The sequence below is a fragment of the Salvia miltiorrhiza genome, chromosome 1 (genome assembly GCF_028751815.1).
Source record: "Salvia miltiorrhiza cultivar Shanhuang (shh) chromosome 1, IMPLAD_Smil_shh, whole genome shotgun sequence".
In the NCBI taxonomy this organism is placed as follows: domain Eukaryota; kingdom Viridiplantae; phylum Streptophyta; class Magnoliopsida; order Lamiales; family Lamiaceae; genus Salvia; species Salvia miltiorrhiza.
The window spans coordinates 50,382,060-50,515,524 of NC_080387.1; the positions used below are offsets into that span (position 1 = coordinate 50,382,060).

Genomic DNA, 133,465 nt, shown 5'->3' on the forward strand with positions numbered 1-133,465 from the left:
CAAAGCGGGATATGATAAGCGGGTCAGAGTGAGGAAATTGTCAAAGGGAGATCTGGTTCTCAAGAGAGCCGATGCGTTAAAGGCGGTGGGCAAGTTCGAGGCCAATTGGGAAGGGCCATACATCGTCACAGAGGTCTTGGGAGGTGGCGCGTACATATTGTCGGATGCAGACGGCAGAGCTCTCCCCAGACCATGGAATATAAACACACTTAAAAAGTTCTATGTATAACTGCTTCTTAGCAGGAGTAATCACTTGTAGACCGGATACTCTTTTTCCCCACAGGGGTTTTAATGAGGTCCGGGGCCATAATATCAATAAAACAGATATGTGGTTCTAGGGAATTCCCTGGTGTTGTGTTTGTTTATTTCAATTCTTATTTTCTTACATTACATATGCTACTTAACATGTTCGTGCAGAGCACTGCACATGTCACCAGAGGGGGGAGTAGGGTGTATACCCGTAGTCCCCAATTTTTAAATTCAAAATGCAAACTGCTTCTTAGCAGGACAAGGGAGAAACAAATACAAAAACTGCTTCTTAGCAGGTCAAAGGGAAAGCAAGTATCAGGGATGGACGTCTCTTCTTCCACGACCCAACACTTCGAGTTCTCTTTCGCTGCCGGGACATGCTCATCTCTCAGATCTACTTCAGCTCCACCACATGCCTGCAGAATATCCAGAAAAATAACAAGTCAAAATGCTACAGAGAAGGAATACAGAAAAGGAACAAACCAATGTCCAGATCCGGGGAATCAACGCTCAGATCTGGAGAAACGACGGCCAGATCCGGGAAACACGGCAATAACGCTCTCAAGCAAGGGAAGCCCGCTCATCACAACCACAAAGTTAGAGATCTGCACCAGAAATACAGAGGAAAAGGCGGAGCCTTTAGGGATGTGAATGTTCAGAGGGGAACTTCCCTTATTTGAGTGCTTTACAACCAAGATGGGAACAAATACGGAAAGTAGGAGAGAAAGAACAGCAGATCTAGGGTTTGAGAGGAAGTCGGAAAAGGGTAACGAGGGGACTTTCTCTAAGAATCTTGGAGATAAAACCCTCAGGCGGGGGGGAGTCCTGTTTTTTCAAGTCACCAACGGGCGCCGGCGTACTTTCTCAAAAGGACTCGCTCCCCCGACTGAGGGCGTTACAACCAGGATGAGGAGGCAGCTGATGCCAAAGGATTAGGAGATCTAGGGTTGGAAAAGAGAGCAGTTTGGGGCGGCGGAAAAGAAATGAGGGAATTGTAACCTAAATCGCGAGGGGTGGAGGATATATATAGAGGCAGTATGGGGCTTAAGAAATGGGCTAAGGGGTAATGGGCCCGCACGAACTTATGGGCCGAAGAAGGGAGTAAGAAATAATTGGGCCAACATGTTCATAACAGAGTATTGCACATGTCACCAGAGGGGGGAGTAGGGTGTATACCCGCAGATCCCAATTTTTAAATTCAAAAATCCCTTCTCAGCAAAGCAGAGGGATCACGCGCCAACAAAGCAGAGGGATCACGCTCCGACAGAGCAGAGGGATCACACTCCACCAAAGACAGAGGGCAGCGCTCGTAAGCCGCGAAAGTTGGTCGTGCCATCCGGGCCTTCCATGCTCCGCGCAGAGGGAGGGAAGCTATTCAATCGTAAGCCGCGAAAGTTGGTTGTGCCGCCCGGGCCTTCCATGCTCCGCGCAGAGATAGCACTTAATTGTAAGCCGCGAAAGTTGGTTGCACCCCCCGGGTTTTCCATGCTCCGCGCAGAGGTTGCTTTAACCGTAAGTCACGAAAGCTGGTTACACCCCCTGGGTTTGCCACGCTCCGTGCAGGGTGTTCCTGACAATCGTAAGCCGCGAAAGTTGGTTGTGCCACCCGGGCCCTCCATGCTCGCGCAGAGGTCCCTGACAATCGTAAGCCGCGAAAGTTGGTTGTGCCACCCGGGCCCTCCATGCTCCGCGCAGAGGTCCCTGACAATCGTAAGCCGCGAAAGTTAGTTGTGCCGCCCGGGCCTTCCATGCTCCGCGCAGAGATAGCACTTAATCATAAGCCGCGAAAGTTGGTTGCACCCCCCGGGTTTTCCATGCTCCGCGCAGAGGTTGCTTTAACCGTAAGCCACGAAAGTTGGTCACACCCCCCGGGTTTTCCATGCTCCGTGCAGGGTGTTCCTGTCAATCGTAAGCCGCGAAAGTTGGTTGTGCCGCCCGGGCCTTCCATGCTCCGCGCAGAGATAGCACTTAATCATAAGCCGCGAAAGTTGGTTGCACCCCCCGGGTTTTCCATGCTCCGCGCAGAGGTTGCTTTAACCGTAAGCCACGAAAGTTGGTCACACCCCTCGGGTTTTCCATGCTCCGTGCAGGGTGTTCCTGTCAATCGTAAGCCGCGAAAGTTGGTTGCGCCGCTCGGGCCCTCCATGCTCCGCGCAGAGATAGCACTTAATCATAAGCCGCGAAAGTTGGTTGCACCCCCCGGGTTTTCCATGCTCCGCGCAGAGGTTGCTTTAACTGTAAGCCACGAAAGCTGGTCGCACCCCTCGGGTTTTCCATGCTCCGTGCAGGGGGTTACTATTTAATCGTAAGCCGTGAAAGTTGGTCGTGCCACCCGGGCCTTCCATGCTCCACGCAGAGGGTTACTATTTAATCGTAAGCCGTGAAAGTTGGTCATGCCACCCGGGCCTTCCATGCTCCACGCAGAGGGTTACTATTTAATCGTAAGCCGTGAAAGTTGGTCGTGCCACCCGGGCCTTCCATGCTCCACGCAGAGGGTTACTATTTAATCGTAAGCCGCGAAAGTTGGTTGCACCCCCCGGGTCTTCCATGCTCCGCGCAGAGTGCTCAAGCTTGGATGGGAAGCAGCGCGGATGGAAAGCAGCTTGGATGGGAAGCACGAAATCGCTAACAAAGAAATCAACCAAATCCTCGTTAGAGGAGGCGGTGAAATCCTTTCCAGAAGAGTCAACCAAATCCTCGCCAGAGGAGTCATCACCATCCTCGACAGGGGAGTCATCACCATCCTCGACAGAGGAGTCATCACTATCCTCGACAGAGGAGTCATCACTATCCTCGCCAGAGGAGTCATCACCATCCTCGACAGAGGAGTCATCACAATCCTCGACAGAGGAGTCATCACAATCCTCGACAGAGGAGTCATCACAATCCTCGACAGAGGAGTCATCACAATTCTCGCTAGAAGAGTCAACGGAATCCTTATAGCAGAAATCAAAAGAAATCCCAAGGGAGAGGATCAGAGAAGCATCAACAACAAGTGTAACAAGTCAATTCAAATCAGCAGGGGAAAGACGGGAATATAAACTCAAACATCAACGAGCAGTAAGAACAACGTAAAGAATGAAGGGAGAAAAGCGGCACAAGCAAGGAAAAAACTTCACTTGAATATGCCAGTGAGGCAGAGCTATACACCCCAAAACAAGAAGTAAGTATCCAATTTATACAAACTAGAGAAATTACAAAATTTGTCATCAAGTTAGGCAGGAGGGACGGAGGCATCCGCAGGGGAGGTAAAGGAAGCAGGGACAGAGGCAGAGGAGACCAGAAGAGGGACACCACTTGCCGAGGGCTGGCTAGCAGAGGCTCCCCCTGCAAATACTGGCAGCATGCCAGCTTTCTTCACTTTCGGAAGACGAGCTCCCAGATCCAACAGCTTCGCAGCCTCCTGCACATACAGATTCTCATCTCTGTACAGGTCAAACAGCTGATCCACCGCAGCAGAGGAAGAGGCGGAGTCGGTGAAGGTAGAAGATGTCAAGTCAGAGGGTAGGGGAGGCTCCATGCCGAACTGAGAAAACGTCCGGGTGACCTGGCCAGAGGGATCCCGCAGCCGATTTACAAAGCGCACCAGGGAAGCGGAGAAAGCAGGCATATACATGGGAGCAGAGGGCAACGAGTCAGATCCAATCCCAAGAGTAAAATAGGGAATGGCCTTCTCCAGCACTGGATACCACCACTCTGGCTTCCCTGGAGAATTTGCAGGGATTCCCATCAGCTTATTTATCTCCTCATCCTTGAGGTTGTCCATCAAGGCGTGCAGGTTCAGGGTAGCAAGTTGCTCTGGGGTGGCTCCCGCCATCTCCAATGCCTTTGTAGCAGTACGCTCTATCACGTAAGCAAAAAGGGGTCCGAAATCCTCCAGGTATTCGGGAGTCTTTTTGAAAGCCTCCAGAGTGCCCTCCAGCATCACCCCCAGGAAGTGTTGACCTTGCGGAGACAGGAAATACTCCAGGCGCTGATCTCGTACCCCCAGGATATAAGCGCGATTCTGAGCTTCTGCAGATGTCTTTTTCCAGTCGCGCCGGGCTCCTTTGTAGGCCTGCTCATACTCTGCCTTGAACCTGGCAAGGCTCGCATGGCTTTCTTTAGTTGTTCTGGTCAATTCAGAAACCAGAGAGGACTTCTCTACTTCTACTTGAGCTAGCCGGGCCTTCAAATCAGTAATCTCCGCTTCAGCTTTACTCAGGCGTTCCACCACCCCAGCGACAACATCATCACGCTTGGCAACGTCCGCCTGCTCCTTCTCTCTTTCTTTCTCTGCCACCTCGTAGTCATGGATGCATTTAACAGCCCCCCACATCCCCGACTCCACCTGCAAGAAAATAAAATGGGTTCCAACAAAACAATAAAAGGTTAGTAATTTAAAATTTTTAACAAAGAGTATAAGATGCAGGATACCTGAAGAGCCAACCGGCAGAGCTGAGTAGCTAAAGCCGGTCGGGACAGCTTCTCCATTTTCTCTTGGTCCTTTGAGTGGACACGAGCTATCAAAGCATCAATCAATTCCTGCCCCGATAAACTCGAAATCGGCCCAGGAACAAGATCCTCTGGTTCATCAGCCGAGGGCACCACAGCTTTGCCCTTACCCTTTCCACCGGCCGAGGGGAGAACCTTAGAACCACCAGCCGATTTCTTAGCTGGCCCCTTGCCCTTGTCCCCAGCAGAGGGGAGAATCCTTACACCACCAGCAGACTTCCTTGCTGGCTCTGAAGATTTGCCGGCCTTTTTCAGGCCCTCCTGTTTTTCCTTCTCACCTACAGAGATTAGGGAGCTCCTCTTCCTTTTCTTCGAAAGCTCAGCAAGGGGGGCACCGGGAGCTGAATCGGGCGAAGGAACCTCATCAGTAATATCCACGATTTGGATATCTTCTTCACAGGTGCCAGCGGCATCACCAGCGCTGGAGCGTCTACCCCTATGAACAAGGGCTCCCGCATCAACTTCCTCCGCGTCAAATGGACGCGAGGCTTCCACATTCCCCTCTAGGATTTCAACTACAGGAGGAATAGGGGTCAGCTTGGCCCCAGTAGGCTGCTCCGAGGGATTTGTCCCGGAAGCAGAACCACCTGTGCCATGTTCCCCGTTGCCAGCAAGAGAGGGAATGTCGGGCAAGTTGTCCCCACACTTGCGCCTCCAAGACATATCTGCAAACCAAAATTTCACAACATTAAAATCAGGGTAACAAAAGCTAATATGTTTTTTAATGTATATTTTTTACCTATTGATTTCTCTGGGTACAGGGGAAATAGACCATTGTATGCCAGAGATGAATTATTCTCAGCAAGGTACCTACAGTCTAGGGGCTGGGCCTTGTTCATAGCGTTAAGGTGGGCTATAATACTCTGGTCACGGGTAGAAGGGACCTCGGGAGAAGCTGGTTTATAAGTAGTGCGAAGCTTATGCCATTCCAGCTCCAAAGCGTGATAATCGCGCCAGGTGCCGAAAAGGGTGCGCACATAACAATAATGCTTCAGGAAGCCCTTATCGAAAGAATTCAAAGAGGAGAGAAAGGTAGTAGGATGTTTTGGATGAGCTGCAAAGCTATACAGGGGACTGCCCTGCATGCGAAGGGTCTGGGTCTGACAGAACAGTTTTGCGGTGTCCCCAACACCGTGAGCCCGGCACAAAACATGGAAGGCATATAGCCTTCGGATAGCAGAAGGGGCAACTTGAAAGAAAGGGATGTGAAAATAATTACAAACATCGACCAGCAAGGTAGGAGGAGGGAGCCTTAAACCAGCATCTATCTGGGCTTTCCAAACAACTATCACCTTGGGATGGCGAAGGTTCTCGGGAGGCGTTGAACCCTTAGAGAAGGCCTCGAACTATAAACCTTCAGGACGCCTACATTTGCTTCTCAATTTTTCCACCTCCGCGACACTAAGACGGGATGGAGGAACACTTTTGGGGGGTTGGGGGGTCTTCTTCCCTTTTTTCTTAGGTGGAGGGGGAGGGGGCGCAGTTTGAGATTCGTCAGAAACAGAGGGGGAAGGAAGATTTTCGAGATCTTGCTGCGAAGGGGAGGAAGATGAAGGGTCTCGGGCAGAAGGAGAAGGCGAGCGAGAGGGTTGAGGGGCGGAGGTGCAGGCCATGATGGGAAATGCCAATCCTAGGGTTTCTAACACGCTCAATCAGAGCACCAACACTTATACCACTACGCTACGATTAAACACAAAATTGCAGTGAAGAAGATGCGCGAGTTACCTAGGCCAGAGAAAGATGGACGGTAAAACCTGGAGCGGAAGGGTCGCGGGAGGATGCCGGAACAGTGAGGAAATCGCCGGAAAATGCAGAAAAATTGTTCGGAAAGCTTGGAGAAGAAGAATAGTGAAAAGTGGGAGTTCGAATCGACTAAGTAAAATTGTACGCGGGTAACCACCAGCACGCGGGATGAACGGCACGTGGCATACGGAAAAAATCAACGGATGAGGATTTCTACGGAGAGGCGAAAAGACGCGAAGATTAAAAAGTGACCTCAGGGTACGGGGAAAATACTGTAGACTGGGCAGGCATTTAATGCGGATGACGTCATCCACGCGGACGGATCCTCTGACTAGTTGCACTATTCCAGAAGTGAACTAGCCAGACCAGGGGGGGAGTGATAAAAACACCAGAGAGCAACTTACAGGACTTACCTTTATTTTCGTAAAATTTTAGAGTGTTTATATCTTTATGACTTGCAGGGATCAGGGAAAACATCATAGCACCAGCTTTAACAATATTACAATGGTTGAACACGAAGAATACCCGGTTCAACCAGACTAGAGGGGGGAGTGGTTGATGAGGAGTAATACGTGCAGAGTAGGGAAGGAATACGAATCAGAGGAATCGACCCCATTGGCAGGACGAATATGGCAGAGGAGATACACTCGCCAGAGAAGTCACCATCGTCAGGGAAGTCATCGTCATCAGAGAAGTCAACTCCATCAGAGAAGTCACCATCCTCAGAGAAGTCCTACACACCAGAGAAGTCATCCACGGCAGAGGAGTCCTTCATGCCAGAGAAGTCATTACCGCCAGAGGAGACGCCCTTGCCAGAGAAGACGTGTTTACCAGAGGATTCCTTCATGCCAGAGATGTCAACATCACCAGAGAAGACGCCTTCGCCAGAGAAGACATTTCCATCAGAGGAGCCAACAAAAGCGCGGGAAGGTCTCCCGCATATTATCGAAATTACCAGCGTACCCTTCCATCACGCAAGACACATGCACCGCAGATGTTTTTACTATTTTATCCCTCCGTTTGTAAATCTATAAATAGGGCCCGAGCTCGTGTACTGTGACTTACGCTCTCTCATATTTTCGAATACAATAGTTGTTTTCTTTCTCGTGCAAGGTTTCCGATCAGCTATTTTTACTCTTTCCAGCCTTCTCGACTAGGTAGAATTTTATGTTTTCCCTTTATAGATTTAGGTGTTGGTTTCGTAAACACCAAGAGGGAACCAGGGAAGCAACCATCAATAAACCAAATGGGGACACAGCCCACAATCTCATTTTTTCATAGTTTTAATCATAGATTCTTAGCATTTTAGGGAAAAAAAAATGAGCAGCAACTTCATCATCTCAGCATTCAGTTCATCTACCACAATCGCACTCATGGAAACAACACTCATGGAAACAACACAGAGGGTCACACCCCTCATACCAACAACGCATATACGATCACAAATATCGCAACAAAAAAGAAAGATCTCACCCTTTCAATCCCGGAAACATGGTATAGACCATCCTTCGCAACAAGGGGGAGCACCGGAGCCACCAGTCGCCGCTGACGACCTCTTCCCGCTCGCGCACGACGTCATCCCAACTCTCCGTGCATAGGAGAGCGTCTAGATCCGAATCTTGCGCCTTCATCGCGGTAGAGGGGCGGCGATAGATGGGCCGCCGGATCGGACTCCTTGGAACCCTCGAATCCTCCATCAAAGCACCACCGGCGGACTCCTCAGAACCCTGGACTCCGCCGCTCCCATCATAGAAAAAACCAGACGGCGGTGACGGCAACAGAGGTATATTAGCAAAGAATTCTTCGTCCTCCGAATCGGGGACGAATTCAGAGTTCAAATATGCCAACCAACTGCTATTCTCGGCCATAAACGCGTAGATCTAGGGTTCCAGAGAGAGGCGGAGAGACCGATTGGGGTTTTGGAGAAGGGCGGCGCGGATGGAGGCCGATTAGGGTTTCGGAGGAGGGCGGCGCGGATAGAGAGTGAGGACGGCGGAATCGCGGGTTTCGGAAGAGGGCGGCGCGGATGGAGGATGAGGACGGAGGAATCCTAGGGTTTCAGAGAGCGAGAGAGGCGGAGAGGCCGAGAGAACTTGAGAGAGAGAGAGAGGCGGATAGGCCGAGAGAGTAGGAATTATGATAGGGTTTTTTTATTGTTTCTTATTTATAGTGTAATTAAGGTTAAATTAATTAGTGTATTTTAAAGGCTAATTCTTTCCTTATTTGGAAATGAGTCTTTATTATTGGGACACCCCAATAAGGAAAGTAGGTCTTCAATAATAGGACGGAGGGAGTATTATTTTGGAGTGTCTAAATTAAAAGTCACATTAAATGTAACTAATTTTCTTAGCTGAATTTGTTTGCTGCTTTTATGATTCGAAATACACATCATCCTCATCCCGTCTCATTCTGCCGACAGGCAATCATGCTGTTCTAACACACTAAATTCAAATTGAGTTACAATTTGATACTACTATTATTTCATTTTATTTTTTTATTTCATTAATATAATAAATAATAATAGAACATAATTAAATTTCAACAGACAAGTTTTTATTGTTTTTGCATGCTATTTGTGCTCACCAACTTGCAATTAATTTGATATTTGAATATGTGATAAATAATTTTTATAATTCTTTGGTAAGAGTAAAGCAGATAATAAATTATTGCATCTAGTATGGATTAACGACACAAAAAATTATTTCCATTTTATTCACGTTTCTCAAACACAGAGATAAATATGTAATTAGTAAATATATCTCAAATTATCACCATTTTTTCAAATATATCCCAAATTATTAGTTTTGACCAATTAATATTAAAACTTTTAGAAATTATAGAAATCTATCTCAAACCAAATTATTTGAGGCTTGAAAGTTGAGTAGGATCATTGAAACTTTTTGTTGTCCTCGCAGAAATTCAATTTTGAGAATTTTTGGGCATTTTTTTTTATTATTATTTACATCAAGTTCAGAACAATTCCAATCGGGTTTTCAACTTTCAAGTATTCAAAAATTTACTCAGTGATAGATTTGCATAATTTAGATATAGGTAGTGTTTGGTAGCTAAGATTATTAATTGGGACGAGCCGAAGGCCTGCTGCAAATTCATTGTTCCCTTAAGAAAATCATACACCCTTGGATTTGGATAACCCTCTAAAAATTACACTTTTCTCTTATCTCTATATCTTTTCGGCGATTGTGGGAAGGGATAACCATTTTTCAGTGGTTAATTTAATCTACAATTTTATCTTACATACCAAACACATAAAAAAAATTCTCATATAATCAATAGTATTATTTATTTAAATTTTATTTGTCACTTTTATCTCAACTTAGCTACCAAACACATTTTAATTGGTCAAAATTGATAGCTTTGGGATAGGTTTGAAAAAATGATGATTTTTAGAATATATTTGATTATTTAGCCTTCTTTAATTTATTATATTTCTTACTCATTTTCTAAAACTGATGGTTTACACCAGCCCAATTCTAGTGGTCAAAGGCCATAGATAATTTAAATTGGGTGAATTTACATTGAAGCTATATGGGCTTAACTCAAGGCCCGGTTGTATAATCAATTCGTGAAATCCAATTATTTCTAGGACAATTTTTTCTGGAAGTAATAAAAAGATCTCTCATTTAAACAGAAACCCACTCAAAAATATTGGGCCTGAAAATTGGGATCCATTTAAAACACAGGCTAAGCTCCTAAACTTTTTGGGCCATATGGTCCATATTAATATACTTTATCAAATAGGTATATGTTTATGTTCATTTTTTGTTGCTTGGAAACAATCTTTGGGTTTAATTTACATTTTGCATAAATTATACTCCCTCCGTCCCAGCTTTTAGTATCCAACTTTCCTTTTTTGATCGTCCCACATTTTAGTATCCATTTCTATTTTTGGTAAAAGTAGGTGGGGCCCTTACTCCACTTTAATTATTTTAACTCTCACATAAAATGTGGGACCCTTATTCCACTCACAACACATCAATCACTTTATTAAAATCCGTGCCGTTCTCAACTGGATACTAAAAGCCGGGACGGAGGGAGTACAAACTTATGATGACAACTAAATACAGTTATTGTCCCGTGGAACGATTTGCTCGGTGACGCAACGATTTTATAACTGAGGGATCATGGATTTGAATCCCAACTTCTTAGGTTAAAATAGATAATAATTTATAGAATTGTCAAAGTGTCCCATATGCTATATTTTCTTAGAGTTGCATTCTTGTGCGCTTTGGTGCACTGTTCGCACGGATCAAATTGAATCCAACTCGGCTTGAACACAAATTTGAATTTAGGGTCTAGGTTAGATATGGATCATGAGTTAAAATTTGATTCAGATTTGGATCATGAATCAAAATTTGGATAGGGTCTATGCGCACAGTTAGTTAGCTCAACTTGTGTAAAGTTTTATTTGAATTAAATTCGATTATCAATCTAGTTTAATATAATTTTTAAAACTCAATAACAATTAATAATATAAAAACATGTAGCTTCGACTCATCTTGTGCTCAGGTCTCCACTCAATAACAATTAACATTAATATAAAAATATACTATTATTCTTATTCTTAGTCTCCTATGTGATACTGATCGATAGTTGATAAGTATGTGTACGATGTGGTAGATCTCTTCTTGTTTTTTATTTATTTAATTTTTTATTGCTGCACTACTTCAACCAGTTGTCAAATTGCATATAAACAATTGAAGGACGCATTAATTATTTATTTCATCGTTGCAAGTTGATAAAGGCTGTTAAGCAATTTGCCCTTTTTGATGATAACAAATTATATCAAAAAGAAGACACATTTATCTAAAGTTGTGGTCCAAAAATATGTTGCAAGAAACCAATAGTTATCATCACTATCTCATTGATTTGAAGCTATATATATATATATATATCCGATATTTTTATCAGTTGGATTTTTTTTAATATAAATTTTGCGCATCATTATATAGCCGATATTTTTTATATGTTACTGTAAAGTTTAGAATCAAATATAAAAAATAATTTTATATTCAAAATAAAGTTCTAAAATAATTTATCTCTCTATAAAGAAAACCATTATTATTAAATGCTTAGTTGTGATATAAAATCCCAAATATAATAACTTGGGACCAAACAAAAAGGAGCAAGCTTCATTTGGCCTCTTGGGAGAATTGAATCTCACCAAATTTGAAATTTATGTCAACTATTTTTGCCCTAATCCATGAATCATTGAGCACTACAAAACAAAAAATTGCATGTCGATTATTTATTTGCCTGTATGATACCACATGTGCTTGGATTATAGTTTTGCAACATGTAATAAAAATTAGAGTCTCTCACATAAGGTTGTATGGCAAGTCAAGATTGAATCAAAATGTTGGTTGTCGTCGTCGTCTATTTTCTTACAAATTTTAATACTATCTCCGTCTCATAAAAATATGAACATTTTGTCATTTTGAGGCGTCTCTCAAATACTTAAATATTTTAAATTTTGTACACTACCCCGTTACAATCCCTTTACTTTTTATTTCTACTTTTCATAAAGTGAGACCAATTTTCCTCTCACAACACGCTTTTATCTAACATTTATTAAAACTTGTGTCACTTACCAATGTTCATGTTTTTGTGAGATGGAAGGATTATAACTATAATATCGTTATTTATTTTAATTTTTAAGGATAATCATTTAATCACTCTTCTTTTAATAACTATGCCGAACAATAATGAGTAATTATCAATAGGATGGAGGGAGTAACTTTTTTTTTGATAAACTAATAGTATTAAATAAAGGAATTTAAAAGGCCGCACCACAGAAGACTCGAACTCAAGACCTTTGACCTTATGCATTAATCTTTTACTGTTTGGCCAATACACGCACACTAAAAGCACATAAGCTCTTTCGAAGTGTTTAGCAAAATAAGCACAGAAAAGCTTATAAGCTTCCCAAAAACCAAGTTCATTTATCTCTACTTTTTTTTTTCATTATCTTATAAGCAATATTCATTTTACAAAAATAATATTTTGACAAGTTATAAGCTCTTAAGAAATTATAGGTACCTTATAAGTTCCAAGAGTTTATAAACTCTTTGAAATAAAATTAACCAAACAACCACTCTCTTATTTTTTTCATTATTTGTGAAGATTGAATAAATTAGGTAGACATCGCTGATTCACAACATTTTTTCAACCTTAATTATGAGCAATTTTCTGCATCATTGGAATATTGACGTGTGAGTTTATGAGTTACGTATAGTGATCATATTATAATAGTAATAAAATGAGATAAAAATTTAAATAAAATATAGGAAGCTCAACTTAAAAACTTCTAAAATATAAGTTTTTGTCTGCTAAAAAAGGTGTTAGACATTTATTGGGCAGTCGCCCAGTTCCAATCAATCACCCAAATTATATTAGAAAAATGCTTCGTATACTCGTGTACAAACTGCACAATAATGGTCTTGATTTATGGGTAATTGTGTTCTTTAATAAGAAGTTTTAGATTGGAATTATATCATTAAAAAATAAAAATTAAGAATTACTTCCTCAATCTCATTTCAAATGGCCCAAAATTATAGAATTGTCCTTTAGAGAAAATATAATTTAATACCTTCAAAAATGAAAAGATAAATTCAACTCCAAAACACTATAAAATACTATGGGACATGTATCTTGTAAATTCATCATGCTAATAAAAAAGATTCAGATCAAAATAATAAAAACGATAATTTATTTACCATCATAAAAACGCAATATCACTGTGTATGTGTTAAACTATCGATGTATGCATGATGATAGAAGGTGTTAGGTTGGATTGGAATATACCCTAATACAATTTTTAAATTTGATATTGCGAATTTTTGTTCGTAAACAGTGAAATCTAATGTTTAAACCCCATTAATTGTTCGTCCTTTTGCAAGTAAAAAAAGAAATAAATTATGCAAGAAATGCATAAATAGTTTTGATTAATTTTCTACTCTGTACTATATAATATTTTTTGTACCGCACCGCACACGTACAATCTGACCATTTTATCTTATCAACTACATTATTTATTTAATTATCTAAAAATCCTTTATTATAAGAAAATGAAATATAAAGTACTATAATAGTCCAAAAATGATAAGATAGAATCCAGTGTTGACATCAACAACACGTTCGTGACATGTTATTTTGGGAGACAAATGTGCAACAAATTATAGTACTACTATAGTCTACACGCATCAATTTTTATAAATGATATTATTATATCTCATTTATATTATTAATATAAATGAGAAATGGGTCTTAGATATTCGAACTGATCAGCCAGTAAATCCACCGGTCATGACAACTAAATTCATGATTCAGGAACAAAATTGATATTTGAATTGATGTCATCCCGAGCCCCACGACAAAATCTATATATAGAATGTTATTGAGATTACACAATTTATTTTTCGAGTGGAATAATTACAAAACTTCACTAAAATTTAAAATAAAATAAAATAAAAGAAGGAGGAGGAGGAGGCTGGAACATTTGGGACCTTGGCGTATCTCAATTATATAATTCACAAAATGTGCATAATTAAATGTATTTTTATTGAAGTTGAAAATTACATTATGCTAATAATTGTAAAATTTAATTCACAATAAATAAGGAGAATACAAGAAATCTAGTTAAATATGTTATCTATAAGAAATATTTTTTCTTTACTTATAATTATTTTAGGTATTATGCAATAACCCTACGAGTTGATAACTGGTATGCAGAGTTTTATATATTTAGAAAATACATACCAGATTCTTGATTTATAAAAGGTTATGTGTTTCAAAATAAGCAAAATATATAATAACTAGATATATTCTTAATTACATGCAACAGTGGAATATAAGTATATGTATTTAACATAACGAAATTTATTTCCTTATATCATCTATAAGTATAAGTATATGTATTTTTTGTTTAGTGTCTCATTATAATGTCTCAATTCAAAAAAAATAATTTACTTTGTTTTTCTTTTATTTTTAACTATTCTCTATGTCTTTCATCAACTTTATTTTTTTTACTTTATGTATATTTTTTTTTAATTTAGAGGGAGTATACTTTTTGCACAGAAATTTGTAATCTTCTCCACACGCTGGTGGCGCGTGGGTCCCACAAATTCGTTTTAGACGGCCCCAATTATTTCCAAGCTCGTGACTTGTGCTCTGGCGGGATCCACAAAATTCAGATGACGTGGTTCCGGTGCATGCACATCTTCTCTTTTTCCTCTATTTTCGTTTAATGTCGGCTGTTGAGTTAAAAGTTAAAACACAAATTAAAACTTTAAAATTACTTTATTTTATTTACCCACCTTATATTGCTATGATGTTTTTTAGTTTTTTTTTTTTAAAAAAAAACTATAAAAAATATCTATTATATAATCAAATAAACAATTCGCACGCAGGTTAAATCTCTACACCACATAAAGATAAAAAAAATAATCGCATACAAACGAAATCATTAACCACATTAAAGTGAAAAAACTACCCACATAAATATGAAAAAATTATCCGCATACAGGCGATATTGAACCCGAAACAATAAACATGAGTTAATTCAAAAAGTAACGAAAATAGCGATCAAAATTTATCATGAAAACATATGCCATAATTCAAATTTATATGCTCTAACCTTTCCAAATACACACTACCAATTACCCTAAGCATGCATACAGTATTTTTGTAAAAAAAATAAAAAAAATGAGTTAGTATAATTTATAATCATATTTGTTGTTAAATTATTATTTCCCAAGCGAAGTCCAACGATACATTTAGACACAAAATAAATTGTCTTATCGGTCAGGGACCAATCCAGGAATTTTCTCTTATAGGAGCACAAAATAATTATAAATATAAAATATGCTTAAAAAAATTACCACATAATAATTAAAATCTATTACTAAAAAAATATAATAATCAAAGTATATTGGAATTGACAGAGTTTAAAGATTTACTTATTTGTTACTCCGCCCGTCTACGAAAAATATGACACTTTTGTCATTTTGGATGTCCACCAAAAGTATGATACTTTTTTTTAAACATGGATCCACATCTTTTTTTTTATCTTCTATCCTTACAAATACACTTTATTTACAAAAAAACTACTCTTAATTCAATCTCAATCACTTATTTCAAAAAATGGTGGAACCTTTTCTCCAATACATAAAAATCACCACAAATTTTATTAAAATATATGTCCACCAAAAGTGTTATACTTTTGATGGACGGATGAAGTATATGTTTTAATTAATATTATATATAAAATATATATATATATATATATATATAATAAAAGAAATTATGGGGCATGTGCCCCCAGAGTAGGGCACGTGCATCCGTCTCTGTTATCAACATAATAAATTTATTATTCTCTCTGTTCCAATTTTTAATATTCCATCATTTTTTCTTTTTTTGTCGTCTCATATTTTGGTATTTATTTTTATTTTTAATAAAAGTAGATGAGATATTTGCTTCACTTTAATTATTTTAACACTCACATAAAAAGTATAATATCTTATTTCACTTACAACACATCATTTATTAGTTCCGGAAACTTTCCCTTCCGCTCTTCCCTACTTTCGTTTTGTGTTTAGACGAGTACTCTTTTTCCTTTTCACGGTTTTTCCCTCTGGGTTTTCAGTGAAAAGGTTTTAATGAGGTTCGGCCCTTAGTCTGCTCCTTCTGTGCTTTCAAGGGTTTTTTTTAGGTTTTTTCTTTCCTTTTTTTATATAAAATCGTCATTTAATAAAACAACACATCATTTATTAAAATGTGTGTCACCCTCAAATGGATATTGGGTACAGTGGGAATATAATATACATTCAAATAAAACTTATTCTAGTAGTAATAATTTTCAACTCAGTCCTTCCACGTGCGACATACTGACCGAAGAAGATGAAAAAGGTGATCAGGAAATAATAAGGCTGTGGTAAAAGGTGATTAATAAAATGAGTCAATTAAAATTAGGTGAATCGATTGTTTTCTAGTACTTTCTTGAAAAGATTGGGCAAAAGTCGCATCGTATAAAGTCATATATATTGGTGTATTTGAAACTGTAATTAATCACTAATAATTATGACTTTAGCTAATGTATCTCATTTAGTTGTTAATTATAATATGTAATTAAATTTTGATCTCATAATTCCGAATTCCAAATCTTCAAAGGATATTAATGTTCAAAGACAATTTCAATAACCCCTAAAAAGAAGCCAATTCCAAAGACAAATTGAATTGAATAAAACAATAACTATCAATAATGAATTTTAGATTTTTTTTTTTACTTTGGGGAAGGGAGAGCGGTGAGGTTTGAACACTGAACCTCACTGTTCGTAGATAGGAGTTTACACTGCTTTATGTCCCCTTAGGAACTGAATTTTAGAATAATACTACTAATAAATAGAAAATCGGACAATAATTTTTTTTTAATACAAAAATTGGACAGTAACTTAAAAAGGTTTAAAGTAATATAGTGAAAATTATTAATGCATGCCGTATATTATTTCGTGGATTATTGTTAACGTAATATGTATAAATTATATGGGACCTCAAAAGAAAAATGTATAACATCACTAATTATAATATTTTACTATCACTCTATGTTTTTTATATTTTTATTTTGATTCTTATTTGATAAATTATTATAACATCACTAATTGTAAAATTTAGTGAAATTCAAATTTTCAGTTATTTGATCAAGTTCAAGAAGTGAAAATTGGCTTGATATTCCAAAATCTACAGTAATAAAGTTTAAATAATAATCTGAAACAGTTTTTTGTTTCGGTAATGTTGTTTGGCCATGGCTAACCATTATAGTATGATAAAAGCTTCTAAAATTTATGTATTTTTTTATATTTAAAATAAAAATAGGATTTAGTTTTTTTTACATATTGTAGCTATTTTTATAATTTTTTTTATTTTTTTTAAATATTAAAAAAGAAAAAATTGCAATTTTTTTCAAAAATTACAATGTGTACAAAATAATAAAACTAATAATATTTTATTTTTATTTTAAATCAAATATTTAAATATATTAAATTTAAAATTATTATGACCAATCATTTTATAACCAAAATAGCATCACCCTCTTTTATGTTTTTGGTTTTTGAGACCAAATTAAAAGATTCCAGCATTCGTTTTCCTGTCTATGAAAGACAGCTTCTGTCTATTTCCTATTCGTTTTCTATTCTGTACCAAATAATTTTCAGTTTGAATGAAACAAAAGCATTAGCAAAGTAATAGATTAAATGTTAGAAGACATGATTGCCCTCCAAATATTGTCAAATATCGAACATGACATTTAACTGATTGGATTTCCATCAATTTTTTTTTTTTTTTATCAGAAAAAAAAAAATCCATAAAACATGAAGCTGGTACCAGAAGTACCTAAAAGTTAATACAAGAAGAAAGAGAAAAAACCGGAGAACACCATGTCTCGAAACTACAATCAACCACAAACAGACTGAAAGATTTAATCCAGCTCCAAAGTGTTCCTTTCGCTTCCAAAACCAGATTTTCACCTCTCAAACCTTTCCATCAAATCTACTCTCATTTCTTTTCTTTCAGGTAAGCCAAACAGTACACATCCATAAAGCCTTGAGAATTTTGTTGCTTCTCTTACCTCTTCCCAGATGGCTGAACAACAAGAAATGCTGAACTACTCCTTTTGGTCTTGCCGTGCTGATACCAATCCATCAATTTTTTATGGAAAATTTAACACCATGGTTTTATCGAATAAAGAATGGAAGATTGATTGATTTTTTTCTTTACTTGGGAGTATGAATGGAAATCGGATTAATTCACCGTGTTTTAGGTTAGTTTTATTGAGTTGTAGGATTATTTGGGTGTGAGTTGATCGGATTGAAAAAAAAATTCACTCACAATTCTAAACGTTCGAATTTTCTGCTAGTCCATCAAGCTAATCAAACTCGAAAATTAATTAAAAAATAAATAATAAATACTCATTTTGATAATATTATATTTATAACAAACAAATACATGCATAAATAAGTGACATTTAAACATCGACTTACATAATAACAACTTCATTCGTCCATAAAGAGGTGTGTTTTCGTCCGTCCACAAATAGTGTGTGTTTTTCTTTTTTAGAAACTCCTCCTTATATTTTAAACCACATTCATACGCAATAATTACAAAATATCCATCCCTTACTTTCATAATTTAGTGGGTCCAACCCCTAAATACTACCATTTGTGGGACATTTTCAATACTGAAATACCTCTTCCAATCATTTTATTAAAATTCGTGTCCTCCACTCCAGTACGCACTCTTTGTGAAAGGAGGGAGTAATATGCAACTTTTAGAGATATAAAGATACACACATTTTTGTTAAGTAATTATCATTTTTCATTTTTTACATCTAAACGTTTATGCTAAGTATTGAATTAAAAACACAATAAATGAAATGATGAATGCAACTTTTTAATATTGAACTAAAATACATTTTACAAACTTTTGGAAAAAAAAATCTTATTATAATTTTTTGAAAAAAGTAATGAAGTTAAAAATTAAGTAACAATTTTTTTTTGTTATGACGAATACGTTATTTTCGGGTTAATTCTATCTATAAAGTTCAGGCTATTTTCAAGTCAAATTTATCGGGTGTCAAGCTATTCGGTTACAAGTAATTGAGACTATAATTTTATCGAGTTATTGTATGTCTATTTAACTACCTCTTTTTGACTTTATAAAAAAAAAAGAAAAAACTACGTCTTCTGACTTGGACTTCGGTGCATTGTTAGCAAAGTAATCACCCGTAATTAAGCCTAATTAACGCAATTAATTTTCCAACCCAAGGGCATTGAAGTCAAATCACCGCAAACCCGTAATTACGCCTCATCTAGGGGTAAAAACGTCAAATGACAAATTCACGCCACCTCGTTCCTCACGATTTCTCACCTGCCTCTTTGTGCGAACCTCTTCTGCATATAAAAAAGGGTACCATCTCTTAAACCCCACTCCAATATTTTCTCTCTCATTTCCAACAAAAACGACAAAAAATTCATTCACAAACTCGAGGAATTCGCTCAACAAGTCGAAGGAAAACCCATAGTCTGCAATGTGCGGTGGAGCTATAATATCGGATATCGTGGCGCCGGCGAGCCGGTCGTCGACGCGGCTGACGGCGGATTTGCTGTGGGGGAGCGCCGTCGCCGGATTGAGTAGGAGGAAGATTCAGGGGAGCTATCGTCACTCCAAGCAGCTGAGATCTGCGCCGATCATCGATTTGGAGGATGATTTTGAGGCTGATTTTCAGGAATTCAAAGATCACTCCGATAATGAGGACGAGACTGGCGCGAAGAAGGCGTTCGCGTTCTCAGCTGCGAAGAGTTCTAGCTTAAAAGGTAACGGTGATTCTTCTTCGTGGTGATGTTTTCCGATTTTTTTTCTTAATTGGTCAGCATGCAATTTCTGGAGTGGATTGGTAGGTATTAGGTTGTGTTTTTTTAGAAATTAAGTTGGTAAATGGTCAGTAGTAGGCAGCTCAACTTCCTAGTTAGGATGTGTTTTTGGTATGAGTGTCTGGTTTCTATTCTTGTTTGTTTTAGTTTTTGATGATCCTGATTGAATTGAGTAGACGACGAAGGTATGAAGACATTCGATTGCGGGCAGAAGTTAATCTCTGTCATTTGTTCGAATCATTTAGTTTGTAATTTTTGAATTTGTAACTCATCTCTATTTTGGATGAAAATCCTTTTTGTGGAGCAGACGTTTCAAGTCATATGGTCATATGTGGTGATTAATTGTGTGGTTTGAAAATATGTTTTCTCATATTTCTTTAGGGTGAGCTATACCTGGATTCGTGAAATCTTATTGTTCAGGGCAACCATCTAGAATAATAGGTTCCAATAGTTAGAATATTCATAGAGATATCTAAAAGATATCAAGTATTTTTCTGTTATTGGACCAAGCATATGTTTATCGTTTGGTCGTCGTTGTAATCCTATGGATCTGATTTGTTCGTCCTGTAATTAAGAGGATATGATATAGAGTTAATTCCGATGAGGCTTTCTTTCAATAGCTTAAATTGATGTGTGCTCTTTTCCCTGAATCTACCGCCACGGTATCTGTTGCTGCCAATAGTATATTTTCAAAGTTGTTCTCTCCTTGATGTTTGTGGTCACTTGTTTCTTTTTATGAAGGTATGCCACCTACGGACACTGTTGAATCTGACGAGGAGGCTGAGAAGTCCTCGAAAAGAAAGAGGAAGAATCAGTATAGAGGGATCAGACAACGTCCTTGGGGAAAATGGGCTGCTGAGATCCGTGACCCGAGGAAAGGGGTTCGTGTGTGGCTTGGTACTTTTAACACAGCAGAGGAAGCTGCTAGAGCTTATGATACTGAGGCTCGGAGGATCAGGGGCAAGAAAGCTAAGGTAAATTTCCCTGAAGATGCTCCCCCTGCTGCCTCAAGATGTACTGTTAAAGCAAACTCGCATCAAGAGGTTCTTAAGGAAAGCCCGGAGGCAGCTCAGCCCTACGAGAATGAAAGCCTGAATTTCATGAGCATGCTAAATGATGACTACTATGATTCATTTGGTGTCATTGAGGAGAAACCACAAATGAAGTCGTTCGGCTATGCTGATGCCTACCCTTCAGCTGATGAAAGCAATCTAAAATCACTCCCTCCTACTGATGGATCGCATGTTTGCTTCAGCTCTGATCAGGAAAGCAATTCTCTTGATTGCTCGGGCTTTGCTTGGGGTGAGAACTGTTTAAAAACTTCAGAAATATCATCTGTGCTGTCAACGGTCCTCGAGGATGAACAAGCTCAGTTCATGGAGGATGCTGGCCCAGCGAAGAAAGCTAAGACCACTCCCGAGAATCTCGTGCCCAGTGATGAGAAGGCTGCTAACAAACTCTCCGATGATCTATCAGCTTTCGACTCCCAGATGAAGCTCTTTCAGATGCCATATCTCGAGGGCAATTGGGATGCCTCACTCGAAGCTTTCCTTAATGGAGACGGAGCTCAAGATGGTGCAAGCGCAATGGATCTCTGGTCCTTTGATGATGTCCCAGCTATGCTGGGCAGTATCTACTGAGATTGCCGAGTTTGTTAATGCCGGCTTTCTGTAAATAAGGCTACATGTTAGTGCTTTTCCCGCCTGCTTAGTTATTTGTCTCTATGCATAAATTATTTGATTAATAGTGTTTTATGGCCGAACTTTCAGTGTTTTCCATGAATTATCTTGCTATACAAAATTCGGTGATCAAAAGATGACTAATTTCGCCAGAGAACTCTTAAATTATCAACTTGGTGGTGTAGTATTAACAATTTGATTTAAAACACTTTGAGAAGAGTCATCTTTGGTCGTTACCGAATTTTGTATAGTAGGACATTTTATGGAAAATACTGAAAGTTTGAGGATTTTTAGGAGAAAATGAAAGTTTCGGATATTTTATGAAAAATTGCTAAAAGTTGGGGATATAAAACACTATTAATCCTTAATTATTCTATCATGAGATGAATCCATGATTACTGTGTTGATCTCTTTCCCTTGCCTTTTCTGCAGGTGCGTTTGTTGCTGGTGATGAAGAAACGGCAACATTCCAAAGCATGCATAAAGCCATGGATGGTGTTGTACTAGAGCCTGCTTAATGTGCATTACATAGGTAAAAACTTAGGTGAAATTCGCGTTTGAGACTTTGATAAATCGGTGATGATATATGCATGTATGGATATATTATTGATTTACTACGCGTTGAAACTTATATCATGCCCCTATCTGCCTGTTTGTTTCCAGCACCATTTGTTTGTTCATTGCATCAAATCATCTCCAGAAAGAGGTAGCAGTAATATCTGGAGCTGGGAGGCAGCATGCATCTTTCAAAACCTGCTTTCTGGCTGACAGATATATACATATATGTTATCTGGTTTTCTTGATTCATATCCGGCATTAGAAATGCTTTATGCCGGTTGTAAATTTCCTAAATTTTGATGAAAATGGCTTCCCTTATTCTCATTTTAAATCCTCTTCGGTTGGTTTATGTGGTTTAGGCTTGGCTTTCTAGTGGACATGATTCAGTTTAAAATAGGAACTACAAACTATGAAATTATGATGAACTCCAGAGTAACATGATGAATTCGCAGTGAAAAGTGATGAATTTTTTAAAAAAATGAATCTTATGAGATTTGAATTCAAGATCATGATTCATTAATCAAAGTGATGAATTCACTATAGATCTTTATGATGCAAGAGTTGAAAATAGTTTCTAATTTATATCTTAAATTGAGTTTTTATTTGGGAAAAGGTGCAGATTGACCCCCGAAATAGTAGCCCCTATAGCGTATAACCCCTCTTACTCATTGTGTGTGCAACTAAATCCCTGAACTCCGAGAAAAAGGTGCAAATTCCCCCCTCTGACCTAACGCCGTTAAGTGTCCGTTAACGTTTGGGTTTAATTGCACCTTTTACTTCAGGGGTGGATCTGCACCTTGATTTTTATTTTTATTTTTTTATAATTTCAGCAACCCACCTCCGACGTCAACTTAACCGCCCCCGTACTCATCGATTCTGACTTGCACCTTGTTTTTTTAGGCTTATCTGATGATATTAATTGTGTATATATTTTATATAATATATATTTAAATTTTATTTATTTATTTTTGAATAATTATTAAAACTCTAGATAATAATTATGATTTTATTTTTGGTTAATTTAATATTTGTAAATTTATTTTAAAAGAGAAAAAAAGAATGGATCCGGGTCAGGACTCGAGACCCTGTGAATCTAATGGATCTGGACATGAATCTTATTTTTTTGGACCTAATGGATTTGGACCGGATCCTGACCTAAGTAAAAAAAACGGATATGGATTTGGACCAAGTATGATTCGATCTAGGTCCACATCTGGAGTTGGTGATGCTGCTGTATGTCGGCGGTAAGCAGTCGACGATCAAGAGATTGAGCGCGTGCGAGCTGACAAAGTGTAAGTTGGAGCCGATGAATACGGGGGGCGGTTAAGTTGATGCCGGAGGTGGGTTGCTGAAATTATAAAAAAAAAAAATTAAGGTGCAGATCCACCCCTGAAGTAGAGGGTGCAATTAAACCCAAACGTTAACGGACACTTAACGGCGTTAGGTCAGAGGGGGGAATTTGCACCCTTTTCTCAGAGTTCAGGGATTTAGTTGCACACACAATGAGTAAGAGGGGTTATACGCTATAGTGACTACTATTTCGGGGGTCAATCTGCACCTGTTCCCTTTTTATTTTATCTAATCACAATATATATATACACACACAAATTAGGAATTAATTTTAGCACTTAGTTTATGAAGATTTATGGTGAATTCAATTTGTTGAAAGAATTCATGATATTACTCATAGAATTCAGTATAATTTCATTATTCGTGATTCCTATTTTAATCCAAGTGTGGTAACCTAACCCTATCCTCTCTCTCTCAAGTTGGGGGAGGATGGAATGGAGCTCCAATCATATTAATTTGAATTGGTTGTGAATTATGAAATTTGGCAACTTGTGAAGCAAAAGGGGTAGTGTTAGGTGAAAATTGAACGTGTGTTTGTTAAGAAAAAGGCTATTTCCTGTTGCTAGTCAAAAAAGTATTTTGGGACTCGGTTCAAATTTATGTAGTCGTGCATAAACCAGTTTAAGATTTGATTCATTTGAGATTAGGTCGTGTTTGATCGGAGTAGTGTCACGTTAACGTTAAATCGCACAAATTATGGTTCTGGACAATTTAGGCGAAATTTTCAATTGTGGTTTAAAAAAATTAAAATTGTGGAAATTTTTCAATAATTGTTAAATTGGCATATTTATTTAGAACATTCAAAGTTCGTGCATAAAATTCAAACTAGCATTTGCATTCCGTGCGAAAATATTTTTTATTTTTATATTTATATAAAATTAATACTAATTTAATTATTATACTTATAAATATAATTAAAAATTTAATTTTAATTAAATGTATTTGAATTGACTATTGCCAAAATAAAAAAGAATTCACAATTATTAAATTTGATATTGAAAAACAAAAAAAAAGTTTAAAAAAATAGAATACTAATTAAAAAAAAATTAAAAATAGATTTATTCAAAGAAGACGAGAGAGGATTGAGAAATTTATAAAATTTTAATATTTAAATAAATTTAAATTTTACGTTTTAAATCAAATATTTTTATAAAATATATCATATTAAAGCTCTTATCGTGATCTTTAATTTGATATGCATATTAAATATTTTATAATTAATCGAATTTTACAATTTTGGAAAGAAATGTAACAACAAATAAGAAGTTAAAGAAAATAAAAAGAAAAAGAAAAATATGTAGTTCAAACATAAACCTTCAATTTTATATAACTACAAAATTGTCACTCAATTTTGAAATCAATTTCAAATTGATTTCAAATTGGAAACTCCCCTTTTAATATAGTACTAGCATTTGCACTCGTGCAACGCACGAAAAATATTTTTATATTTTATTATATATAAAATTGATTATCATTTGATTATTATATAAAAATTCTAAATATAATTAAAAATATTATAATTTAAGATAAATATATTTTAGTTTAATATATAAATAATAAATAATAATTCATATTAATAAAAAATGATATTGTGAAAAAAGAAAACAATATAAGTTAAAAGATAATTGAAAAAAATAGATTTATTCAAAAAAAAAGAGGAGAGAGGAGAGAGAATTTTCTTAAGTTTTAATCTTTAAATAAATATAATTTTTATATTTTAAATTCAATATTTACATAACATATATCAAATTAAAAGCTCTTGTCATAATCTTTAATTTGATATGCATATCAAATATTTTATAATTAGTCGAATTTCATAATTGTAAAAAAGAATTAAAATAGAAAAATAAGAAGTTAAAGAAAAAGGAAAAAAAGAAGAAGAAGATGTATAACTTATAAATAAACCTTCAATTTTATTCTAACTACAAAATTGCCACTCAATTTGAAATTGATTTAAAATCAATTTAAAATTGAAAACTCCGTTTTTAATATAGTATAGATGTGCCCTTAAATTGGTGTATGTAATCATCAATAACTGAAGTTAGAGGGGATGTATGAGTGTCCCACTAGAAAAAATGTTACACTTTCAAAATATACACCACTGGCCCACAATACGAGACAGTTACTGAGAAATACTCACTGTGTATACCCTACTAGATAATGTGCCGTGACAAATAAAACATGTATCAATAATTTAACACAAATGTATAAGGATCAATTCCATCAACGTAACTAGTACTCCCTCCGTCTCACAAAAACATGAACAAAGAGAAATGCACGGGTTTTAAGAAATGTTAATTGAGAGTTAAAGTAAGTGGAAAATGGGTCCCACTTTAAAAAGTGTTGTGAGAGTAATGAATTAATTAAGGAAAAGTACTGGTGGGCCATGATGTACTAAAATGGAAAGGTTCATGTTTTTGTGAGACACCCCAAAATGGAAAAACGTTCATGTTTTTGTGAGACGGAGGGAGTATCATTTAAATTCGGCCAAAATAAAATACTAACAGATAAATACATTCAAATATGGCAGCACATCAACATAGAAAAGTCTCGTGCACGGACGTCTGCATGGTTTGGAATACCAACTGCACTAGTTTGGTTACCGACAAAAATGCTGATCCAGGTTATTACTCTATTTTCCAGAAAAAATAAAAACAAAAATCCATAGTGGATTATCTTAACATTTATGAATTATTAAATTCAAATTGAACTAACATAATTTTTTGTGATTAATGAGTTTTTTTTTTGAGAAAAAATAAAGGATATATTATTGAGCACATGAACATGGTACATGGAGATGACCCACCACAAAAGGAGGGGACTCATTCCAAACATGATGTGTACAAATATCCTTCGCGGCCTTTGCTAAATTATGAGCAATACTATTTTGTTCCCGTCTGACATGCCGTATAGTGATGTCCGGTGCAAGCAACAGTTCCTCACGGCAAAAAGAGGCAATGACGCCCAACTCCAAGATGTTCCTCTCTCCCTTTTTAATCACCTCGTACGCACGCTTGCTATCGGAGACCACCTCCCCACGCAGATACCCCAACGTTTTCAGCCAAGAGAGAGCTTCCTTGATCCCTATCAACTCCCCTTCCTCCACACTACGTAGACCAGGCAGTTTAATGGCCTTTCCCATAATAAAGTCACCCTCATGGTTTCGGATGACCATGCCAATGCCCATGTCATTTCCAAAGAACGCAGCATCGACAGCGCACTGGACTGCCCCTGTAGGGATAGGGTACGTGCCACCTTTTGCAGCAAGTCGTCGGCCTAGGAGCAGGACCCTGCCGAGAGCGTTGTGCCCAAGCGACCAGCCACTCCTGTCGCGAGTTTGCTGCCATGGAGACCGAGTGAGGAGGAGCAGGAGTTGTATTCTTCCAGACCACCGAATTACGATCCCTCCAGATTTGCCAAAGGATCATACTCACTCTAGCCTTAGACTCCTTATCTGCACCGCCAATGATGGTGAAGAAGGCTTGCTCAAAAGACTCAGAATTACCAGCAACATTCTCAATATAGCCATGTAAGCCACTGACTCTCCAACATTCCTCTGCGAAAGGGCAGTTCATGAAGATATGCCACAAGTTTTCGATCCCGTTATTGCACATAACGCATTCTCCACCAACCACCACTCCCCAGGACAACAACTTCTCTTTTGTTGGCAGATTATTGCGAGCAACGCGCCACAGGAAATTTCTGACCTTCGGAGGCACATTAATCTTCCAAAGGCTCGCCCAATTGCCTTCCGCCCTTTGAGTGACATCAAGCGTGAGAGCGCTTGCTAACTTGTAAGCAGATTTCACCGTATAACGTCCATTCTCAGAGAAGTGCCAAATGATCTGATCAGGGCGAGGATCAGGGGCGATAGGAATGCTGGTAATATGTCGAGCATCCTCCTCGTTCACAAGGAAGTGGATGAAATCCAGATCCCAGCTTCTCGTCTCTGGCAATATTAGATCACTGACTCTAACCCCCGTAAACTCAGGAGGGCAGCTGGAGGAGACCTTAAAACCTTCGTCTTTGCGGAGCCACGGATCATCGAAAACACGCACCTGTGTTCCATCCCCTATGCGCCACCTAACGCCTCGCCGCACCAGATCTTGCGCTTCGCAGATGCTCCGCCAACAGTAGCTTGGGCTATGCCCAACCTTTGCCGAGAGAAAATCCCCTCGTGGGAAATATTTCGCTTTTAGAACCTTGCAAACTAAGGCCTCTGGTTCGTCGATGAGCCTCCACCCCGTCTTCCCAAGCAACGCCATATTTAGAAGTTGCAAACTCCGAAATCCTAGCCCACCCAGCTTCTTGTCCACACAGAGCTTCTCCCATTTCATCCAACTTATTCCCTTCCCCATGCCTCCCTTATTACCCCACCAAAACGAATTCATCATACGCTCTAGCTCGTCAGTAAGCCCCGTTGGGAGGGAAAAGATTGCCATGCAAAAAGAGGGGATTGCTTGGGCAACTCCCTTTATTAAAATCTCCTTCCCTGCTTTTGACAACTTCTTCCCATTCCATCCCTGAACCCGATTCCAGAGCCTATCTCTGAGGTACTTAAAAATCTCTTTCTTTTTTCGCCCAATAAGAGAAGGAAGTCCAAGATAACGACCCGTGTTCAGCTGCGATGAGACTCCAAGGATATCCGAGATTTCCCCCTTTCGTGTTCGAGCTAAAGAAGATCCCCGATTTCTGAAGGTTTATTGCTTGTCCCGAAGCAGATTCATAAGTCCCCAGAACCTCGCACTCATCATCAGTGGCTCGGCAGAAGAACATACAGTCATCGGCGAATAAGAGATGGGAGATGGCCGGCCCTCCTCGGCCCATCTGGATGCCGTGAAGAGAGCCTCGAGCTGTCTCGTGTCGTACCATAGCTGAGAGACCTTCAGCACACAAGATGAAAAGGTAAGGTGATAGAGGGTCGCCTTGGCGAAGCCTTCTGCCTGGGAAGATAGGCCCTATAGCATTTCCATTCACCAAAACGTCATAAGAGACAGACCGGATGCAGAGCTTCATCCACGAACACCATTTGTCACAGAAACCCAACCGAGCAAGAATAGCGTTAAGATAATTCCAATCCACGCGATCATACGCTTTGCTAATATCGATCTTAAGAGCAAGAAAGCCATGCCTGCCCCGAGTCTTCTTTTTCATGGAGTGGATGGCCTCGAAAGCAATCAAAATGTTATCTTGAATCATTCTACCTTCGACGAAAGTCAACTGAGCTCTATCAATGAGATTGGGGAGCACTTTCTTGAGTCGATTGCACAGTACCTTGGAGAGGATTTTGTATATGACGTTACAAAGGGCAATCGGCCTCAAGTCCTTCATATTAGAGGGTTGCTCAACCTTCGGAATAAGCGAGATTAAAGTATGGTTGAGCCCTGGTGGGAAAGACTCTCGATCAAGCCAAGTGCAGCAGCTTTGAAAAACATCTTCCCCGATCACGTTCCAAAAATTCTGATAGAATTTTGGATTGAATCCGTCCGGGCCCGGCGCCTTATCCGGGTGCATCTGAAACACAGCAGCTTTGAACTCATCAATATGGAAAGTTCTGGTCAGCTCGTCGTTCATGGCGTCGTCAATACTGGGCTGCATTCGGTCAAGAACACGATGGAAATCCAAGGCTCCATTAGAATCATCGTAGAGACCCTCAAAATAAATGCGGGCCTCATGGTTGATGTCTTCAGCACTCTCGGTCCAGCTCCCATCATCCCTTTTTAGACGACTAATGGTATTCTTCTTTCGTCTCGCTGAAGCCATCGCATGAAAGAATCTCGTATTGCTATCCCCTTCCTGTAACCAGTGTTGCTTTGCACGTTGACGCCAATGAGCTTCCTCTCTAAGCAGTAGAGCAGCAAGATCCGAGCGGGCTCTCTTCAAATTGTTGATGGAATGTGATTAATGAGTTAATGACTATGATGCTAACTAACTTTGCAGTCGGATAAGCTCGATTATAATACAGATTTGCCGTCGAATCAAATTAATCTTGTTTGATTAATTGTAAATTTGTGATAAAAGTTGCCAATGTGATTTATTATATTCATCTTGCTTCATTTTATCAGTAACTTAGGATGCACATAAAATTCAGGTTTCTATTACAAGAATCATGACCAAACGGTAAAAGGTTAATGCCTAAGGCCAAAGGTCTTGGGTTCGAATCCCCTGTGGCGCGACCTTTTAATTTCTTTATTTAATATTGTAAATTTATCCAAAAAAAAAATCATGCTTTAGAGAGCAGTTTACTTTTCTGATCATATATTTATTTATTGCTCCCAGTTTATTACAAATATTTCGCGTTTATTTTTCTGATCATATATTTATTTATTGCTCCCAATTTATTATAAATATTTCGCGGCCAATTTCTTGGATTGCTAACTTTCGTAATTGGCTTAGAGATATTGTTAGTAGGGTTGTAAACAAATCAAGCAGCTCGCGAATTATTTGGAGTTCAGTTCGAAAAAAATCGTTCAAGTTCGTTTAGAGAAGTTTGTATATAAGCTCGATTAAGCTTGTGAGCCTCAAAGTACTCGGTAAACAAAGTTCCGGATTCGGTTTAATACTAAATAATCCAAATTTGAGCACACCACTATTTGGTTCAGCTCGATTTGATTACACCACTAATTGTTAGGGAGAATTTTGCTCCCTAATTCTCCGACTTGGCGCCACCCTCAAAAGCCATTCTTCCTCCAGTCGCCACCGCAGCAGAATCAAGCTCATATATTTCGCTGCGTCCGAACATCCCACCGCGCGTAGGTAGATTTCAACCTTTGGTCAAAATCCAACATAAAATGGTTTTTGTTCCCAACCCATACAATTTTCAATAATTACATACCCATCCCCACCGGAGGTGATTATGCGTGAACATTTTGGACCTCAATTTGCTGAATTTCTGTAGCTGAAATTGGACTCACCTTGATGAACAAATAGGAAATTTTTGGAGGGCTCAAGTTTCTTCAGCACTAATGCACTAGAAGATTAATATAACCTTTATTTTGCTGGTTCAGAGAAATCTTAGCGCCATGAATGAGTCGGCAGCTTCTGGCGACTCCTCTTCAAGTAATCAACCGGGCTGTTTCTGACGAAAAATTGGCCCAGGCGAAATGATAAAAATGGACCCTCTATTCACCATCATAAAAACACAAAAAACACTTCTTTTAAAATCATACTCGCTCTGTCCTTATAAAAAGTATCTATTTCTAAATGATACAGGTTTTAATAAAGTAGTTGAATGTGTTGTGAGTAGAGTACGGGCCCATTATATTGTGAGTGAAAAACTTACCAAAAATTGACTGAATACATTTTATGAGAACGGACGAAAATGACATATTGGATACTTTTTATGAGGACGGAGGGAGTATTATAATATTTCGGTAAAAAAAAAGTATTAATAATAGCAAAAAATGCCTTCTTCTCGCCTTTTTTTACTTACAAAGTCATCTATTAGAACATTTGTTTCAATATTTTTTAAGATATCTTTTTAAATACACAAAGTTGCTAAACTATTTAATCTTTTTTGCCATATCGACGTTTTTAAATATGTCTTCAACCATTTTAACTTCTAGAAACTCTTCTCGGGCGAAGCTACGGTTACAGACATAGTCAACAAGATCCTATAAGCTATTACAACATTTGGATAACAAATCTGTAATTTTCATGAATTCAAGAATTTCAATAACTGACGTTCTTTATTTGGCAATTTCAGTAATATTTTTAATTCAATAAATAAATCATCTAACTCATATCACGATTCATGAGTAAAAGTAGATTTCAAATTAACATAACAATGTCTTAATTTAACACAATCCAAAGATTTTATAATTTTCGAATCAAACGAAAAACCAAATATATGATCAACTGATTTCATTTCTTTAAATCTACATTTTAAAGAAGCAATCGTCATGTCCATAACAACTACAAAAGATTCAAATTCTAAATGATGTTTTATTGAAAATATTGGCTTCATATTCATATTAGATGCAAGACTCTTAGCAATAGTCAAACTTGTATTAAAACCTTCATTCCTATACTTTTTCAAAAAAAGATATTAGACCTTCTAATTGTTTCATGACAGAGTCAATGCGCATAGATACACGAAAAATGATATTAGACCTTATAATTTTTTTGGGCCCCAAAATTATTCTGAGATGTAATTTTTTGGGCCTTTTTTTTTTCAATGCTAGTAGTATACACACAAAAAAAAAAAGTTAAGCCCATAATAATAATAGTACTCCCTCCATCCCACGAATCTTGAGTCACTTTCCTTTTTCAGCCGTCCCACGAATTTTGAGTCATTTCCTTATATAGCAAAAAAAATTCCCTTTATTCACCTTTTCACTTTTTCACTTACCACACTAAATACTACTCCTTCCGTCCATGAAAGAACTTCCTAGGAGGGAGTGGCACGGGTTTTAAGAAAAAAATATTGTTGAGTGTATTGAGAGTGGATAAAAGGTAGTTGAGTGTATTGCGAGTGGTGAAAATGTGTTATAATTAATATTGAGAGTTGTGAAAAGTGAAAATTAAGAGGATTATAAGTGGTGGGGTATAGTCCAAAAATAGGTAAGAAGTTCTTTTGTAGACGTCCCAAAAAGAAAAAATAGGAAGTTCTTTCGTGGACGGAGGGAGTATTTTCTTAATTCCCGTGCTGAAAAGAATTGACTCAAGATTCGCGGGACGGAGGGAATATATACAAGAGGATATAAAAAATTTTAGGCCCCCGAAAATTCTTAAATGACTATAATAATCTTAGATGGAGCTTAACTTAAATTATTAGACCACTATATATCCCACTCCACTCTTAAATCTACTCACTTTTAGTGTAAAATGACAACCTTAAATAAATATAAAAAAGAGATATCAGTATGTAAATATACAAATTTTTAAATTTTTAAACAACAAACACACGCACACACAAATTAAAAACGGTGAGACAAAAACATAACTAATTAATATTACAAGAAGAAAGAGGTAAAAACATCACGATCTCTGTATTTTTTTATCAATCGACGGCCTTCATGTCGCCATCTCTGAGCATTCTATAACCACATAAGATGTAACAAATGAAGAAGTTGCATGATGCACACTGAAATCCTCCCCATTTATACCTATTCAAACGACAAACGTCGCAGCGGCGTTTCGTGGTGAGAAGTTGATGGGCGAGAGGGTGTGGATGAGCTGCCGCATTCACATATTCCTTCCCCAACTTGATGTTTCTATAGCCACCGGATTCGGTTATAAAGCAGTGTGGATGGAAGGATATATCGCAGTGGCGACAGTGATACATCCAGCTCTTGGGATTCATTTCTCTTTCACATTCATCACAGTAGAAATCACCAGGATGGGTGAGATTAGCATCGTATGTCAACAGCAGTGGGTGGTGCTTGTCCCATCTACGGCTTGTGATTGATGCCGGAAGCCCCACGCATGGAACATGCACAATGAAGTCACAGTTGACACACGCATAACAGTCATACATAAATAGGGGGTAATTACAATTAGCACCACAATAATCTTGGTAACGTTGTTGAGAGAGAAGGTTGAGGGGATGTTGTGGGTGAGCCGTGTGATATATGGTGCTCGGCATAGAAGCACACTTGATGTCTGCTTTGAACTCACATCCTGTACAAGCGTAGAACAGCCCATTCGAACATAAATTACACACGTAACAATCACCATATGGGAGTTTGTCACAAGATTCGAGAATTAGGTTGTGATCTTCCTCGTGGTGGAGTGGAATGGAGTGGAGGCGAGATGGCAAGTTGAAGCACGCCATGTGAAGATTGTAATTGCATCCACTGCTACAACTCATATAGAAGTAGTAATCTTTACTACTTGAAGAAAAAGATGGTCTCTGTTTGCGGCCGAATATAGGAGTAATGCACCCATCACATATTAATTCTGATTTTTGATCTTCCCCATCATCATCGCTATTTTCTTCTTCTTCTTCTTGAGATGAAGATGACGAGACTAATCTGAGTTTGTAATTGTGGAACTTATAATCAACATCATGATGAGGGATGGATATAGCTCCTCCTTGTCTCTTTACAAAACTTCCAATTAGCTCCTCACCCACATGATCACTTATTGGAAACTCCATTATCCCTTTCTTATCATCTTTCTTTTCTCTACATGCAACAAAAACACTAATTTCAATATACATAAACCAACACTTAACAAATATTTATGATGATGATTAAGTAATGACACAAGAAGTGCGGTGCCAGGAAAATTTATTCATGGGGCATGGCTAGATTTTATAATTTTTTAATTTGAGATTTCTATACGTTAGTTTTCTATTATTAAGTTTAATAGTAGGAGCTTTTGCACAATAATTAATTCACACAATATTAAAAAACTGATGATTTTATATAAGTATAAAAAAAATGATTGGTGGGGGCTTAAGCCCCCTCCCTGTCCCTTACTAGCTCTGCCTAATTATACGTACCTAGTGACGTGGGGTGGCTTGTTGAAGGCGCAGTTGAGATGGACAGCATAGCTGCAAAGCTCACAATGATATATCCAATATTTGGGCATCAAATATTTGGTGCACACATCACATTTGAAGTTATATTTGATATATAGAGATGGGACATGAAAAGAGAGAGAGAGGGAGTGATGGTGGTCTTCCCTTTTGATGGTTTGAGGCAATGATGCGCATCTCTCGTGGATCCAATATTGACAATTAGCTGCGCAGCAAATGTAGGACTTCCCCCTGCGTGTGACGCCGCAAGCATCGCACTTGAAGGGACAACTCCTCCTCACCAACTTCAATCCATGTCTGAGGTGACTCGGATGATTTATGATGCTGCCACTTTGCTCATCATCACCTGCATCCATCACGCTGCTGCCCTGCGCGCATTTCATATGCATCCACAGCTTACATTCTGTGCTCCTACATTTGTAGAAAATCCTGTCCACGACATTCAACTCGCAGATTGCACATAACTTTCTTTCGAAAAAGGCAGCGAATAATAAGTTCAAGGAGGCTATAGGGTTGAATGTTTGAGTGAGTATGTGTTGTGGGTGCATTGGGTGTCTAATCTTCCTCGGAAGTGTTGCACATTCTTCATGCAATAGTATTTCTTCCCCACATTTCTGGCTACATCCATAAGCTTTCTCTCCACTGCTAAAATACCAACCACAACCAATGCATCTATCAGATAAGCGAGTTTCCACCAAAGTAAGTGGATGCTCGTGGCTCCCATGATCAACAATCTCTCTCTCAACTACCTCATTTTCTTTCTCACTCATTATATATATGTGTGTGTGTGATTTTTTCCTTCTCAACTACAGCTCATTGTATCAATGGAGCTTTGAGTTTAACATTTAATTAGCACATAAAATGGAATCATACAAAACTTCCCATCTCACCAAATAATAATGCATCATAGCAGTATTTCACTCAAAGAATCTCCTTTTCTTTTATTTTTCTTCTCTTTTTCTCTTGTGCTTTTGCTTTTGCTTTTCTCAAATAATTGTCTCTTTATAATGTTTAGTTATAACCTTTTTTTTTCCGAAACCATGTAAACGTACATGTCTATATATAATATTTATTCTAAACAAGCAAGGTAGTTTTTTATGGTTAATTGTTTGAGTTTATATACATATTCTAAACATACAGGTCTATATATAATTGTTTGAGACGGGCGAATATGCTCTTGTAAGTACATTAATTTTTTGTGTTTAGTGGCTAACCTCAATTTTTTAAAAATCTTTTTAATAAATTTTATAACATGTAATTAAATTGAATTAAGAGAGTGGATAAACGATAATTTAGTCATGTATATTGAGAATGATATTTTTAAAAAAATTGATTACGAGAAGATGTTGTAACATTTTCAATCGATGAATAAACGTTGAAATTAATTATTATTGCTTTTTTAATTAGAAACAACTAGTTTGTCAAATATCTAAAATATTATTTATTTTTATACTATTATGCCTTTCAATAAAACAAAAACGAAAAAACTGTACGAAGAGTCATAAATTTTTTTAGCTGGAGGCTATCACCCCCAACCCTTGTACAAGAGTCGCTACCCATACTTCAACAAATCTAGCTCTGCCCGTGTGCGTGAGAGAGAGAGAGTTTGTGAAAAACTTTCATGAATGTAGACTGCATGAGTTAGAATACCAACTGCACCAGCTTGGTTACTAACAGAAATGCTAATTCGAACAAAATAAAATACTAACAAATAAATAAATACCTTCAAATACGGCAGCACATCAACACATCAAGGAGGTCTGTGAATACTTTATGCAAGACATAAACAAACACTTATCATGAAACGCTGACTTTGATCTGTTTTGGAATTTTTGATACGAAACGTTGGGCGCGCTCTTTTGCTACGTTCCGTGTGGTTGCCCTCATATGCAAATGACGACCATATGTAAGTCTGTCTCCTTTCGAAAGATCTTCAACGTAGAGTCGAGGATCATCAGAGTAATAATCACTCGCAGTATCAATGACAATCCTCTCGATTGATGGACATTTCCTCGTCAACACCAACAACAACTCTTCTGCACAACTACACCCTATGTACCCAGCCATCTCAACCACCTTAAGATTTCTATGAACTAATCTCCCGGTCTTCGATATTATTCCGGGAAATGGTGGCTTTTTATTATTCTATCATGATGAAGATGAAGAACATTGGATTACTTAACGAGTTTCAAAAAAAAATGTACATGAAGAGTTAGATTGGGGTACCTGTGGGAACACTGAGTAGCTTAGCTGTGACAAAATGAGAAAAACACAAATGGATTAGAACTTGTCTATATCAATAGTAGCACTCTCAAGATCATACATGATCATGGACTTTCAATCTATCTCATAAGAATCATTGATTCTTTAACTAGTATCAATCAACTTATGCTGGATAAAGAATATATCAACCTTACACCTTAGCAAGTTTATATATAATGTTGCTTGTAGCTTGACAAGACCACGAAACGTTTACGAGCATTTTAAATCTTGGTGCGAGAAAAGATTTACCTCAATCCTGAACTCGCGTAGATGTGGAGATCCCTTGATCAACGGTGTGAAGAGGAGCCTTCGGCCGAGCAATATGAATACCTTCACTTCGAGCCGTATGAGAGAGCAGAGTTGAGGCGAATCCGGAGGGGCAACGATTCGCCCGTACCTGCCATCCTGAGAAAAAGTCCAAGAGTCAGAAACATGTTAAAGATTTATATGATGAAGAGTATGAAGAGGCCGTGTGTTTGGCCACAGACCAGTTTTCGTATATCCAACACGAGCTTCTCCAGCTGAGGCGAATAGCTCGAGTGCTTCTCTGGTTCCCGAACAAAGTAGAGGCACGATTCATCGACAAGAGCAAGTTCACGAACATTCGGAATATTCTTCAGCAACAGCCTGCTTTTCCTCCCTCCATATGTTAACGAGACGAGTCCCACTGCAGATATCTCAAGACTCTGGATACTACAACATCTGGTTATCTCCAAAGCTCTCAAGCTCGGCGGATCAATAACACGAAGATTCTTCAGCAAGTCAGCGGACCGTATGCAGAGCTCTTCGAGACTGCGACACGACGCTAGGAGATAACAAACCAGCTCGTCCGTGACACCAACACGGCTCAATCTAAGGGCTCTCAGGCTGCTGAAAGACGAATGGGATTTCAACAACCCAACATGTGGGAAAAAATATTCGCAATAATCATAATCATATCCATTGTGTGATGAGAGCTTCACTTCAAGCGTTTGAACTTCCTTACGAGTAGCAAAATACACCAAATTATCGAGTGCACGCCTCGTCGGGTGATAAAACCCACCTCTCAGTACGCCCCTAAGGTGCACATTAAAGTGAACGACAACGCCATCAACATGCCCGCCTTCATGAACATTCAGTGTATTCACGCAAGACTCCAACTTTTTAATTGCCAATAGGTATCTGGTGGATATATCCCCATCGTCAAATCGCAGAGTCCCGTGGAAAAACTTCCACAGACGTCCCCATCGACGCGCAAGGACACTCGCCCTCACGGCTTCCTTGAAGCTCATGTGAGACACAATGTTGATTAGTACATCATCAGGTAACTTGTCAATACCACCATTATCACTCCTATGCTGTTTATTAGCACCATCTATCCCCTGCATTTCCACATATTATCACAAAACTTAAGAGGGCATAGATTCCCACCAAATACTAATGTTTAAGACTAAGCTAAATTAACTTAGCATGTTCACATTAGAATCATTAGTTAAGTTTACAATACCAAGATTACCATCTATCTATTCTTTGCATTTGGCCACATTATCAAAAAATCTAAAGTCCATGCGGTGGACTCAAATTTGAGACCTTTTGACTTCAGACATTAACCACTGCCAATTAGTAGATCATGAGTTAAGTGTTCAATACCAAGATTACCATCTATCTATTCCATGCATTTTCCCATATTATCACAAAATTTAGAGGCCATTCATACCCATAATAATATGTTAAAGAGTAAATTAACAATTTTCACAGAATCACAGCACAAATTGCAGGACAAAATGTCAAATAGCTTATCATAAATTAAGTTATCAATGCCACCATTATCTGTCCAAAATCGTTTTATTAGTAAAGAAGATTATGCATTTGAACATATTAGTAACACATTATGCAAATCACAAATTGCACAATTGAATGTCAATTAGTGCATCATCAGTTAACCTATCAATAGTTCAATACCAGCAATATTGATTCAAATTCTGCAGTTGAACTTGAATATATTATGGTCAAATTTAGAAGGCATTCAAACGAAAACTGTGAGACTAAAATAAGAAAATTTAATTAAACAAAAATATACCCACCATCTCCTCTTGCTTTCGTTTTCTAGATAGAGCCTTGTGCTCCATCAATAAAGTCTGTTCCTCTGCCTCAAAAAGAAAAAAGAAAAAAAAAGTCTGTTACTCAGTTCTGCTGATCAAATTGATAGCAGATACAGAATTTAAATTTGGAATAGATTTTAATAAGATTTGGCTGATGAATTTTTTTGAGTTTCAATTTTTGATTCAGATCGCTGGTACGGGAGGCAATGGGTTCGTTTTTCGTCTGTTTGGGTTTAAATACTTTTGGGGATACTTTTAATTGGGCCCACACGTTCGGTTTGAGCCAATTATATTGGACTGATATCATTAACTAATGTGACTTTTTATTTGTTGGGCTTAATTACTCAATCTATCTATCTTTATAAAATTTTAATTTTATACTTGACTTTTTAAAATATTTTTGAATCTATTACCACACTAGATTTTTGATGATAGATTGGTGACATGAACGGCAAAAAAAGTATTAGCAAAAACACTAAATTTACTAGAACACGCCTCACGCGCGCGTGGCGTGCACGTGTCAGTTGCGTGCGCAGAATCATATAATTTTGCCAACTCAGCGTATTGGCACTGGTAAAAAGCTTTTCATGTAGTCTTTTTGGATGGAAACAACCCACCATTGGAGTATCCTTATCCTTCCATATATTTTAACTTAAAAGCTCCCTGCTATCTGTCATGTGTGGTTCAAATTTGGATCTATATATTACTTTAAGAACAACATATATGATCTATATGATCCACTTTCTATATTTTATAGGCTCGGTGCAATTTAAGATTTACTCGTTTGCGATTAAATCTTGTTTGATTAGAGTGGTATCACGTTAACATTATACCGCACAAATTATTGTTCCAGAGTGACATGTTAGATTCACTTTAGGCGAATTTTCCAATTGTGGGCTAAAGAAATTCAAATTATGGAAAATTTGTAATAATTGTTAAATTTGTGTGTTTATTTATAATGTTCAAAATCAAAATATACTCAAAATTAGTTCGTTTAAGCATCAATAACCCAAATTAGAGTGGATGTATGAGAGTGTCTCGCTAGAAAAAAAAATGTGTACATTCAAAATATACCTCAGTAGCCTAGAATACGAGATAGTTACTAAGAAATACTCACTGTGTGAATACACTCTTACATAATGTGCCGTGAGAAATAAAACATGTATCAATAATTTAACACATATGTTTAAGGATTCACTCCATCAATGGAACTAGTGAATATAACGTTGATATCATGACTAGTAAAAAGTCCGAGTCCGCCACTACATGGAATAGATATTACATGCAGATCTCACGTTACTCAATTTATATGTATTTGTATTTTCAAAAAACAAGCTTGCATTTTATCAGAATTAACAAAACAATGTATTTTTTGTCGAATTACAAACAACAAAACCGACACAGGTAAACAAGTAGAACAAAATTAAAAGCGGTGAGACAAAAATATAAGTAATACAAGAAGAAAGTGGTCACAGGATGTTGTCATAAAGCAGCGGGAGGCTGCAGTGAAACATACTTGATGTCTACTTTGAAGGTGCATTCTATAAAAGCATAGAACAACCCATTTGAATTGAAACGACACATCTAACAATCAACATGTTGGAGTAGGTCACTACTAGAAAAAAATGCTTATAACGATTGAAATTTTTTATCGTTAAATTAGTGGTCCATATTTAACGGTCGTAACAATCGAAATTTCTATTGTTATAATTTTTTTTTGGGTTTTTCTATTATTTAATGATCGAAAATTCGATCGTTAATATATTTTTTAAAATATATATGTATAAATATATATTTTATGAATTTCGGTTGTTAATATTATATTTTATTATTTTTTTAAAGAAATTAATTATTTTTATATTTATTCTTACTTTAAAATCGTTGAGTCTTAAAATCGATCATTATTTTTTAACAATAATATTGAATTTTTAAAAAAACTTTAATGATAATATTAATTTTTTTAGTATTTTAAAATTGATCATTATTTTTGTCGTCACTCTTTCGTCAACACCACAAGTCTTAGATATCCTTCTCGACAGATTCTAAAGTTATGCATGAATGATGCTAAATATTGAAGGAGAGTTTAAATGAATTAATAAGTGATAGTTATATCAACAACAAGCATTTTCTATACAGGTGATCACTCAAAAAAACTTCAAGGTTAATTGTGTTTGACATAGAGCACTTGATTAACCGGTCGCGGTGGAATGGAAGAAGAGGAAGCGAGATGGCAAGGGGAAGCACGTTGCACGCCATGTGAAGATTGTAATTGCATCCACTGCTAAAACTCATGTAGGAGTAGTAATATAAGAGTAATGCATCCATCACATATTAATTCCGACTTTTGATGACCATAGTTTTTTTTTTATCAGAAAAAACGCAAGATTAAATAACTGAAAATGGTACAAGAAGTACCAAGAAAGATAGTACAGGCAGCAAGCAGGCCAAAAAAAGGAAAAAGAAATCACAGGGGCAGAAGCCACCAACACAACAAGTTCATCATCTCAAGATCCCTTCAAGCGAGAGCCAGTGTTTGAGATCCAAAGCAGGCGCCTCAAGATTCCGACTTTTGACGACCATAGTTGTCTTCCCCATCATCATCATCACTATTTTCGTCTTCTTTTCTGGAGATGATGAGACTAATCCATATTAGTGATTGTGGAACTCATAATTGACATCATCTTGAGGTATTGACATAGCTTCTCCTTGTCTCTTTACAAAAACTCCAATCAGCTCCTTACCCACATCACTTATTGAAAACTCCATAATCCCTTCATTTCTTCTACAAACCAACAAAAACACTAATTTCAAACCAAATATATAAAAAAAAATGATGATTCTATAAGTATATATATATAAAATGATTGGTGAGGGCTTAAGCCTAATTATACGTACCTAGTGGCGTGGGGCACTTGTTGAAGGCGCAGTTGAGCTGCACAACATAGTTGCAAAACTCGCAGTGATATATCCAATATTTGGGCAATTAATAATACAAATTATTATTCTCTAAAATAGAACTATAATGCTTTGAATTATGATCATGCTCGGGCTCTGCTCGCGTGGTGATCAGATTCGCCGAGAATGAGAATAAGGTTGCTGACACCAAGTCGGTTTATATATGTACATTTATTTATGGGTTATTATTGTAAAATAGGTTGAGATCGCTTTTCAATTGAAATTTGCAATCATTATAATTAAGGTTAATTATGTAATTTCACCAATTTTAATAAAATATGCTCAACTTTCGTTTTCTCATTCAAAAACCTCCAATTTCTTATGTTTTAAAAAAAAAATGTACCGTTATTCAAAATATGACAACGGAATGACGAATTAGTTTGCTGGATTCTTAGATGAAACTATCTCGTTTTATTGGATGGGGTGAAAAAAAATCCAACTAAGAACCAAACAATGTGGCTCATCATTTCGTCGTCCAAATTTTGTACAGCGAAATATCCTTTAGAAAATGCTAAAAGTCGAGGATTTTGAATATAAAATGTTGAGAACATTTTTTGGAATTGATGAAAATTGGAGATACAAAACATGATTGACCCTTACAAATATAGTTTGTATTTATATTCTTCGTTGTTCAGTTTATAGCCAAAGAAGAAATTCCATGTCAACTAAGGCGGATCATCCAACTGAGTTTTGTACATCCAAATTAACGTGTTTAGTTAGAAATTTTGGCTGGAGCTGCAAATTGAACAACTGAAATAAGTACAAAGTATATTTAGAAAAATTGTATTTTCGATCTAAAAATCAATCATGTGCTTGGTTATCGTTTAATCGTTGTTGTAATCCTATTGATCTAATTTATTATATAAAGAGGGACATATTAGAAAGCATTTGCATACAAATCACTTAGCAAACAAATATGGCAAATATTTATTCTTAATATCCTGTCCATGAGTATTACTATAGAAACTTGAAGTTCAATTCAAGTTTTCTGGGCCTATCTGAACGCCCTATCTCAGTAATCATCACCTTTTTGCCAATTCTTTGCTTTTTCAGATCAAAACACAAATGTATAAGGATCTACTCCATCAAACTAGTATCATTTAATTTCGACCAAAATAAAATAACAGATAAATAAATACCTTCAAATATGGCAACACATCCACACATAAAGGAGGATTCCTACTCGAACGTCTTCTGCATAGTGCGAACCACTCACATACTCTAATAATATACTTACAAGTGTCCTATTAAAATATGTGAGTTATATTTGCACCGACAAGAGAATTTGTGCAACACATAAATAAACACTTATCATGAAACGCTGACTTCGATCTGTTTCGGAATTTTTGATACGAAACGTTGGGCTCGTTCTTTTGCTACGTTCCGTGTGGTTGCCCTCATATGCAAACGGCGGCCATATGTAAGTCTGTTTCCTTTCGAAAGACCTTCAACGTAGAGTAGAGGATCATCAGAGTAATAATCACTCGCAATATTAATGCCAATCCTCTCGATTGATGGACATTTCCTCATCAACTCCAACAACAACTCTTCTGCGCAACTACACCCTATGTACCCGGCCATCTCAACCACCTTAAGATTTCTGTGAACGAATCTCCCAGCCTTCGATATTATACCGGGAAATGCTGGCCTTATAGAATTCTATCATGATGAAGATGAAGAGCATTGAATTACTTAGGAGTTTCAAGAAAAAAATGTACAAGTAGAGTTAGATTGGAGTACCTGTGGGAATACTGAGTAGCATAGCTGTGACAAAATGAGAAAAACACAAATGGATTAGAACTTATCTATATCAATAGTGGCACTCTCAAGATCTTGCAACTTTCAATCTATCTCATAAGAATCATTGATTCTTTAACAAGTATCAATCAACTTATGTTGGATAAAGAATATATCAAAGTTTACATATAATGTTGCTTGTAGCTTGACAAGACCACGAAACGTTTACGAGCATTTTAAATCTTGGTGCGAGAAAAGATTTACCTCAATCCTGAACTCGCGTAGATGTGGAGATCCCTTGATCAACGGTGTGAAGAGGAGCCTTCGGCCGAGCAATGTGAAAACCTTCACTTCGAGCCGTATGAGAGAGCAGAGTTGAGGCGAATCCGGAGGGGCAACGATTCGCCCGTACCTGCCATCCTGAGAAAAAGTCCAAGAGTCAGAAACATGTTAAAGATTTATATGAAGAAGAGTATGAAGAGGCCGTGTGTTTGGCCACAGACCAGTTTTCGTATATCCAACACGAGCTTCTCCAGCTGAGGTGAATAGCTCGAGTGCTTCTCTGGTTCCCGAACAAAGTAGAGGCACGATTCATCGACAAGAGCAAGTTCACGAACATTCGGAATATTCTTGAGCAACAGCCTGCTTTTCCTCCCTCCATATGTTAACGAGACGAGTCCCACTGCAGATATCTCAAGACTGTGGATACTACAGCATCTGGTTATCTCCAAAGCTCTCAAGCTCGGCGGATCAATAACACGGAGATTCATCAGCAAGCTCGCGGACCGTATACAGAGCTCTTCGAGACTGTGACACGACTCTAGGAGATAACAAAACACGTCGTCCGTGACACAAACATGGCTCAAACTAAGGGCTCTCAGGCTGCTGAAAGAAAAATGGGATTTCAACAACCCAACATGTGGGAAAAAATATTCGCAATAACTCGGGAATCCATAATCATAATCATAATCATGATCATTACGTGATGAGAGCTTCACTTCGAGCGTTTGAAATTCCTTACTAGTACCAAAATACACCAAATCATCGACTGCAAACATCATCTGGTCAGTGAACGTGCCTCTCACTACATCAACGTGAACGACAACGCCCTCAACATGCCGGCCTTGATGAAGATCCATCAGTGTATTCACGCAAGACTCGAACTTTTCCACTCCCATTAGGTTTCTGGTGGAGATATCCCTAACTTCAAATCGTAGAGTCCCGTGGAAAAACTTCCACATATATCTCCATCTACGCGCAAGGACACTCGCCTCACGGCTTCCTTGAAGCTCATACGAGACACAATGTTGATTAGTACATCATTAGGTAACTTGTCAATACCACCATTAATATTCCTATGCTTTTTATTAGCACCATCTATTCCCTGCATTTCCACATATCATCACTAAACTTAAGAGGGCATATATTTGCACCAAATACAAATATTTAAGACTAAGCTAAATTAACTTAGCATGTTCACATTAGGATCATTAGTTAAGTTTTCAATACCAAGATTACCATCTATCTATTCCATACATTTTCCCATATTATTACAAAATTTAGAGACCATTCATACCCATAATAGTATGTTAAAGAGTAAATTAACCATTTTCACATAATCACGGCACAAATTGCAGGACAAAATGTCAAATAGCGTATCATAAATGAAGTTATCAATGCCACCATTTTCTCTCAAATATGTTTTTATTAGTAAAGAAGATTATGCATTTGAACATATTAGTAACACATTATGCAAATCAGAAATTGCACAATAGAATGTCAATTAGTGCATCATCAGTTAACCTATCAATAGTTCAATATCAGCAATATTTACTCAAATTCTGCAGTTGACTTGAACATACATATTATGGCAAAATCTAAAGGCATTCAAACAAAATTATGTGAGACTAAAATAAGCAAATTTAATTAAACACAAATATACCCACCATCTCCTCTTGCTTTCGTTTTCTAGATATCGCCTTGTGCTCCATCAGTAAATACTGTTCCTCAATTCTGCTCATCAAATTGATGAATTTAAATTTCGAATAAATTTTAAAAAAGTTTTGCTGATGAATTTTTTTAGTTTCAATTTTTGACTCAGTTCACTTGGGCACTGGTACGAGGGTTTCATTTTTCGACTGTTTGGGTTTAAAATTTAAGGGATACTTTTAATCGGGCCCACACACTCGGTTATGCTGGACTGCTGATTCGGGTCAATCAATTGATTTCGAATTGGACTTACATCAATAAATAATTTGATTTATTTTTTTACTTTTTATTTGTTGGGGTTAGTTACTCAATCTTTACAAAATTTCAATTTCATACTTGACTTTTTTTAAATATTTTTAAATTTATCACCAAACTAAATTTTTGACGTTAGATTGGTAACATAAAATGCACGCAGGAGAAATACTAGCAAAAACACATGATTATTCATTTTCGGAAAAGAGAATTCTCACATTTAACTTCGGGCATGCCATGTCATTAATTTAACGTCGAAAAAGACATCAAGCAGTGTGAACTCCTGTTTGTGAACAGTAAAATCAAGGGATCAAACCCTACTGCTTTCCCTCTCCCAAATGTCAAAAAAAAATAAAAAGATTTGAAAATATTACTCCTTCTGTCCCATGAAGCAAGACCAAATTCTTTTCGGCACATAAATTAAGAAATTGGTATTTTGTGTGTTAAGTGTGGTAGGTGAGGTGAATAAAGAGTAAATTTTTTGCTACTTATAGAAACTGGTCTTGTTTCGTGGGACAGACCAAAAAGGAAACTTGGTCTTGCTTTATGGGACGGAGTGAGTATACAGATCTAATATAAAATTAATACTAGTATTTTATAAAAATCGTAATAGAGTTAATAAAATTGTGAAAGGTTGGGATGAAAAGTACAGTTAATCCTATTGTTTTTATAAAAATGGGAATTATGATTTAATTGGTTTTCACGTAAATGCTTTTATTTTGTTTTTTTTATCTCTTGTTTTCTGGACTTCAAGATTTATTTTCCTTTGGGCCTTTTGAGGTCGTGAATTCTGCTACTACGAGAAGCCCAAGATATATTAAATAAAAGTAAAAAACAACAACAACATAATTATTTTAAATTAACATGAATAATCCAAAAAAATCACGTACATGGATAGCAAACCTTATCATATCTTATACGACTCACCTACTCACTGAGAGAAAATATTTTGATGGCGTTGCTCTCTCACGGTTCTTTCTCAGGCACGGCCATCTTCCGCCATGCCGCCATGGCGCCGCCGCGTAGCCTGGCTCGCGTCGTGATAAGATCCGTGCAATCCGCCGAGAATGAGAAGAAGGTTGCTGACACCAAAGAAGAGCAAAAACCTCCTCCAGCTGCTGCTGCTGCTAAGCCCAAGAAACCAGTATACTCAAGTCAGTTTTTATACATTCATTTATGGGTTATTATTGAAAAATAGCTCGATATTTGATCCATTTTTAGTTCTAATTCGCAATTATCACAATTAGGATTAATCACGTCGATTTTCAGCATTTTTCAAAAAATATCCTCAACTTTCCTTGTTCTTTCAAAAACCTCCAACTTTGGTTTTTCTTTTCTTGTATTTTAATAAACGTATTTTTCATCCAAAAAAAATGTCACGTTATTCAAAATGCAACGATGGAATGACGAGTTATCATGTTGGACTCTTAGATGGAACGACGTCGTTTTATTGGATGATGTGAAAAAAAAAATTCCACCTAAGAATTTGGCGAAGTGACTTATCATTCCGTCGTCAAATTTTGCATTTTAAATAGAAAACAAAATTTTGTGGATATTTTCTAGAGGCGCTGAAAATTGGGGACACAACATGATTGACCATTACAAATATAGTCAATATTTATCTTAGTTGTTCAGTTTAATTATAGCGAGAGTGAAAATTTTAGTCAACTAAGGTAGATCATCCAACTGAGTTCTGTACATGCAGACATCTCTGGTCGAAAATTTGATGAACTAAGATTGATCATTCGACTAAATTTTGTATATCCAGACATCTCTGATTGAAAATTTTGACTCGAATTGCAAATTAAACAACTGAGATAAAAACATATTATATTTATAATAATTATATGTTGGCCTAAGAAGTCAAAACATGAATTCAAAGTTTAGACTATTTTTAAAAAATAAGCCTTCATTTATGTACTCTCATATTCACTTTCTCTATAAATGTGTTATGTATACTTTTGTTAGTGAAGAAGGGCCAGATCGTAAGAGTCGACAAGGAAAAGTATCTCAATAGTGTAAATGTGAGTGACGATATGATATCTTTTTATAGTTTTTCATTTTTTTAAAAATTATTTTAAATTATGGTTCGAATGCTGAAGTTATATACAACAGTGCTATCAATTAAATTGGCGCAAAAAAATCATGCTATTTATTAGAAATCCGAAAGAAAAAAGCAAAATCACATTAGCCTTGTGTGAAAATTCTTTCATTCAAACCTTGAAATGGTCTATTCTTCGGATACTAAATCAATAACTTTTTTTTTGAGAAAAAATAAATTTTTAGTGGTGAAATATATATTTATTTTAGACATATAACCACTTTAAGTGAATAATAATTTTTTTTTGGTCTCCAGTATTTGTCTGTGGGGCATCCGCCTTACTACAAAGGTTTGGACTACATATATGAAGACCGGGGTGAGGTAGTATTAATTATATTTTTCTCAAAATAATATATATAATTGGTAATTAGGTTTTTATGATTAATTAATATTTGATGTTGGTATTAGCTAGGTGCTGGACTTGCGCATATTTGAGACGGGCGAATATGCTCTTGTAAGTACATTAATTAATTTTGTTGTGTTTGTGGTGGCGTAGCCACATGCCGGTTCAACCTCACCCTTTATTTTTTAATTAAATTTTATAATGTATAAATTGAATTAAGAGAGTGGGTTAACACTAAATGTGTTTACTTTGATGGAAAAAGAGATAAAAAAATATATTTTCACCCATTTTCCATCATTTTTCACATGTTTACTATGATGGAAATTTTTTTCCGGGCACCCTCTTTTCACTCATTTTTTTCTCCAATGTTGGATAATATTATAGTACTAAGGTATGAGTATGAAAATATTTTTCAACATTTTCTCTTCTTTTCATCTCTAGCAAACATATGATAAAAAAAATGAGAAAAAGATAATATGTTTTCTCATCTTTTCTTATCCATTATTTTCCAATGAAAATTTTACAACCAAAGTAAACACACTTTAAGTGAATAAATGATGAGTGGATGAATGACATACCGACAGTTTAGCTGTATATGTTGATAAGGATTTTTTTAACAATTGATGATGAGAACATCTTGCAAGTTTTTCAATCGATGAGCACACATCGAAATTAACTATTATTGCTTTGTTAAACAGAAACAACTAGGTCATCAAGTATCTATATTTAAATTATTTTCAATATAATAAAACTATTTAATGTATGAAAATATTGGTCGTTTTTTATTACTAAAAGAACTATACTGACTGTCCCAAAAAGTAGAGACTGTGTAAAATTTTCACGAATTATACATTGTTTATGGAATGCAGATTGCATGGGTTGGAATACCAACTGCACCAGCTTGGTTACCAACAGAAATGCTAATCAAGGTAACCACTACTAACAGATACGACTTAATTTCTCTATTTTCAGAAAAAATAAAAATAAAAATCCATAGTGGATTTCGTAACATTTATGAATTATTAAATTCAAACTGAATTTACCTAGCTATTTTGTGATTAATGAGTTAATGACCATGATTCTAACTGACTTTGCAGTCCGACAAGCTCGATTACGAGAGAATATAATACAGATCGCCGTCGAAGATCAAATTAATCCTGTTCGATTATTATATTAATATTGCTTCATTTTATCAGTAACTTTTAGGATGTACATGAATTTCAAGTATATATTGCAATAATCTTGATTCAGAGGGAGTTTATTTTTCTCATTTGTATTTATTTCGATTATATTCATATTTTGCAGACATATCACTTTATTTCAATTTATTTTTCTCAGTGTTTAGTGCTCTGGAACTAAAATAGTTAATAATCTTAGATGGAACTTAACTTAATTTATTAGCTCACTCTAAAATCTACTCACTTTTAATTAGTGTAAAATGACAACCTAAATAAAAAATAATTATAAAAAGGAATATTATTAGCCTATAATACACAAACTATAATCCATTCATGAAGTGCCCATGAACTTCAAATTTGGTACAAAACTTTCAATTTAATTTATGACAAAACTAATTTATATAAATTTAATTTCATTTCAAAGTCAATCAACCTAAAATCCACAGCATTAACAAAGTTTGAAAAAACAACCTAAAATACTCCACAAATTCAAGTTGAAACGATGTAAAAATGAACAAAATTTTCACGCACCACTCCTCCAAAATTTACGAAAATTTGGAGATTTTAATATCTTGATAAAATCATAACAAAATGAAAATTTATGTATTGTTGTATTAAATTAAAATAAAAGTTTATGTAACGATTGTGTCGCAGATGGAATAGACAAGGACCTAGAGGCGCTTAATCTCGGAATACATGTAAATGTCATGTTATTGAAATTTCGAGTAATTGTATTTTCAAAAACAAGCTGCATTATATTAGAATTAATAAAACAATAATATATTTCTCAGTGAATTACAAACAACAAACACAGACACAAACATCATGTGATCTCTGTATTTTAGCCATCGACAACCTTCGTGTTGCCATCTTCGAGCATTTTGTTATCGCAGTCATAGTAACAAATGAAGAAGTTGCATGATGCAAAGTGAAATCCAAGGCGTTTATATTTAGCTGATGAGCGGCATTTTGTGGTGAGAAGTTGAAAGGGGAGAGAGAATGTGGTGGGTGAGCTGCGTCATTCGCGTATTCCTTTTCGAGCTTGATGTTTCTAAACACACCTGATGGATCGATGGAAGGATATATCGCAGTAGCGGCAGTGATACATCCAGCTCTTGGATCAATTATGTTTTACATTCATCGTAGTAGAATTCACCTGGATGGTTCAGACTGGCATCATATGTCAATTGTGCTTGTCCTATCAACGGCTGGTGATTGATGCCGACAGCATCGTGCATGGAACGTGCACAATGAAGTCACAGCTGCCGCATGTGTAACAATCATACCTAGTAAATGAGTTGTTTTCACCACAATAATATTGGCATTGTCTCTCAACATCATATCCAGGGTGAAAGGTCAGGGAATGTTGTGGGTGAGCCGTGTGATATATGGTGTCCGGCAGAGAAGCGCACTTGATGTTTGCTCTGAAGTCGCATTTTGTACACATGTAGAACAAACCATTTGAATGGAGATGACACATGATGTGACACTCACCAAGTTGGAGTTTGTAAGAAAATTTGAGAATTAGGTTGTGATGATCCTCGAGACGGACTGGAATGGAGGGGAGGCGAAGTGGAAAGTGGAAGCACGCCTAGTGAAGATTGTAATTGCATCCACTGCTATAACTCATATAGTAGTAGTAATCTTTACTACTTGAAGAAGATGATGAACAAGTTGGTCTCTGTTTCCGGCCGAATATAGGAGTAATGCACCCATCACATATTAATTCCGATTTTTTATCTTCTCCATCATCATCACTATTTTCTTCTTCTTGATATAAAGATGATGATGAGACTAATCTGAGTTTGTGATTGTGGAACTTATAATCGACTTCATGATGAGGGATGGGTGGTACTGATATAGCTCATCCTTGTCTCTTTATAAAACCTCCAATTAGCTCCTCACCTACGTCACTTATTGGGAATATTTCCATAATCCCTTTCTCATCATCTTTCTTTTCTCTACATGCAACAAAAACACTAATTAACAAATCTTTATAATATGATTAAGGGAGGTCTTTGGTTAAGCTCATAAACTCCTTAAAACAACTCCATTAAAAATAAGCTCTAACAACTTATAAGCTCCTATAAAAAATAAAATTTTCAACCTTAACAAATTTTTTCATAATCTTATAAGCAACAATATTTTCTCTTCAATTTTTTCACTTTACCGAGAATTTCTTATAAGCTCAATTATCAAAACTCTTTGATAATTTATAAACTCTTGAAAACATCTTACAAATTACCCTTCAAGTATTCTCACCCGAAACCAAATGGCATTTGGTTAGCCGTATAATAGGCCCGATCATACGGATCAATTACACGGGTAACCTAAATAACGCCAAAATACTAATTTGCACCCCATAACTTAGGTTCTAACTTTCAATTTTCAAAGTGCTTATCCACCAAGCCATCAGCACTTTTTGTTATAATTTGTCAACATAATAATTTCTTATAAATAAACTCATAAATTAAAAAAAAATAAAAAATTATCCCCTAATTATTTGGAATTTCTTCAGCCATGTATGTAAGTTCGTTGTAGTTTTTAATTAATAGAGTTTATTGTTCTAAATTTATAATAAAATTATAAACTTCCAATTAGTAATTAAATTAAATCTTAAATACGAAAATAAATAAATTATAGCGTACCTAGTGGCATGAGGCGACTTGTAGAAGGGCAGCTGATATGGAGAGCATAGCTGCAAAGCTCACAATGATATACCCAATATTTGGTACACACATCACATGCATTTGAAGTCATATTTGATATATAGAGGTGGGACATGAAAAGAGAGGGACAGAGGAAGTGATGGTGGTGTTCCCTTTTGATGGTTTGAGGCAATGATGCGCATCTCTCGTGGATCCAATATTGACGACAATTAGGTGTGTAGCACATGTAGGACTTACCCCCGCGTCGTGTGGTGCCGCAAGCATCAACAACTCCTCCTCACCAACTTCAATCTATGTTCGGGATGATTTATGATGGTGCCACTTTGCTCATCATCGTCTGCATCCATCACGCCGCTGCATCCACAACTTACATTTTGCGCTCCTACATTTGTAGAAAACCTCTCCCTGACAACCAATTCGCAGATTGCACACAACTTTCTTTCAGAAGAACGAAGGGTAAGGTGGAATAATTTACTTTTGAATAGAGTGAGTATGTGTTGTGGCATTCTTCATGTAATAGCATTTCATCCCCACATTTCTAGCTACATCCATAAGCTTTCTCTCCTCCACTAAAACGCCTTCCACGACCATCACAATTAGTAAACCAAGTTTCCACCAAAGTAAGTGGCTCCAATGATTAACCATCTCTCTCTCCTCTTCCTCATTCTCTACCTCCTTTTCTTTCTCACTCATTATATGTATGTGTGTGATTTTTTCCTACTCATCTCTAAGGAGGTGATTGGTATGGTGGAATGGAGGTGGGAATGGAATGGTGATTCCTACCTCCATTTCATTCCTATGCTTGGTATAGTTTTATTTTAGGAATCATCATTCTTAAGGGAATCACCATTCCTTTATATATAGGAATCATCATCGCCATATGGTATTACCCATTCCATTCCATTTCTAATTCACCTAAATTTAGGTTTTGACAAAATTACCCTTATATATTTTGCACCCCCATCCCCCACCCCACCCCACCCCATCCCTACTTACACCCCCCACCCCTCCCCCAAAAAAATATTTTTAAATTTTTCTCGCCACCCCACCCACCACCCACCACCCAAAAAAAAATTATTTATTTTTAAATTTTTCTCGTCACCCCCACACCCCACCCACCCCTCCCTCCCCCCAATTGTTTTTTGTTTTTCTCCCCACCCCACTCCCCCCCCCCCCCCCCCCCCCCCCGCCCCACACCTTCCAACATTTTATTTTATTTTATTTTTTCTTGCCATCCAACCCACCCAAAAAAATTTAATTATTTTTTGTGCTAACAAATGTATATCTTATGCTTATTAAAAGTAACAATTATTATAAATAAATGTAATAATTTGGAGCGCATGTCAAAAGGAAGCAGGTCAGAGGCCGGGTCTGGGGGCGCCGCATAGCATGCGGCCGGCCGCACCCAATTTGTGGTTTTACAGAGGATATTTAGTTGGGCCTAACTAGTGTGCTTGGGCCTTGGGAGTCTTCAGCAACTAGGTATCGTAGCCCATACTTTAAGACTTAGAAGTACATTTAATTATTCCATATTGGGCCCATGAGTTATAGAGAGAAATTTTTAGGAATATTCTATTTTCATAATGGGTAATTTTAAATGCAGCCCCCAATTTTCTCACCATAGCCCCTTATTTTTTAAAAAATAAAAACAATTATAATTATACTATTTTATCCTTGTAGCCTCTGTTTAAAATTTGTAATAAATTTATCAAAATTAATACGTATAATCTCTTAATCATATATAACCCCCATTAAAAATAATCATACATAACCCCCTAATCAGAGACTGGAAAACGTGGAGGCTACATCTTCCAAGAGACTGCCATTGTTAAGTTTTCTTTATTCAAAGTAATCTTTCCAAGGATTGTTGAGGCAGTTAACAAGCGTAAAAGTTTTGATTCAAGGAAATTCTTCGGATTGTCTCTTCCCTGATACTGCAATCATATAATTATCAGAATCTTCATGAATAAATTCTTTCGACTTTGACTGGAGAGCAGTACCCGTTTGAAGAACTTAAACAATTTCTCTAATTCTCCATATATATATATATATATATAACGAGAATGAAATTTTAATGTAAATAAAATGTCGGAGTGACATCTCTCCGAGCCCAAGATCGGATTCTGATTAGCAACATGAAAATTGTGGATTGCAATGTAAAGATGGTCAAATAACAAAAGAGTTTCTCACTACACTTGCTTTGATATAATGCACGAGAATGACTTGACATAAGAAGGAAAGGTGAAAGGAAGAAACAGAGAAATGAGTAGTCAATTAGAGTTTTAAGAATCCTGTAATCATAAATAATTGGGATTGATAACATTGGAGATTTTCAGAATTTCAAAATTAAAATTTGATCTTCACCGAATGATGAGAAAACAAGAGAATTTAGAGTTTTTCCCAGATATGCTAGTGAGAGACAAAGTTGGAAATGAGAATCTGTGGGTGTTAATGGAAGAAGGAGAAGACGTAGGTGAGAAAGTCACTTTAGATTGTAATTTAGCAATTATGTTCTTCTGATGTTCCTAGATTAATAAGTTGGGGGCTATATAAATGAGCTATTTGTCAATATTTTTAATATATTAATTTATTATAAATTTTAAATGATAATTATTAGGGTAAAATAGTACACTCATATTTTTATTTTTATTTTTTAAAATAAAAGGCTATGGTGAGAAAATTGGGGGTTATGTTTAAAATTACCCTTTCATAATTCCACTTTTATATAAGTAGAGAGTTACCATCGTCTACTTAATTATGGACATATTGCTTGCCGATGATATAACAATGTCATTTATCCTCAACAAATTAAAGAAATAAGGTCACCTAATGTTTACATTATTTATATGTAAAAATAATAATTTTTTAATGAAAAAAGGTCTAGTTATATATGTGATGATTATCATGAACATCGTTTCATCGTGAGATGGGCACACTAGCTTGCCTACCATGAGCATGTGATCATCTACATATATGTATATACATATATAAATATAATACTAGCTACCATTATAATATAATATAAAATGAAAAATAGAATTCGAATTATTTTTAGGATGTTTCTTAGTATGAAAGACATGACCAATGAGGTTATATGCTTGAGAAACTTCAGCAAGTCAACAATACAGCACACTGCCCACCGACCATTCTGCTGATGGGCCACCTTTGAATTAAAATGTAAGCTTTATTATATTTATAAAAAAGTGAAAATTATTTTAAAAAATAAAATAAAAATAAAAAGGCCCATAAATCATAATATCAAATGCATGTGAAATTTGGGATTTTCCAAGATCTACGAATGATTCATGTGGTGAACAATGAATGGAGGTGGTGTGGGGCTAAAAAAGCTTTGGAAAATATGAACAAAAAAAGAAGATCGAGGCAAAGAAATCTTGATTGTCATTTTCGATGTGTATCACAAGATTTGTTTGGCTTAGAATATGAAGGCAAAACAATTTCGATAATCCATTTTCTATTGTGAACCATCATTAGTATATGTTAGGTTTTACAACATATACATGACTAGCTTCATGTAATCCCTGAAGACATGACCAAATAATCTTTTGTATTGTATTTATGATTATAGTAAATAAAATAATCTTTGCATCATAGTAATACGTCTGAATTTGATATGTAAAAAGTAATTTTACTAATTGTTATCGTCTCAAATTAATTGTACCCGTCAATTATCAAATACTAGTGTAACTCCCGTGCAATGCGCGGTTGAATGTGAATTAAGACTCGTGTAAAATGTGCATATATAGTATTTTATACTATTAATATAAACTAATAAAATTAAAATTTAATATCAAAATTATTTTTTGCTAAGCGATATATTTTAATATAACCTGTGTAGTTTATACAAATATATAACATGTGTCTATATATAGATATTGTATCACTTATATAGGGAGTTTCTATAATTGTACAAATTAAACCAGATTTATCGTATATAATAAGTTGTGTATGAATTTGTTATGTAACATTATAATTTTGGTGTGAAAATGATGAATTAAAAAAAAAAATCAACCTATGAAATTCAAACTATGGACCAAAAATTCATCCAGCAATTGAAGTTATAATTTCACCAAAGATCTTCGTAATTTAAGGGATGAAAGTAATTGTTGTTAAGCATATTGGTCATTGACAGACTATATCTCAACACATATTTTTGAGATATTAATAAACACGTAAAGATATCTAAACTTAAGTTAATACCTAGCGAAGATAATTGTATGTATACAAAAAATATATATTACATTAATAAAAAATAAAGAAGCTGTCATACTTAGAAAGCAACACTAATTTTGAAAAAATTAATTAAAACGTGTATTTTCTTTATCTCTTATAACTTTTGATTCAGTAAAATTTGAATTATTTAATCTTGAATTTAATTTCATTTATTTGATGATGAAATAAATATTGAAAATTAAAATAAAAACTAAGAAAATTAATATCTTTTAACATATTTTTAGGTAGTAATGTTATTTGTTGATTAAAAAAAATGTTATTTGTTCTATTAAAAATTTGTATACATAAAATAGGTAGAAATGCACAATATAATAAATTAAATGTCATAAATAAAAAAGAAAAAAATAAACAAAAGTTTAAAGATATCCGATTCTTAGAAAAAATATACATAAATAAAAAATAAAAAATTAATTAATTGATTGAAATAATTATTGTTTGTTTATTCATTTCAAATTCATTATATATCAAATTAAATGGCTTTCCATGATCTTTGATTTAAGATTCATATATTATCCAAGATGAAGCCAAACAAAATAAAATTTTGTTTTGTGTCATGAATAAATAAAATAGAAATTAAAATATTACACACTCCTCGTCATTTTTATTATATTTTCCATATTTTAAGAAAAATCATTTTTCTATTTTTATATAGAATATGATTAAATAATTAATTATTTTAGATGAGTGTATTGAAAAGTTTCACGTGCATATTTTTTTTGTATACAATAAGAAATATTATATAATTAATTAATTGGATGAGAGTTTGAGAAAGTATGTGTACATTGATTGTAATTTATAATTTTAGAAATAACTTAATTTTCAATTAGCTAGATAAGACTATTGAGTTAGTACGTTTCTTAAAATAAACTGTAATATATAATATGATATTATTTTATAATAATTACATAAAATAATATTAATAATTGAAAGTGAACACCAAGAAGGCGAATAGATTCCATGCATGTAATTTTTGCGTAATACTCCCTCCGTACATGGAAAATATATTACTTGGGCGACGACATAAATTTTAAGAAATATTTAATGGATAATGTATTGAGTGGAGAAAAGAACCTATTATTTTTTAGATTAAATTTGCATGAAGTCATATTTTAGATTAAAGGTGATATATTTTTAAGGAACGAGCGAAAATGAAAAAGAAAAAGAAAAAAAAATGCACTTCTCAGAAACGACTGGAGGAGTATATATGATTTTTAAATTTTTGGTTGACTATGGCACAGAAGCTGTAGTTTATTCAATGCTGCGAAAAGGTAACAATTGCGAGTTCTTATATATATATTGTTTGAAAGAACTCGTTTAAGGTTTAGGTTTAGTTTTTTTTTCATGAGAAATAGACAAATGACAGTGATTTTTTAAGGTGGTTCTATTTTTTCAGTCGATACCCCAATTTAGGGGTCAATAAGTAAAATAAATAAATAAAGGGATGAAGAAAAATTAAATGTCTAATATGACAGCTGTATAATTGTCTAACTTCTTAATTCATATATTAATCTACTCTCATGGTCTTCTAACGATTATAATAAATAGAAATAAATAATTGAAATTAAATATTGCCAAGAGTGGAAATATCAGCCTAACGCTTATAATTATATCTAACGCATAGATTAAAAATAAAAAGGACAATTTACAACAAAAAATATTTATTGAGATTTTACCTTTTTTAAGTTAAGTGTGTATTAATTATAAATTCCATCGGAGGTTGTCATTTTACAAATAAGTCATCCAGATAGGAGAGTGATTATATAGAATTTTTAAAGGGTTCTTTTGAAATTTATAAACTTATATTCTTCAAATAAGTCAAATAGTAATTTAAATTTACCTCTATTCTTTTGTTATACTAGTTTATATTGTCAATAAAAACTTCGAAGCAATATTTTGACATGAAGGATTAGTTAGGACTTATTAGCTCCTATTTACAAATTACAGATGTATCCTTGAATGTCATGAATGATACTAATTAATTGCATACCATGTGTCTCTCTTGAATAATCCATAACCTCTAGAGTTGGTCTATTTAATAGACTTTAAAATTCATAAATTTGTTATTTAAGCAATTATTTGAAAGTTGTTGATTTAGTCCTGAGTTTGACAAGTGATTCTTTTACATAATGATCAATTGATGAATTTGTTTATATTATTTTGATTAATATAGTTTTTAAACCCAAAGATAATAACCTACTCCAATTTGTTAATTAGGACTAAATTTATCATTCATATCGCGTGGTCTATATTTATGGGTTGTATTTTTATTTATATGTTCTAGTTAATTTATACTAGCTTGATTGTTGATTTGACTATGATCTACTTTATATCAGTTTAATTAATTTATTGTAATATATATTTAAATTTATGATATAATATGTCTTGTTTATTATTGTAATATATATTTAATTTTATTATATAATATGTATTGTATCTAATATATGTATATCATATTACAAGGGAGGTTTATAGTAAATTTTTTACCTAAGATACCTATATGAAGTGGATATGATCATGCAGTCGATGGATTACTAAACTATAATTGAAACTAATTAACCATAATTATGACTATTTAATACGGAGTACTTAATATACCTCAACGGTCAAATCCGCCTCAAATGTTTTTTCTTTTTCCCATATGTATGCACACATATTTATTCCATCATATATATGAAAATAACATCATATGTTTTGACAGTTTTGTATATGAAAATAATCAAATATATACATTCTACGCATAATATGTTATATCATTAGTAATAATAAAAAAAACTGCAATACATATAATATAGCATGAGATAAGCCAAAAAAAAAAAAACTAAAATAGGTGAACTGATTGGTATTTACCAATGGAGGAAAATCAAATTCTAACACCTCAAGTTCTCAACCTTAAAACAAAATACTGAAAAATAAAGGATTAATATATTATCTGTAAATACATTAAGTATGATTAAGTTCTGATTTTTAATTAATATTAATTTTTTGATCAATTAATACATATTGAACTTTATGATATTCGATCAAATTAAAATTCCGACAACATTTAATTTTATATGAGTGTCAAAACATTTTCTCCTTACTTCTTTCTAGTAGCCTGTTCATATAAAAAATGTCACGTAAAAATAATACTCCCTCCGTCCATGAAAGAACTTCCTAGGAGGGAGTGACACGAGTTTTAAGAAAAAATATTGTTGAGTGTATTGAAAGTGAATAAAAGGCAATTTAGTGTATTGGGAGTGGTGAAAATGTGTTATAATTAATATTGAGAGTTGTGAAAAGTGAAAAGTAAGGGAATTATAAGTGATGGGGTATAGTCCAAAAATAAGTAGAAAGTTCTTTTGTGGACGTCCCAAAAAGGAAAGATAGGAAGTTCTTTCGTGGACGGAGGGAGTATTGTTTAAAAACCAAAATTTAGATATACTCTCGTGTATTTACATACAATTAACTCATAAATAAATAAATAAAGATTATGATTGATGGGCATTTTCGTAATTTCAGAGCGAGCAGTAGCAAGTAAAGAAAAAGAAATATACATACATATTTCCACCACTCGTCTTTTGTCTTTTCATCCCTTCACTTACGATTTCAAACATTACAACAGACAACAAAAGTGAAAACGAACCACACTCAAAAAGAAGAGAGAGAGAGAGAGAATTCATTATTTGTCTGAAAGCACAAACAATCACTGCATCAAGGCAGCACTACTCCATTCTCCATCTTCTCTCTCTATACCCCTACACTTTGCTGTATCTATACTTACATTATTTTTATCTTCTGAGAGAAGCTCAGGAACAACGAATTCTGTACATATACTGCATTTGTAGGGTTGTTGCTGAAAAAATACCCCTAAATTCAAGCATTTTTTGATTGGATATTGCTGGAGATTTGTTGGTGATCGAACTTGAATCAGACGATCGGATTGTAGTGTTGAAGATCTTCATCGTTGAGGTCAGTTTATGATTCCTCGATCGTTTTTGTGTTTTCCGTAGTAAGTTAATTTGGATATTTTTCTATTTGGTTGTTTTAAGTAGTTTTCTTAATGTTTCTGCATTGCTTTGGATTGAGCTGATACTGAGCTGCGATAATGGCCTAGCTGAAGTTGATGTGCGGCATTTGAATTTTGTTTGGGCATAATCAGATCTGAGGCAATATTGAATTTATGTGCATTTCCCGATTGATTTTGCGGCGTCGATGCAGCTCAATTTGAAGTGCATTTGTGGTTGCTTACAGTTTCAATTATGAAATTACTAGTTGAGATTTGATTGGCAGTTATTCTTTACCTCTATTTAATTGTAATTTAGGAATTTTGATACTATAAGTTACGTATGTGGAATGCAGGCTGTTGTAGGAGATCAATGCAGAGAGTTTTCGTGTTCTGATATTCATAGGTGTTAGGAAATGGTGGCGTACATATATGATTTAAGACAGTGAAAACAATATCATTAAAATGGAAAAGATAAAGCCGGATGCACCTCTAGATTATGCGGTGTTCCAGCTTTCGCCAAAGCACTCACGGTGAGCATTTTTTGTCTTTGTGATCGTCTTGAATCTCATCAGAGTTTGTTGGTTGTGCTAGTAGTTCGTTGACTCTTGAGCTCCTTTTCTCCAGATGTGAGTTGTTTGTTTCGAGTGGTGGGAGCACAGAGAAACTTGCTTCAGGACTTCTTAAGCCATTTGTTACACATTTGAAGGTTGCCGAGGAACAAGCTGCCTCTGCTGCACAGTCTATCAAGCTCGATCCTGGACGACATAGAAATGCTAATGCATGGTTCACCAAGGGAACTCTTGACAGGTAGCGCCACTGCTTCAACCTTATTTATCCTCTAGGACTGGTATACATCTGATGTCGATGCTTAAATATTTTGTTGTCAGGTTTGTACGATTTGTTAGCACCCCTGACGTTCTGGAACTGGTTGACACGTTTGATGCTGAGATGTCACAGTTGGAAGCAGCACGGAGAATTTATTCACAGGTATTTATTGCTTATTATATTATTTTCCTACCAGAGTGAACCAATGCTAAATTACTTCCCTTGCATATTTCAGGGAATGGGCGACCAACATTCTGGTATGATTTCCAATTACATATTCTCTGTCTACTGCCTACTTCCTTTTTTATTTTGGTTACATGAAATTCGACTATAGATAAGATTGCTTATATGCGTAATTGGGTCGAGCTCAAGGAGTGTGCTTCAGTTGCCACTATCTCTTGAGATGAACTTTATTCCAGTCATTGTCCCTTTGCTTCTGTATGAACTGTGAGGCCTCGATTGTTGTGTGTAAGATTTTCGTAATCATTATCATATTGGAGTTACAAATCTGTAGTAATGTAACTGAGTGATTGTGATATTGAACATAGTTGGATTTTCTGGATATCCAAGTATTTTTCTAGTCTGCAAGATTCTAAGTTCATTTACCACGTCTAGTGTCTGTAGTTTTGATGAGTTTTTGTTTGGAGTAGAGTGTTGAGGTGCTTAATAGCGGATGAATTTCTACTTTATCTTCCGAGGAATCACTTTTTGTATGGTTTTTACTCCAAGAAGGAACAACAATCTCATTATTTATGACTTGCTCCAGGTGGAGGTGGATTTGGATCGACTGCTGCAGATGATGCCACAAAGTATTTCCCCCCCTCAGCTTATGTATTAACTGCTATCATCTCATTCACTTTCTGTCAGAGTCGTCTCTACTAAAGAGCATCATGTAGCTTTTGTTTTCCTAACATGAAACTGAAGGCACACAATACTTAATTCTTATGGTTCTAACTAATACAGGAAGGAGCTTCTCAAAGCTATCGACTTAAGGCTTGTAGCGGCGCAGCAGGACCTAACCAATGCCTGTGCTCGTGCTGCGGCTGCTGGGTTTGATGCTGACACTGTTCCGGAACTTCAAATGTTTGCTGATAGCTTTGGTGCTCATCGCCTTAAGTAAGGATTCTCAGGCATTCTTTGATTTATTACAGCTCTATGTCACTAAATGCATCTTCTTTCCTGTCGTGTCCGAAATCTCCCTGCACTAAGCTAGCCTGCATGCTAAAACCCAGCCAGAAGAAAGCTATAAAGCAAAATAACATCTGCACAGTAACTAAAGTGAAGCCTTAGTTATTTGGATACATAAAAACGGCCACATTTTGCTTTTAATTCTTCTACTAGAGATGCACCAAACATTTTTTTTTTCCTGGAAATTTCTTCCATAATTCACATTTTTGCATTGTGAATTAGGTCACCCAAGATTCTAATGGATATTCCGCATCAAAAAAAAAAAAGATTCTAATGGATATTCCTTGCTTCTGCTTTTCCAGTGAAGCTTGTGGCAAGTACAAATCTCTATGTGAGAGGCGGCCAAACCTCATCAACCAATTGAAATCGGGGTCAGAAGACCGAGCTATTCGTTCCTCATGCACATCAGATATGTCCATAGACAATGATCCGCCCTCTCCACCATGTCCAGAACCCATCACACATCAACAGCCCAATCCCCCAACCATCACCTTCCCCTTACGTCGCACTTCCAGCAGAGAATCCAGTGTAGAGACGGACGGGGGAAATAAACCGGACAATGCCACTGGTGAAAAGGACAAGAAAGATGAGACCTCAGCTCCTGACCAAACAGGTTCTATTCAAGCCAGTCAACCTTCAAGGCGACTCAGTGTTCAGGATAGGATAAACTTGTTTGAGAACAAGCAGAAGGAGAATTCTGGGGGGAAGCCCCCTGTTGTAAAATCTGTCGAGCTGAGGAGGCTGTCATCTGATGTGTCGATGATGGGAGCAGCTGCAGAGAAGGCAGTCTTAAGGAGATGGAGTGGAGTTAATGATATGAGCATTGACTTGAGTGCTGAAAAGAAGGACTGCGATAGCCCGTTATGCACTCCTTCCACAGAATTGCCCGAGGAGCATAAGATTTTGGATTTGAACAATGATACAGTAAAGAGTTCTTCAATGGTTGAGCCTGAGTCAAATGTCATTCCTAGTGAGAGCCGGTCAGAGATTGCTGGGGTAAAGGATCGGGGTTCTTTAACGGCACAGATTAGGCCTACTGGAAGTGAAGGTGGTTGGCAGGTTCGTACTCCGAACCCAAAAGAAGGTTTTGAAACAAGGGATAAGTTTGCTGCGCAATCAAGCTTGACATCCACCTGGAAGACTATGGAAGAGTCTTGGGCTTCTGAAGGTGATTCTGGTTCAAGATTGCAAGAGGCTTTTGATGCTCACCATAAAGAGATTGAAGATGATTCTTCTTCTCCTCAGCAAGAGTTGAGGTCTACTGGGGAAACTGAAGTAGGAGAGAAAACGGAATCTGTTGAAGATTCTGGACCTCGGAGGATGAAGTTCAATCGAAAGGTGTCAGCAGCTGACCTTGCTAAGAAAACAAAAATTCTGCCTGATGGAAGTAGGAGGACACCGTTTTCTGGTAAAACTGCAACGGAGGCTCAAGAAGAGTTTGATTCTTTTGCTACACCTCCGGAGCAATTTCAGAGGGGAAGGCAGACAAAGGGTAACCAGGATCGCAATGATGAGTTAAAGATGAAAGCAAATGAGCTTGAGAAGCTCTTTGCAGAACACAAATTGCGAGTTCCTGCAGATCTGTCCAACTCTGCCCGTAAAGGTAAATTAGATGATGCACATCATTTGCCAGTGAGTAGTTTTCAGTGTTTGAAACCAATACCAGATATCTCCCCTCAATTTTCTGATAGTTATAAGTCAAATGAGCCAACTGGAAAGTTGAAGAACAAAACCAAGTTAAATGCTTCATCTTCCATGAAAATTATTGATAGTCAGAACAAAGGTGATGCTTTGAAGAAGAGTTTCTCTGAGCTTAGTGTTTCAGAGGGTTCTCGAGGGAAACTCTACCACAGGTATATTCAGAAGAGGGATGAAAAACTGAAAGAAGATTGGAGTTCCAACAGAACACAGAAAGAAGCCCGATTAAAGTCCATGCATGATAGCCTTGAGAGGAATAAATCTGAGATGAAGGCCAAATTATCTGGAAGTGCAGACAGGCAAATTTCAGTATCCAGTGCTCGGCGGCGTGCTGAGAGACTCAGATCGTATAATAGCAGGTCAACTTTAAACAGGGACCAGGTACATTATATTTATGCTCAAACATGGCACTAATGAGTGGAATCATCCTGCAAGTTGCGTGTGTATGTGTTTTCAAAGGATTTATTAGAGTTAAGTCGTTTGTGGATTCTTAACCAACCATGTAAAAGTTTCACTTTGACAGGAGCATTTAGATTTTGGAGATTGTGAGTTTGATGATGATACTTTGGATTTCCAAGAGAAGAATCTCCCTAATGAAGAAAGGGCTGTTGATGACACGTCTTTCGAGGATGGCCTGTCTATGACTGCACAGGGGAAGAAGCTCATACCTAATAACAGAAAATTTTCATCAGCTACTCCAGTTTCAAGGTCTGCTTCTAAAACTTCCACTGGTTCTGTAAAGCGAAGAACGCAACCTGAAAATCCTCTTGCCCAATCGGTTCCCAACTTTTCTGACCTGAGAAAAGAAAATACTAAACCTTCTTCTGGAGGTGGCAAAGCAACACGTTCACAGGTAAGAAACCATGCTCGTAGCAAAAGCATAACTGAAGAAATGGCTATTGTCAAGGAGGACAAATCACGCAGATTGCAGGCATTGAGGAAAAGCTCAGCGAATCCGAGCGAGTTGAAGGATGTATCTACTCTGGACTCAGATGGTGTTGTTTTGACCCAGATAAAATTTGATGAGGAAATTTCGAGAAATGTTGGTACCAAGCCTTTTCTTAGAAAAGGTAGCCGTGCTGCTCGAACAACTATTACTAGGCAGAGGGTCTCTGTGGGATCTGAACCTGTAAATAATATGGATGAAAATGGTGGCATTGCCTCTGAACCTGATGAATGCAAGAATACCATTAAAGACGAAGGAGAGGAGGAGTTCAAGAGCTTGAATGCTGAAGAGGATAACATTTTAGAAGATAGGGAACCGGAACTAGATAAATTTGCGAATTCTGAATCTGAAAATGGTGACGACCCTCTCACCTTTTCTGCAGTGGACCAGGCTTTGGGTTCAAAATATCCAAGAGAAATTTCTTCGTGTTTCCTCCCTGTCGACACTATGCAAGATTGGCATAATGGAAGTCCAATGTCATGGAATTCTCGTACTCAACATCCATTTTCGTATCCCCACGAGACATCTGATGTTGATGCTTCTGTGGATTCGCCAATTGGAAGTCCTTCATGGAATTCACATTCTTTAAATGCGATGGAGGCTGATGCTGCGAGGATGAGGAAGAAATGGGGAGCAGCCCAGAAGCCTATGGTAGCAGCCCATTCATCCAATAATTCATCTCGTAAGGATATGACTCGAGGATTCAAAAGGTTGCTGAAATTTGGAAGGAAGAATCGTGGCTCGGAGACAATGGCTGACTGGGTCTCTGCGACCACGTCAGAAGGAGATGATGACACGGAAGATGGACGAGATCCTGCCAGTCGTTCCTCAGAAGATCTCAGGAAGTCAAGAATGAGATTTTCTCAAGCTCCACCTTCTGATGATGGCTTCAGTGACAACGTGTTTTTCAACGAATCAGGTGGTTACCATGTGCAAACGTGTTATAGTATCTCATTATGTTTACTTTTTCCTTTTATTCCAAGTTCTTATGCATTATCATTCCCCTTCGAGTTATTTTCTGAAGTTACCATGTGACAACGGTTTTACGTGCTAGTTAACGACAAAAAGATTTAGCTTCGCATGTTTATAATTGAACAGCAGTCAGTTACAGTTTAGCTGAACGTCGTCATATATCATGATAAATTAATCCTTTCCATTTTGTGTTAAGAATTTCCGATGCTTCTCCTTTGATGCGTTTATTCTCTTTTTTTCTCACAGAACAATCTTCACAAAGTTCTATCCCAGCACCTCCAGCCAACTTTAAACTAAGAGAGGATCATGTTTCTGGAACCTCGATCAAAGGTGAAGTATGCAATATCGTGTTCTTCGCTCCAAATTCTTGAACTCCAAGAGATTTGCATACAATATAATCAACAGCATCTGCTTTAACCTTATTGTTTGAACGATATTTAGAAACTGCTTTTACCTATATATATTACATAGAAGCCTAAATATTTCCCTTGACCTAATAATCTACATACGCTTTGTTCGTAGTTCATATGCTTGCTAGTAAGGATATTCTTTCTCAAGCTGCTATTCACAATTTTTGTCATGTCATGCTTTTTACAGCTCCGAGATCATTTTTCTCGTTATCGACGTTTAGGAGCAAGGGAAATGAGTCCAAGCCCAGGTAACAAAAATTTTCAGTAGACTGTAAATTTACTCGGAGTGGCTTCTATGGCACTAGCATAACTAATATAAGTGGTAAATGAGTGAGAGAGATGCTTTATATGCTAATAGAATCCAATGGCATCTGTGGAGATTTAGTTGTAATGTAGTTTCAAAATATTATATTTTTTGTATATTGTAACAACTGAACAGTTCCAATTTGTGGAACATCAATGTGATTTTTGGTAGTTAAAAAGCATTCTTTCTTACAACTGGTGTTTGCACTTGACTTGGAATTCTGATGCTGTACTAGAATCGACTCTTCTAGTAATTTAGGTTAGCCAGTCTGGCAATGCAAGAACGGATGTCAAGTAGTTACTAGTATTTTAGATGACCTTTGGTGCAATAAATTTTGACAAATTAACTCATACTACTTTTTTAAGATTATTCTAAAAAAATAGTCTGGACTTTGATCCAATGACAACTTTTTACTTTGAATTTTCTATTTTATAAATATAATATACAGTTCAATTTATAGTCCGAGTCAGTTTTTTCGGTCAGATTTTGTAGCAAAAAATACAAATGTAAAAAACACAAATGGCCAGAACTAACTCAGTACGATGATCAACCTCAATCGACTGAAAATTTTAACTGTAAAATGAACAACGGAAAATAACTACATATTATATGATATTTGTGATAATTGTAAATTTAACTAAAAAGTTACCGTAGAGTCAAAGTTGGGTTATTTTTCAAGAATAATCTTACATCTAATCTTGTCTTTAAAACCTTTAGGAACAAAGAAACTGGGATTCATTATTTACATGTGTAATTTAGTTATTTCAAATTGATGTAGTAAATGCAACATACATGGCTAACAATCTCCAAGAAATTGTAAAATATTAATATTTGGCATAGGAAAAATTGGGCAATTAAAGAGACAAACTGATCTTTCATGTATACTACTTCATGAGAAGGGGTCCAAGTACAAAAAACACATATTTACAACCTCTCGAAAAAAAGAAAAAAAAAAAAACTAACAACCCTTAATGTACATGAATCAAATGCCCCCAAACAATAATAATAATAATAATAATAATAATAATAATAATAATAATAATAATAATAATAATAATAATAATAATAATAATAATAAATGTCAATTAAAAGGGAAAAAAAAGAAATCCAAAAAAGAAAATCCCCATAAAAGAGGGAAAAAATTACTTCTTCGCAAAGAATTGAAGTATTGAACTTTCCCTCTTTGTACTCTTCCCAGAAGCATTACTTAGAGATCCTAAACAGATGATTTTTTTTCTTTCTTTTCCATTTTCTCCATCATCTGGTTTAATTTTTTACATGCAAAACTAACCCCAAAAAGGTAATTTATTTACATACATACACATTTTTTTGACACAAATTCATCACTTCCTCTTCGAAATAGACTCAGCGATCCAAAGAATTTACGATGAGAATCCTGTCGACAAGATTTTAACAACACGTCTTAATATGGATGCTTTGTTGAGATCATGAACTCAATAAAACAAGATGAATAACATTTTTAAAAAATAAGGATTTAAAAAAAAAATATTGGAATCAAACATAATTATTAGCTATTAAAATGTTCATTATGATACTCTTTTTCTGAGCTAATAGCTGTTATGTTGATCATTCTGTAAACATGAAAAACTTGAAAGGACTAATGATGCAAAAAAAAAAAAAAGATAAAGGGCTTCGCGATAAACTTTCTGGGATTACAAACCAATCGTAAAAATTCTTACTCTCAGGCTCGGAGTTGTGCAACGCTCCCGTTGTCGGTTTCTTCCTCATCCATTTCTTAAAATTCCCTCCAGGAGAATTTGCTAAAAGCACCCCAAAATAAATCATTATTAGAAATCCGCCCCTCAAAGTTTTAAATTGTTTGCTTTGGCGCGAAGTGTTCGCAAAATGGAATATAATCTATAATAACAGTAATTTCGTTAATAATTGGTTTTAAGGTATTTTAGAGTTAATTTCGTGAACTTTGTAATTAGTATAGTGCTAATAAAATTAAAATTTGTTGGTCCTATCTTCTCCAACTGTTTTCCTTTAGAACATTCTTGGACAGTCGAGATTCAAACATAGTCGAGATTCAAACACAACTAAAATTAAAAGGGATGATTAGCCGAAACTTTCGCCAAATTTTATTGACATGGATTATAAATTTTATATTTAAATACACAAATTTTCAAGTATTCTGATTTTTTACATGTTTATTAATTACCTCTAAATTGATATCGAGGTAGACGCTTGAAATGTCTATATAACTTAAACTATGTAGTTAGATGATTATGTCATTTCAAGTAGTCACGATGCACTGATTTGTCACTTCAACTTGTCACAATGACATTAATTTGGCATAAATTGACAATCGTGTGAAAAATCAGTATTAGGTGTCATAATTTTTAGTTTACATGCAAAATTAGATAAAAGTTCATATATTTAGGCGTAATTATCCCATAATGAAAAGGCTCCGACTCTTACGTGAGAAGGGAGAGCTAGGGGTCGAGCTGGCGGGAGAGGAAGGCGCCGACGGTGATCCGACGGCGACATTAAGGTTGTTAAGGTTACGGTGGGTGTCGCGCCGCACGACGGTGATGCTCCGAGTGATCGGGACCTGGTGGTCGTCAAAGTTTGACGGCGCGGCGGTGGATCTTGCAGCGGAGAAAGAGTTATATTTGCGGAGCTTGCCGAGGCCGGCGTCGGGCGGAGGTCCGGCCAGCGTCTCGTCCCAAAGTTTATGGAGAAACCCCATAATTAAGAAAGAAAAAAAATAAAAAAAAATAAAAAAAATGCCGAATTAATTGTGTGTTTGTGTGTGTGAATTTTCTTTTGTAACAACCGAAAATATGTAGGTGATGAAATGAAATTATGTAATTGGGAGGGGGCACCACCAGATACACGACTGTTACAAAGAAGATAGAATAAAAAAAATTAAACGACTCTATTTATTTACGCTAGAACAAAACTAATGAAAATTGGGAATAACTAAGGTTTTTATAGAGGGGAGATTAGATTTTTTTTACTAAAAATGGATTTTGGGTAATCTGTGGCTAATAAGGAGAGTTAATGACATCCAGTGAGTGTTTATTGTGAAGAAATTTGACCACTTATATCGCATTCCCTAACTTAATTTAATTTAATTTAATTATTATTATAAAAAAAAGGCGTAACAGAGGTAAGCTTTATCTTAATGGGCTACATTTTGTATACAGAACTTTTAGTTTAATGGGCCTTTGAAATTTGGGCAGCGGTTTTCTTAACTGGGCTTAAAATCTACCACTTTCTATACCAAAGCTTTTTTAGAAATAAATCACACTTTCAATATCTAAAGAATGGGTAATTCAATTTATAACCTCTGTTTTACTAAGTATAGCTTCCATTTAAAATAATAATAACAAATAATTATGAATTTATTAATTTATCTTAAAGTTTATAGATCTCATATTAAATACTATAGCCCCAAATAATATAATTGTATGCTTTCATATGCAATCTTTTCTCCTAAGGGTGTGTTTACTTTGGTAGTAAAATTTTTATTTGAAAAGGATGGATAAGAAAAAGTGAGATAATATTATCTTTTTCTCCTTTTTTTTTTATCATGTGTTTACTTTGTTAGAAATAGATTGATAAACAAGTTGAAATGTTGGAAAATATTTTCACACCCTCCCAATAGGATAATATTATCCAACATTTGTGAGAAAATGAGTGAAAAAGGGCTGCCCGAATAAATTTTCCAGCCTCACCGGAGAAAATTATCCATCATAGGAAACATGTGAAAATTATGGAAAATATACTTTTTTCTATCAAAGTAAACACACCCTAATTGAACTGAATCCTTTGGTTAATGTCTTTTTCATTTCTTCAAGAGTTGCAAGACTTCTTTTATCCCCCTCCCTAGCATTCTTGATAATGTCTTATGTTCAGCTTCCACTTCTAAAATATCTGTTTCAATTATTTTATGAACATTTGACACATACAAAGATTGTGATAAACTTGCCGAATTGGAACACCGTTGACATTTTGCAGGTTTCCATATTTTCGTTTCCAATCAATTTGTTCTTGAGCGAAAGCAAACTCCAGTTAACAATTTGTTCAAGTCCACACATAGATGAATAGGTAAATAATAATGTCAAAGCAAATTTCTGATAATCCCCATGCCTACAACGGCTATATATTTAATGAAGGATAAAGGCGTGCGAACCTTTAGAAAACACATATCTGCCTTCATCTTCTCATTGGCTATGGCATTCTCCGCGAATTTGGGCTTCCCTCAAGTGGCAATTTTTTTGAAACAAATGAAAAACAGATTAGTCAAAGACTTGCACTAAACTAGGAGAAGAGATTATGTGATAAAATTATAAAGTTATATTGTTTGAGAGTTTTTTTTTTTTTTTTGAAACCATATTGTTTGAGGGTTACAAGTTATAGAATATTTAATTTAGGGGCTATGAGATATTTATGCTAAAATAATAAATTTATAATTATTTATTATTATTATTTTTAATAGGGGACTATAATAAGTAAAATGGGGGACTATGAATAGAATTACCTTTAAAGAATAACACCCGATTTCTTTTTCAAAGTTAGATCAGACTTATTTTTACGATACCACAATAAAAAAAATCACGTCATAATTTTTGTTCGAATACTAATTCCACCAAAATTCTTTATTTTCAACATAACTACTTCCTCAGTCTGAATAAGACAATCCATTTTTATTTGTCTGAATAAGACAACCAATTTTTATTTTTGAGTTAAATGCATATAAAAGCAACAAATTTTTAATAAATTTTTATTTTGTACATTAAAATTTATTTTTGAGTTTAAGATTGCTAGACAATTAAAAGCCTACAACTCTTTTATCATATTTTGTCCCCTTTGAATCCCTAATTATCTAATCGAAATTACAGCAACAAAAGAGTTTCCATCGGTTTCTTTGGTTCATTCTTGTCGAAATTTCCTACCATTTCTATTTGTCATGGTCGCATTCACATCAACATAATCGACCACCTACTCACTTTCTCTTGCTCTCTCTCCTCTCCATTTTCTCTCGCTTAATCTCGTCAGTTTCAAGCCTCTCACTTTCTCCCGATGTAATACAGTACTGATTCTTGATTTGTTCCTTCATTTAATTAGAATTTTTAAACGCAAATGATATTGATTTAATACGCCAAAATCGACGTTTTAGTAATCAATGGATTATGACACATAAGATTTTAACAGACAGTTTAGCATAAGGTTTGGCCAAAAGATAGGCGAGTATTTTAAAAAAAAATAATTGAATAATTTTAGTACAAATTTTAAAATAAATGTGCAAAATTAGATTTTTTTTAATTTTTCTAAAAATAAATTGCATGCAATTAACCATTTATTTTTCACGTATATTAAAAATATAATTTAATGTTCTTTAATTTATATGCAATTATTCTATTTTGCTCTTATTTATTACTTTCCATATGATATTCATAAATATCAAATAAGATTATTTTTGTAAAAAAGTTTAAATAAATTAAATTAAGAAAGTGAATTATTATATGAGATATTAAAAAAAAATCGTACGACGAAAGAGACATTATATACTCAATCTAAATTTCTGAAAAGATCAATTTACTAAATATTATTCTATCAATATAAAAAACACGACCCTTTTCCAAAAAAGGCAACAATTATCTAGAAAATGAAATTGTAGATGTTGGAATTAATAAAAATCTTGTAAAGGTACAAGCACAAGTTGCAGAAGTGGTCAAGTGGGGAAAGATGGGTTGGAGAATACAGACAAGTGGGGGTAGAAATGTCGGGAAATACTTTTTATGGACTGAATCTGGGCCACTTGCAAACTTAGAGGACCCACCAGCAATTAAACCAAAAAGAAAGAGGGCCTCAAGATAAATTAAATAAATAAATTATTGACGGCGGTGGATAGCGTAGCAGCAACAAAGCAATGAGATTTTTTTTTTTTTTTTTTTTTTTTTTTTGCAGTTAGTCTCTGTTACAGAGTACAATCCAGTTAAGCTGGGACCCTTTGTCCACGTGCTTTGAGGGCCCCATCATTTTTAATTAATTTGTTAATAGTTCTTAATTCACTACAAATTATTGAAATAATATTATTTTCAATGTATAGCGAAACCGATTAGCTCAATATTTTCCAACAATCACGTGGTATGGTTTTTTCGATGATGTCTTAATTTAACACAAATATTCTATCAGCATATCACTACTAACAAAATTTTTCACTAAGAGACTTGGTAGCTAGTGTCATAAAAATTAATAATATTTGATGATATAATATCACCGATAATTATATTTTTGAATATCATTAATTTTTATAATACGGATATTAGCTAACAAGGTTCATGTCATTAATAGATTTTTTGTTTTTTGTAGTTGATTCATCATATGCCCGTATCACCTTTGTAATTAATTTTTTAATAGGTTCGTTTTCCTTTTTTAGTAGTTCCATTAGAATAAATTTGTTTTTCATTTTGAGTAAAAAAAATATATTTAATTGGTACACATCATTTTATTTTTTTCTTAAAAAGTAAGTTTTTTATCTCCGCATTCAAAAAAAACAAGTCTATTAAAATGAGACGGAGAAAGTAGTTAAATAGGCCTTTAAAAATTGTGAATCCAACTTTTAGGCAAGTCCTAATTTTTCACAAACACATTGCTACCAGTAAAAGGGAATATTGTTGAATCGAGTCCAATTCTACGAAAAGAGTAGGCCAATAATAATAATAATAATAATAATAATATAAAAAAGGAAAATTTCATTGACGGCTGCTCTCCAACTTGGTTTTGTTCTTTTGTGATATATCAAGTGGATTATCAAGTTGATGTGCACCTTTTTGGCACACTTAAATGGACTAGAGGTTGTTGTCACAATACTATTATCATCTCATCAAATAAACAAATACATGTCATTCTTGATTGACTTGATTTAAAATGATAAACTGAATTAATATTTCACAAGATCATAATAGAATGTATGAAACAAAATTACACAACTAAGATTCAAAATTTTCAATCCAAAATAACCAGAATAAAGAAGGCAATTAACCATTTAATTGCATAGATATAATAAAAACTTACGGAAATACAAGAATACAATACCAATACAACAATGTTACAAAGGGAGATCTAACCTCACAATCTAAAGGCCATTAAAACCTAAAGATTATGATAAACCTTAATCCAATCATTATCGTTGTGAATTCGAATCTTCGTTAAATATCTAGAGATGAAAATTGGTTGGACTCTGACCTTATATAGTGATGGCATCAGATATACACGAGCTAGGTCGAGATTCCCGATCACATACTACCTTCGACCTATTCGTGCATTCTTTCTCCGGCTGCTCTCTCCGCCTGAGTGTTTTCCCGACGCTCCACCCGTGCCCAAGCAAAACCCTTCGAAATGGGAAGCCCCAGCTTCCAAATTTCCGAGCCTCGTCTCATTTGAGTTCCTCTTGTTGGAGATGCCATAGGCCTCGTTTCCTGAGGCCGAGGATGATGACGAGGTGCACGTTGTTGGGGGTGTAGCTGATCGAGACGAGCTACCGGAGGCATCAATGTCGCTCTCGAAGAGCTCATCGAATAGTTGTTGAAGTTCTTCCAAAGTCTCATTCCCGCCCTCCTATCACAACACACTACTTAGCCGCGGATCATTAGGTCATAATTCACATATCCTAATTAGTCTATTAAGCCAATGCATTAAAAGTCTTAAGTAGAAGATGGAATCTTCATTACGAAAAGATCTAATGAGAATTAACAATACATGCAAACGCAAACATGTAAAAATAATGAACAAAAAATTATCAGAATAAACGAATAAACAAATAAATGTAACACAAGTATATGATTGGCAATTACTAATGTAGTTGTGTATGTGGTGCATTTATTTATTCGATATGATCATATATTATTATAAAATTTACTCCATTCGTTTATAAAAAATTGTCACATTATGAACTGAGGGTCCCACTTTAAATGTGAGTGGAGTTGCCCTATTACTATAAATAAAAGTGACATACTTTTAGTAGACGGACAAAATAAATCGAGGCAGATTTTTTTAGACAAAATGAACATATATTTGTGCATGTATTCCTAATTTTCATTTAAAAAGGTCATTATCACATGAACCCTGTTCTAACATTATGAAACTTGATACTATTCATGTAGGGTCATCTTTCGAGAAAGAATGCAACAAGTATTAAGCTCTTGAGTCGAATTGAAGATCAAACCTAATTTTCCTGAAAGAATTGACAAATTATTGTAGAATAACCAATTGGAGAAATTAAAACTCACTTGGCATTTAGTTTGGCTCATCATTGTCGCCATCTCATTCAAGAATTCACCCATCCCCTGCATCAAATCCGAGAACAATAAAAATATTTGAAGGCCCAAATAAATTAAACAAATAATCATTTCAAGAACTTGCCACACACACAAAAAAAGGAAAAAAAAAAAGAGAGAGAGAAGCCAAAAGTATCATTTAAATAATTATATAAAACTCCTTCAACTATGAGAAATTGGGACCATAAATATATAAAACTCCTTCAACTATGAGAAATTGGGACCACATTTTCACTCAAAACTTTCTTACAAATTGTTTAGGTCTCTCATCTCCTCATTAGCTAGCCACCAAGACTAAAATAATACACTCTAGAAACATTAATTTGATTTGTGTCTATATTTAAACAACTTGCCCCCACCATTACTCATATGTGCATGAATCCCTCAATCCATAATGGAATAATGGGCCTAAAAAAAGTGTCACAAAACCATCCACAACAAGGAAAGAATCAAGGGTTTCACATAACATCAAAAAATAGTCACATGTTTATGACAACTTACATTATTGTCTTCGTCGTCGTTGCAGTCATAAACTCCTACATCGTACAGAAACCTTTTGTTGCTGTCTGAAAGCACTGTTTTGCAACAGCATGTATCAAATAACTTATAAGCCCACTTGCAAAATTTCAAGAAATTTGACAAAATTAAGTATAGTTGCAATGATGAATGCAAGTTGTGATTGTGGATAAACAAATTGAATAGAACTACTCACCAACACATTAAAACAAAAAGGGAATCCACAAAAATGACTAGTGATTTAAAAATTTGGTATATTCTCTGCAACCAGAATCAAGACCAAAGAATTCAAACAATTTGAATTAGAATTTCACAAATTCTTAATGAATTTGATCAAGCTAGCCTAGCCCTCATTTTATTGTTCTAATATAACATGAAAATAGAGTTCTTTATCATGAGCAAGAGCCCTCATTTTGAATTGACACAATCAAGAATAATGCAAGCAATTTTTTTTACCTGAATATGCTTGCTGGATAGCTTGAAATTTCTTCTTGGCCTCATCTACATACTTCAAATTCCCAGAAGCAGAGAGCCGATCCGGATGCCATTTCTATCGCAGAAACACACACACACACACACACATGAATTTCAAGAAATGCAATTAGTTCCCAGATAAAAAAAATTCCAATTTTTAAGAGAAATATCATATCAAACTAGACATATTGTCTCTCTCTCTCTGTGAGTGTGTGATTTGATCTTCATGTACAAACACTTCACTGCTACTGCAATTTCTGAGGAAAGATCACATTTTTATCACAACTTGAATTTTCACACAATTCAACTCGTTCCCAGATAAAAATTTCCAATTTTTAAGAGAAATGATTTCAAACTAGACATTATTTGTGTGTGTGTGTGTGTGATTTGATCTTCATGTACAAACACTTCAATGCTACTGCAATTCTGAGGAAAGATCACATTTTCATCTCAACATCAAGAAAACTGGAACAAAAAAAAAGAACAGTCAAACCACTCCCAAAAACCTTAATCACAACAAATTTACGACGTTTCCTCTTTGATTTCCTTAAAACACACGCACACACACAAATCGACATAGAAAATTTCAAATTCTAACCAGAGCTAGTTTCTTGTAGGCATGCCTTAGCTCTGCTGATGTGCATTCCTTTTTCAACTCCAAAACAGCATAAAAATCACTGCTTTTATCTTCTCCACCAGCCATAATTAACCTCAATCAAACTCCACAACAAAAATAAAAACTCAATCTTTTTTCTCTTTTCAGCAAATGCGTGTGTGCTTATTATGCATATATAGTAGAAAGTGAGTACACATACTAAAATATTTTTCAATACAAAAATAATACTATTATTTGTTACTACTCCATAAATGCTAAAAGATCACTACGAGACGCAACCATTTGCAAGTGTTGCAGAGAGAGAAACAAACAGCTCTCTCTCTCTCTCTCTCTCTCTCTCTCTCTCTCTCTTGAGAAGTCTCCAGAAGCAGAGGTAATCATATTAAGGAGCATGGTGTTTTTATACTGAATTAGAAGTGAATGTCATGAATAATTCCAAGAAAACAAATAAATGCTAAAAGAAAAGGAAATTTGTGGGTTTTAAGGGATTTAACGGCTGGGATTGGATGTTGAGGTAGATATTTTTTATAGTAGTCTGTCTCCAGAAACTTCTCCATTTACTGTTTTTGGTTCTCTTGCTTTTCTTTTTTTTTCAACGTTTTTGGGATTATTTGATGAAATGTATTGTGATTCTGCACTTGCGTAGACGAAAGGGAATTCTTGGCCATCAGCCGATTTCAAATTTAGGCCACATTTGTTTGTGGATGGGAAAGAAAATTCTTGCAGCCGACATATTTTGAGAGAGTTAAAATCGAAAATCTTCAATTACTTAGAGTTGTCAAAATAAAATGGTTACGTCGGAATAAAAGATTATTTTTTTTTCAAAGAATTATGTCGGGGGTGCTGAAGCCCCCAAGCACCCTTGATCAATTATTGTTGAAGCAATGAATCCATGCAATGCAAGAATAAAATTCAAATCTGTTCTTGTAGAAATATTATCTCAATTTTAGTTGGGAACTCGAGAGGAGCCAGTCCTCATCAAATAAAAGATTTTTTCAAAAATATTATTTTTTTAACTCCTCAAATTTATCACTAGTATTTTATGTAAATTATTATATAAGAGCCCTAGTCACCTAATTAAATCTTAAGAATATTGTCTTTTCGAATAAAATATAGCATATAGCTCACACAAGGAAATTTTTTCTCCATCCGCTTTCAGTGTTGTCACATTATAAGGATAATACAGAATTAGGAAAAAAAAAAAAAAGAAAGTTAAGCATGTGCAGTAGAAGTTGAGGGAAACAGGGCCTTTAAGGTTTTTTTACTTTGGGGAGTTAAAAGAGCGCCTTGAAAAACTTGATCTTCTTCTTCACGGTTTTCATTTGTTACTGTGTTATTAAAATTCAAAAATGGGGGATTTCTAGGTAGTACTAGTACTTACCCATCCTTTGTTTATGATATTTTATCGTGTTTCAGTCTCGCATGTATTTTATCGATCTAAGATTTTTTATTATGCATCGATAAAACAACATAAAATCATTATCTTTTCGTTCACGAAAGAATTTTCTAGGAAAAAGTGACACGAGTTTATAAAAAAGTTATTAAATGTATTGAAAGTGAAGAAAAGATTATTGACTGTATTGATAATAGTGAAAATATGTTTTAATTATATGAAGAGTGTGGTGAAAAGGTAAAAAATAAGGATAAATAATATATTTATAAATGGTGGGTTATAGTCCAAAAATAAGTACGAAATTCTTTTGTGGACGCGCGTCCCAAAAAGAAAATTTAGAAAGTCCTTTCGTATACGGAGGTAGTATTCTAAAAGAAGATTGAGACCCTACTACTCAAGAACCCAAGCCCCCTCCATCTTCGAATGAAAATCCCTTGCAATCAAAAATCATATACTCCCTCCGTCCCGTAAGAGAGTATCACATACGAGATGATACGGGTTTTAAAAAAATTATGATAAATAATGTGTTGAGTGAAAATGAGTGATTGTGGTTGAATAAATGTTGATAGATGTGGTTAAATTAATTGTAGAGTTACGCAAAAATAAGTGATTGTGTTAAAAAGAGAACGTAGGACCATGTTCAAAGATAGAAAACAAAAAAGTGGATAACTTTGCTATTTTTGCCTTAATTTTTGCACGAAAATAAGTTTGATTCTCAACACAACATTTGTTCGAAAACGGAAAGAGTAAAAATCTTGTGTAGGGCTGATGCAAATTGCCTCTCAACATCAACACGATGTTCAACTATAGTTACAAACCCCTCTTCAATTGGTAGCAACAAAAATCTATGATGTATGGCTTCAACTTATGTTGAATTTGGATGTCTGAAATCAGATATGGTAGAGTGGTCCAAATTCTAATTCTTGGGATCACGTGACCCTCAGGTTCAAACTGCTCCAAATCACGTGCCTCAACATACAAAAACTAGTTACTTTTTGAGTCCAGGTCCACAAAGAATAAAAACCCCATCGTCTCTATTTCTCCATAAATAAATAATTTGAAACCACTCAAATTTGACAGTGGCAAGATATTATTGAGATTTCTTCATACATAGTAAGTAGTATGTGTTTTTAGTCCAACGACGTAGACGTAAATGACATCATCATTATACACGAAAGTAGAGATCTCGAACAAAATTTGAATTTAGGTCTAACCAAACAATGCGACTAACTCAACGTTGTAAGAGCTTTAATCCAGTCTATTTCAACTCGAAAATCACCCGGTAAACATAATGACGTCATCATCACACACGTAGTTAAAGATCTCGATCAAATTTGAATTGTGACTAACTCAACGTTCTAAGAGCTTTAATCCACTCAATTTCAACTCGAAAATCACCTGGACCAGAGACGGCGCCTGGGATCCCGCCTTCTGCATTCAACGAGAGGGACATGCCAACGACACGAGCCGGGTTCATCTCGAGCTCTGCGTCTATCACGTTGCCTCGCCATGTTGGTAGATATCGAGCGAGGGGGATCTGCAGGATAGGAAACAAACATAGTTCTTGATTAAAAAGAGAGTTAGGCTTTGCTTGTGTGCGAGAATGAAAATTGTTTCTATTCCATGCTCTTCAATATTGAAAAGACATATAACACCACTTTGAAATCTCTTCTACAAAATTTTACTAAGGCTGCGTTTACTTTGATGAATAAATTTATCCATGAAAAATGAGGGATAACAAAAATTTATGCCTTTAAATGTCTCATTTCTTTTTCCACATTTAACACAAAAGAGAAGTTTACCATTTTTCCTTCCTTATTTTAACTTCAAGGATGGATAATGTTATCCCTCCATTTTTGGTGTGATAATATTATCCATCCTTAAAGTGAAAATAAGGAAGGAAAAATAGTGAACTTCTTTTTTGTGTTAAATGTGGGAAAAGAAAGTAGACATTTAAAGGCATAAATTTTTTGTATCCATCATTTTCCATGGATAAATTTATCCATCAAAGTAAACGCACCCTACATAAAAAGTTAAATTTTTCCATTTCCAAATTAGGATTAACCATGTTTTGTATCCTCAATTTTCAAAATTTTCCTAGAAAATGTACCCAACTTTCCTTTTCTATTAAAAAAACACCAACTTTCAGCATTTTTCAAAAAAAGTCCTACATACAAAATCTGGCGATGGAATGATGAGTCACCTCGCCGTATTCTTAGGTGGAAAGACGTCGTTTTACTGGGGTGGGGTGGAAAGAAAGATTGGCATTTTCTGAAAAAAATGCTGAAAGTTGAGGACACAACATGATTAACCCTTCAAATTACTAGGAAGGAAAGGACTTTATTAAGATAAAATGATCCTAGTCTTTCAGATGTGCCGTGGAATGTGGATGTGCATTTACGTCCAGTGTTAGAGTTATCTGTTTGAGAGGTGCTCGTACTGCTTTTATGGCCACACCGTGTGTGTGTGTGTTAGAGAGAGAGAGAGAGAGCTTGCCTTGGCAATGTACCAGTTGTCCTTAGGCACATAAACAAATGCCTGCCACGAGTTATCTTCTTGTTGTCCGGGAGAATTCACCCAATTCTCCGTATAAATCTGCATCGCGGTCAGATTTATCCTCGATTATCTTATTCCTAGCCATATAAGCATTCATTAAAACTGCATATGAACGAACTCAACTCACTCAAAAAAAAAAAAAAAAAATCCTCTTTGATGTTTCCAAAGTTCATAACAGGGTCAAATTACTCACAGTAGATATGTAGCATCGCCCATCCCCTTTAAGTTTCAGAGCCAATGTGTCGTACCCATCCAGATCAATGAAGCCATCAAACTGCAAAACACGTGAAAAGTGATTCAAACTTGCATGCTACAGCAATCATTGATTGAAAACAAAGATAAAGATCTGTATTTCTCTGGCGTAGTTTACCATTACCTTCTTAGATCTCATTCCGCAGAATCCACTTCTAGTTATATTCCATTTAGTACCTTCAGCGACATCCAAAGAAAGGTTTCCAGTGAATACACCTGTGACGTTTTGGTAGTATTATCAGAAATAGGAGATTTGGAAAGACAGTGCCCACCTAGTAATAACTTATAAATGCTGATGACATATAAGATTTTTTTCATTGATACATGAAACAGGAACTATCACCCGATTAAGGGAATCTGAATGTATAAAGATAATATCTCACCAATTTCTGTGAAAAACAAGTGAAAAATTCAGATGAGCCAATTCGTACGAGAAAAGGGTTCTTTTACTAACCAGTACCACTTGATCCATTGGTAGACTCTTGTATTTGCAGCGACGCTGATGACAAACCTGAAAATGTAATTTTCGCCGTTTTAATAGTTTCACTTGGACCTTATATATTAATGATCCGACAAACAGATATTTTTCTTTACGAGTATCAATACCAACAAAACTATTAGTTTTATCTGAATTTTATCGAAAGTTCCAATACTGATACCATTAAATTCAGAATCTGCATACAAATGCCATCGCTTCAGTTCCTCTTTCGTGTCAAACTTAAAAATGTATCGTTCGCTTGGAGGAAGCAAGTCTTCAGGCTTCCACAAAAGAGCTGCAAGCCAAAAGAAAACAACAAACACAACACAATCCGATTCAACTCACTTCTTCGTATACTAACATACAACACGAGCAGCATTCTACCTAAACATGCATATAATTTTGATTATACATTTTCTATCCTATCTGTCCTTAAAACCGCATCATCAGCGAGCCGTATTTCTATGTATACATGTAATTTGTCCGAATGCTTATTAATTAGTCTGTCTTAACTCTATTTGTATATTCTTGAACCAGAGTTGTTGTGCATGGTAGGACAAACAGATTGAGGTTGGTTTTCTTTTCGTTTAGTGAATATTCTTTTAGCTCAGACTTCGCTGCTAAACAAAACCTTCCCTTGAAATTGATGTTGAAATCTGTAAAATGCAATGTTTCTGTGTAATTTTGTTTCAAGTTATATATCTTGAATTTCTTGGCTGTTTGAAGATGTTTTGTTTGTCACGTTTTATTCCATATATGTTCCCTTTTTACTTTTTCTTTTTTCCTTTTTCTTTTGGAAATTCTTGACGAGCATCATACTTATCTACACCATAACTCTAAAAAATAAAAAAAATAAAAAACTAATCCAAATTTGATATTTACAACTGCAGAATTCACATGAGATTATTGTTAGATCTAAGCAAACAAATCCATACAAAGAACTCTACAGTGCGAATAATTTGGCAAAGAAAAGGAACAGAACCCCCATTATCAAACACTTCAGCTGATGAAGCAAACAAAAATAAAAACTAAAAGAAATTGAAATTTTACCTCTTTTAGTTGCATTAATCGAAGCTTGCCACAATCCACGAAACCTCGACATCTACTCAATTGTTTTACGCGAATCGCTAAAACAGAAAACAATTTATTACTTAACATGTATCGGCGTGATCTGAGCTGCGAAAACTGAGGGGAAAGGGAAATTACCTGTAATCGAATTCGAAGCCAACAAGAAATTTTGATGATTTCTTCATAGATTTCAAGTGCAGTACTAGCTGAACTGAGGAATTGAAGAGGTGGGAAGGATCGACGAAACGACGCCGCGCGCAGATGAGAGAAGCGTAGCGCCTTTGATGATAACTTAACACGATTTTCGGCCCAATAGTTGGAAAATTTTAAGTATTGAGCCTTGTTTAGAATATGAACCTAACACTATTGGGTTTGTACAATTAGATAAGATTAGTATTATCATAAAATTAGTTTTAGTAGTATAAGATTAGTGAATACGATTTAATACTTAATTTTGAGATAATGTTAATATATAATTAGTGATAATTTATGAATCTTAGTCTACTTTTATAATAAAATTAATGTCGAATTATTTAGAGTTAATTTAATCTCGACTAATCTCAATGATAAATTTTAAGCTTTGGGCATCTCATAATTAAACTAGGTTGTCTATAAATAAATTACCAAAGTTATTAACGTTAAAATATAGGAGTATCAATTTTGCTTAATTTTAATTTTGCACGTCAACTTAAAATTTGATACAAAAGAACACAAACTTAACAATTGTTGTAATTTTATCCCAATAGAAGTTTTCACAAAAATAAAAGTTGGCATTTGAAACTCAATGATATAACCTAATTGGTATTATTTCGATTGAAACAGTGTCACCTCGAAGTTAACTTAGGTGATTGGACTGTCACATTAACCTTATTTTAAAGAAAATTCCAATCGTAATAAAATTTAAATGGTTAAGCTTTTATGTATTTTTATACTATTAATTTTAAAATTTATTTGAAAAATAAAAAAATGACCAAAATTTATGCATTGAGTTTTAATGTCAATAACTGAATTACTTACTTCAAATTAGTACTATTAGATTAGATCTTCATTAATCTCTTTTTTTCAAAATAGTTTTTTATTTGAAAAAATAATAATTATACTATTTTTCCATAAAATATGTTTCTCAAACGATAATAAAGTCTAGAAAAATGATTCTATTAAGGAGTGTATAATCGAACAAGAAAAAAGGGGTTTAAATTCCAACAAGTGTCGCATTTGCTAGGCATCGCCTGTCGTTTCTAGACGTTTCTTCAACATTTCTGGAATTTTCACTCTTCAGCTTTAAATCTCACTTCATTCAGCTTCTCCAAAGCAGCAAACATCATCTCAATTCGCATTCCTGCATTTCATCCAACACCACACCTACAAATCACCAACAAATTCATCGTTGATCAATCGCGGCAAAGTAAAATGAGCTCTGTTGTCGAAGCCATGGCCGACCTGCTGAATTTCCCGGAGACACTCGAGAAGATACTGCACTCCGCCTCGCGCCACGACGGCGGCGGCCGCGCCGCCGCGTCCAATTTCCCGGCCGACATTCTCGACACCCCGAAGGAATACGTGTTCTACCTAGACGTCCCGGGGCTGTCGAAATCGGATATTCAGGTACGAAATCCACCGGAATTCAAATCGGTGCTCGATCAGGGTGAAGAATTTTTTAGGTATTTATGAAATTGCTGCGAAATTGCAGGTGATGGTGGAGGAGGATAACACGCTGGTGATAAAGAGCAATGGGAAGAGGAAGAGGGAGGAAGGGGAGGAGGAGGAAGGGTGCAAGTATGTGCGGTTGGAGAGGCGGCCGCCGCAGAAGCTCACCAGGAAATTCCGGCTGCCGGAGAACTGCAACGTGTCGGCGATCACCGCCAAGTGCGAGAACGGGGTGCTGACGGTGGTGGTGGAGAAGCTGCCGCCGTCGCCCAAGGCCAAGTCGATCGAGGTAGCCATTAACTGAAATGGCGTAGATTGGTAGCTTTTGTGTGTGTGTGTGTGTGGGGTTTTAGGGTGATGATTAATTAAGTGTTGTTTGAATGAGTTTAGGCAATCTGGACTGTGTAATTGAATGTAGAATGTAATTTAGTTTTTTGCATGTCACATCCTATCCTATCTTCTATTTCATGTTTGTTGCTTATTTCAATTTTATAATATTGGTAGTTGTGATAAAAAAAAAAAAGAATGGATTTTCATCCAATTTTAATTTTGAACATGACTTAAAAAAAATACTTAAGTTAGCTGCATATAAATTACTAATAAAATAAAAAATTTAATAAATTTTTGTTTTGTACACAGACTTTAAAATTTTTATTAAAATTATTTAATTTTTTTTTATTTTATGCACACGCATAACTTTCATCGTTGTGATATGATATAAATATATTCAATTTGTATAAATATGCTCATCGATGATATAAATATATTCAATTTGTATAAATATGCTCACGTAACAAAAATATGATTGTGTAGAAAAATAAAATCTATGTATTATATAATTGGATGAAAACGACGTTATTTTAGATTTAAAATTTGGAAGTAAAATGAATGAATATAAAAATTGAGAAAAAAAAATAAAAAATACCCCCTCTGTGGCCCCTTTTCAGGTTTAAAGTTTGGAAGCAAAATGAAGGAATATACAAATTTATCATTTTAGTTTGTCCATAAAAAGACGCTGTAATCTATTTTTAGTAATAATTCGAGGATCTCTTTTCTCCTCACTAACTTGTGGCCCCTTTTTTTCACTTACTTACTTAATTAAATTTTTTTCATTTTTTCTTAATTGATGGGTCCATTTTTCCACTCACTAAATAAATAGCACAAAGTTTTTTTAAGATCCGGGCCATTCTTTCTTAGGACATTTGGATGGAGGGCGTAGTTGAATAATTTTAATAAAGATTTTAAAATTTTTATATAACATTTATTAAAAGTTCAGTAATTTATATGTAATTAATTTTTTTAAATAAATAAATTTTTTATTATTTAAATTTTTTATGATGGTTAATTTTCAACAAATTAATAAATTTATAATGGTAAATTAAAACATCCAACTACATCAAGTAATATATCAGCCATTTACATATTTTAGGTATTTATCTCACCCTTAGATTAAAGATTATTAATAATTTTACTATTAACTTAGAGGTAGGGATGGCAACGGGCCGGATCTGGACCGGGTCTGGCCAATACCAGATCCAGATCCGTTTTCATATACCAGATCCAGATCCAGATCCGTGGATCTGAAAATTTTGGATCCAGATCCGCGGGTCCACGGGTCCAGATTCATGGATCTACTATTTTTAAATTAAATTAAAAAAAATTCACAAAATCAACATCTAATTTCCATCATGAAAAATATAACACAAAATACTTTTATCTAATTACTTTTAGTTTTTATTCTTTTGAATATAATTTATTTATTATTTTTAATTTAGTTAATATTATTATTAAACTAAATATATAATATAAAAAAATATATAAAATAAAACGGATCCAAGGGTCGGATTTGGGCCGGATCTGGATCTAAAATTTCAAGATCCAGATCCAGATCCGTTTTCAAAACTATGATCCAGATTCAGATCCGTCGAATCCAAAAAATTGAGATCCAGATCCGTAAAAACATATCTGGATCCACGGATCTGGACCGGGTCCAAGATCCACTGCCATCCCTACTTAGAGATAATAAACAATCATATACATATTCTGTGTCAAAATTAAAACAATTTCTTATAGAAATAAGAACAATTAAAAGTTTGTAGTACATACATACACAAACCAAAGTTTAGTCATTTACATATTTCAAACATCCATCTCACCATTAATTTAGAGGTGATTGACATTAGAGGTGATTAACAGTCTCACCATTGATTTTTTTTTATGTGAAAATTAAAATAATTCCGTATAAAAATTAGAATAATTAAAAAGTTTTACTACATACACAAAATTTGGTTAATAGCTTGTATAATTAAGCGCAATTACCATTTTCATGTTATATTATATTCGAACCTCTTTTCAGTAAGAGTGGATTTTGAAAATAGTCTATTTCTTTTAGTAAACTTAAAAATTACCCACTAAAATAAAAACTTAAAAAAAAATACTCACACTTACTATTTTACCCTTGCATATAAAAATTTAAATACCATCCTTTAAAAAATTCGTGCATTTCACAACCAGTCAAATTCATAACCTTTTAGTTGTGAATTCAAATAGTTGTAAATTTGAATTTTAAAATTTTGATTCACAACCAAAACAACTAGTTGTGAATTTGAGCTTTAAAACTCGAATTCACAACCAGGATTTATTTTGGTTGTGAATTCAAGTAGTCATAAATTTAAATTTTAAAGTTTGAATTCACAACCAAAATAACTAGCTGGAAATTCGAACTTTAAAACTCGAATTCACAACCAACACTAATGATTCAATCGTGAATTTATCGAGCTGATTGTGAATTCTAATTTTAGTAATGAATTCATAAATCTGATTGTGAATTTAATAACATTAAGTTTTGAATTCATAAATTTAGTTATGAATTCAAGAATATTAAGTTGTGAATTCATATATATGGTCGAAATTGAAGAAAAAGAACATTAAGTTTTCTCAATGAGCTTCACAATGGACAAGCCCTCACTAACACTAGTCAATAACTAGGTAGCCTAATCATGTGCAACATTGGCAAGTGCAAGTGAAATGGTTGTTAAAGTCAGCAGGGGCAGAGAGAGCAGCAATTGGGAGGTTCTTGAGAATGCAAGCGTGGAACTTGGCTGCTGTCAAACTGTCCCACCCCATTGAAGTTGGCAGATTTCTTCAGAAGTCTATCTGCATAAGCCTATCCACCTCGTTGCAGATGTTCTTGAGGGTTTGATCAAGAAGAAGAACATAGATGCTAAAATCCACTTCTGCTCCATCTTTTGATTCAGATTCCGCCATTGAATGTGGCCTGCAGAAACATAGGAAAATCGCTTTCCCAAATCTAGTAGAGAGGAAGAGCACAATGCATCACGAAGCAGCTTCTTCCACACACGGTTTTGAACTTGAAAAGGAAGTGATCTGCCCCTCCACTCCACCACTACTCCTCAATCTTGATCTCATCTCCGAAATCCTGAACCACCAAGCAACAAACCATCTGAATAGAGGAGCAATGCTTCCAATCACCACTCCAACAAACCTATAGTTAGAGATTTCTCGTCTAAAACCCGAGCTTGGAGCCACCACCAAAGATCGAGCACGAGCCAATGCCAAAGTTAGAGCTGCCAATAGACACAAGAGACTCGAGGTGCCAGAAATGGCCACCACAAACTGAGCGTAGCGAGCAAGGGGAGCATGATCACAGCAGATGAAACTTGTTCGCCCAAAATATATCCAAAATCACTGAAGGAATGCATCTGAACTATATGAATGAACACATTTACTGCAATAGTAATGACTAAAATGCGTAAAGCGCCTATGTTCAACACAATTTCATTATTCTCCATGGATGTCATGAAATTACTCATGCTAGCAGACATCAAAACGAGGCTGCAAATCCTCGCGAGTTTATCATCGACGTCGAGGTCGGTGCTTGTTATATCTACGGGCAATTTCATGGAGACGGCTAAGAGTGTCAAGGAGAAAGCGTTGACAGAGAAGTACTTACACGGTGGCCAGTATTTTATACAACTAAGAAAAATCCCCAAAATCTAGAGACTAGAGTCCCTAAATCCTTCTCCATCTCAAATCTGGCAAATCGCCGCCCTGAGCCGCCACTATCGCAGCCGCAGCAGCTCCGCCGTGCCCTCGCCTCTCGATTCCTCTTTCTTCTTCCCCTAGAAATTCCAACCGCCGAGGACCCCTTCGTCCCTTCTTTGCCCAGACGAGCAGCAAGCTGCAAGGACCGCCGCCCTCAGCTGCTGCGAGATCTACGTCGTCCGTCGCCCTCACCTCCTGCCATCGCCGCAGTCCGATCCTCCGCTGGAAGAGAGAAAGAAAGGGGGAGGGAGAGAAAGAGAGAGAGTGTAGACAGACAGACAGACGTTTTTGCAGAGTGAGAGAGAAAGTGATTAGGAATTAAGAGTGGGTATTTTTTAAATTTTAATCTTAAGAGCAATTTAGTTATTTAACGCAAAAAAATGGGTAATTTTTTAAATTTCTACTTAAATGAATAAATTTTAAATTTACTAAAAGAAAATAGCTACTTTCATATACTCTTTCAATAATATGATTCAAAATACACATTGAAAGTAAAAGTTTCAAATTGAAAGTGACAAACAAAATTCCCCTAAGAGCACATTTGCAAAGGACAAAAAATATCGCAAAATTTTTATGACCAACCATCGCTGAAATTGGCTGAAGAAGCTTCTGCTTCTGATGCGCCGCCGCACTGGCGTTGGAAAATCGCCGGAGTTCTGTATAACCTGCACAAGCAAAGCTACTAAGATAGTTTCCTCTTCTTTTTGTCCTTCTTCGACTTGCGTTTCTTCTTCTCTGTGGGTGCGTTCGGTTCAAGACTTTCCTCCTCCATTAAATGTTCATAATCATCAAGGCTGGCAAACGGCGAAGCTCCAGAAACTTTACTCGATTTTCGCTTCTTCGTCTTCGTCTTCATCTTCAATTTCTTCCCTTGTTCAAAGCTTTCATCGAGCTCGTCGCTTCCACCGTCGCTGTCGTCGGCAAACCCGGCTTCGACTTCATCTCCATCAAAGTCGCTTCCATCGTCTGCTTGTCCTTCCGCGATATCATCATCGCTGTCCTCGTCTAAACCTATGTCGGAGTTGGACCCTTCTTCATCTGAAGGGATGCCGATTTCTTCGTCGCTCGCCTCGGCTATCAGGTCAGCATCGTCTTCATTGTCGAGATTGTCATAATCGTGATCACTGTCTGCTTCTGAAGGGTTGGCGGAGTCCAAGACATTTTCGATCTCTTCGTTGTCGCTCTCATCCTCGTCCCCGGCAATAGCGTAGATCTCTTCAGCGGCCTCGTCCTCGGCCGTCTTCTTCTTCTTCTTCATCTTCTTGAGCTTCTTAGAGGAGTCCTTTTTGTTCATGTAGAACTTGTGGAAAACTACGTCCTCGGGTGGCACGTCAGCCTCGGCCAACGATAGGATCTCCGGTCCTATCAGCTGACGGTTCATGTCAATCTGTAGGAAAACAGATGAAGTTGTAGATCACTTGAAAACTGTTCGAGCAAAATGGGAACGTACAGCTCGTTGGTTCGAGAAATCAAGATAAGAGGATCGAACCGTTTCTTCAAACTCTTTTCAAATTTTATAAATATTGGTTGATCATATATTTATGGGAACTAACCTTCTTGGCAGGTTCAATGTCGGAGGCACCGTGCCACGTGTTCTGCTTCGGCTTCTTCTCCATGAACTTGTCGAGAAATGCACCAAGAGAGAGGTCACTGATAGGATTACCATTGTACACGATGTTCACTCCGGAGAGAAGGGTTTTGGCCATTGCAGCGACGGAAGGGTGAACGTGTGAAGCAAATACCGTCAGCTCTCGCCAGGCGGCCCGATCTGCATTGCTGTTGAATTTGCCCATGAGTCTGTGTTCTCATTCGCACACAATTATAAGTTCGAATGTGCTGAAAAAACATACAAGAACTAAAATTACCAGTAAGCAGGTTCTCTGTGGCGTGGATTGTAACCTCCAGGTGGCAGCGTCGGGCCTTGATGACTGCACACTTCGAGGTCACCAGTCGAATTTGACTTCGACTTCGACTTCACAGCTTTTTTGAAACCACCTTTCCCAAATAAATCGTCTGCTTCGTTATCCTCCTCGGAATCTGAGGTCACAGAACCACCTTCGAGAAGTGATTCCTCACTATCATCGTCAGATGCATGACTGGATTCAGCTACTCCGCCCTTCTTGTCACTGTTATCCAATGCAGGAATTGCCTGATCGCCGTCATTTTCAGTAATATCTTCGAAATGCTCAAGATCATCATCAGCATCAACGACCTCGTTTTGAAGCACCATATTCCTAAGATAAAAGAAAAGGTTCCATTTTCAACCTTCGACGATCTGTGTATCTTACTACACTGAAAGATATTTTCTAGAAGAAAACAGCATACCAAAGAGGGGGACGGGCTTTAAGGACTTCAGAAAGCAGAAAAAGACATCCACAGGCATACTGAGGCGGCAGCTGTAAGGCAACCTGTTACAGTAAAGCTGTTAATAAAGCATAACATAATTTGCAGTCCCCAAGTACAGTTTTTTTAGCATCTGACAAATAATATATGCTAAGAGCAATAATATCATGATACCAAATTTTAGAACTGGCAAGCATAGGGACACAGATGCATATATGATACTGAGCCATATGTCTCTACTCCAAGACTGTAACAGGGAAATGCCGAATTTAATACAAACCTGCAACAGACGCTTTGCGAATGCAGATACACGCTTTATATTAATGTCGTTCTTCATTGCCCTCAATAGAAGTGCAATAAACATTTCTTCCTGTCATTTGTGGAACAAAACACAATTATTGTCTTCCATCAGCAATGTAAAAGTGGGCCGAATTTAATGCTTCTAATAGCTACCGGGGCATATAAAAATCCAAATCTTTAACCATAATCAAAAGGCAGCTAAACTGAAGTAGTAAAAGTTCCCTATGGGTGACTTGCTGACCATGTGCCTACCTTTGTAGCGACAAAGCTTTTACCAAGTAAATTTATCACATCGAATGAAAGGAGAAATAGTCTTAACAAATCAGAGGAAGCGTAACCATGTAGGCCTGCCTCCTATATTGCTTAATACAAGTATCTGAAATTTAAATTATTTACGAACAAGCTGATTGAAGGGCATTAACTAAGAATTCAAAATGTAGATAATATTATTGACCTTGGAAGAATTCATCGCAGCTGGGAGCAGCAATTTTGAGTATAAGGCACGATAAAACCGGTCACTGACAATTTGATTTTTGGATGAGATTTTGTCAAGAAGCATCAGGGCTTGGACACCCACATTGAAATTCTTAGAATGAACCTAGTCAGAAAGCACATACATTCTGATGTAAGATATCTTGGATATAGACCATTTTTAAATCAATGTAAATACTTGGCAGTAAAAGCCCTACCAGCTGGAACAACAGTGGCGTCTGGACCTCTATGACATCATCAGCTTCATCACTAGAAACAAACGGGAAAGCTCGATTAACACCCTGCATCAGAAGGGTAGCTTTCAATCAATTATTTGTCAAGTCTTCCATAATTGACAATCTATCATAGCAACAAGATTAAGGTAGGCAACCAACAGGCACAGATGAAGTAAAGTTGGAAACAAAAACTTAAATATTGCTCTTTCATTCAATTCAAAATATGCTAATGGAAATACTAGTACACTAAGGAATTAGCAGCAGTCTGCTCCGGAAAAGTCAGAAACTATAGTTACGTAAAGGTATCAGATACTTCCAGTTTATGATGTTAATATTAATACCATCGTTACAAGAAACAGGTACCAGATACTTCCAGTTTATGATGTTAACTAGAAAAGAAAAGGAGATCGTTTTTACTGACAGTTAAAAGAGCTGATAATAACCGTGAATCCATTTCAATATGCGACTCCGATGAGGCTTTCGTTTTACCCTCTTTTGAAGGACCTGAAGCTTTTTTGTCATTCGTTTCTACTGATTGTGCTGCTGACGCCTCTGAAATCAAAACCTAGAGTAAAACATGTAATTAAACTCTTTAATTCAACGAAATACCCAGGATTGACACAGAGCATATGAATTGCACTATAGAAGGGTAAGTATTGAAACTCCAGATCCTACCTTGAAAAGGGCGAAATATATATCAATCAACCGTTTTGCTGCTTTAGGTCCATCTCCTTTGTGACTCAAACGAATTTGAGTCAAGAAGTTTACCTGTCCATCCATAGAAGAATCAAGCTGGCAGTATCGTAATTTTAACATGCAATGTTGTGTAAGATAGCTCTTTTATCATACTAGTTAGCCCAGACTTAGGTTGAGCTTTTCATTTTAACAAGTTCCTGGTGCAAAGTAACCAAGCACAATAACTCAAATATAATCTCAATCAGATAAAAAGATCAGTCGAGTATTAAATTGACAGTAAAATAATGATGAAATTTGATTCAACCATACAGCATGATACTTGGAGCGCAATCCAAGACGAGGTCGAAAAAGGAAATTGTCCACTTCATCTATTACCACTGCCTGTAAACAGAAAGAATAAGCTCTTTAATTTCTTCTTGCATTAGTATGATGGCAAGGCATGGAATATGTAGATAACAAAAGGCAGATTTTTTTAAAAATTAATTACTGGAGGCTCATCCACAAGAAACCGTAAAAAAAACATTGAAAAGCCTCCTAATGAATGACAAAATTTCTCTATGTTGAAATGGATATACCACAAAATAAAGGGCTATAGCATAAGGTACAAAGACGAAAAATCACCTTCATATTTGGATGCTCAGATAAAAGATTTGCCAAGTGATAATCAGCATTTGACGCAACTTTGTTTTCAGGATCTCCAAGCTGCCAGGGAATCAAGAATAACATAGTTGCTGAATTGCTAATTTGTCCTTCATATTGTTTACAAAAAGAGACCCTAGACGTACCTTATTCACCAGTGCTGATAGCAACTTGCGCTCTTGTTCTGATTTTGTCTTCAGCAACGTATATATGATCTGAAACATTGGATCAAACATGAATACAAGGACTTCTGTTCTTCTCTAACTGGAACCAGTTACACCACATAATCCACTGGCTGTTATTCGCATTGCAAAATTACTAGTCATTAACTGATAGCCAAATAAACCAGATTATCTTTATAATTGGATATGTCAAACTAATTGTCAAATAACAAGCAGCACCAATTAAATAATGAGCGAGTGTTTTATCCTTGCAAGAAAAATTGATAAACTGCGCCGCACAAGCAAAGGTGATATGCTTACCTTTAATGCCATGCTTTTAAGCCTAACTATTACATCCAGGGAAGCTTCCTGAAGAGCAGAAACAAATTGTTCATACCTGCAAATTAACAGTGTCACTCATGTATTCCATGGACAATGATTCTCTCACACAATCTTATTGTATTGCACATAACCATCATATTTCAAAGTGACAAATCAATAGTTAGGTGATTTAGAGAGTAACCATCTTTGGTATCAGAAAATGAAACAAGAGATACCTCTCCTTCAAGCATTGCTCCCAATACCAAAAAAGTAATAGAGAGTAACCATCTTTGGTATCAGATAGGTGATTTAGAGGCCTCTGAGAAAGAGTTTTCAGCTTTCGATCCGGTAGAAGACTGGAAAAAGAATTTAACAAAGATCAGATTCCCTTCTAAACTAGAATGCCACCAATAACCAATCAACATAAACTCGCTAGTTAAGGAAGCTGAAAGAGGCTAGTGCTTGCACAACTATTGGTTGTGATTTTCAGAAATGTTTACTTGAGGAAAACTGCACTATGGAAATTTCAACTGTTGCACAAGCCAAGGGAAATAAAGAAATTAGGCGAACTCACATAAGAAACATTTCTTTCAGTGCTTCAAAGGCTGTGAATGCATGTCGTTTCCCAACTTTTGAAGTCACCATTCCTGCATATCATAATTCTCACATTGTTAACTTACAATGCAGATGGGGACTAAATAGATAAATTTCACTCTCTAGCATTCCCCCAATAGCAAAATGAAAACAAAGACTAATCTACAATCAACTAGTCCCAGCTTGCTACGATGACTGGTATTTTTCGCAGACACTGAGAGCTATTAAATTCCAAATTAGGCAAAATGCATTCACGATCGTTACGACATATGTAGCTTTACTACACCTAGTAGCTAACAATCAGCTAAGCAACCCAAAACAAAAATTATCAAAGTACACTAAAACCATCTCTGGTCCAAACTTAAGGGGTGTTTGGCTGAGCTTATAAGCTCCTCAAAAAGTGTTTGACAAAATAAGCTCCTAAATGAAAAATAGATCCAACAGCTTATAAGCTCCCTACGTTCATCAACCCCAACTTATTTTTTTGTAATCTTCTAAGCAGCAATCGTTTTACAAAAATAACTCAACTATTATTTGTTATTCCCATCGTATATCATTCCTATTTCACATCTCCTCCATTTTTTCTCTCTTAACCCACAATTCACTCTGTTATAAGCTTAATTATTTTGAACACTTTGACAACTTAAGAGCCATACATCTTAAAAGCTATTAAAACATCTTATAAGCTTTTGAAGCTTATAAGCCTCTTAATACTATCCCAATAACTGAAACCAAATCAGCTCAAAACAAAATTGAATTCACTAAAAAAATAAAAAATTACCCAAAAGCGTGTCAATGGCTCTAAGGTTAGCAACTGCATTATCCCCAATCAAAACAGACAGCGCCGAGACCTTATCCGCAGCCGTCCCTGACCTCTGAGTGGCGAAAAGCATCTTAATATCCCCATGTTGCCCACGCGACGACAAATACTCCTGCGCGTACTGAGCCAATAACCGCTCCCCTAGCTCCTTCTTCTTCTCCACCAAACCGTTCCACTCCTCCGCATCCTTGAACTCGATTTTCTTATCATTCCCAATCAGTTTCTCCTCCAGCTCAGCTGCGTCGCTGTGCCAGACTCCCGACGAGCTCGATTTCACCAACGGAAGCTTCGGGAGATTCTTAAACTTACTGTAGTCATTCTCTTCCGGCAAATTACTGCTCCTGAAATCGCGCTTCTGGTTTTGAGCTGGTTTAGGATACTGTTTGGTGCTCGGTTTATGATTGCCGAACTTACCATCGACACGCTTTTCCTGCGAATTACCGCTCTTGAAATCGCCCTTCTGGTTTTGAGCTGGTTTAGGATATTGCTTGGGGTTTGATTTAGGGTTTTTGGCTGCGGGTGGTGGTTTTTGGGTTGGGGATTGGGAGGCGGGTTTGAAGGAGCCGGTTTTGCGGAAATCGGCGTCGTTGAAGCCGGAGGAGGGGGCGGAGGACGAGAAGCCGAGGGAAGAGGCGAAGGCGGCGACGTCGGATTTGAGGTCGACGGCGGCGTCCATTGGGGGTTTGGTTTTTTTCACGGCGACCATTTTCGGAGTGATGAGCAGCTGGCAGCTGCAGTGGAGGGTTTTAAGGGTTTTGGACCTCGCAAACGACGTCGTTCGAGAATAGCTGATTTGCGATTTTAATAACTGGAATTGATGGAATAGACCGATTCGAGAAAGCCCACAACTTATTGGGCCTGGATGAAAAAGAATAGAGCCCACCCCAACACAATTAGAAAAATACGAGTAATATCAAACATGTCTAGTTTCAAACATGTGTACATGAGTAATATTAAATGGTGTAAATGAGCATGTTCTATTTTGAGTAATATTACACATTTACACATGTTTGAAATTAGAATAAGTAATTAATGAGTAATTAAATTATTTAATTACTCATTGCATCACAACCTCATTTTTTAATATATTCAGAAAAACAATTGTTATATATATTCCCAGGACACGCCCAACTTGGCCCAACTCGCTCCCGACCTGTCTCTTCCATACACTTAGTCTCACAGGAGACCAACTCTGTCACTATTTACTTTAGCGTTAGATTTACCTTAAGAGACAATATTTAATTTTAGCCTATCACAAATAGTAAAAGAAAATTCTATCAATGTAAATAAAAATATAAAAATATTATTTATTTTAATATTATTGTGCCCTAACACATGTACATTATTTACAAAAAAAATTATGTAACCAAAATTTGTGGAATGCACATTTACATTTTATACGAATTTACACAAAATTAAAAATTCATTGTCACTCGAATTTACATGAAAATTTTCCTGCAATCATCAAATTTCATGTAATGGTATCAAAATAAAAATGACTACTATTTCCATATTTTTATTTACATGACTACAATTTATTATTAATAAAAAAAATATATGTTTTTTGTTAGAATATGATGTTGTCTCTAAATTTAAAACATTACTACAGTCTCATTTTGTAACACCCCGATTTTTTTTTTCATAGAAAAATATTAAATTATTTTCTAGAATATTTGATGAAATCTAAAAAAAATTAGGATTTATTTGAGCATAGAATAAATTAAATTTTAGAATAAATATGTTATTATTCATTTTCCATTATACTTAAAATTTGCATTGACATTTCATTAAGCATTTCATAAAAACGAGCTCAGCTACATTGTACTATAATATGGTCCTTAGACTTAAAATTATATTTATTTAATTGCTATTTTAAAATATACATAAAATTGTATACATAGATATTTACATTATATATAATATAATAATAGTAATATATATAGATATATACACACACACGTAAATCTATAACTTGAATAGACAGCTAAAAAGTTAAACTATTACATATGTATATATATGTTAACGTAAATATATATATATATATATATTAAACTCAAGAATTTATTATATCTTTATATATATAGATATATAGTGCATGGAGGATAAGTTACTTACGTAACTATTATATAAACCATGCACATAGATATAATAAGTATAAAGTTTGGTATATGTGTAGTAATTCTAGGAGCTGACTATTCAAACCTATAAACCTATTAAGGAAGCTAGTATTGACTCGTCATTCCTACGAAAACATAGTATAAATAGGGCTCAGCATAATTAAGTTAAAGACATAGAAAAAAGGGTAAACTTATTAAAGGCATAAGGGTGGACGACAATTGAAAGGTGGGTTCTATTTTTCAAAATATATTTGAGTTATTAAGCTCTGATGTTATTATATGAAATGTGGTATGTCCATAAAACGTTTTCACGTTCTCCCACTGTTTAATGCTCTTATGTTAACAATTGTGGCTTTTAATGGGTCTAACACACCTATTAAAAGTTGTGCGCACTGTCTTAAGGTAGTGGATTGATCCCCACGAGCCTTATAGACGAAATGAGAATTTTGGGTTCGCCCTTAATCCGGCTAGATGGTGTAGCTGACGTGGGTTCATCCCGGGGTCCCATCTAGTTAATGATGAATGAATGAATGATTACTTCCCAGGGGTCGCCCAGGGACTACAAATGAAATGATAAGGGTAACAGTGGTGCTACGGTATGGAGCGCACAAATGAATGAAAATGTTTTGTGATTATAGAAGTTAAATGTTTATTTTTAAAACCTTCTATAATTCACGTATATGCATGGACTATCATATGAAAATGACTATTTCAAAAATGCATGACCCACTGGGTACACTAGTACTCAGCCCACAAACCTTTTCAATCTTTTCAGGTTAGTAAGATGGTGGAGACGGAAGCAGCTGTGGCGGGTTGGCTGCAATATGTTGAAATAGCTAGCTATTATATTAAAAAAATATGTCATATATTTTGAGTATGTAAAATGCTAGTTAAAGATTATATATATGATATTATTATTATGCAATAATTTATTTATCGCTCGATGGAGAGTGCATGTAGTCGGCCCCTCTTGGACGCTTGACCAAAGCCCTCATGATCATGTTGTGCTATGCCAATTTCATGAGTGAGCTGGTCGGTCAACTCCTTTTGGCGAGCTAGACTCGGTTACCCCATCATTTACCGCTTTATTAAAATTGTAATTAAATGTCCGACTGCTTGACCGCACGTATTTGTAGACTGGTTCTAAACCACCAGCGTGCTGAGCCAAGCTTTCCGACTTGAATATTAAATATGTTATAATACTTAGCTTAATTATCTAACAACGATTACTATACATTAATATTCTTTAAGAATATTAACAAAAAGAGATGAACATATATATTATTATATTATTATTAAATATTTACAATTATTATTATTATTATTATTATTATTATTATTATTATTATTATTATTATTATTCCCTTTCTTTCCCGCTTCTTAAATCCAACCCCTAGTCACGTTTCGGCATTCGTGCCTTCCTTCGGGAATTGGGGCGTGACACATTTAATAAGAAGCAATTATAGTAATTATATTGTCAGACTAACTACAATATTAATTGGTAAATTGGGAACTATATATATATATATATATATATATATATATATATATATATATATATATATATATGGTGGGGTTAATATAGAAACCCCGGCCCCTTAAGATGAAAACTAGGAACTTAATCATGACCCTTTAAATTTTAGATCTAGTGGTTAGGATTTATTCACTTAATAAACACGCCTATTTTCTAGTGACTAGTGTATAACCCGTCGAAATTCGACGGGACTTTAAATTTTGATTTAAATTATTTATATTATTTTTAATTAATTTAACTTGATGTAATAGAGTTTACATTATATTAATTTCAACTATATTCGTCAATTAAATGTTCATTTTTTGCTAGAATAATAAAAATACTCTTTTATATAAATTTTGTACAATTTTTTTTCTATTGATGGATAAAAATTAATTTAAGATCTCATATGTCATATAAGCATCATCCCATGTCAACTCTATAAGACCAGAGGATCATCAAGAACTCGAAAGACAATATTTAACTTTTGAACGCCAAACTTTTGAGGATTATCTCGTTTGGACCCTGAAACAATATATCTGACTTTTATGCGTCAATCGTTTGAACATCACTATTTGATACTTTAAATATCATAACTTACTTCTAAACATTATTTTCATTTCGTTAAATCCGTCGCTAATTTCACGCAAAAAAAAATTTAATCATTTTTTTAATTTCCGTCGTTGTTCCATCGTTATGTCTGTGAATGTCATTCCGTCGTTGTTCCGTCGTTAAATCCATCGGTATTTTACGACGGAAATAATTCCGTCGGTAAATCCGTCGGTGTCCGAGAGCTTTTCTTGTGGTGGGAATTTGAAAGACCAGGACTGATTTGTGAAATTATACAATCTGAAGCTTATAAGATCATAACTAACTTTTAAATATCATCTTGTATGGAGCTTGAAAAACCGAAATATGATTATGTGCATCATCTCATTTGGAGTTTAAAATACTATAACTAACTTTTAAACATCATCTTGTATGGAGCTTGAAAAATCATAACATAGTTATGCACATCATCTCACTTGGAGTTTAAAATAGAATAACTGATTTTCAAACATCATTTCGTTTGGAGTTTGAAAGAATAAAACTGGCTAGTAAGCATCATCTTGTTTGAAGTTTGAAAAACCATAACTAAGTTTTGAGAATCATCTCGTCTAAGGCTTAAAAAAATTGATACGAGATTCAAATTATATTATATCAATTTATTTAGTATTTCAATTGGTAAATTTGAATAAAAAAATCAATGTGGTATTAGAAGATTTACATAAATAAGAATTAATAAATATGATTTTTATTTTTATTTTTAGAAATAGGATAGATAAAAATGCAAAAATTAATATGGTGATGCTACATATGAGTATTCCATTTTTTAATTATACATGTAATGATATTAATATTATTATCGTCCCAAACCCATATATATATATATATATATATGTATATATATATATATGTGTGTGTGTGTGTGTAATACCAATTAATTTCTTGAATTTATTTAAATTTATAAAATATGTATATAAATAAATAAAATATAAATCAATAATTGGTTAATAATCTCGACAAAATTTACACGAATAATCATCTCGTTAGTTACTCCAAAATATCTCTATCCTTAAAAATTTCTGGATTGAATGCAGTATGCAATATACTCCCTCCGTCCCATTAAGCAAGACCAAGTTCTTTTTGGCACTGGAATTAATAAATTGGTATTTTGTGTGTTACGTGTGGTGATGAAAAAGTGAAAAGGTGAATAAAGAGTAAATTTTTTGCTACTTTTAGAAACTGGTCTTGCTTCGTGGGACAGACCAAAAAGGAAATTTAATCTTGCTTCATGGGACAGGGGGAGTATATATATTGTAATTTTTTTCTTTTCATTATATCAATTTTTATTATTGTATTTTTTTTATATTTTTTTCAATATACATTTCAAATATATTAAGTTAAAACTATTTTTTTAATTATATTTATAAATATGATAATTGAGTTGATATCAATTTTATATAAATATAAAAGTTTAAAGTTTCTCGTGCATTGCACCGTGTGCAAATGCTAGTATTACTTTAAACCTCAAATTATTTTTACACTATCAATTATATCCTTAATTATAGATTTTTTTTACAAACCTTGAATTATTAATTTTGTATCAATTGCACCACTCGTCTATTTTTTTTGGCTCTGAAAATTTGACGTGGCTCGCCGGATGTTGTGATTATTCAAAATTTGACGTGGCTCGCCGGATGACTATGATTATTTTCTTCTAATTATTTGCTCAAATATTTAGCATACGGAGAAATGCAATTCTATATTTCTTCAAATCATTTACTTAGCTAATTAGTATTGACATCTTAATAATTGGTCAAAATAATTTTTTTTGTAAAAATAATTTTTTTTAGAGAATAAAACTATTTATTTAGTCAACTAATGAATTGATCAATTTTATTTGGAAGTGCAAATACTTGAAATATGGGAAAATACACATTGTATCTAATCATTTTATATATGTCCTCTAGTAGGCATAGACTACTATAAATTTGATGTGGGATTGGATAAAAAATAATTAAAATGAGGACTTGAGATGAATAAAATTAAAAAATAGAGAAAATCATATAATCATGACAATTTTTTCTATGGGGATACATCAGTTTAAAAATTTATGTTTCAAAAATTATAAAAATCTAGCAAATATTTTCTAATTATTTGCTCAAATATTTATAACATATGGAGAAATGCAATTCTACAATTCTTCAAATTACGTCAACTTATAATTTTGTGAACTTAAATATTTTCTAATTAAAAAAATCAATTACTTAGCCAATTAGCATTGACATTTTAATAATTGATAAAAATAAAATTTTCAATAAAAATAAAACTATTTATTTGGTCAACTAATTAATCGACCAAATTTAATTGAAGGTGCAAAATAATTGAGAGATGGAGAAATACACATCTATGATTGAAATAATTTATATGTGTTCTCTAGTAGTCATTGACTACTATAAATTCAATGTGGGATGAGAGAATGTATAGATTATAATGATTAAATGAGGATTTAAGATAAATTAGAATAGAGAATAGAGGATGTGCCACATAGGATCTTGAATTAAGGGGAATCCTTGAATATGTAATCTATTAAATGATAGATAGATTAAGTTGATAGTGACGTCCTTTTCTTTTCAATTAATTAGAAGGTTAGTTAAGTCTTTTATAATATTCTTATTTAATTAAAGAGCCATTAACAGTAGTGAAATTTATTTGTTCATTGTTCCACGCCTATTTCAATGCACCAAATCAATCTATGCATTTGTAATTTCAGCTATGCAACATAATAAAATAACTATGCATTTACAAATATCTGGTGTGTACTATTAACATTATCTAATTAAACACGTCTATTTGTTCCACGCCTATTTTAATTGTGTTGCATTCCATTTTATTTTATTGCATAATTAATTATGTCATTTATTATAATTATAAGTAGATTTCATGTGCACAGTCAATTAAAATCATTGCACATATGTGTGAATGCATATGCAGCTTCAGATACTAACTATGCAATTAAAATTGATACACTATGCATTTCAATTTTTTACTTGTGCAACAGTGCAACACTGGACACTACATCAACTATGCAATTTCAGATACCAACTATGCATATGCAATTAAAATGAACACATTATGCATTTATATTTTTCATTTGTGCAACATAGTACACTACAACAACTATGCAGCTTCAGATACCAACTATGTTTTATGCAACACAAAAATGATTCATGCAACAGTGATAAAATAATTATGCAACACAATAACATGTTATGCAACTATATATTTACTATGCAATTGTATGCATTCACACATATGTGCAATGATTTTAATTTACTGTGCACATGAAATCTACATATAATTATAATGAATGATATAATTAATTAGGGTTAAGTATCAATTTGGCCCCTAACGTAGAGGCCCCTGTAGCTATTAACACCCTATGGGCAGGGGTGTGTCAACTAAGCCCATGAAGTACCTAATTTCCGCCAATTAACCCCTCCGACTTAACGGACTGTTAACACCGTTAACTATTTTAATTTTTTATTTTTTTTATTTTATTGGTGGTGGGACTCACACCATCTTCTTCACCAAGCTCGCCGGAAACACGCCCCGAAACTCCGGCGTCGCAGTAGGCGTCTTTGAGGTCGTCCACTCCAGAAACTCACGCACACACACGCCTCGCATCTCTCTCTCACTCTCGCTACGAATCCGGTGCCTTGCCACTAAGCCTGCAGCTGGCCCCTGAAGTCGCTGCCGTGTGGATCTGCTACAACTTCCTGAGACCGGCGAGATTCACCGCCTGGAGCCGCTGACGCTCGATGTCGCCAAACGTTGCTGCTACTGCCTGAGGCCGGCGGTCGAACGCCCATTGGAGGAACGCCACCGCCGCTGTCTTGCCGGCAGCACCGCTTGCTCAGAGCCGCCACCGCCGTAACCAGCTGGAGCTCTGACAGCCGCGGCCTCTCCTTGGATCCGCCGGCGTCATTGTTGCGCCGGAGTTAGCGAAGTCGGGCAGAACAGTTGTTGCCGACAGCGGTCAGCTCACCAGAGCTGCCCTTCTCCGAAGTCGGTTGCTGCCTTTGCGCAAGAGAGGGAGTAGGCCGAGAGAGAAAGTTGAGCGTGAGAGATGAGATAGACGAGAGAGAGCAGAGCGTGAGAGAGAGATAGACGTGAGAGAGAGAGAGAGATGTGAGCTTGTCACCGCTGCGACGCCGGAGTTTCGAGGAAGCGGTGGATTAGGTTTTCGGCGTGTTTCCGGCGAGCTTGGTGAAGAAGATGGTGTGGGTCCCACCATCAATAAAATAAAAAAATTAAAAAATTAAAATAGTTAACGGTGTTAACCGTCCGTTAAGTCGGAGGGGTTAATTGGCGGAAATTAGATACTTCAGGGGCTTAGTTGACACACTCCTGCCCATAGGGTGTTAATAGTTACAGGGGCTTCTACGTTAGGGGCCAAATTGATACTTAACCCAATTAATTATGCAACAAAATAAAATGGAATGCAACACAATTAAAATAGGCGTGGAACAACTAGACGTGTTTAATTAGATAATGTTAATATTACACACCAGATATTTGTAAATGCATAGTTATTTTATTATGTTGCATAGCTGAAATTACAAATGCATAGATTGATTTGGTACATTGAAATAGGCGTGGAACAATGAACAAATAAAATTCATTACTATTAATGGCTCTTTAATTAAATAAGAATATTATAAAAGACTTAACTAACCTTCTAATTAATTGAAAAGAAAAGGACGACACTATCGACTTAATCACTAGAAAATAGGCGTGTTTTTTAAGTGAATAAATCCTAACCACTAGATCTAAAATTTAAAGGGTCAAGATTAGGTTCCTAGTTCTCATTTTAACATAGGTTTTTATTAGAACCTCTTCCATATATATATATATATATATATATATATATATATATATATATATATATATATATAGGGAGAGGTTCAAGAAAGAACCATAAATAAAAGAAGACCGGAGAACCATTTTCAGCCATTCGATCATCAAGATCTACGGTGGATGCATCATCTTGTTGTATGAATGCAGATCCTGGGTTCGAATCCTGAAGGGAGCATTTTTTTTAATTTTTTTAGTGCATTAATTTTAACAGCGAATGCATTAATTTTTACAGTGGATGCATTAGATTTGATGGTTCTCTCGTTCTCACAAATAGTGTAGTTCTCTCTAGAACTACACCCTATATATATATATATATATACACACACACGGTTAGGTTCTATTGAGATTTTGATTTTCGTAAGAGATGAGATTAATGAACATATCAATAAATTCTTTGAACATACCAATATAACTGATGAACATACAAATCTATTTAATTTGTTAAAAAACACGCCACCGCCAGGGATTGAACCCCAGACCAAACACGCATTCATAAAAATTAATTGACATGTTTGTCAAAATGTACTAACTTGTTCACATCTATTTGGACGAAATCTCAAAATATTTAAAATCTCAATTGAACCTCTCTCTGGTTCTAATAAAAACCTTTATTAAAATGAGAATTGAGAACTAATCTTGACCTTTCAAATTTTGAATCTAGCGGTTAAGATTGTTTTGATTAGTAAACCACGCTGACGTGGTCTTATTCATTCTGAATAGGCATTTTTATTTTATTTGTAGATTAAAGGTTAAATATGTAAATTGTCTTGTATTGAATTAAATAAAAGGCTACTTTTAAGGGATTATAATCCACATTTCTTTTTTTTGTTTGGATTAAATTTTCTTAGCAACACAATAAAAATAACATTTGCATTTGTATTAAATCATGAAACTTCATGAAATTTAATCGATTTGCATAGTTTCGTAGTTTTGTTGTTCGATTTTTTTTTTTTGATTAAAATTCTTTGGCAACACAATGAAAATATATTGCACAAATGAGAGCATTGTGTTGCTCGATTATTGTACTTTGTTGCTTGGATTAAGTTTTTTGCCTAATTATTGCATATAAAATAATAACTTGCACGGAAATATTGTGTTGTTGCACAGATGATAATATTGTGTTGTTATGTTTTTCTTTTTCCAAATAACACATAATATGGAGTAAGGTTTTATTATAAAGAATGAACAATTGCTTTAATTTATATTCGTGCAACTATATAATACTAACAAATGCAATTTCAATATACATAATATCCAATAGACCTCGTGTGCAACTTCAATATTCATCGTGTGCAACTTTAATATACTATAAAAAAATACTCGTGTAGTTACAAAATTATATCCATGCAACTGTAAATTTAATAAATGCAAAATATATCTCGTGTGCAACTTCAATATACGTTGTGTGCAACTCAAATGCATCTCGTGTGTAACTTCAATATACCTCGTGTGCAACTCTAATATACGTCGACGTGTCCAACTCTGATGTACGTAGTATTCAATATAACTCGTGTGCAATTTCAATTAATATACGTTGTAAATCAAATATACATCGTGTGCAACTCATTTACTATCGCATGACGTTGTTATGATACATAATATATGCACAATATATTTTTTTTTTTTGAGAAGCGAGGATAATTTATTGATCACAAGAACATGGAATATGGAAATGACCCATCACAAACGACGGAGGTTCATTCCAAACATGAAGTGAATTAATATCTCTCGCAGCCTTTGCTAAACCATGAGCAACAGCATTTCGTTCCCTCTTCACATGACGTAATCGTATTCCCGGAAGCACCGAGAGTTCGTGACGGCAAAACTTAGCAATAATCCCCAGCTCCAGAATGTTACCATCAGCCGAAGCAATCACATCATAAGCATGCTTGCAGTCTGTTTCAACAACCCCATGCAAGTACCCCAACTCTTTAATCCAAGAGAGAGCCTCTTTTATTCCTAGCATCTCACCTTCTGCTACACTACGCCTCCCCATAAGCTTCATAGATTTTCCAATAAGGAAGTTACCTTCATGATCCCTGACCACCAAACCAATCCCCATCGTATTGGTAGCACTAAAGAATGCTGCATCAACACTACACACCACCGAGCCTAAGGGTAGAGGGTGTCATCCTACGCAGGTATGCACAATATATTAATCGTATACTTAATGCACAACATATTATTTATATTGCATTTCATGTGTATTGTAACTACATAAACTAATTCATTATTTTATAAATTTTGAATGCCACATCCATCAAGATTTGCGTAATCTATTTGGGTGGAAAAAAACAAATGCAATTCTAAAAGTTTTGAAATTGGAATGGCTCAATACCCTAGCAGGGCCTATAAATACGTTTGGCAGTTAATTATTAATGCAGATTACTACTTTAGCCTTTTTATATTTTTATTCATTTTTCTAAGAATACGTGCGCAATCAATTTAATAAATCACAACAGTTCACTTTAATGAAATCAAGGACTGATATTGGTTCTTAGAGCATCCACGATGGAATTGATCTGATAACTGACCTGATAGAGAATGGATCACATTGGGTCAAGGAGCCTACAGTGAGATGACATATATGATAGTTGACCTGATTTTTTTAGTTTTGATTTTTGTATTTTTCATTTAATTTTAATTGCACACATTTAAATAACACAATTTACTTAAAATTAAACTTCATTAATTTTAAAAATTCTAAAAATTACATTAAAAAAAACCAAAAGACATAATTTAAAATTACTTAATTAAAACCTAAAAACATAATTAAAACCTATCTAGTCTCCACCGCCCCTTCGCCGTGCTAGGATCTCCGCCACCCGTTGCTTGTGGCATTCTAGCTGCTCCAGAGTCATGTCGGAAGTCTTCATGAATAAGATCCGATTGTCGTGGATCTCCCTCTTCTGCTCGTTCTTCTTGGCGTACTCGTCGATCATTTTTTCCAGCTTGTCGTCCGATCTATCCAACCTCTCTGTGTATTGCGGTGGAGGCTCCGAGCTTTGCGACGCCTTCCCATTCCCCTTCGCCGCTCTCGCCGCCGCCTTGTTTCCAACTGGCCGGGAAGACGTGATCTCCTCGCTCGATGCCGAGGTGGTGAAGTCGCCCATCTCCGACGTCTTCGTCCGCTTGGAGGAATGGACGTCGCCCTCAAGGTACATGGACTTGAACCTCCGGTTGATTCGGAGAGTCCTCCATGCATTCCAGTTATCCAGTAGTTGAAGGGGCCAGAAGTGAGGCTCCTACCTTGGAAGATGACTTGGGCCTTCTGTTGGAGCATGTCATCGGAATGGCCGGAAGGCCACTTCGCACAAACCTCCACCCTAACATTCTCCCACAACTTCACCTCTGCAGCCACTCAGGCGAAGTGTCCCTTTATTTGGCGGGGTTTGAAGGCGACGCTGAGGAGGGAGTTCACCCGCTCTAGAATACGACCCTAATAGGCCTCTCCCTTTTGGTCGACACCCCGGACGGCATCGTTGGTCTCCTCTTCTCAAACACAGACAATAAGGTCCGTCTCCTCTAGGGTGTAGGTGTGCCGAGTGGCTCTTCCTTCCTCTGGCATAGGAGCCAGCGCCTTTTCTTTGAAGGCCATAGCCTTCCGCCGCCCTCATTTCTCGGGCTTTGACGCGGAATGGGCGGCCGGCATCTCCTCCTCGCCGCTTGGACGAGGTTCCTCCTCCAAGTTGATACCCGTCAAATCGGGATGATAATTGTTTCCACCGGAGAGGTCGGGAACCCAATTTGAGTCGTACCAATTGGGATTTTGTGGATCCATTTTTTTCTTGAGAGAATGTGTGAAGAAAAAGAAGAAGAAAGAAGAAGAAGAAGAAGATAGGAGAAGATGTGTGAAGAATAATAAAAAGATAGAAGTATTTAAAGAAGAGATAAAGGAAACAAAAAAAAGGAAAAGGAATAACGGTCAAATGACCGAATTTCAAAAAAAAATAAAAATAATCGACAACGGCCGAATTTTTTGAAAATTTCGGTTTTTTTTTCAAAAAAATAAAAATAAATTGGTGCGTGTTGAGTACGCGCGCACGCCAACAACCATCAGGCCAAGCCTGATAGAACAGGTTAGCCTCGAGCCCCCAGACCTGCAGTGGGTGACCCGATTTTGGGGGTGACTCGAGTCCCCCCTATGGGGTCCCAGTGTGGATGCTCTTAGTTCTTATCTTAAGGAAGGTTTCTATGTTTCCATAGAGAACTGCAAATAAGTAGAGAACGGAGAACAACGAATAAATCTATAAATTTAGCGAATATATCAGCATAACTAATGAATATGTGTATTCAGTAAAAATACATTCTAAATATATAAAATCTTGTCCCTCTCGGGATTCGAACCCAGGCCAAAATTTTATTCATAAGATACATTGATTTATTCATCGAAATTATAAACTTATTCGCAACATTTTAGATTTGTTCTCCATTCTCTACTTATTTGCAGTTCTCTATGTGGTTCAATCATTAAGATCTACATCCACTGGTGGTTGTCGGAGTTTTCATTATTATTGGTGGGAGTTATATTTTACATGGTGAGAAGTGAATAGAGCATCCTCTTGTTTCATAAAGAAAGTTCTATTTATAAACTATAAAGTAAACTTTAACCCCTAAAGCCCATTAACTCAAGTAATTGGGCCTAAGCCCTAATTACAATAGTCTTTGTCTTGGAGCTGAGTCATCGAGGCTGGAGCAGAGTTGGATTGTTAAAGTCGAAGCAGTGTTGAGTCGTTAAAGTTGGGAGCCAGGTTGAGTTCCCTTTACTTCGAAAGAATATTCGAATCCTGACGCCCCATAAGATCAGCCCTATAGTAGTCAACATTGCACATAATAATAATAATAATAATAATAATAATAATAATAATAATAATAATAATAATAATAATAATAATAATAATAATAATAATAATAATAATAAATTGATACATGCTCCGGTGTAAAGATAATCATGATGCTACGATTCAGCTCTGTCCTTTACATCGCTGACCTAAAGAGGTGTGCATAATATTGTCCTCATCACAAATGATAAAAATTATTGAGATATTTCAAATTTTCAATCAATTTTAATAAAGGGTTAAGTACACTTTTCCCTTAATATTGTCACTCATATCGCCTTTAACACCCTAGAATCAAGGTTGGCGCTGCTCACTACCCTAACGTGTCAAAAGTGAAACAAATTCTCCCCCGCATTTTAACGGTGACTTAACACCGTTTGAAATTTATTTATTTTTTTAAATAATTTTCGGCTCCACTTCAAGCAAAAAACAAAAAAAATATTGAGTCGACGTCACCACCTTCATCTCCTCTCGGGCTCACCACGACGAGGTCGCCTTTATGGACGCCACTACCAGTCGCCGCCTCACCTTCGCCGATCTATGGCGAGTCGTTGACGACGTCTCCACCTCCGACTTTGGCATCCGCAAGGAACATGTTATCCTTCTCCTCACCCTCAACTCCATCTACTTTCCCATTGTCTGCCTCGCTGTGATGTCCCTCAGCGCCATCATCATCATCACCACCAATTCCCTCAACACTACCCGAGAGAGCGCCAAACAGATCGCCGATTCCAAGCCCTCGCTCGCCTTCACCGTCCCGCAGCTCCTCCGCAAACTCGCTGATTTGAATCTCCCTATCATCCTCCTTGGCGGCGGCGCTCTGAGCTCCAACAACCTCTCCCGCCTAATCCTACTCGAAAATCCCCCATCTTGCCCCAATTCCCCTCCCCCACCCTTCCCCCTCACCACCGCTCCGGCAGAATCTCGCCCCTGCTATTAGGGCTCATCCCCAAATCGGAATTTCTAGGTCACGGTGAAACCCCAGAAGTGCCCTTGTTGAATTCAACCTAGAAACGATTCAATCTCGAATAATTTCAATGGGCAGTGAAAAGAGGATGGGTGGTGGCGCGCCGAGAAGAAGTAGAAAGGCACGACGATGACGGGAGGCGGAGAGCAGAGGCGCCGGTGACCTGAGTGCAGAAGGGGCGAGAAGGGTGGCTCTAATTTTTTTTTTCAATGATTAGCTAATTTCTTGTTTTAATTATTAAAAACAAAAAAAATCAAATGGTGTTAAGTCACCGTTAAAACGGGGGGATTTACTTCTCATTTGGCACATTAGGGGGTAGTGAGCAGCGCCAACTCTGAGGTGTTAAAGGCGATATGAGTGACAACGTTGGGGGAAAATGGATACTTAACCCTTTAATAAACAATAAATTAATTTATATTAATTCTATCAATATCGGTAAATCTTCAAAATTAAATACTCTCTAAAGTCCAAGTAATCTTGTTTATATTATAATGTATTTTTTATTTTAAATTTTAGTTGGTGTAAAATGTATGACTACATTAGATTATTTATATCAATCGAACAATACTATTAGCTATATCGTTCATTAAAAAACGTGCATATTTTAGAAACTTCTAAATAAAAATAAAAATATAAATATTTTATTAGAAAGACACGAGATTAAAAAGCAAACAAAACAATCTAGAAACTAATAAAGAAATGCATGTAATAAGAATGAATGATCAACTTTTAAGAAAATCAATCATAATCACTTATAAGAATGATCAACAAATAATATTTTAGTATATATATAAGTTCAGTGTAAAACTCAAGTCAATAAATGGAAAGATCAACTAATAATATTTTAGTGTGTATAATTCAATGTTAAACCCAAAAATAAATAAATAAGAACTAATGATAGATCCACAATCTTTTAGAATAAATAGATCTAGTATCATCATTATATAATACGATTAGTGATTCCTAGCCTTCCCTTAATTTTAGATCCTATTGGCTTCATGAATTTTTTTTAATCTAAAATTATGGAGCTTTTGACTTTAATAATATACATCATATGTGGCAATATACATCCACATAAATTGTTTTATTTATTTTATTTTATGGGTCCATGAATGGATTAATGGCAAATACTTTGGATATATTCCCATCCCTAAGAAAAATACCAGTACCATCCCACCCCTAATGACATACCATATGCATGTCAGAAAAGGACCTTAAAGTAGTAGCTACATGCCAAAGTATATAACAAAACAATTAATAGAAGAAATTCGAATGACCAAAATATGTCAGCCAAGCTTTGAAACTAAACCTTTTAATTACATGTCAAGTTCGTACTTTGTAGATCAAATTCCCAAATAGAATCAAGTACCGCCTATCAATTACCTCTCTACTGAATAAATTATTCATATTTACATATAATTTAAAATTTTAAAAATATAAAAAAAATTCTGTGCAAAGCAAATCTAGTTAACCAAAATTTGTATTATAAGAAATCGAAATCTAACCATATAATCTAAAAATATAACTTTTTCGGTTTAAAATCGAATAACTTAAATTTTATAAACAATATTTCGATTATTTTGCTATACAGCAAAATAACTATAACACATTAATAAATAATCATATAATTAAAATTATATATACCTTTATAGTTTTGTTCGATTTCGATTATTATGCATTTTTGCTTCTAAATTCTAAATTTTTGCAATTTTAATAATTTAAAATTGAAACCATGCCGTACGTAAAATAATCGAAGAATTCACTTTGTTTCCGTTCGGCCCAATTTTTCAATTATTATTATTTATGCTCACCCTTAATTGTTAGATTGTTACAAAATCGTTTGGATTTGATCGTGTCTAAACAAAATATATTAATGCTAATTTAAAATTGGGAATCAAGATCAAACGATTTTTTTTTTAGGGAAGAAGATCGAACGAATATTATTGAGTAGTGATTTTTAGACACCTAGGTGTCTAGACACCTAGGTTTTAACCGGTTTTTATGTGGATTTTTGATTGAACCGATTTTTTGATAATTTATGATTTTACTAAAATATCCTTTCCTTATATTTCTCAAATATTTATAGTCTTATCTTTTTTTTTGTATTTTTGTTTTTTTCAGTATTGTTTGCCGCTTTTTTTTGCCAATTTTTTTTCTTGAAAAATATATATTTTTTAATTGTTTTTTTTCGAATTTTGTTATTTTTATATTAAAATATCATTTCTTAAATTCCTCAACTACTTTTAATCTTATCCTATTTATTTAGTATTTTAGTTTTTTCCCTATTTTTTCGTTTATTCGAAAATTGTTTTTTTTCTGAAAAATGAAAAAAAAAATCAATTTTTTATTTATTTCTGAGATTTTTTTTTCCGACGAATTTATGAATTGTTGTAAACATAATCCTATAGTAATTATTTTTGCATATATTATTTTTTTATTGTTCCGAAAATAATTTTTTTTTTGAAAATATTTTTTTTAAAATTTATATAATTTGTTTTTCGAATTTTATTTTATTTTATTCGAAAATGTATGAATTGACTATGTTTTCTTTTAAATTTGTTCGATTATTGAGGGTTCTATTTTAAGCCATTTTCCCCCCGAAAATTGTATTAATCTTTTTGATTTGTTTCCATTAGAATATCTTTCTCTCGAGCTCTCTCTTGCTCTCTCGGTCTCTCTCTTTCTCTCGTTCTCTCTCTTTTCTCTCTATCCCTCATCATGGCGACCCCATCCGAGTTGTTGGCACCTAGAAAAATGGTGATAAAAACTGGAGAATTCTCATACGAAGAGTATGATGGTCTGAAACCTTGGCAATTTTCCGAAGAGGCGACAATGTTGACGATTCTTTTTGGTCATCGGACTACGCACAATTTGTCCGACTCGCATGCATGCATGCTACTCAAGATGTTTTCCCTATGTTTGATGCCCTCGAGATTGTACGCAAGCTTTACAAATTCCCGAAGACGTATCACGAGCATGTTGCCATCATGGCACGTGTGGAGTATTACGTAGACGAGGTGATTGGGTTGACATATCGACTTCGTTACATACACTATAGCAGTTCATTGTCTTATTGGCATATCGTGTTTAATTATTTACAATAATTAAATTGTATTTCTCTCAAATATATGTTAAATAGTTTTATATGTTAATTTTATTTCCAAATTCACTAATTAATTTCAAATAATTTATTAACTTTATTTCATTGAGTACTTTCGACTTCGTTAATCACGCAATGGTGGTTCGTTTAGTTATTATCATATCAATTACAATACTTTATTATAATATATTCAAACAAAGTATATGTTACATACTTTTACAAGCAAAATCCAATTGTTTGATTCATTATTTTTAATTTTTTTATCATTACTGTAGTAGTTCATTTTATAATTATTATATCATGTTTAATAAAGTATATGTTATTTATTCTTTCGAACAATGCCCCTTCGTATGATTCAGTTTATTATTTCTAACGGTTGACTAATGTGGTTGCCACTACCGGACAAAGTGGCAAAGTATTACTCACATATTATTGAGGTCTAGGTTCAAATCCACCAAGCACCTTTTTCTTGTTATTTCTATTTTTCTTTTAAATATTCGAAAAAATTATATAAATGAAAACGATTTTTTTTTTATGGTAAATATCATATTAAACCTTGAACTATTCCCGCTTTATCAAAAATACCCTGGAAGTTTTGAAATGCTCTCTAAACCCTCAAAGTATCAGGGTTTTATCAAATATATCCCACGTCTATTTTACGGTCACCAGAAACATGACATGGCTCGCCGGATGACACAGTGTAATTTAAATTCTATTTTTTTAAAATCCATGTCATTTTATATTCTATTTTTTTAAATCAATCTCATCCATACTCTCTTCCTCTCTCTCTCTCTGCGTTTCCTCTACCCCTCTCTCTACCGTCTCTCTCTCTTTTCTCCGGTGAGTGTCGCCGGTTTTCGCCGCCTCCGGCGCGGCGAGGCTAGCTTCTCTTCTTCCCTTCCTCTTTCTTTCCTCTCTTTCCTACATCTAATTCCCCAAATTCTAAAATCCATTTCCTAGGTTTTCGATGTAGAATTAAAAGGAATTGAAATCAAAACCTTTCTTCCTTTCCTGGCTGGAAGAAGAGCCAGCAACGGAGTCTTCAGACGCGTAGCAGTCGGCGGCGACGGAGCCAGCAGAGGGGTGGTTGGGGGTGTCCGCCGGAGAGTCGTGAGCAGCGCCGCTTACTGACGTGGCGCTCCCGCCGCCGCCACCGCCACCCATGTAATGGGTCAAATTACCCATACTAGCGCTCTTCCGAATCGAACAATCAGTCAATCGGACCCCAAAAAGCTTCACTCCTCGATTCAAACACGTGCGGGAATGTGCCCGTTGTGGCTGCAATACGAGCACCTCCTTGTCATTACCGCAGCAGCAATCGAATTGAAGCAGGCTAAGTTCGATTGATTTTTTTTTTTTTACTAGATTCTAGAGAACATGGGATTTGTTGTTTTGGGGTTGTGTTTTTTTATGTTTACGTTGGTTTTGGTGCCTAAACTGAAGCTCTGGTGTGTGTGGATACAGATATAGATATAGAGAGAGAAAGTCTCATCCGAAGATGAGAGTCTTAAATCCAATTCCTAGGTTTTTGATGTAGAATTTGGGGAATTAGATGTAGGAAAGTGAGGGAAGAAAGAGGAAAGGAAGAAGAAGAGCCAATCTCGCCGGCGTCGAAGGCGGCGCAAATCGGCGACACTCACCGGAGAAGAGAGAGAGAGAGACGGTAGAGAGAGGGGTAGAGGAAACGCATAGAGAAAGAGAGAGGAAGAGAGTATGGATGACATGGATTTAAAAAATACTCCCTCCGTCCGCCAAGATTATGGCAATTTGCTTGGGCACGAGATTTAATAAAATTGGTGATGGTTTTGATGTAGTGGAGAAAGGGTCCCACAACTTTATGAGATGAGTGGTTGAGATTGAATTTTGAGTGGTTTTTTTGTAAATAAAGAGTGTTAGTAAGGATAAAATATTAAAGAGGATGGTGGGACTATTGCCATAAAAGGAAAGTGACATAATCTTGGCGGACGCCCGATATAGTAATTATGACATAATCTTGGCGGACGGAGGGAGTAGAATATAAAATGACATGGATTTTAAAAAAATAGAATTTAAATTACACTGTGTCATCCGGCGAGCCACGTCATGTTTCTGGTGACCGGAAAATAGATGTGGGATATATTTGATAAAACCTTGATACTTTGAGGGTTTAGAGAGCATTTCAGAACTTCCAGGGTATTTTTGATAAAGCGGGAATAGTTCAAGGTTTAATATGATATTTACCTTTTTTTTTAAATATTCGAAACAAATTTATAAATGAAACACCTTTTTCTTGTTATTTTGGTTCTTTGTTTTTTAAATCATTTTTGATTTTTTTTAAATATTCGAAAAAATTCTATAAATGAAAACGATTTTTTTTTTAAATATTCAAAAAAAAATTATAAATGAAACACCTTTTTCTTGTTATTTTGGTTCTTTGTTTTTTAAATCATTTTCGAAATGTTTTTTTTTAAATATTCGAAAAAAATATAGAAATGAAAACAAATCTAGGATTATTTTAGGAGAATCCCTAAATTAATGGAAACAAATCAAATTAACAGAAAATTCGAAAAATAAATTAAATGAGGAAATAAATCTAATATTATTTTAGGGGAATCCCTAAATTAGTGGAATCAAATCTGTATTAAAATTCGAAAAATAAATTATCTATGTAAATAAATCTAGGATTATTTTAGGAGAATCTCTAAATTAGTGGAATCAAATCTGAGATTATTATTTGGAGAAATTAAAATCTCTAAATTAGTGGAATCAAATCTAGGATTATTTTAGGATAATCTCTAAATTAGTGAAAATAAATAAAAACAACATAATTTTCAAAAAATAATAAAAGTAAATATTAATTTTGAAAAAATATCAATTTCGAAAAAAAAAATCTGAAAAATAAAGAATAAAGTAATGTGTAACGGGAATGAACATCAATCAATTTAGTGAGAAACCATCAGTTTGGTTAAAAATAGAACAATTATTTAATAGTGAAGTTTTTTTTAATAACAAAGGAAGCCAATAAATTTACTGTTTGTAATTAATGCTTGAGGTCAGCATAATTCTTCCAAAACTAGCTTTTAAGGAAAACGGATATTTGAATTATCTGTGAATTGCTTGGTTTTCGAACTAGATGATTGGACCATACGCATATATATTACACACTCCAAAGAAATCCATATCTCAAACGAAATTTAAAAATAGTATTTAAACAAACAAAAACAGAAAAAAGGGTACATCCAATGATGAAATAAAATTGATAACAATATATGTACAGAAAAGATGAAATACTAGAATCACAACGACAGATAAAAAGGTAACTAATATTTACAAATCAAAGGCTAAAGAAGCCAAGAGAAAAAGTAAGAAAAAAAAAAAAGGATTGCAGTGTTACTATCTGTACTCTCTCTCAAGTTATGAATAATTACTAGACCGGTAAAATTAGTTGGTGCAAATGTACAATTTCAGAATACCTTCACTTCTACGCTCTGTACCAAAATTTCTCCATCCATTTCTCCTTTGGCCGTTAGATCACCATTTTTGGCGAATGTACGTCTAAGGAAAAAGCATGTTGCCGTGGGTTACCCAGTGCACGAAGCTGTCAGAAAATCCGGTGAGGTCGACAGAGCTGCTGCCGAGGTCTCCGCTGGTCAGTTCCTTTCCCTAGAATTGTAGACGTAGTTAATAGGCAGCAAAATACACATGAGGTAACCTAAGTGCGTGTTCCAAATTTAGCACTGTTTTTAGGGTTCAAAGTGAACTGACCTTCAAGTTTGATCCAGACTGATACCATGAGGTTGATTCCATTTTGATTTCGCCCGAAGACATCCCTACGCTTGGAGAACCGATTAGCAATGATCTGCAGCGAACAAAGACATAGTTAGCAATGAGTAGCACTTTGCACGATGATTCATGTCAACGGGCAAAGTTGAAGAAGAAGAAGATATATTTTGGCAGAACAAAATGGATTGCATGAACCTTGCACGAAACAACAAGTTACCTTTCATATGTTTCCTCTTCGCAGGAGTTCCCAGATGAAGATAGCCAGTCAACATCGAGAAAGTTTGAGCAGTTAAAAGAATCTCCACGATCAACAAAATACGTGCTCTCATTTTCAAGGAATTGCTCTTGTTGCGTTTCAGGGAACAGCTGTTTACGTGACATCGAGGGTGTAAACCTAAAATTGCAGCCAATATAAAATTATCAGTAGAAAATACAAACTCATATCGTACTCAAAATGTATCTCATTTTTCATAGAGATACAACAAACACGTTTTTTTTTTCATCAATAGGAGCGTCCGCTTGAATGGTTATCTTGGATCAGCCAAAAGGTTTCTATGTGCGCAAAGCATCTTTTGCTTCTGTAAATGTAAAATCATACCGGTTATAAGATATAGCAGTATCACAAGTTGAAAATTCTGGAGTCGATTCTGAAAGACCCATGTTAGAGCCTTGACCGTCCGCCCCCAATGGCCTTTGAGAACTATCCATCCGAAGGACCTTCTCATCAACAGAGTTGTCGCAGAGAATGTTACCATCAGAAAACGATCTTTTGATTATTGACCTGCCAATTCGTGCTTTTGGCATTAGCAACACAAAGCATAACTACAAAAATCCTTCCCGTGCATCCTTTCTCTCAATAAGCATTTGGGCAAAAAATTTATTATGTTTACTTTTCATAAACCTATAAGCATTCATTATGAACAAATTGTAGAATTCACATATCATGTAGGTACATGTTTTGTCAAATACCTATTATTTTCCGCTGCAAAATCAGAACCACGCCTTCCAACGCCATAATGTTGATCAGAATCCAGCTCCCAAAGAGCTGGTTTACCCTGCTGTGGCTGAAAATGACCCAAGAACCTGCTCACAAAAAATTAAGCATATAATATAAAGCATAAACCACTACTTATACGAAAAAGTAATGTGTAACGGGAATGAACATCAATTTAGTGAAATATATTTGATAAACGGACCAATTGACTTACACATTTATGGCGTCTTGTTTCTCAGCATCCATGTAGGCGTTGCTATAAAAACGCTGAAGTGTTCTCAAAAACTCTTGGGACTGCGTTGCTGCTTTCCACTGACCTCTTCTCTCAGAGAAGATCTGGTAATCGTATTATAAATAAGGTGATGAAGAAGAAAGAAGAAGAGTGGATTATCCTAAGAATAGAACATCTTATTGAACTTTATCGCAGCAAAAAAAGCTAAGATAATAGTTGGTTTTAAGATTAAGCGTAATGAATATCTTTTTCACTTCTCACAGTTAAAATATACCTTATTATGTGCTGCAGATCCACCATATTGCAGAGCCAGAGTGTCGCCCATAGCTTCATAAATCTTCATTAAATCATCTGCCAACGAGGAGTCTAAACTAATACCAGGACTATTGATATACCCTAATGCATGCAACTGATGACCAAGAGCAACAAGCCCATACACATATTGGGCAACATTTGTCCGGTCCAAACAATCTATGCAGTTTGTTCTTAACACCCCTTTCTGAAACAATGGAGGCTTTACAACATCACAACCATTCACATCAGAGCCATCAATTCTACCCGCATCATTCACATCAGAGCCAATTTTATCTTCAGCATCCGCATCATGCCCATCCTCGGTCATAACAAAGAGGTCTTCATCAGGGCAATCACCATTGCAATTATTACTACACGGAAGTTGGCTGTAGAAGAGTCAAATCGGTTATCAAAAGGGTGTAACAGAAAGGAGGATATATAATCAAAACTAATAAAAGTAATATTAGAACACAACAAACATATTGATCCAATTTAGGTAATAAAAACTAAGAATGCAAAAACTATGTAATAAAATGCACGAAACAGTTGGCATATCACAAGATATTAGATCCTCCATCGACTGACTACTCTTATTATTCTTAAGGTAGCAGTGGTTCAGTCGCATTCCTCACCTTGAAAATGGGGGTAATTCACAGTAGAAGAATCCAGTTAATTCCAACGCGTTAGCTGCTACTTTGACTAAATATGCCAGCACACTTGCGGCTTTGCTGTAGAGGCAGACAAAAAGATCTTAAGGTTAGAAATTCAAGAGCGAAAAAAAATAAATAGAAAAAAGCGAAAGGAAGAATTTTGCATTTATACTTTCTAGAGTATTTACTCAAATCCCAATGAAGAAACTTCAAGCGATTTTCATGTGCGAGATCTTTATTGATGACTTCAATAGCATGAGCAAACTCTGCACGCAGAATAGATTCCCGTGGCTTCTTCTCACGTGTCTGGAGATTGAGAAATGGAGTTTAAATAGAATTTTGAAGAAGTATTTATCAGTTGAACATAAAGGGAGATTCTGCCACATTACGGGCATTAGCCCAAAAGTTAATGCAAAAGTTTTACCTTAATCAAATTTAAAATAATAATAGGATTTCCATATCTCTTAGCTAGATTCTCAAAATGAAGCTTGGTGGCTTGATAGGCGTCATCCTTCTTCGATACTGCATAAAGATATAGTCAGAGAAGTGTCTAATAAGCACTTGAGAGTACAATAACTATTTTACAAGCCATACATATGATGTCAGGTTTAATATTCAATCTTGAGGTCTCTTGTGACCAAAAGAGTGGTATTGAACCCCGGTTCTGCACAACAGAAGATATTTGTCTGGGTCTTCCTCCCACCAAGTCCTCAAGCACTATTTGTTCGGTCTCAACATCATTTGCTACACGACCCTTTTCATTAACCCCACGTTTTAGGTATCTGCATCAGAGACACGAGGAGTGAATACGTTAGTTCCAGGGATTTAGTACAAGATTTTCAAGAACCGATTTCAAGAAAGATTCAGTTCAAGTGTTTCACAACACTTTTGATCTCAAACATGCATTATAGAAAATGGATTGAGATAGACAGATGGACATAGCAAATGGATTAATAAAGCTAGAATTCCAAGGACCTGGTGCCAGCGTAGTGACGGGATCGTCTAGCAATAAGAATCAGACTGAAATCATGGCCAGATACTGAGAGTTTAACCTGTTAAAGATTCAAAATTAAAAATCCAGCAAGTGCTTAGAATAAACTATGAGTCAATAAAACAATAATAAACCCTGAAATATCACAAATTCATATGAATGAAGTCAACACTGAACAACAATCAATGAAACAAACAAAAAATATTGTTGATAAACCATTCGAAATAATCTTATAACAGAAAAGAAATCAATGGAACAGATAGCATGATCTACAACAAAGACAGAAAACTGCCTCCTTTATCATGAAGGAATCAGAATAACTAAATCATAAAAGCAACATCAGAAGCACTGTATCAAATGAGGAAAATAAAGACGATGGGCTAACACTTATGGACAACTTTTAAATGTAATTACCTGTTTAAAGAATCCATAAACCAATGCTACGGTCCAAACCGAATTCTTCAGCTGATTACGTATACCACGAGTTAAGAACTCATTCCAGACAAACATCGTCTCATAGAGGGATAATCCTGTTTCATGATTGCTAAGATTCCTTTGAAGACTAAGCATAACATGGTAGGAGTAGCTAAAAAAGAAGTCCTTGGTGAGATCCACGTTGCGTAAGAGCTTCTTGTATCTATTTATCAACAAAAGAGAAGGCAGAGGCAAAACAAGTTAGTAGAAGTCCATTTCGAAGGTAAGATATAAGAGAACAATTCTAAATAACATAAAAATTAAAGGCAAGAGATGTCCCCCTGAACTCTGATGATACCTTGCCTCATTCAACATGTTAAATTAACATCACAACACCAATGTGGTCTGCCCTGCACATTCACTGGGAAAAACTGGCAATGGGCACTAAGAACAATTTAACTAAGGCGGATACACTATGAACTGTACTTAAGATGATTTCTAAAAGGAATGTATGACCTTTGTCTCAGCAAATATTACTCAGATGCTATAATGGTGTAAACAATTAGCGTGAACTGAAGATATATTACAAAGGTAGAACACAAAATATGCTATAATAAAGGTAACACATTAAATAGCTTAAGAACATCTACATTAACAACGAATAACAAATATACAGAAATATATCAAGCATATTCAATCTTATAGTGTTTTTTGTCCTCTAAACATAGCGACTTTTTACATGTAGAATCGGCAAAAGACCTGTTCTCGTTTTTAGAATATGCCATATTCGAGTGCATAGAAGAATGGGGTACTGGAACCATCTCGCTCTTGGCAATCGAATACACTGCGTGGCCACAAATAGTGCCAATCTTCTTTCTCTTAGTGATTATAATCATGTAATAAGGTCCCAAGAATTTCATGAATCCTGTAACCACGGGAAGAATCACAAGCAGGTCAGCTGAAAAATACATACATTTTAACTGATTTGACACAAATTATTTGTTGAGATTATAACAGGATGTAGCATACCAACAATTCCATAGCATGTGGTGACAAATTTTAGTCCACCAGTAGACTTGTTTCCATCAGCAATTCTTTGGAGGAGCTCGGATTGTTCATCCTGAGAGTATATTGTCGAATCTTCAACAACATTTAGCTCGGACTGCTCTAATCTGCTTATCTTCAATACTTTCCAGTACTTTTTTCTTCTCTCAAATCCAAACATATAAAAGTTCTGGACCAGCAATGAAAAATGAATAAGTTGGTTGTGTAAGCAGGCAACAAACATATATATCATAGACACAGTCGAACCCCATCTCAAAGTTAACTCACATTTTCTCAACAAAAATGCATGTTTTTCAAACAAATTTTGAAACTTGGCATCTGCCACCAAACAATTATCTAAGTTCTACACCCAAATAAATCAAGGATGCGCAAAAACGATTCAAATTACAGGGAATTTTGCAATAAAACTATAAAAGAAAAAAATGTATAAACAAGACAGAGTAATAGTAAGCTCTAGCAGCTTATAAGGTGAAACAGACAAGAAAAAAGGCTGAATTTTTACAAATCTGAAGATTTAATCTTCAGAAAAGCTTCTCATATTCACGATCAAAACTCAATAGATTGAAATCTGATGTTAACACACAAACTATTTCTATTAATTCCTGATGAATAAAGGAAAGCAAAACACGACAAACTTAACGCAGCTCCAGCAATCAAAGGTCAGCAACTTTTTCCAAAATTCAAAGCACACAAACAAAAACAAAGCCAAAAAACACATTTCACGTTCAAACAAGCAAACAGCAACGAGATCAGAGAGCTAATTTATACCGAACGAGTTTCATAGAGCATGAATTTCTGAAACTTGCCGTCGCCTCCGCCGCCAACGTCTCCAGAGCTCGCCTCCGCATTGAACGGAACCTCAATGTCATTCTCCAACGCCATACTTCCCATTCCCGAGCCTCGAGCTCGGGCTTTTCAAATCCAGTTATTGCATACAAAATTCTCCACGCGAAAGCTGCACCTCAACTCCGCTCCATAAACCCTAGCTTCGGCAAACAACTCAGCTCACACACACGCATCCGAAATCCAAAAATTACAACTCTTTTCTCACCAACAACTATCACTACTCGTTTTCCACCTAAAAAATCGCAAAAAAATCCGGAAAATTTTCGGTAACAGCAGAAAATATGCGAGTGGCGCTGCAGATAGAGGAGGCTGCAGATTGAAATAAGGCGTTTTGTGCGTAGATCGAGAGAGAAGATTGAGAAGCAAAGCTCCGGCGACTGCGTCCACAAAAAATTTGCGTGTAGAGAGAATAAGGAATATAATATTTTTTTTATTCTGTAGCTGTGTAATTATTGGGTGTCTTCGTTTTTAAAAGTAGCCGATATTTTACAGCTTATTATTTGAAACAAGTTTCTTTCTTTTCTTTAAATTAAAAAAAAAATATTATTAATTGCGGCAGTTGCTCGATAATTATGGCCCTTAATATAATAAACCGGTACTGAATATCATGTTTTTTAGGTCAAAAATTATTCGTATTATAGCGGAACGCAATTATTATGTATTTGATCAATTTTAATTAATAGCCTTAAATAAATTTGAAAAAGTATTTTAATTGAGTGTTGTTTCAATTTTATTTTTGGAAGATATTACGTAGAATAAATATCTTTTTAGATTTCAATCATACTTTACTTCACGTCTAATCCCAAATCCATTGATCTTATATTATGCTTTATTTAAAGTCATTATTACTTCTAAGTTTCATTAAGCATAATTTGAAATATTTATGATTAATAATCGTTCAAACATAAAAAAAAAACTATACTTAATTAAAAAAAGCGGAAACAATTATCCAATTGGCATCACAACTATAAAACACATGAGATTAGATTAACTAATTTACATTGATTTAAATGGACCTTCATTGGCAAACAAAAATGTGTGTTATGTTATTAATTGTTTTGTGAAATATGCTTCCCGTTAAATTTTGTCGAATTTTAATCAACACCACTTCATAATATTGCCTCTTTCTCGAGGAAAATACAATATTAATCGAGGGAGTATTTTGGAATAATTATGTATTGAATTAAATATTAATTTTAATAAATCAAAATTCTATTCATTGCCATTTTTTCTTTAGTTACAAGAGAGGAATACTGAATAAATTAAAATTTAAAGATCCCATCAAAATAGATTTGAATTTGCTTTAAGCATTAATTTATTAAAAATAAATATCAATAGCACTAACGAAAAATACTCACAAAAGTAATTCGTACGTGAATCCTTTTCATTTTGGAGATGAATATAGATTTCGTTTTTGTGGAATACTCACGCAATGAGATGCCTAATTTAAATAGCAAAGTTAAGATATTGAAAGATTTTTTATTGTAAGAGATCTAAAGTTCAATGTTCAATCTTGTGTGGTGTAGAGATCTCATCTGCACTCGGTTCAATTTATTTTTCACCTTTAAGTGGCGTAAGTTCTTTGTGAGAGGTCTTGATTCCGTGTGTTCAATTTATTTTTCATTTTTGTATGGCGTAGCCGTATAAGTTCTTTGTAAGAGGTCTTAAGTTTAATTTCATGTGATGTAAAGGTTTCATTTGTGTTCAACTATTTTTCTTCTTTGTATAGTGTAGTGACTTATTTGATATATATACCTTATAATTAAAAAAATGTGTGATATTTTATTTTAGTATTTTTTTAAAGTTGAAATCTGTGAATTTTGTAATGGTTAAAAGTGACTTGTAATACTATAAAATAAATAAATAAGATGCTGTGGTTCGCCATCCAGAATATGCCAGCTGTTTACAGCATATGCTTAATAGTTCCTGCTCATATAAGTCAAATATTCGGTGGCTTTATTTTATTTTTATTTTTTTTGCCGTTTCCTTCCATTTTAAAATTATTACGTCTCCAATTTTACCCATTTTTTGCGGCAAAATATTTTCCCGCATTATTCTTTATACGGATATTACCGAATCCCATATGAAATTAATTAAGTATAAAATATAAAACTCAAAAGCCATATTCGATGTATTTATTAATAAAACATATATAATCCTTTTAATTATAATTAATTAATACTTTCACCGTCTCGCAAAAGTTTGCTCCAAGAATAAATACAAGAATTTTAATAAAAATTGGTAAAAATTATTTGACGGTGAAATTACGTATAAAAATAGAAATTAAGTAGATTGGGATAATTTTTGGAGACACACAAAAAAAAATTAGAGCAAATTTTTTGAAGACGGATGAAGTAATTAATAATATTTAAATTTATCATTGGTTTCGCCAATCATTTAATTCATTTTCCTAATGAAGCATTAAAACAATATTCAACGAAATAAAGAAGCGCTAGGTTTGATTACGAAATACCTAATTCCCAGAGAAATGGAAATTGACCAACAATTTGTACATACTATTATTGATGACTGTATAAATATATTGTGGGCCTATCGAGAAGATATTCATCAATTTCATATCAAATAAAGAAAAAAGATATTCACCTGTTATTATCTATATTCCTTCTTATCAACAATTTTTTTATACTTATCAAACTCTACACGGACAAAGAAAATGGAGTAAATATAAACAAAAATTATAGTCATATAATATAATTGGCATACTTAATTATCACATTGATATATATAATTAAATTTTATTTCATTTAAGATGACTATAAATATAATCTAAAGATATTATTTATCGAAATTTCATGGATTACGTACTATTAATTATTCAAATACGAGTAATTAAATGAAGTATTACACAATCCATTATTATTTTGTTAGTAAGCAGTTATGTATACAAATATATCGTTAAATATACGTAACTGATTGTCAGTTGTATATTATAAATATTAATCACCAACAGGCAACAGCCAGTACTTTACTAATTATTATTTAGTTTACAATATTTTTTTTTTGAAGAATATATTTAGTTCACAATTGATGGTACAGTTACTTCAAATTATAATTTCCACATAATTTTGTAAAGAGAAAATGTATACTACTACTATTTTAGAACCAAAGTATTAACGGATTTCAATTATAGGCTACACTTTGACTATTTACAAAAATGAATCTCATAAATTACACTTGAAACAAATCAAGATTCGACTTAACGTTATTTCTCACCTTATATCTTGAAAAAATAAATACAAAGGATGTGTAGAAAAACCTCTACAGCTTAAATAATCAGAAATAACTTTTTACACGCTATTTATATTTTTTCAAAAATTAAAATTAATAGAAATATAAAGTCAATTTAAATTTCAACCGAGATAGATTTATAAGATTCATTTTCGTAAATACTCGAAGTATGTAGTTTAGAATTCGAAATACGAGGATATTTTGGATTCCAAATTATATTTTTCTCCCCTCTTAAAATGTTGCGAACTTGCGATTACAAAAATATGTTTTGAATTAATAACATTCCTAATTTTTTCAACAATGATTCTTTAATATACATCACTCTATCAACAAAACATAGTAGATTCAATTCTGAAAAAAATTGCTCATGCCGAAAATTAGTTAACAATAGTTTAACTATATTTTAAAAAATATAAACTCTACCTCTCAAAAAAATTTATAAACTCTTAACAAATATTATACTACTACTATTTTACATACTAATACATATTCAGCTCAATTAACCCCAACGAGAATTGAGTAATCGGAATTTGTTTATTTAATTGTTAGTAACGTAATATACTACTCTCTCCGTTCGCGAAACTTGAGCAGTTTCTTTTCGACACGAATTTTAAGAAATTACTAGTATTTTATGTGTTAAGTGTGATAGATGAATAAAGAGAAAAACTATTACGATATTAAAAAATTGCTCAATCTTTGTGGGACAATTCGAAAAGAAAAATATTGTTAAAGTTTCGCGATACGGAAAAAGTACTTGAAAATAATTTTTAGGACTAATTTTCACGTACACGAAATTTGTTGAGAGATGACAGCTTCGCCAAGTGTTTGTGCCACAGTGTTTTTACACTTAGCAAATTGGCCCCCGCAACTATACATATATTAAATTTCCCCTATTTTTCAAAAAGGCAACATTTATTCGTGAATTAAATGTTTGAACAATATTTGTTATGTGCCAATAAATATGATAAATATTATTTCTCGTTTATTTGTTCAAATAAAGTACTAACGGTTTCATCGAACTTGGATGGGTTTTAATTTCAAATTCAAGTTATAGCTAGTTTAACAATATCCGTAAATTGGGGGACATAATATTGCATTTCGATCGACGATGAAGCGCAGTCTGTTGGTAAGACGCTTCCCCTCCAATCAATAGATCGGGGGTTCGAGTCACCCTAGGAGCTAGAGCGTGAGTGAGTTTTTTCCTTTCTTTGGTTGTAACAAATTTAAAAAAATATATATATTGCATTTAGATCGATTCTAGTTTTTCTTCTTCTTTTGGAATTAGAATAATATGCCATAAGTTTTTAGTTATAATTCGTCTATGATTTGAATAAAAAAATTATATTTGTTACTCAAATTGGCTAAGTATAATGAGCGTTATCATAAAGTATGATCGTTCGAAATCATCACTTTCGACATAAACGAGAAATATTATATATGTTGTGGAAGTGTTGTAGAGTATTTGTTGCATTCCAAAAATTATCAATATTATAAACTAGCAAATTTATGTTGTATATATAGAATTACATGTATTTTCTCATATTTGAAACCTAGGTTATTTTTAAGGGTTATTGGTATTCAAATACATCAATTTTGGGATAGTTTGGTTTTGCACATAAATTTTGAAATGAGTAAAAAAATATATAAATTTTAATGTTGTAGCAAATTTACCACAAATTCAATTTGTAGACATTTGAACTCTGCAGAAATCCTACGATTTTTAGGTTTAGTCTTTTGTAAATCCTCTCAAAACGGTGTCGTTTATAGATATCTTATATGAAATCGTTTTTTAAGCGTTCGATGAATACACATCAATATTTCGATTTGCTACGTCAACTTTAATTTGAGCAGAAAATGAATTTGTGGTAAAATTGCTACAATATTAAAATTCATATATATATATATATATATATATATATATATATATATTTAATACCTTCAAAGTTCATTTACAAAATCAAATCATCCCAAAATTAGTATATTTAGACGCTAATAACTTCTATTTTAAAACAATAATTTTAAGGTTTGGTGAAGCATAAATAGATGAACACAAATGTGAACTTTGTGCGTGGTCAATAAGATAATCTCAAGCATATACTTTTTCGTAATTTAATAACAATAATTTTGATAGCAACCCCTCTTGAAACCTATATAAATGATGTGGGTTTAAAAAAATTATGCACACATAAATCATGTGGTTGCTATTGCTTTTTCAAGCTTGTCCTTAATGCTTATTGATTAATTTTGAACACTTTCATTTCAAGGAAAATAAATCAAATATTTGATTTGAGGTCAAATTATATAACACAAATATTAGTCGTGCCAATTTAATTTCAGTTATTATGACAATTATAGATTAAACAAAAAATAATTGTTCATATTCGTTTCCAATTTCTTTTGAAAGGGACATATTCGTTTCCAATTAATAGATTTTTTATTTGAACACGCGATATATAAGAAGTAAGAACCGCCTTTTATCGAAAATACATTTTTTTTTAATAAAAATACTAACGTTTGCTTGCTCAGCTAATATTTTGACTTTGTATTTTTCTTTCTCGTTTTGGTTATAATTTAAGTATAGTCTACACGCACAATTGAGAGAGAGAGAGAGAGAGAATAATTGAGGGGCGAGACTATAGAATATTATAGACAAAGTAAAGAAATTTGTCACTAAGTTAGAAACTTCTTTTGGTGGTATATATACTTGTAATTATTAATAAATTACGTGGTGTTTAATTTATAGATTTTCTACAAACACGTCGTATTCCATCACTCGAGCATTGTGCTAATCAAATTGATACCCAATCATGACTTGCTTTACTTTCTTTCCCTTTTTATATAGAAAAACCTTTGGAAAAAAAGGAGAGTCGTAAAATATGAGTAGCAAAAGTGCAAAACTTATTTTAAGCATAAAATATCACATTTCATACAACTTGAATTAACATGCACAATTCAAATTTTGGTTTTTACTCTTGATTATGAAAATTCATTTATAATTATTTTCATCATTAATTATGAAATTTTTGTTTCACCCTTGTCTTCATTGACGAAATATATTTTCCAAGTTTTTACATGCATGTGATACTTAAATTTTAAAACTCCATATTTTGGGTTGAACCATTCATAATTTACATATGTTTAGGTATCTCTCCCCCATTTTGAAACAGTGACAAAATCCCATCTTTTGCATTTCATATACACTTCACGATTGCCATTTTGAAATCCCATCTTTTGAGATGACGCGATTGCATTTTTATATACACTTTCTGATGGATATTTTAGTAAATTGTTTTTTTATAAAGATGGATAATTTTTTATTCTAAAAAAAAGATGGATAATTTTTTTGAGATGGCGAGAGGATATCGTAAAATAGAAATTACTTTTTTGTACCGCATTCCATTAGAATTACAATTGCAAACAAATTAAATAATTTTCGACTCAAAATTATAATATTCGTATTTCAAATTATTTGATTTGAATATAAATATTTAACTTGATTTGACTAGTATAATATAAAATTATAATATTCAATTCGATTCAACATATATTTTTCGTAAGATGTGTAACTAATGAATAAATCAGTATATCAGTATTCAAATTTGGGTAAAAAATTTCCCCTGCAGCTAAATATCAGTCATAGTATACATTAAATCAACACTTTTTTCTTGCATACAAAAATGCATTAATTGTACAAGAAATACATTACATTTTTCAACTTTCTCAATACTAATTAGAACAATTTTTCATCATTCTCAATACACTTAACAACATGTTCTCCACTCTCAATATATTCAATACGTATTATACATAAAATGGGAAGTCAGTGGGAAATCTGTGGGGTAGTTTTGTAATTATCATAAAAATGTTATGGGAAAAATGGACAGCTTTTGTGATTCATGATAAAAAAAAATGGAATTTTGCCATAGTTTGTGATATTACACGCAATTATCCCTTAAAGTTATTATTCCACCACAAGTCACACCTCGATGGTTGTAATCTAATCAAATAACTCATATTCAATTTGATATTCGTATTCGATAGATATTTGATTCGAATTCAAATACAAATATTTAATTTGATTAGTATTTAAATATAATACAAAATTATGATATTCGACTCAATTCGACTCGCTTATAACTCTACTAGGAATGCCTTGGCCTTGCTCGATGGAATCACCTATTATCTATGAGCATTTACTACTGTACCGCTAATGTGTATTTTTGTTCATATTACCAAAAGTAAGTGTACTTTTTCTCGTACTAAAAATACTTACACAAAAGAAGCATCGACCAAAAAGAAAAAGAAAAAAGCAAAAACGAACCCAATTAAGCGACGTAAAGCCGAAAAATGAATATGACGCCAACATTATATTCATGCGTAATTTCATCAAATTGAGTTACATCAACTAGTGTATTACCCGTCGAAATTCGACGGTACATATTTTCTTGTAATTTATATATTTTATGTTATTCTTATGATAATTATAATAAAATAATTTTTTATGTAAATTTTTTATATAATTAATTAAATTAAATTAAATTAGTAATACATTTTAAATTATATTAATCTCAACAACTTTTAGTAATTAAATTATTAATTTTGTTGAGATCATAAAAATACCCATTAGTTTTCATATGAAATTTTATAGAAAGTTGACGCGTAAGAAAAAAAAAAGAGTAGAAATACATATAAATTTGACATAGGTATGATGGAGGATTGATTTGTTGCATTTGTTGTTACAAGATTTTTTTTTTTTTGAGGGACTTTGTTGTTACAAGATTTATTAATTTTGTTCAATGTTTTTTTATTTTGCCTTTTGACCATAATTTTATATGGAGTTAGAAAAATCATAATTGAATTGAGAGTATCATATAATTTCGAACTTCTAAAAGCATAACTAATTATGAAAATAATCTCGCCTCATATTTAAAAGACCATAACTGATTTATCAAACATCGTATCATTTGGAGTTTTAAGACCAACCAAGTTGTGGGCATCATCTCGTCGCAGATTTGACAGATCACCTCTAACTTCTGAGCATCATCTTGTCTGAAACTTGAAAGAGAATCATCTCGTCTAAAACTTGAAAGAGCATCATCTCGTCTGGAGTTTTGAGCATCATCTCATCTAGAGTTTGAGAGAGCATCATCAAATATGAAATTATATTCAACCATGACTCCAATTGTCAACTATCTAACAAACATAACTCTAACAATTTAGATATTTTATTTATGTATGTAATTTTATTAGTTCAAACTCTAGAGAGAAAAGAAATAGAAGAGTTCTTAAAGCAGTAAAAGAGAGAGCGTGTGTTTTATTTCATCATCGTAGGTATTTATAGGCATTACAGTCAGGGTAAAGTAGTAAATTCGTTTGGTCATCTATTCTGCATGCTCGCCATTAAACTAATTAAGGCTATTATTATATTATAACTTGTCAGGTCGTTGTCCCCTAATTAAAGAGCTGGATTCTGTCCTTATCATCCTTCTCTGTCTAGTAGCTCTGTATTTCCTTCCTTGGGGCAGACTTCTACTCTTTGGCTCCGCTCTGCTAAGTAGCTCCGCCTTCTGCGAATTGTCTCTGGCGTGTGGCTCCACGCTCTGGCTCCAATAGCTTAGCTCTGCTTTGGATCTGGCGATTTGGCTCTGGCTCTGACTCTAACGACTTAGCTCTGACTCTGGATCTGGCGACTTAGCTCTGGCTCTAACTTTAATGACTTAGCTCTGCTTTGATAGCTCTACTCTGGCAGCTCTGCTCTGGCAACTTGGCTCTGGCCCTCTGCTCTGGCAGCTCTGCTCTGGTTAGCTCTGGCTCTGGCAGCTCTGCTCTGGAGGCTCTGCTCTGGCATCTCTGCTCTGGTTAGCTCTGGCTCTGGCATCTCTGCTCTGGCAACTTGACTCTGGCCCTCTGCTCTAGAAGCTCTGCTCTAGTTAGCTCTGGCTCTGGAAGCTCTGCTCTGGAAGCTCTGCTCTGGCAAACTCTGCTCTGGCAGCTCTGTTCTGGAAGCTTTGCTCTGCCAACTCTGCTTTGGACTTTTTCCTCTGCCTATTTCTCACAGCTTCTTTGCTCCCTGCTGCTCATCTTTGGTATTCCAAGCAAAGCCACGTGTCCTGATCTTAGGACCTTGCATATTTCACCCCTCATCAGAGTTGATAAATCATATTGCTTCCATGCAACAATCACAACACGCTTGATAGCAGATGCTAAAATTCTTTCCAAAATTTGTTCTTTCTAAAATAATAATCATTCTATATTTAAAATAGTGAAACGCGTTATTAAATTAGGAAACTAATTTAATACTTACCATAGGTGTGTAGGAAGAATCACGGCTAATCAGGAAATGGAGGTATCAAAACAGAGAAGTCGTAGGTGGGGTGGGGGTCGACGGCACGATGGACGAACTCCAGGGCTCAGCGGTGACTCGACGGCGGACGAACCGCAAGCTCAGCGGCGACTATTTCGCCGAAGTCTAGAAGGAGGAACGACAACGGGTTATAGGAAAAAGAAATCTTAGGGCTCTTGTATTAATTGCTTCAAATGGAGAATTCTCATGGGTTTAAGAAGTGGAAACAAAATCGAACTAATTAAGGAATGGAAGAGGGAGCCAGAGATGAGGCGGAGCAACGCCGCCCTTAGGACGGCGGCGACGCCTGAATTTAGAGGGAGAGAGAGGCGGGCAGTTTAAGGGGGGGAATTAGGGCTTGATTTGAGTGTGCAATCGACTTTAGAGAGAGAAAAGGATTGAGAGAAGATAGAGACAGTGAAGGGGGAGACGACGCCGACCGGATTCAGGGACGACGGCGATGGGGTGAGGAAGAGGGAGGTGTGACTTTTGTTTTAAAAGTGAGAATGAGAATATATAGATTGGATTCTCAAATGCCACGTTGGAGATTGAGATTGAAAAGAAATAATTTGAGGCCTGCCACGTAGGCTAAGGCCTAATCGTATTATAGAATAGATATTATTATAATAATAATAATAATAATAATAATAATAATAATAATAATAATTATTATTATTATTATTATTATTATTATTATTATTATTATTATTATTATTATTATTATTATTGTAGTAATGGACGAACAGAAACAAATAAAGTTTGCAGAAATGAAAAATATATTTTTCTTCCCTATATAAATAAAATGTATGGATTAATTTTATAAAAAATAAAAATAAAATTTTAATTATTTTGATAGACATAAAATAAGATTTTGTTTTAAAGTAATCAGTTTATAGAATTTGTGTCTCAATTTATAATTTACATATACGTGCATGTCTCAATTCAAACTTAATTTAAAATTAGTTTTATTGAAAATTAAGAATATAAATATTATATATATATATATATATATATATATATATATATACATACATACAATATGATATATTGCAACATATACATATAATATGTACGCTATTGAGTAATATAAAATTAATAACAAATATACATCTAATCACTAACATTCAATTAAAATAATTTATCGTATATAGATTATAATTTTTTTTTATCAGACATGTAAATCTAATTTTTATCTAGAAAAAATAAATAATAAAATTTATTAATTTAGATTATATTTAATGTTAATATTATTATCATATATATATATATATATTATTAATTGTATTTATTATGATTAATGAATCTTTATATAGAATGTAATAGTTAATTAATTAATAAATGATGAAAATTATATATGGTAAATTTTGAAATGGAGAGATTTTAGATATGCCACATAGGTTAAGGCTTAATCCTATTATGTAATAGATTGCCAAAATCAAATGTAATTTTCAGTGGCTAACAACTTTGGTCCTTGGACAGCAAAAGCACTTGTGTGAAAGTGGGACTTAGATATTGATATGGCCTTTATGAAATTAAAAGTGTGGTTGTGATTTATAGTTCGTGAAAATCGTGGGTTTTTCAAGAAAGGACGTCGATATTTTTTTGTCACGGTAACCTTTTTATTATTATTTTGTACAAAAATAAATAAATATTTTAAAAAATCATATGACAGTGAATTTGAACATAAGATTAGGAGCGAACATATAAAAAAAATCATGACTGGGGATATATATATTTTCTAACTTTTTGATGTTTTGAAAGATAAAATTCATACGATTTGATTATGTACGTAATGAGGATTACTCTACAAAGATTCACATAAAAATATCGATAATTTGATGATTAAAAAAGAAAATGTTTGACAAGAGTTATGAATGTCAGCGAAGCTCGATAAATAAACGAACTACCCTTGAATTTGGTAATATTCGGCTCGTTAAATGATTTAACTTGAAAGTACTTATAACTTATTATTATGTACAACTTATATTTAATTAACTTTATAATTAAGTCTAAGAAAATTATTAGTACATTATATAATTGTGAATGAAATAATTTATTTCTAAAAAATATAAATATAAATTTAAAAAATTCGTTTATAATCAATTAAATTCGTGAGATTCGAAGCATTGGCAAATAAATAAATTTCAAGATTCGATTAGACAATTAATAACAAGTTAAATTTGAACATAATGATATTCAACCGACTTAATTCAGTTAAATTACATTTTTTAAACTTGAGTCATTAATCACGCTAACACTAAATTAATACACATACACCTCCGGCCTTCTGTTCAATTTTAATGATAACTTTTTATCATAAAGAGTGGAAAATGAAAAAGGAAAGAAACAGACAATAACAATAATAATAATGATAATTGTGGGCGTGTAAAATTTGTTGGGGCCCTTAATTTCGATTTATGTTTGATTGTTATACGATGTATACGTATTGATAATGTATATAATATGCTCTATATTGCTTTTTCATATATTCATTTATATTGTTAAAGGAGCTTTAAACTTGAAAGTGA

General features: G+C 34.8%; 12 protein-coding genes and 2 long non-coding RNA genes across 19 annotated transcripts; 5 read left to right on the forward strand and 9 right to left on the reverse strand.

Annotated features, from left to right (window-relative positions):
- The first annotated feature begins 19,386 nt into the window (after window positions 1–19,386).
- On the forward strand, window positions 19,387–22,493 carry LOC130990458 (ethylene-responsive transcription factor RAP2-12-like). Of its 2 annotated transcripts, XR_009090960.1 has the most exons (4): window positions 19,399–19,868; window positions 20,667–21,611; window positions 22,037–22,136; window positions 22,268–22,493. XR_009090960.1 is itself a non-coding variant. In XM_057914693.1 (3 exons), exons 1-2 carry the CDS (start codon window positions 19,583–19,585, stop codon window positions 21,563–21,565), a joined length of 1,185 nt encoding a protein of 394 aa, XP_057770676.1. In that variant the 5' UTR covers window positions 19,387–19,582; the 3' UTR covers window positions 21,566–21,611; window positions 22,037–22,240. The 2 variants fall into 2 exon arrangements, 1 of the variants encoding a protein (XP_057770676.1); XM_057914693.1 differs by lacking the exon at window positions 22,268–22,493 and having other exon boundaries at window positions 19,387–19,868; window positions 22,037–22,240.
- Window positions 22,494–32,326: 9,833 nt separating this feature from the next.
- Window positions 32,327–35,040, reverse strand: LOC130990468 (uncharacterized). The gene is made up of 2 exons (XM_057914701.1): window positions 33,960–35,040; window positions 32,327–33,639 (listed from the first exon to the last, which is right to left on the reverse strand). Exons 1-2 carry the CDS (start codon window positions 34,763–34,765, stop codon window positions 32,514–32,516), a joined length of 1,932 nt encoding a protein of 643 aa, XP_057770684.1. The 5' UTR covers window positions 34,766–35,040; the 3' UTR covers window positions 32,327–32,513.
- A 657-nt stretch (window positions 35,041–35,697) lies between these two features.
- LOC130990473 (putative FBD-associated F-box protein At5g56690) lies at window positions 35,698–38,613 on the reverse strand. The gene is made up of 5 exons (XM_057914706.1): window positions 38,321–38,613; window positions 36,746–37,618; window positions 36,507–36,662; window positions 36,222–36,245; window positions 35,698–36,140 (listed from the first exon to the last, which is right to left on the reverse strand). The coding sequence occupies exons 1-5, from the start codon at window positions 38,363–38,365 to the stop codon at window positions 35,793–35,795; spliced, it is 1,446 nt and encodes a 481-aa protein (XP_057770689.1). The 5' UTR covers window positions 38,366–38,613; the 3' UTR covers window positions 35,698–35,792.
- A 2,067-nt stretch (window positions 38,614–40,680) lies between these two features.
- On the reverse strand, window positions 40,681–41,472 carry LOC130990478 (uncharacterized). The gene is made up of 2 exons (XR_009090961.1): window positions 41,234–41,472; window positions 40,681–41,120 (listed from the first exon to the last, which is right to left on the reverse strand). It is a non-coding gene; the product is annotated as an uncharacterized LOC130990478 (long non-coding RNA).
- Window positions 41,473–42,389: 917 nt separating this feature from the next.
- LOC130990480 (uncharacterized) lies at window positions 42,390–45,159 on the reverse strand. Its single transcript, XM_057914713.1, has 5 exons — window positions 44,977–45,159; window positions 43,534–44,414; window positions 43,295–43,450; window positions 43,034–43,057; window positions 42,390–42,952 (listed from the first exon to the last, which is right to left on the reverse strand). Exons 2-5 carry the CDS (start codon window positions 44,269–44,271, stop codon window positions 42,605–42,607), a joined length of 1,266 nt encoding a protein of 421 aa, XP_057770696.1. The 5' UTR covers window positions 44,272–44,414; window positions 44,977–45,159; the 3' UTR covers window positions 42,390–42,604.
- Window positions 45,160–46,138: 979 nt separating this feature from the next.
- On the forward strand, window positions 46,139–48,965 carry LOC130990485 (NAD(P)H-quinone oxidoreductase subunit O, chloroplastic). 2 transcript variants are annotated; one of them, XM_057914720.1, is made up of 6 exons: window positions 46,139–46,425; window positions 47,240–47,295; window positions 47,628–47,693; window positions 47,785–47,826; window positions 48,585–48,644; window positions 48,813–48,965. In XM_057914720.1, the coding sequence occupies exons 1-6, from the start codon at window positions 46,224–46,226 to the stop codon at window positions 48,840–48,842; spliced, it is 456 nt and encodes a 151-aa protein (XP_057770703.1). In that variant the 5' UTR covers window positions 46,139–46,223; the 3' UTR covers window positions 48,843–48,965. The 2 variants fall into 2 exon arrangements, with proteins under 2 accessions (XP_057770703.1, XP_057770699.1); XM_057914716.1 differs by having other exon boundaries at window positions 46,147–46,425; window positions 48,585–48,965.
- Window positions 48,966–59,365: 10,400 nt separating this feature from the next.
- On the forward strand, window positions 59,366–66,335 carry LOC130990495 (uncharacterized). 3 transcript variants are annotated; one of them, XM_057914731.1, is made up of 11 exons: window positions 59,366–59,761; window positions 60,152–60,328; window positions 60,423–60,605; window positions 60,686–60,785; window positions 60,859–60,880; window positions 61,390–61,432; window positions 61,587–61,739; window positions 62,114–63,890; window positions 64,033–65,374; window positions 65,674–65,757; window positions 66,025–66,335. In XM_057914731.1, exons 2-11 carry the CDS (start codon window positions 60,261–60,263, stop codon window positions 66,087–66,089), a joined length of 3,837 nt encoding a protein of 1,278 aa, XP_057770714.1. In that variant the 5' UTR covers window positions 59,366–59,761; window positions 60,152–60,260; the 3' UTR covers window positions 66,090–66,335. The 3 variants fall into 3 exon arrangements, with proteins under 3 accessions (XP_057770714.1, XP_057770709.1, XP_057770720.1); XM_057914726.1 differs by having other exon boundaries at window positions 59,390–60,063; XM_057914737.1 differs by lacking the exons at window positions 59,366–59,761; window positions 60,152–60,328 and having other exon boundaries at window positions 60,429–60,605; window positions 61,390–61,454.
- Window positions 66,336–67,204: 869 nt separating this feature from the next.
- Window positions 67,205–69,084, reverse strand: LOC130990513 (dormancy-associated protein homolog 4-like). The gene is made up of 3 exons (XM_057914744.1): window positions 68,584–69,084; window positions 67,842–67,922; window positions 67,205–67,537 (listed from the first exon to the last, which is right to left on the reverse strand). The coding sequence occupies exons 1-3, from the start codon at window positions 68,852–68,854 to the stop codon at window positions 67,524–67,526; spliced, it is 366 nt and encodes a 121-aa protein (XP_057770727.1). The 5' UTR covers window positions 68,855–69,084; the 3' UTR covers window positions 67,205–67,523.
- A 4,058-nt stretch (window positions 69,085–73,142) lies between these two features.
- On the reverse strand, window positions 73,143–76,709 carry LOC130990520 (uncharacterized). Of its 2 annotated transcripts, none has more exons than XM_057914750.1 (5): window positions 76,042–76,709; window positions 75,426–75,519; window positions 74,955–75,028; window positions 74,406–74,462; window positions 73,143–73,734 (listed from the first exon to the last, which is right to left on the reverse strand). In XM_057914750.1, the coding sequence occupies exons 1-5, from the start codon at window positions 76,144–76,146 to the stop codon at window positions 73,420–73,422; spliced, it is 645 nt and encodes a 214-aa protein (XP_057770733.1). In that variant the 5' UTR covers window positions 76,147–76,709; the 3' UTR covers window positions 73,143–73,419. The 2 variants fall into 2 exon arrangements, with proteins under 2 accessions (XP_057770733.1, XP_057770738.1); XM_057914755.1 differs by having other exon boundaries at window positions 73,143–73,731; window positions 76,042–76,479.
- Window positions 76,710–78,505: 1,796 nt separating this feature from the next.
- LOC130990532 (probable complex I intermediate-associated protein 30) lies at window positions 78,506–82,185 on the reverse strand. Its single transcript, XM_057914760.1, has 8 exons — window positions 81,945–82,185; window positions 81,789–81,865; window positions 80,920–81,033; window positions 80,715–80,771; window positions 80,385–80,476; window positions 80,202–80,282; window positions 79,949–80,047; window positions 78,506–78,989 (listed from the first exon to the last, which is right to left on the reverse strand). The coding sequence occupies exons 2-8, from the start codon at window positions 81,838–81,840 to the stop codon at window positions 78,798–78,800; spliced, it is 687 nt and encodes a 228-aa protein (XP_057770743.1). The 5' UTR covers window positions 81,841–81,865; window positions 81,945–82,185; the 3' UTR covers window positions 78,506–78,797.
- A 769-nt stretch (window positions 82,186–82,954) lies between these two features.
- LOC130990537 (17.4 kDa class III heat shock protein) lies at window positions 82,955–83,916 on the forward strand. Its single transcript, XM_057914767.1, has 2 exons — window positions 82,955–83,411; window positions 83,497–83,916. Exons 1-2 carry the CDS (start codon window positions 83,217–83,219, stop codon window positions 83,755–83,757), a joined length of 456 nt encoding a protein of 151 aa, XP_057770750.1. The 5' UTR covers window positions 82,955–83,216; the 3' UTR covers window positions 83,758–83,916.
- A 4,026-nt stretch (window positions 83,917–87,942) lies between these two features.
- LOC130990544 (protein SLOW WALKER 2) lies at window positions 87,943–94,870 on the reverse strand. Its single transcript, XM_057914773.1, has 16 exons — window positions 94,061–94,870; window positions 93,260–93,332; window positions 92,922–93,041; window positions 92,686–92,761; window positions 92,350–92,418; window positions 92,186–92,266; window positions 91,874–91,945; window positions 91,544–91,636; window positions 91,290–91,433; window positions 90,851–90,934; window positions 90,616–90,759; window positions 90,142–90,231; window positions 89,844–89,926; window positions 89,384–89,752; window positions 89,072–89,294; window positions 87,943–88,905 (listed from the first exon to the last, which is right to left on the reverse strand). The coding sequence occupies exons 1-16, from the start codon at window positions 94,803–94,805 to the stop codon at window positions 88,201–88,203; spliced, it is 3,171 nt and encodes a 1,056-aa protein (XP_057770756.1). The 5' UTR covers window positions 94,806–94,870; the 3' UTR covers window positions 87,943–88,200.
- A 1,516-nt stretch (window positions 94,871–96,386) lies between these two features.
- LOC130990550 (uncharacterized) lies at window positions 96,387–97,141 on the forward strand. Its single transcript, XR_009090962.1, has 2 exons — window positions 96,387–96,442; window positions 96,992–97,141. It is a non-coding gene; the product is annotated as an uncharacterized LOC130990550 (long non-coding RNA).
- Window positions 97,142–115,300: 18,159 nt separating this feature from the next.
- LOC130990556 (phosphoinositide phosphatase SAC2-like) lies at window positions 115,301–121,835 on the reverse strand. The gene is made up of 16 exons (XM_057914782.1): window positions 121,268–121,835; window positions 120,464–120,668; window positions 120,194–120,359; window positions 119,435–119,657; window positions 119,005–119,081; window positions 118,624–118,811; window positions 118,454–118,551; window positions 118,202–118,335; window positions 118,012–118,107; window positions 117,360–117,765; window positions 117,068–117,189; window positions 116,829–116,942; window positions 116,458–116,640; window positions 116,077–116,253; window positions 115,842–115,935; window positions 115,301–115,739 (listed from the first exon to the last, which is right to left on the reverse strand). The coding sequence occupies exons 1-16, from the start codon at window positions 121,388–121,390 to the stop codon at window positions 115,632–115,634; spliced, it is 2,514 nt and encodes an 837-aa protein (XP_057770765.1). The 5' UTR covers window positions 121,391–121,835; the 3' UTR covers window positions 115,301–115,631.
- Window positions 121,836–133,465: the final 11,630 nt, after the last annotated feature.

Coding starts and splice junctions, on each gene's coding strand:
- LOC130990458 (XM_057914693.1), top strand. CDS start 19,583: ATGTGCGGTGGAGCTATAATATCGGATATCGTGGCGCCGGCGAGCCGG. Junction 19,869..20,666: donor GAAGAGTTCTAGCTTAAAAG/GTAACGGTGATT, acceptor CTTTTTATGAAG/GTATGCCACCTACGGACACT.
- LOC130990468 (XM_057914701.1), bottom strand. CDS start 34,765: ATGAGTGAGAAAGAAAATGAGGTAGTTGAGAGAGAGATTGTTGATCAT. Junction 33,640..33,959: donor AAGCCACCCCACGTCACTAG/GTACGTATAATT, acceptor TGTTGCATGTAG/AGAAAAGAAAGATGATAAGA.
- LOC130990473 (XM_057914706.1), bottom strand. CDS start 38,365: ATGGAGCACAAGGCTCTATCTAGAAAACGAAAGCAAGAGGAGATG. Junction 36,663..36,745: donor TGTTGGATATACGAAAACTG/GTCTGTGGCCAA, acceptor ACTTTTTCTCAG/GATGGCAGGTACGGGCGAAT. Junction 36,141..36,221: donor GCTACTCAGTGTTCCCACAG/GTACCCCAATCT, acceptor TCATCATGATAG/AATAATAAAAAGCCACCATT.
- LOC130990480 (XM_057914713.1), bottom strand. CDS start 44,271: ATGTGGAAGTTTTTCCACGGGACTCTACGATTTGAAGTTAGGGATATC. Junction 43,058..43,294: donor TACGCGAGTTCAGGATTGAG/GTAAATCTTTTC, acceptor ATTTTGTCACAG/CTATGCTACTCAGTATTCCC. Junction 42,953..43,033: donor GCTACTCAGTATTCCCACAG/GTACTCCAATCT, acceptor TCATCATGATAG/AATTCTATAAGGCCAGCATT.
- LOC130990485 (XM_057914716.1), top strand. CDS start 46,224: ATGGCGTTGCTCTCTCACGGTTCTTTCTCAGGCACGGCCATCTTCCGC. Junction 47,694..47,784: donor TATATGAAGACCGGGGTGAG/GTAGTATTAATT, acceptor GGTATTAGCTAG/GTGCTGGACTTGCGCATATT. Junction 47,827..48,584: donor AGACGGGCGAATATGCTCTT/GTAAGTACATTA, acceptor TATGGAATGCAG/ATTGCATGGGTTGGAATACC.
- LOC130990495 (XM_057914731.1), top strand. CDS start 60,261: ATGGAAAAGATAAAGCCGGATGCACCTCTAGATTATGCGGTGTTCCAG. Junction 60,786..60,858: donor CACGGAGAATTTATTCACAG/GTATTTATTGCT, acceptor TGCATATTTCAG/GGAATGGGCGACCAACATTC. Junction 65,758..66,024: donor TTCTGGAACCTCGATCAAAG/GTGAAGTATGCA, acceptor TGCTTTTTACAG/CTCCGAGATCATTTTTCTCG.
- LOC130990513 (XM_057914744.1), bottom strand. CDS start 68,854: ATGGGGTTTCTCCATAAACTTTGGGACGAGACGCTGGCCGGACCTCCG. Junction 67,923..68,583: donor CCCTAGCTCTCCCTTCTCAC/GTAAGAGTCGGA, acceptor GGGTGCTTTTAG/CAAATTCTCCTGGAGGGAAT.
- LOC130990520 (XM_057914750.1), bottom strand. CDS start 76,146: ATGGCTGGTGGAGAAGATAAAAGCAGTGATTTTTATGCTGTTTTGGAG. Junction 75,029..75,425: donor TATCCAGCAAGCATATTCAG/GTAAAAAAAATT, acceptor GTTGCAAAACAG/TGCTTTCAGACAGCAACAAA. Junction 73,735..74,405: donor TGAGCCAAACTAAATGCCAA/GTGAGTTTTAAT, acceptor GTGTTGTGATAG/GAGGGCGGGAATGAGACTTT.
- LOC130990532 (XM_057914760.1), bottom strand. CDS start 81,840: ATGTCGAGGTTTCGTGGATTGTGGCAAGCTTCGATTAATGCAACTAAA. Junction 81,034..81,788: donor GATTAATGCAACTAAAAGAG/GTAAAATTTCAA, acceptor TTTGGCTTGCAG/CTCTTTTGTGGAAGCCTGAA. Junction 78,990..79,948: donor ACAACTGGTACATTGCCAAG/GCAAGCTCTCTC, acceptor CCTATCCTGCAG/ATCCCCCTCGCTCGATATCT.
- LOC130990537 (XM_057914767.1), top strand. CDS start 83,217: ATGAGCTCTGTTGTCGAAGCCATGGCCGACCTGCTGAATTTCCCGGAG. Junction 83,412..83,496: donor TGTCGAAATCGGATATTCAG/GTACGAAATCCA, acceptor GCGAAATTGCAG/GTGATGGTGGAGGAGGATAA.
- LOC130990544 (XM_057914773.1), bottom strand. CDS start 94,805: ATGGTCGCCGTGAAAAAAACCAAACCCCCAATGGACGCCGCCGTCGAC. Junction 93,042..93,259: donor CTGAAAGAAATGTTTCTTAT/GTGAGTTCGCCT, acceptor TTCTTTTTCCAG/TCTTCTACCGGATCGAAAGC. Junction 91,637..91,873: donor TGCGCTCCAAGTATCATGCT/GTATGGTTGAAT, acceptor ATGGATGGACAG/GTAAACTTCTTGACTCAAAT.
- LOC130990556 (XM_057914782.1), bottom strand. CDS start 121,390: ATGGGAAGTATGGCGTTGGAGAATGACATTGAGGTTCCGTTCAATGCG. Junction 117,190..117,359: donor GATCTGCAGCACATAATAAG/GTATATTTTAAC, acceptor TACGATTACCAG/ATCTTCTCTGAGAGAAGAGG. Junction 116,641..116,828: donor TTTGCAGCGGAAAATAATAG/GTATTTGACAAA, acceptor ACGAATTGGCAG/GTCAATAATCAAAAGATCGT.